Consider the following 144,179-nt stretch of genomic DNA (forward strand, 5'->3'; position numbering starts at 1 on the left):
GTTGGTGATAGTTTACTCCATAATCCAAATGGGGACAATTAAACAACTGATTAGCACCACTCTCCAATAGCAGACAGCACCATAATAAATAATTCTAAGCTATAAAAGGTTTATTTATGTGCGTTAGAAACGTTTGGAGTAAAATGGTTGAATAGAGATTATTCTGTGTTAAAATATTCATCTATAAGTTATACCTTTATAATAGTCTCGCGTATTTACTGTTGACCCAGGGGAGCACAAGTCATTCCGGTGAGAACAACTTCAAGGACTTAAAAAAACAAATGTGTCCTACAGTATCTCAACCTATTGAGATATAAACAGAATCGGAATTATTTCAATTTTATTTCACTTAATTGTTTTATTAATTGACAAGTATGTTTGCACATAGCCTATAATGAATTTGTTTTGGTAAGGTAAGGCTGGTGCATCACACTGAAGCAATATGGGACATTTCCATGTATTAAATCCATATATTACTATTTACTCGAAAATAAATAGATAAGCTACAATATACATATGAAGAAAGCTAAAAAACAATGTGCAATATACAATGTACACTATATAACTATAAAAAGCAATACAATATAGCCCTGCAATGTACACTATAGACTGTACAGGCTGATACTGGAGCAGTCATACTAACGGTAGGTAGGTAGGTACTAGGGGTGTAACGATACAGTAACTGTATCGATGCATCGATTTTAATTTCAACGATCCAACTCTATCGATATGTAAACAGTAAAATAAAGTATCATTTGACTTTGTATCGTAATGTTTTGCAATGCAAATAATTGATTGTATTGATACTAAGTAAAAAGAGAAAGAGGAGTTTAATAAATGTTCCATTCCATATCGCTACACTTGGTCTATCGATAAATGTGTGTAATCTCTGTGGTTCATAAGGTGCGAGTTTATCCATAATGTGTTCAAATACAATCAATGTCTATGTATTTGCCAGAGAATCACTGTGTTTACTTATTTATATCCATAATATTAAGGTTTCCCCTTAAAAAAACTGCACTGACCACACAGATTTCTTTTTTTTTGCTAAATAGTTACTGTATGATATCAATTTTAAATCATTGAATGGAATATCGTTCGGTAATCGGTAAATTACTGCACTGGACTGGTTGAATTAATTAACTATTTAGTAGTATGTATGTATGTATGTGCTGTTATTTATTTGTTGTTTTCTTCTTTTTCCTATTAACATAAAACCATGACTTTAGAATTAAACGAAGGCTGGGGATGTCACCGTTAATCACCCAATTATGATCAATAAGCTCAAAGCAATAGGTTTTGATGACACGTCAGTGAACTGGATGAGATCCTACCTGGAAGGGAGGGAGCAAGTGGTGGAAGTAAACGGCACCCAGTCCCCCCCCCCTCCCAGTGACTTGTGGTGTTCCCCAAGGAAGTATACTAGGACCCTTACTGTTCCTGATATATGTGAATGACATGTCGTCAGCCTGCGACTGCAACCTGTTCCTGTTCGCAGATGACTCGGCCCTGCTAGTCTCGGACAGGGACAGGCTGCAGGTTGAGAAAACTCTCAGCTCTGAACTCAACAAGATCTGCATCTGGCTCTCCGACAACAAGCTCTCATTACACCTGGGCAAAACGGAATGCATCCTCTTTGGGTCCACTCCTAACCTCAGAAAGGCAGAGAGCTTCACGATCAAAGCGGGTGATGATATCATCAAAAGAAAAAACTAAATTACCTACCTGGGCTCTATCTTGGAGGCTGACCTCTCTGGTGACAAAAATGCTGAAAAAACGATCAAAACGGTCCACAAAAAAACACGCTATTTGCGGAGTATTGATCGTAAAGTCAGTAAGAAGACTCTGAAGACTCTTGCAGTGGCCCTCATACAAGGTCATTACGATTATGCATGTACTTCATGGTATCACAACACCTCCAAGGCCTTAAAAACAAGGCTCCAAACATCCCAAAACAAACTTGTAAGGCTACTTCTTGGCCTCAACTACAAAACCCATCTAACCCCTGATCATTTTGATAGGATTGGATGGCTTAGGGTTGCGGACAGAGTACAGCAACTTGCTATGGGCCTGGTCTTCAAGATATATCACAACATTGGGATCCCCCTGTATTTGTCAAAATACTTCCAAAATGTTAATGATGTCCATGATCACAATACCAGAGGCAGCTCCACAAACCTTGTCCAACCCTTTTTTGGCTCAACAAAGGGAAGTAACTCGTTCTCATGCTATTCATCAAAAATGTGGAACGCCCTACCAAAAGGAGTAAAGGAGTGTAAAACCCTACTCTCTTTCAAAACAGCCCTAAAGATACACCTTCAGGAGGCTGCAATTGGAAAATGGCCCCTGTCTAAGTCCTAACCTAACCTACCCCCCTACCCCCCCCCCCCCTCTCTCCTTCTCCTTTTGTACATATTTCTCACTCTACATACCAGTAACCTGTAAACTGATTGTATGACATTCTATAGTAGTTGTGTATATCTGTCTGTCTCTTATATGTCATCATGATTTGTGTGCATGGGGAACTCATTTGAAACAAGCTCAGTGCTTTTATGAGTCTTCCAGTTTAGTAGACCTTGTATTGTGAATTTGTACTTCCATGTACTGTTGTTCTCATGTCTTACTAAATAAAGTACATCAATCAATCAATCAATCAATCAATGTGCAACATCAACAGCAGAGGGCATCCTTGATACAGTAATAGAAGAGCTGCTGGGTGATGCTGCAGTTTATAAGTCACTTCTATGACGACAAAACGTGAATTTCGAGTAATATACGTGGATTGAGTAATAATTGCACATAATGGATGATAAAAAATGCTATAATGTACAAATTATATACAATTGAAACTTCAGTTTGACATATTTATTTTCTCGAACATTCTGGTTCACGCTGGATGGGACGCAAGAAGCGACCCCGTAAGCCTCCGCGCATGCGTAACAGACACCCGTCAGTGTTGCCATGTCCGCTTATTATAAGCGACTTTGGGCTTTTCCTGTAAAGTTGCTTGTTAAATATTGGTTAGTTTGCGTTTTTTTGGGCTTGTTTCTAAAGTGTAGTTGCTTATTTGGGGCTTGTTTCCTAAATGTTGTTTAAACCAGTGGTTCTCAAACATGTTCAGGACCCCCAAATTAATATTTTGTCTAAAAGTACAAAAAATATTACATTATTTTTCACTTTTTTCATTATTTTTATTTCTAATTGCAGATCTACAAGCTCACAACGCGACGCGCTGTGAGCTTGTTTTGGGCTTGTTTTCATTCCTCCGAGGTAGAAAGACTGGTGACGCGTATAGGTGACGCGAGGTTAGTTTTCATATACCTAGTTGCTTATTTATCTCGCAAAATCTGGCAACACGGACCAGTTTAATACCCATAGTGCATTGTACCACTGTCTTTCTTCTCGTTCGTGCGGTGACGGTCCAAAAATGTCGATGTTAGAAGGTCCGTTAAATGTGCTCGGCCAGAGAACAACTGGCGAGTCTGTTCGCACTCAAAATGGTGAGTTAATACAACAATGTCCTTATGTTTCTGTTAAAGTTGACGTTCTGTGTCCGACAGAAACGGACACTTGATAGAAAAGTCAGCCATAGCGGTTTAGCCACTGCGTGCAGCACGTGTGGATTATGCTGCTAGGCTAGCTAATGTGACGCCTCTCTCCTGTAATGTCTACACGTAACTGTTTAAATCGGTTATTCGTTTCTTAATCTGGAATAGGAGCAGCTTTCCTCCAAATGTGTATTTTGGGACATTTCAGGTGAACGTTCCCCTTTTAGTACCGCTCACTCAGCCCTCCCTGATTGACTGAGCCGCTATGCTAACGAGGTGAGCTAGAATGAACACAGTCATGATCTGAAGGTGTGGCTATCTGGATGTGTGCATCAGTGCTAGCCTAGCCGCAAGCTACTTGGAAGCTATGATGCTATCATTGTATATGCACATTATTGTATATTGTTTGTATTTAAATGTCTCGATGAATTGAATACACAGGACCTCAATGGAAATAAGCCCTAGGCTTTTTGTGGTTATAATTTTAGCTTCCTTTTGTATACATCTGCACAACTGTACTTTTTCTTTTGTCAAACTGTTAAAGTATTCAATAAATCTGCATGTAAGTTGCAATACTCCCTTGACTTCAGCCCAAACAATTCCTATTGGGTTAAATGATGATAAACCCACTAATATTTCAGCTGTATGGACAGCTTGGATTATCCTCTTTGTCTGTCAGGTCTTTGTTTCATAAAAATCAACCATGGTCATGATAAGGCCAGTCCACATCAATGCAACTCCTTGCAACCATTATTCCCAATGGCAGTTGCAAGGAGTTGCATTGGTACGGTCTGGCCTTTATACTTATGAGCAACTTTAAGTAAACTCCGTGCAGCGATTATTCTTGTGTTTAGAAGCACTCGTTGTAAATCACTTACCTCCTGCGTGAGTGCAATTTCGAAGCAGGTGGTGCACGACGGACGTTGAGTGATTTTAAAACGAGTGCTTTCAAAGTCAAACGCATATATTTATTGACAGAAAGTTGCTCATTATATGACATCGCTTTTTTTTTTCAAACAAAGACTTGACACAGACATAGGTGCAATATTGGAGAGTTTTTGGTCGTTTAACACAATCAGATAGGACTTTTCTGTTTCATGAATCGGTTGTCAATGGAGGGTATCGCAACTTAGATGCAGATGATCGCATCCAAGTTCCTTGCGGCTACATATATACATCCCACTCCATGTAGCGATAGAAGCATATTTTTAAAATGTTAGATATGTATGTATTGTAAAAACTGATGGACTGCACACTCCAGAACAGAGATGGACAGCTTACTGCTGCATCAAGTGATGTTTTGGCACCATGCGTTTCGCCGTGAGCTTCAGCACCTGACGAAGCTCACGGCGAAACGTCAGTGGATACCGCCTGGCTTGCAAGTAAGTCATCTCTTTGCTCCATCCTTAATTTCTAACTTCAGCCTTGTGTAATTTGGCCAAGAAGGGAATTAAATTGGGGCCTTTTTCACTGAAAAGTTTGTCTTCCTGTACTTGGACTGCCCATCTGCCTCCACTCCAGATGTGTGGCTATGCGAACAGGATAGAGAAAATGTCCTTCATGATCTGAGGAGGTTGAGTGGCCTTAATTCCACCACCTCCATATGAAATGATGGCACAATCTGTGTGTGTGTAATGTGTATGTATACAATATTGTAATTGCAGTGATAATATGGTCGGTATATTGTAACGGTAGTCTCCCTCTTGCATTTGTAGTAATGGCCGCATCATCAATCGCCAACATTGTCAAGAGCTCTCTTGGGCCTGTTGGGCTTGACAAGATGTTGGTGGACGACATTGGGGTTAGTGTCACATTCGATACTCTTCACTATGATAACAACATCCCTGCATCAATGGTTATATTTGTTGCAAATGATGAAAAGTGGAGTATTTATCATGTATACCTCATGGGCTGTGTTGGCAGGATGTCACCATCACAAACGATGGAGCAACCATTCTGAAGCTGCTGGAAGTGGAGCACCCAGCAGCCAAGGTCCTGTGTGAACTAGCTGAGCTGCAGGACAAGGAGGTCGGGGATGGGACCACCTCAGTGGTGAGTTGGGCTATCGCCATTATGACATTTTACATGACGATTAATTGTCACACAAATAATTGTGATTAAAAATTATTCTCTTTGGCTTTTAGGCTTCGTAAACAAAAGGTGCACAGGGCAAATTAATAACTTTATACTTAACCCATTAAGACTTGGAAAGCGATTGGTAAAGCATCTGTGAGATATATATATATTTATTTTATTTATTTAAAATATTCTATTAAGATTCAGAAGGCATTTTGTTGCCATGAATAGTGGAAATGGCCTCAAAATGTGGCATGCGCTTTGAGCTTGTAGATCTGCTATATCCATCATTTTTGAAAAAAAAATCAACATGGAAATGATTATGACTTATGCATAATAATATTGAGATTATCTTAAATAATAGGCGATTATAAATTGTGACAGGCCTAGAAGTAGTGTCAACAACTGAGATGATAATGTGTAGTAAAACCAGGGTGCTGCCTGTTATGAATATCTTAAGGACAGCAGTATCACTTGTGTCAGCAGACTCGGCACTACCTTGTAATTTGAGTTTTCAATTTATTTTACATCACTGATCTATTTTCTGCACAGTATAATACTGCCTTGTTTGGGATAAGTGTATTTCTGATTACCAGTGAATAGTTTGACTTCCTGTTTTTTCAGTACTACCCATCTGCCACTATAGATGTGTAGCTATGCAAACAGGATAAAGAAAAATCCTTCATGATTTGAGGAGGTTGAGTGACCTTATTTCCACCACTTCCATATGAAATGAAGGCACAATCTCATTAGGGATGTTAGTAATCCTTAATTATATTCCATAATATTCAAGGGCTTTTGGATGGAAATGAGACAGACTCCATAGAGCACTGCAGAGGGGAGGTGTGTCTGTCCAGCTGATGCTCGTTAATATTATATACATCAAGGCAATTATGTTTCTGCACTCATTTTCGATTCGGACAAGAATTTTCCTTTTGGTCCTAAAAAAAACACTTATCAATTCTCCGAGTGATAAGGTTATCAATTAATGAATTGATTGATAATTTGCATCCCTATCAAATCCATATGCACAGGCATCATTGTTCTTATGGATTGGTGTAAACACATTTTAGGCATTGCTAGGGTGCGATTGCAAAATGGCTATATTCTAAATGGTATTGTCCTCCCTCCCTCACTGATAAAATGTTGGGGTTCAGGTGATCATTGAAAGACTCTTGTAATGTTAGTTTGGGTTTTTTTCCCACTCAGATGATCAATGATTAACTCTTGTGGTGTTGGTGTTAACGGTGGTAATTGAGGAACTCTTGTGGTGTTGGGAATTTGATCTGGTGGTCATTGATTAACTTTTGGGGTTTTGTTCAGGTGATCATTGCGGCAGAGTTGCTTAAGAATGCAGATGAACTGGTGAAACAGAAGATTCACCCAACTTCAGTTATCAGTGGATACCGTCTGGCTTGCAAGTAAGTCATATCTCTTTGCTCTGTCCTTAGTTTCTAACTTCAGCCTTGTGTAATTTGGCCAAGAACCTAATTAAATTGGGCCCTTTAGGAATTGTGATATACAAATGTACCACGTCCTTTTTTTCACTGAAAAGTTTGACTTCCTGTACTTGGACTGCCCATCTGCCTCCACTTCAGATGTGTGGCTATGCGAACAGGATACAGAAAATGTCCTTCATGATCTGAGGAGGTTGAGTGGCCTTAATTCCACCACCTCCATATGAAATGATGGCACAATCTCAAATCAATGAGCGTAATTTATTAAACTAATATTTGATGTAAGTCTAAGTTCTTAAAAACTTGTATTTGTTATTTCATCCTCCAGGGAAGCTGTGCGCTACATTAATGAGAATCTCACCATTGCGACAGATGAACTCGGCAGGGAATGCCTGATCAATGCAGCCAAGACGTCCATGTCTTCTAAAATCATTGGCGTGTATCCTTCCTGTTCTTTGCCTACCTGGGTAAGCCTTACTTTGGTAATAAACAACACTGGAAGTATTAGGCCTGGGTCCCAATCCACACATGGGATTTGTGGCTTTTATCCAGTCCACTGAATCCCTTTACACTCTTTAGACTTTTGACTTGTAACGGATCAGTGGTCTGATTTGGGCTAGAGGAGCGACTGAAACACTAGGGCAGTTATACATTTGCAATACTCAAAACTCTAGAAAAAAATACCTAGGATTTTCTGTGATATCACCATATGGAAATATGTTTGACTAAATTCCTTGAAATTGCCATCCCTAGACAACCTTTTGGCCTGTGTACCATGTGAATATTGCTGCAGAGTATTGAAATATCCATATACAGGGAATGATGGTTCACAATTAAGTTAGGAACGTGGACATCAAGATACCTAATCCACGCCCATGAATCATCCTTTCTAAAATGCATTTTCAAATACAAGCCACCTGGATCTAGTTTAGACAGACATACCTCTGCATACTGCTTTTTGGGCTAAGTGTAATTCCTGTTTTTTCAGTACTACCCATCTGCCATTATAGATGTGTAGCTATGCAAACAGGATACAGAAAATATCCTTCATGACATGAGGAGGTTGAGTGGCCTTATTTCCACCACTTCCATATGAAATGACGGCACAGTCTCATACCTCATAAGCTCACCTGCATGCTTTGATTAAGGATTGAGTGTGCAATCATATACAAATGGAACGTGGTTGCCTCCCTTAACCTGTGATGCTTCAGTGATGCAGACTTCTTTGCCAACATGGTGGTAGATGCTGCCTTGGCTGTGAAGTTTGTTGACGGCAAGGGCGTGGCTAAGTATCCAATCAACTCTGTCAATGTGCTTAAAGCCCACGGTCGCAGCCAGAAAGAAAGCTTCCTGGTCAACGGTTACGCACTGAACTGCACAGTTGGCTCACAAGGTACGTATACTATCAGACAAAACATTTGACGCACTTGTGCACCATTAGGTTAATCAATCGACATTTAAATCTACTGCTATATCCCACTCCCTTCTGATGGTATATGTAGTGATCCCTTTTTCACTGAAAAGTTTGACTTCCTGTACTTGGACTGCCCATCTGCCTCCACTTCAGATGTGTGGCTATGCGAACAGGATACAGAAAATGTCCTTCATGATCTGAGGAGGTTGAGTGGCCTTGATTCCACCACCTCCATATGAAATGATGGCACAATCTCAAATTGATAGTGTGACCTATTAAAAACTTTTATTTGACGCACTTGTGTACCTTTAGGTTAATCGATCTACTCCCATTTAAATTCACTGCTATGTCCCACTTCCTTCTGATGGCATATGTAGTGATATAGTATGAGTGGATGCTTTGACTTTGAAAGCGATGGATGCAATTGCAGTGCTTCCTTTATAAACTATGGCACCTCTTCTATGAGCCAGACCAAACATTTACCTATAAAAGTGTGATATTTGTTTTGGCATGTTGACTGTAAATAACTGGTTAGATTTTCCTGTTAATGTTCGCTTGCGGTCATTCCAAAGGTATGGTAAAACGTGTTACCAACGCCAAGATCGCTTGCCTTGACTTCAGCCTGCAGAAGACCAAGATGAAGATGGGTGTTCAAGTCGTCATCAACGATCCTGAGAAGCTTGACCTGATCAGACAGAGGTGACCATTGGATTGCGATTCTCTTGTATGCACACAAAGGATCCTCCCATTTAAATCTGGTGTGAAAAGTTTGACTTCCTGTTTTTTCAGTACTACCCATCTGCCACTATAGATGTGTAGCTATGCAAACAGGATAAAGAAAATATCCTTCATGATATGAGGAGGTTGAGTGGCCTTATTTCCACCGCTTCCATATGAAATGACGGCACAATCAACATGTCTGTATAATTCACAGATACAAAAATACTATTTACTATATCCAGCAATGAAAAAAACAAGTCCACTTGTCACCTCGTAAACTAATGCATGTGAATTTGCCATTCCAGGGAATCAGACATCACCAAGGAGAGAATCCAGAAGATCCTGGCATCAGGCGCCAATGTCATCCTGACCACAGGCGGCATTGACGACATGTGTCTGAAGTACTTTGTGGATGTGGGTGCCATGGCTGTCAGGAGGGTCATCAAGAGGGACCTCAAACGCATCGCCAAAGCCACAGGAGGTAACGTGATAAGCGATAGTCTAATTTCTTTTGAAATAATATCTGTTGTGCCACTCTTGAAGCCCAGTTGCCAGTACTTGTAAAGTATCCATATTCCATATCAGTGTATTTACTTAGTTACTGTATGTTTGTCGGTCCCCAGCCACCATGTGTCCTTCACTGACCAACTTGGAGGGAGAAGAGACATTTGAGGTCACCATGCTGGGTCAGGCTGAGGAGGTGGTACAGGAAAAGATCTGTGATGATGAACTCATCCTTGTTAAGAAGTAAGAGCTGAAAACAAAGGAATAAATAACATACTAGTATAATTTCTCTCAAGTCTTTCTCTCAAGTCTTAGTAAATTGGATAAAAACAGAGTGGGATAGTGATGTCAATGGCAGGGAAAACGTAGTGATCCATAAGGTGCACAGGGCAATTTAATAACTTAATACTTAACCCATTAAGACTGGGAAAGCATCTGTCATTTTAGATTTTAGCTATATACGTGTGTGTTTTTTCAGAAAACTTATGATTTAGAAGGCATTTCATTGCTGTCGGCCACAAACCTCTCTCGGCCACAAACCTCTCTATTTTACATCACTGATCTATTTTCTGCACAGTATAATACTGCCTTGTTTGGGATAAGTGTACTTATGATTTCCAGTGAAAAGTTTGACTTCCTGTTTTTTCAGTACTGCCCATCTGCCACTATAGATGTGTAGCTATGCAAACAGGATAAAGAAAATATCCTTCATGATTTGAGGAGAGAGTGGCCTTATTTCCACCACTTCCATATGAAATGAAGGCACAATCAATACCATACACATCATTGTTCTTTCGGTATTATAACAACATTTTAGGCATTGCTAGGGTGCAATTCCTAACATTGCATAGATAGTCGTTTTCGGTGCATGACATCCATGCGTCTAACGCTTCTTGTTCTGTCCCATCGCCTTTCTCCCTCAGCACCAAAGCACGCACATCGGCCTCCATCATCCTGCGTGGGGCCAATGACTTCATGTGTGACGAGATGGAGCGCTCCCTTCACGATGCACTGTGTGTTGTGAAGAGGGTACTGGAGTCCAAGTCTGTTGTGCCAGGAGGTGGCGCTGTGGAGGCAGCTCTGTCCATTTACCTGGAGAACTATGCCACCAGCATGGTGAGGCTCTTGGAAGAATACCTAAGCAGAAAGCATGCATACAGAAACGCAATCTGCTGTGCCAGTGTGATGGCCAATTTAGCTCTCACTTTATAATTAAAATATGAACTAAAGGCTTCAATGTAGCTTGTCGGTACACTGTGTACTGCCACATTGGACATGTAAGTCATTGCTACCTTTACTGAATGGCTGCACTCAAAGGTCCATCATATAAGGGGTGTGATTAGCTGTCCCATCATAGAGGGGTATCATAGAGGGGTGGGCCTGTAAACGGGATGTAGTCGCTTTTAGGAATGGTGATATAAAAGTGTACGAAGTGTATTTTTCATTGAAAAGTTTGACCTCCTGTACTTGGACTGCCCATCTGCCTCAACTTCAGATGTGTGGCTATGCGAACAGGATACAGAAAATGTCCTTCATGATCTGAGGAGGTTGAGTGGCCTTAATTCCACCACCTCCATATGAAATGATGGTACAATCTCAATCGAAGCGTAATTTTAAAACGACTAATATTTGTTTTTTCATCCTCCAGGGAGGTTGTACGCTCTACTAATTAAAACGGACAGAACCATATAAAGCACGGGAACATGCATAGTACTACCACTGATTTAGCTGAGATTGACATGACTAATTCTATGTTTGAATATTTACTGTAAGTGTAGTGTAATAATACACTACAAACCACCTGTGACTTTGTTACGTATAACCACCTGTGACTTTGTATAATGAATTAAACACTATCTGCATTTTATTTGTATCATCAAAGGTCTTGTAATGTGGCATTTACTGTATGTGATGGGTTGTTTTCAGGGTTCCCGGGAGCAGTTGGCCATTGCAGAGTTTGCTCGCTCCCTCCTTGTCATCCCCAAGACGCTGGCTGTGAATGCAGCACAGGACTCCACTGACCTGGTGGCTAAGCTCCGTGCCTTCCACAACGAGGCCCAGGTTAACCCTGAACGCAAGAACCTCAAATGGTGTGTTGTCTTTACATACACTACTGTTGATATGGTCTGTTACCGGTGTACACGGTGCAGTTCAGATGTTGCTAGCTAGCTCCCAATAATGTGGATATGGTGCTTTGTCTGAAATGCTGCTCAAGTAAAGCTTACTGGGGGGACAATTCAGTGTGCATGCATTTTTGTGATTTGACTGTTCACATGGCTTGACCATTCCACTGAGCAGGTATGTTTCGGTAAGTGCATATACGCTTATGTCCTATATTCATTGAAAAGTTTGACTTCCTGTACTTGGACTGCCCATCTGCCTCCACTTCAGATGTGTGGCTATGCGAACAGGATACAGAAAATGTCCTTCATGATCTGAGGAGGTTGAGTGGCCTTAATTCCACCACCTCCATATGAAATGATGGCACAATCTCAAATCGATAAGTGTAATTTCTTAAAAAATAAAATTTGTTATTGCATCCTCCAGAGAGGCTGTACGCTCCACTAATTAAAACAGACAGGAATCATATAAAGCATGCGAACAGGCATAGTACTACCACTGATTTAGCAGAGATTGCTTGCTCCCAATAGTATGGATATGGTGCTTTGTCTGAAATGCAGCTCAAGTAAAGCTTACTGGGGGGAAATTCAGTGTGCATGCATTTTTGTGATATGACTATTCACCTGGCTTGATCATTCCACTGAGCAGGTCTGTTTGGGTAAGTGCATACTCCTATGTCCTTATATGTATTTAATAAATATTGGCCACTGCTGTCTCCTTCAGGATTGGTTTGGACCTGGTGAATGGCAAACCAAGAGACAACAAACAGGCAGGCGTGTACGAGCCCACCATGGTAAAGACCAAAAGCCTCAAGTTCGCCACCGAAGCCGCCATCACCATCCTTCGTATTGATGACCTCATCAAGCTGTTCCCCGACCAGAAAGAGGGAGGACCCTCATACCAGGATGCTGTAAATTCAGGATCCCTGGACGGTTGAAGGCTTTGACTGGTTCTCCTCTTGCTCTTAAGTCAACAGCGGTTCTGGTCCGCTAGGCTTAAATGTCTGTATTTATACATAGAGCTCTTCATGGCTGTTGTCTATAGTGTAGGCCGTGCGTGCACTTTGCCTGTTTACTGTTCTCTCCATTCCCACGGGGCAGCCCATTGCTATGGGAACCATTAACTGATACTGTTGATTGTTTTTGGACACTTGCAAATAAACCTGCTATGGTTGTGAACTACCTGATTTGTTCATTCATTTTCTCATCTGTTTATGCATGTGTTTGAGGAACAAGTTATGCTGGGGTAACTCTTTATTGATATAGGAAACGATTACATATGTAACAATTGGATGTTGGTAAACATTTTCACTTCAGTACAATCGGGACAGGTTTGCAGTAGCTAGCACTACCATTCACAGCTGGATATCTACAGGAAGCACTTGCGTATGGCTAGCATTAACCTCAGGGCACTTAAAGGCTGTAGTCTACGCTATTGATCTAGTATGGGAAAACCATGGCAAGGATTCCATACAGGGAGACTGGGGATAGATGTTGGAATGTTAAAGTATCACATGGTTGCATCTTTAAGCAGACTTCTCTCTAGTATTTGGCACAATTTGTCCTACATTAATCACCTACCGGTTCAATTATTTAAGAGATTAGAGTAAGTTTATCCTGTATATTTGTAGTTTTCAGTGGCTGAGAAATTGACACCAACATCCTGTCAGTGGTAAGGCAAAAGCATATAAATGGGTGTTAAAATTATCCATGTTGCATGAAAAATATTAAATGGGGTAAAATGCTAAAAACATGCCCTGTTATCTGTTCAATTTTATAAGACTAGTGTAGTTGTCACCTAAGATGAGATTTCCCTCACATGATGAAAGTAATACTCAGACTAAACAAGACTAAAATCTTTCAATAGCTAATTTCAAGTCCGAAATGGGAAGGAGTAAGTTGCAGATTCAGTGAAATGCAGGTTTGAATGAAGGCAATCACAACATATACATTCAGTAGCTCTGCTATAGGTACAGTCTCTAGGCAGAGACAGCAGTTTCCTAGGACTGGGCGATATATATCAATATTGTGATATGAGACTAGATGTCTGGGATTTTTGATATCATGGTACAAGCATATTTACAGTCCTTAAAGGATGCATTACAGTAATATGTAATTTTCTGAACGTACCTGGCTGTTCTATTTGCTTTTACCCACTTAGTTTTATATATATTATTGTTGATTATTTACCTCAATCTCATCCCCACAATATATCTATAGAGGTATTTAGTCAAAACAATATTTGATTTTGTCTATCGCCCAGCCCTTACAGTTACCATTCAATCATTTCCCTCATGTAAACAATGGGTCCCAGACCAGTCCCTTATTCTCCATGAACATGAATGTTGTAACTCCTGGACATTGTGTGATGAACTGGTCACCTCACATTCTCTCCACACACATGGCAATGCCCATTCCTCCTCCGATGCAAAGGGAGGCCACACCCTTAAGGCCTCCTGTCCTCTGAAGTGCGTACAGCAATGTCACCAGAATCCTACAGCCAGACATGCCGATGGGATGTCCCAAAGAGATGGCACCTCCGCAAACATTCACCTGAGGTATGCAAAGATGTCTGGGATTACTGCTTATGAAGACTTTAACAACAAAATGGAGCATCTAACCATACAGGTTCAACTGCAACTACTTTCCTTCTTCTCTTTTCTCCCCAATTTAGTCGTTATGCCAATTGATTACTCCCCAGACACATTTTGTGTTGTATACTACTGACTCATCTGCCAGTGAGGAGCCCCCACCGGGAGGACGTAGAGCCTTCGTCCTACTCCTACCGCCCAACACCCGCCCCAGCCCGTTGGAATACGTGCATTGATATCACCCTCCCCGTCCGGCTTCCCTTCCCCGAACACGGGCCAATTATGTTAGTATAGAGTAGACTCTCGACAAAGCCGGATGCACCATGTGGATTCGAACCCACAACCTCCGCGGTGGTGGCCAGCTACATTGCCAGTAAGCCACCTGAGCGCCTTTCCCCTCAATTTCATGTTAATATTTAAATAAAACCTAACCCGTCTTAAAATACATTTTGATTTGTGGGGACCAAAAGGTTTTACCTTGTCTGAGTTTAGTCCGAGCTCTTTGACCACAGCAATGGACTGCGCAGCAAAAGCCTCATTGATCTCAAACAGGTCAACTTGATCTAGGTGCCAACCTGCTTTCTCAACCTAGCAGAAAACAAACAAATACAGGAATGAATACAATATTAAATCTAGAGAGCATTTTATGTACAGATGTGCATATTCAGTCATTTCTGACCGCTTTCCTGATGGCTGGTATTGGTCCAGTGCCCATGATTGATGGATCGAGTCCAGCTTGAGCCCAAGAGATGATTCTGGCCATGGGTTTTAGGCCCCTCCTCTCAGCCTCTGATTGGCTCATGAGAAGGGTTGCTGCTGCGCCATCATTTATACCTAGTAGGATTAACTTGATTAAAGAAAAAGCCTTTTAAGTAGACCCCAATGATGTTAACCATGTACCTAGATAACAGGCTTAGACTAGAAAAGTCAAGGGAGAACACAGAGAGCTCCACTGGAAAGAAGCCATTTGATAAGTGACTGATAAATGAAAGAACCCTCTAGTGATAAAATCTGTCTGCGTGCGTTGAGGGCTGATGCACGCCCTCTGTGTACCTGAGGCATTGCCAGCAGTGACTGTGCCACTGCTGTCTTTGATGAAGCAAGGTCTGAGTTTGAGCATGGCGTCCACGTTGGTCCCATGGCGAGGAAACTCATCCAACTTCACCTCCACTGGACCTGAGAGGAGGAGGAGTAAATTGCAGGATTTCCACGTAATAAGTAATGACTTGGCAGACTGACAGCTGCTGAAATGTGAAGTAGATGAGCACATTTCTAGAATTTAGAAGCACTTCTTGCCTTTTCTGGACGGCACCATGACCGGGACAATCTCCTGGTCAAAATATCCTGCCTTTTGGGCAGCCTCAGTTTTATTTTGGGACTGGATGGAAAAATGGTCCTGCTCTTCTCGACTCACACCCCACTGCTTAGCCACATTTTCAGCTGAGAAAAGATGAAAAGATTCATAGCTTAAAACAGGGGTTCAAGCTCTGCTCGTTATCTATCCTATGCAGTTAATTGTGTGCATCTGTGCAGTGCATTCCTTCTGATGAAATGGAGAACCAGCAGCACTACCACAGGTGCTTGAGGAGTGAAGAACTACTGACTTGGCCAAACACAGCCGACATGGTGACATCTAAAAGGCTTTTCTCCTATTGGTGATATGTCAAGTAAATGAGTGGCATTCAGTGTTTCTTGGGTTTGTCGTTCTGACCTGTGATGCCCATGTGGTAACCATGGAAGGCGTCGGTCAGGCCGTCAGCCACCATGGAGTCCTGCAGCGAGGCATCGCCCATCTTCACTCCTGCCCTCATCTGCACTGTGTGAGGTGCCTGGGGATGACAAGGTGAAGAGAAAGTAGTTAAGTGATGCATACTTTTATATAGATAGTTTTAGCATTTGCAAATTACACTTTGGCCCAGGTCTGATTCCAAACTCACCCTACTAAATTCTGGCACTCATCATGATACTTACCCTGCTCATGCTCTCCATGCCCCCAGCAACCACCACAGTGGAATCTCCAGTCTGGATGGACTGAGCTCCCAGACACACAGCCTTCAGCCCAGAGCCACACACCATCTGGCAGCTCCAGGCTGGGACTGGATAGGGGATCCCTGCTGCAACACTGGCCTGGCGTGCAGGGTTCTGCCCATGGCCTGAGGAGCAAAAAAGAGGTATGGAAGAAAATTGTTTAGAATCCTGTGTGTGTGGAGGGACAAATTGCCAAAAGAAAAGATGAAAAAGAAGTCAGATTAAGCTGAAAATCAATTTTCAGCTAAATCACTTCGCAGCATAATCGCATGGTGATGACAACAACATGCACATAAGTCTATCAAAGTGATTATCAGCTTTACCCGCTGTGAGGACGTGTCCCATGATGACCTCAGACACCTCATCCGGCCTCAGTCCAGCTCGCTGCAACACGTCCTTGATCACCACCGAACACAGATCATGGACAGGTACCGTGGACAGAGCACCATTGAAAGACCCTTAAGTTACATACACGAGGAGAATGATTCATTGAGATAATTACTATGTGAAAATTATGTTGATAAGACCATGTTAGTGGAATGGTCAGGAGGAATGAGGCAACATTACATTGTAGATGACAAAATGCATATTATTATCATTATAACATTATTTGGGTCATTTGATGTAAATGTATATTATTCACATGACATGACTCATTTAGAGATGATCACTTGTTAAAATATGTAAGTAAACACTGAACAAATACATTTAATACACTTAATATGCCCTATTATAAAATGTGGCAATTAACAACAGCAATCTACAAGCTGCATTGTGTCTTGTGGATATTTGTGGACTTTTTTTTCTCTCCCACAATAGCGATACTAATGTTAATGTGTTTAAAAGCTTATCCTATCATCATCAATCCTAGCCTGATTACATCAATCCATCAATACAAAGTTTGATGCTCAGTTATTCAGACACGCCTGGAGCAGTTCCAGGACAAGTTGAGCAACAAAACCAGCCAATGGGGCAAAGTTCCTGGTCCGTGGTTCTATGGCAAGCGAACCAATCGCTGCCTCGAAAGAAAACTGGACAGGTGAAGTGACCAATCAGGTTCCAACAAGACGTCTGGATGAATGTCAAGCAGCCACTTAGTCTTATTAAATTATGACTGGTGTTATTATTCAATGACAAAAACACATGCATGTTAAAATATTCACTAGAAAAATAATGTTTTAAAAAAATACATTTTCAGCAATCCTAGAAAAATCATTTCACCAGAGAGACACGTATACGGGCGTTGTTAAGCAACAGTAAAGCCTAGTGTATACTTAGTTGCGTGTCGGTGTCGAGCTCAGTAAATAGCAGATCTACAAGCTCACAACGCGTCACATTCGTGATGCAATGTGACGCGTTGTGAGCTTGTAGATCTGCTATTTACTGAGCCCGACACGCAACTAAGTATAAATGAGGCTTAAAGCGGTTGTTAGGTCTGGAAAAATGTTTCATAAACGCGCCCATGTTGTTGTACACAAGACAATACCCTACCGATCGGTGTCCTAGCAGCAGAAACGATGACAATAGCCTCGGTGTTCATCATCCCGAAGAACTTAGGTCCCTGCTTCAGATGATCGCTGCTCTGGTGCCGATGACTGCGGTGTGGGCTGTTGTTGCCACTGCCTTACGAACTGACTGACAGCACTACACCATGCACTACACTGTCTCCAACAGCATGGAGCAGTTGGCGCAACCATAGCGCCACCATGTGTACCGGAGGACATTTTTTTAATGAATGAAAAAAAAAGAAGCCAGTTCTGCCATAACCTACTTGCATAACCTCGCTGTCGGCCAGAAACCTCCCATCTCCATATTTTAACAGTGTTTTTTAAATTAACGTCCTACTTGATCACACTACAGCGTCACACAAAATCATCAAAAGTAGCAGATCTGCAAGCTCGAAACGAGGCATTTTGAGCTTGTAGTTCAGCTACTTTTGAATTTGAATCCTGAAAAGTAACAGTTTGACATGAGGTTTCCACCTGACAAGAGATGATGAAGTAGTTTACATTATGTAAATCCTGCACTTCATGACTTTAATCTAAATCATCTGCAATTTTTCTTTTCATGAGGCAAAATAACAGGGTTCCTCATCATATTAAAAGTTGTTTATTGATATTTGGTCAGTACATGAAAAGGATTGAAGTCAGAACAATACGAACAAGGTACATTGTATATAAACTACACACAAGTCAAACAGAATTCTTTGTCAGGGATGGAAAAATGAAAATATGGATTAAAAAAAACATGGGCCAACATCTAAAAAATATACCTCCCTCAACATTGAAAATGTACTGTGAATCAGTCAGCTGTGATTTAGTGACATTTATTGACAATGAGTTACAACACCAGATGCCTGATGATTTCAGTGTCGAGAGCTCAAACAAAAACAGTTCAAATAACCAGGTGTGTTCGAATTACCAAGCAAGAGCCAAAAGGAAAATAAACTACTTTAAATCATACACCCACTCATTTCAAATCTATCAACATTATACCATTCACATTAATATGTCTGTTTAGCAACATAACGTGGCAGAGGCATCACAATATCCAAGGGAGAAAGAAGAAAAGAAAGGTTCTGGACAGCAGTTCTGTTCCAGACTACGCACAGCAGTTCCGTTACAGACTACGCATTTGTCATTTGTGTTGTATTAAAAAAAAGAGAAAGACAGTACGTGTTACAAAGTACATTACAAAACAGCCCCGTCGCTCATGTTGGAGTCCAGGCCATTTAGAGTGTGCCGCGACCCTGCAGTCCTGGTGGCCTTGGTCACCGGGCCAGTCTTGTCCTCATGGGGGTCAGTGTTGGAGTCTGTGTCGTTTGAATGCTGAGTCAGGGACGTCTCGCTGCCTGTGGGAGAGTCCACGCTCTCGTACCCTGCGCTCAGCTGGGTCCCGAACCCCCCCGCTCCTCCTGCATTCACCACACGTGTCTGACTCCCCGCTGCCTCTTCCGAGTGGTTCGAGAGTTTGGTCTCGGCCTCCCCGGGACTGGAGGCCACCGGGGACATGGGAAAGTCTTCTTCGGTGCTGCTGACCTCTCGGTACAGGCTGGGGGTAGTGGTCTCACTTCTCTGGGATGAGTTCCCGTTGCTTGGTCCATTAGAGAGCCTCCCGAAGTCTTTGCCCATTGGCTCGGAGGGTGTGGTGTCCTGCTCCATCTGAGCAGATGGCTCAGTGGAAGGGGAAGTCCTGCTGGGGCCTGCAACGGCAGAGGCCCCTGGGTCTTGGTTGAGCTGCTGACGGGTGTCCTTCAACTGCTGCTGCAGGACGAGGATGGTGGTCTGCATGCCCTCCACCTCCTCATCCAGCTGGATGATGAAGTCATTCAACTCTGGGGAAGGAGCAGATTTATATACAGATATCAATATTCCAGGAGAGAGGAGGATGGCGGACGATCAACAAAATGAACCTGCCATGAGGTGTTGGCGAGAAAAGCAAGTAAACGAAATCATCAGCATGTTGAAGCCTAATTTATACTTAATTATAAAACACTCAGGCTCAAGGAAAATAGATTTTAAACTGAGAAACATGCCATGTTGCGTAATGTTTCACAAATGAAAATCAGTTACTTTGGAGAGCGACACTTGCAGTCATGCGGCAAAGTATAGATCAGCCAAAAGACAGAGGCAGGCTATGTTTCTCACCGTCCTGGCTACTCTTGAGCTCCTCGCTGTACTTCTTCTGTAGAGCCAACTCAGCCTCCAGCTGGGCAATGCGTCCCTGGGAAAGCTGCCTGCCCAACTCCTGGTTTTCCTGAATCAGCATTCGACATTTGGCCATCAGTTTCTTCCCTGTTTGGCTGTAAGGGAAATAATTCTGACATCACACAGTGAACCAGGAGACAATCACATCTACAGGGACACTACTTCTCTCTACCAAAATGCCTGACCTACTTTCCTGTTTGCCAAAAGCCAAAAATAACTTTTCTACCCACTAATGTATGATTTAGTCTGTGGTTAAGAGAAGTCAGTCCCATGTGGGATTTCATTCAACTCAAGACTTGAATGCATTGCTACAGTAAATCATCAGGAGTCACATTCCAAGCAACATGTGAAATTTAACAATGCTTGCATCAATTGCATTGTGAGTCCAAAATACAAATTGATCTATGTCCTTTCCTTGACAAAAATCGTAATTAATATTTTTTACACTTCTAGCCACATTAAAAAGTATAGGAACTTTACTATGACCCAACCTAGAATAGGCACAATGGTCTGTTACGTGAAGCCCCCATCATTACAGTAAAACTTAATTCACCACATGGTGTATCAAAGAACAAAATAAATTCCAAACAGAGCATTTCCTAGCAATTTAGCAACCGCTAGAAACATGTACGTTAAAGATGAAAGCAGAACACCAAAAACTAGCAGTAGCTATGTTACCAACTAAAAGACCCCTAGCTTTTAATTATCCACAAAACATCCAATTACTATGCTCTGCAAAACCTAGCACATTGGATTGGTATTCAACTTTAACAATCAGGACAAATGTTTCAATGGATAAAACTTAAGTTTAGAAAAAGCTTTTAGAAAAGCTTTCTAAGCTTTATCTCAAGGTCGAGTACAATTGCCACAGTTCAGCGTGTCAATTATACTTAGGACTGCCAAGCAATTAGGTTTTACAATCAAGACACTATCACCACATTTTCCAGCCAAGCTGTGAAAGGGGATTAAGTTCTAAATTATTTCAGACCATTAACACCCCGCCATCTAATCAGTCTGTAAAAAATGAATGGAATTGGTTCTACCCAGAGGAAATTATACATTAGCAATTGCTTGCACATTGTCCAGGTGATGAACCCTAGAAAAACAGAAGTAGTCATTAACTTAAAGAGTTGCTTCAAGTTGCTATTGCTTCAAGAGTTCACTGAAGCAATATCTGTGAACTCCAACGCCTTACAGATTACCAACAACTAATGTGTATAACTTAGAGTAACATTAGTGTTTTTTTCCCCTAATAATGTTTACAAGTGGCTGGAGGACTGATTCGCACTTTCAAAATGTACAAAATGTCAATCATGAAATCTGATTCTTTGCTATGTGACGAACATCTGATCTTATGTTTGTTGTCAAAATAAGGAGAAGCTGACTCCACCTATTTTGTTCTGTTAATACATAATAGGCCAATGTCAAAGAGGTGATTAGAAAAACAATCGCTGAGGGAGGGGTTGCGATGTCAATCACACAAACAGATATATCACACAGAATACACTCATTAAAATGGTAACATTATCCGTTTTAAGACATTTGCATTCACAATGTGAAGCCCTCAATGCACCAACGGCAGTGTGTGCCACTAAAACAATGTGAAGAATGAAGCCTTTCATTGTTCACATTTCCTGTTTTACAAGGTGTAAAATAGCTTTTGCAGCAATTATACTACTGTTCACAGTTCACACACTGCAGTGAGTGCCGTGGGGACTTCAGAGAAACAATAAAATTAAACGGCAATAAATGAAAGCAGTCACAAAGTAAAACATGTAAATACACTCTACCCGGCCGTGGACCCATGCTCAAACACAGGTGATCGGACCCTCATGCCTGAAACATAGTCCCTTCTGGACGGAGGGTCTGGTTCCGCCCCTACCGGCTCCTCCCACAGTCTTATGTCATTTCTAGTGGCTCCTCCCCCAAAGTCTTAAAAAGCTTATCCTAGACACTTTCCCATGTTATTGCAATGTACTCTAGAACTGTCCGAAAAGTCTTTATGAATCTCAGGCAGACTAGCACATATGCATGTGGTGTATTCCACCGTTAAATGTCTTATGCAATTGCATATGAGAATAGTCTTTACTGCTGATTTAGGCTAGGGACGCTCTCTGCTTGGGCAGTTTACCCAAGTCTGACTCGATCTCCACCATAACCCCCCTATTTATTTATGTCAACTGTCTGGTTTGGGCTTAGGGGGCAGGCTGGGCATATCCATGTCGGAAGTGAGTGACCACCTCTTCAGGAACCATCCCGACTCCTTCAGGCCCTCCGATGGCAAGGGGGCACAAGGGGAGCGAGCTGAAACACAAGTATCACCTGACCATACTGTCTTTTCAGTTATGATTATGTGATATGTAGCTGGCACAGTGCAAGAGTACAAAAACAAATGGCAGTTTGCTGCAGTGTTTGTCTTTCTGTAAAGTTTGTGTCTCGTGGTGAGTACAGCACTTCTCAGCCTTCCCCCCCACCATTAGTCCTGCATGCCTGCAGTGAGAGTGGGGGGCGTGGGGAAGTCTTGACTTTTTGAGGGGGAGGTTATTTTGATTGTCTTTACCTATCAGGTGTAAATTTCCAGGCACTCAATTCATTTTGGGCCTGCTCCAGTTTGTCTTTAGTCTGTTCCAGTTCAGCCTTCATTTTGAGGAAAAACAAGTTGATGGCCGGGTCCACCATGGACGTTCGCAGTTGGGCGGCACTGGGTTGCTGCGCTTGCTTGAGGTACTGGATCTGGGTCTGCAGGATAATAGAGACAAGTATCAGTCCATGGTACAGATGTAAGCCCACTAAATGGTTAACTGTTACATATAATTATTTCATGCACGCATCCATGAATTTTAGCTCAAGGCAGCAATGTACCCATATCAAGCTAGTTAGTGCAGGACATTTAAGTTATTTAGACATCGGGAGCATGACAAATAGCCGATCCGAAAATTCGTCAAAAACTCACATTAATATACTAATTTGATGATGCCTTATTTAGGTTGATGACTTGTTTATGCTTTTATCTAAAAATAATAATGTTGCTTTATCGCCACAAATATTCGCGTCCTGTAGTCATGACACAAACAGCAGTTTAAATGAATGTTGATTAATCTCACAAAATAAACACTACCGGTGTGTAGGACCTTTAGAATCACTTTAAAGGAACTTCTGCTTGTTCAAATTGTTTTTTGAAGACTCATTTTAGAATAGATGCAGGTGTCTTATTATGCTTAAATGCTACATTCAAGTCCAATGTCCCCCCTTGGTACCTCTGGTAATATCAAAACAAAATTATCTCTACAATGATGAGACTCTATTGCTAGCAATCAATTTCCTATTAACCCCATAAGAATTTTGAGCTTTCACATTTTTTCCCCAAGTAAATGGCCCACTATGGATGAGTTCACAAAGAAACTCACCTTTGTAAGTTTCAGCCACCATGATGACCTCTAATATTTCCACCGAACTAATTTGATTACATTTACATACAAGGCAACGGGTGCAACTCACATGGCGCAAAAAGCACAGGCAATATAGCTCATAGTCTTATATTCTTCAAGACAAGGTAGTACTCTGCATTAATTCATGCTATTCTTATGCAGTCGTAGCAAGCGTTCTTCACATTGAAGCCTTTTCCAACTACCAAACCCCCGCCCGCCCGGCAGTCAGTTCAGCTGACCTTAACTGACTGAATGCCATTTGCTGGCATTAAGCCCCTGAATGATCCACTGAACTGTCAATCTGATAAAAGCAGCCCTCCACCTTTAGACTGCTGTTTATGGCACAGAATGACAACAGGGTGTGAAGTAATGTCTCAAATGAATAGGCTACATTGTAGCCGCTACAACACTGTGAATGGTCTCAAGTTATTATCCGTAACCTGCAAATGATCGAGTATCAACAGATGACACAAGTTTACAGAGCATGACTGTTTACAGTATCCACTTAAACGGAACTACTGACATTTCTGTGCTTTTTAAAGGGCAAACAACATTCCAGATGCTGTTTGAGTACATAAAATGCTCAAGAGCATCAAATATCCCCTTATTGAAAGGTAGATCACGGACCATTTCCCCCCAAATGCTCTTGAAAGGAGGAACTATAGAAGTTCAAGGAGCACATACCGTGCACTCTTGCATTTCCTGCTCCTTGGTGGCCAGCCGCATGACCAGGATGTTCTCCCTGCGTGCTGACTCCTGTTGCTGCTGTTTCAGCTTCTCTTCAGACTCTTTCAGCCCTGTCACGTCATTCGCTAAGGTGGAGAGAATAAATGCATATGGATAAAATAAACATCACTAGATAGAAAAAACATTCCAACAGGATACGTACAGTGACAGTGTGCAGTCATGGGAGAGATCGAAATGTGTGCTGTTATATTATAGGAATGTTATGAAGTATGTCATAACTGTTGCACTTACAACTAAGGTCTGCGTATTTCGCCTCCAGGACCTGGACGTAAGCTTCGTGTTGTTTCCACCTGTGGGGAAGAAGGCATTTCTTAACATCAGTTGCTCTGTACTCAATGCAAGAGGTCCCTACACACACACACACACACACACACACACACACACACACACACACACACACACACACACACACACACACACACACACACACACACACACACACACACACACACACACACACACACACACACACACACCAGTAATGGGGTGTTTACCTACCTGACACACAACTCTTCCCTGGTCATGGTCTTCATGTCAGATTCACTTAGGCGAACCTGTATGAAAGATTACGTCAACAAATGGTCAGATAAACATACAAATCCCATCGTGTTTACATTACATACAACATTAGGAATCTATGAAAACAGCAATACTGACCTTCTTTGGAAGAGGCTCCTCGTTAGTCATTCTCAACTCTGAAAAGGATGACCAAAAGAAAAGAAAAGCACAATTTAATCCCAACAGCCTTTCACATATATTAAATACAGACACTTGTCTACAAGGTGGAAGCGTGGGATAATCTTCTGGGGCAATGGAGAGAATTTAAAAAAAAAACGTCTTGGCAAGATAATCACATGCTTCCGGTGTTGATGTTGCTGGGTTTACAGTAATAACGGGTAATTACAGCAGCCAGATTGACTATCTACTGTCTAGATCAGGTTAAGTTATAGCAGTGTGGATAAATGTTGCCCTGCATTATAGCCGCTGTGGCAGCCAGTGTTTAGCGGCTCTGCGGTGCAACGCATGTCGGTGTTTAAAACAAAAGCCTCGCCCGCCCTGCTACCTGGCCGAAGGTCTTTCAAAAACACTCATTTAGAACCCAAACAGACGCGGGCGTACTACTGTGTTGGTTAACGGGGGCTTAAATTTAAAAAAGCTCCGCCAAGTAGCATGCAACTTCTTGGCCCCCAGTGCGCTGCTCCTTGTTATCACACAAAATGGCGGTGAAGGAAAAGACTCCCTCCCTTGTGGTGGTGTTCCTTTTCCTGAAAGTATATCGGGGTCTTCGTCTCCGCTCGCGAAAACCCTACCATGGTTACAACACGAAACACTTACCGGAGCCGTTTTCTTCGATGTCTGGAAACGTCTTCGGCTTCAATGGCCACCAAAGCTGCCGCTGCACGGAATCGATACAATCCACACAGTTCGGAGAGGACTAAACGCTGTCTTGCGTCGGTGTAGTCGTCGCCATCATCCTCATACCGCGGAGAGAAAACAGATATGGCAGCTTGTGCTGCTGCGCTGCTCTGCTTTGCGGCACACGAGCTGACAGGCCAGTGGTGCCAGATTGTGTGAGAGAAATAAGCAACCGGGTCTAGGAAAACAAGCCCAAAAGAAGAAACTAGGGCACTAGGCCATATTGAGGATAGCAGGATAGGTGGCTGTTTAGTCCAAAATGTTAAAAGATATATTAACAAATATTTAAAAAATTGCTTAAGTAAAGTATATATGATTAGAGCATGTTTAAACAGTCGACAATTAAGGACACATATTTCTACAATTGCTACAAATTGCTACAAAATCTGACCTGTATATCCATCCAGTGAGTCATTTTGGGGCATACACAAGAAGTTGAAGGATAGAATTAACTCTGATAATGCATGTACCATGCATAGTCACATCATGTATACTTTACATTACTTAAAACAATGGGCATCTGGACGAGTTGGCACCTGGAGAGGTGGGCACCAGGACAACTGGGCACCAAAACCATCTGGGCACTAGGGACATGTGGGCACCTGGACAAGTTAGGGTTGGAGATAACTGGGCACCTGGACGACTGGGCATCTGGAGAGGTGGGCACCGGGATAACTGGGCACCTAGACGAATGGGCACTGACTTGTTCTTTAACTTTACATAGCATGCAAGCCTAATCCTCATCCAGATTCCAACTCCACTGCCTCCAGCTTGTGTCGCTACCAGCGCAAGCAAACATTGTGTTCTGCCTATGAGAACAGCTGACTGTTTGACAGATGCTTAAGCAACAAGCTTAAGCAGGCCAATGGATTGACTGGGCCTGTGCATACCTAGTGATGAGGGGGGGTATGTTTTTTTTTCTATAATTTTATTGTGTACTGTTTAGCTATGTTTTCTTTAATCCTGTAGCATTCAGCTCAGCAATGTTTTTAGTTCAGTTATTGTTTTCCCTCTATTTTTTAACAGTAGGCTACTATTTATCTCAATTTATTTTTCTACCATTTCATAGTGTACTGCTCTATTTTTTTTTAACAGCAGGCTACTATATATCTTTAATCATTTGGTAGTGTAGGCTACTGTTAAGTGTTTACCTATGTTTTCTCTATCCTAACATTGATCATTTGACCATTTTTTCTTATTCATTCTTATTGTCAAGCCCCTACTGAAAAATAACAACCTAGACCCCTCTGCCCTCGCTAATTTTAGGCCCATCTCTCAGCTCCCATTTTTATTGAAGGTTTTGGAAAAAGTTGTGTACATCTAGCTAGCTTTTTAACCACTCATGGTATCTATGACACATTTCAGTCTGGTTTTAAACCTGGCTCCAGGCTCGAGCACTGTGTAGGTATCACTGGCACCTGACCGCCCTACAGTGGTTCAGGTCAGACCTGACTGACAGGAGTTTCGCAGTCAGGCTTGGCAAATACTCCTCACACATTGCCCCCCTCTCCTGCGTGGTCCCCCAGGGCTCGATTCTTGGTCCTATCCTATTTTTATTGTACATGCTGCCCCTAGGAGCCATTATTAAGAATCGCAATCTATCATTTCACTTCTACGCTGATGATGTACAGCTTTATCTGCCTTTAAAAGCTGATAGTTTTCTCACTGTCCCATTTCAGCCACTGCCAAACTACCTCACTGACATAAAAAGTTGGATGAACAGCAACTTCCTCACCTTGAACGAAAGTAAGACTGAGGTAAAAAAAATTGTCCAAAAGTCAGTCCCTCCTCTTACCACCTTGGGCCCCCTCAAAGCTAACATCCACTCCTCAGTTAAGAACCTGCTGGGTGTGATGCTTGATATTAATAATTTTAAGTTTAACAAACAGATCAGCTCTGTGGTCAGAACCAGCTTTTTCTAACTTAGGTTGCTGGCCAGGATTAAGGGCTATCTCGACCAGTCAGCCCTTAGACGTCTACAGCTCGTACAGAACGCTGCCGCTCGCCTCCTTACTGGCAAAAGGAAGTGCGATCATATCACCCCGGTCCTCGCCTCACTCCACTGGCTACCCGTTAAATTTTAGAATTGATTTAAGATTTTACTGTTTGTTTTTAAAGCCCAAAATGGGCTGGCCCCCCAGTATCTGTCTAATCTCATAGAGCCATACACCCCAGCCAGGGCCCTGAGGTCGACTGACCAGCTGCTCCTGATTGAGCCCACAACTAACTACAGGTCCAGAGGTGACCGAGCCTCTGGAACAGTTTGCCCCTACATATCAAGTCTACTCGCTCCTTAGCGGTCTTCAAATCCTCACTAAAAACTTGTTTCTTCTCCTTGGCTTTTAACTCTGTCTGATTGTATAAACCTGGCCCTTACGTTTGGCCTACGTCTTGGCCTAATTGTGAAATGCTGTTTTTATTCTTTTTGTTATTATTTTTCTTTTGTTGTTGAATTGTGTTATTTGTTTTATGTTCTCTGTTTTTCTTGTTTTTAATCTGACTTGTACAGCACTTTGGTTGACCACTGGTTATTGCTAATGTGCTTTATAAATAAAGTTTGAGTTGAGTTGAGTTTTTGGTATTTTACCATTTTGTTCTATTTTTAACAGTACTTCTATTTTTGGCAAATACACTCTTATATTGTACTTTGAAACGCTGTTATGATGTAATTTTGACCTCAGCACTATTTTGACAAATAAAGAACAGTGGGTTGAATATAACTTAACAACAACAAAGCAGCAAGCTATGTAAAGTTAAAAAACACTTGTCTACACGAATCCTAATTCAGAGCCCTCTCGTCCCTGTGCTCACATGTCCCTAGTGCCCACTCATCCTAGTGCCCAGTTATCCCGGTGCCCAGTTATCTCCACCCCTAAGTGCCCACTCATTCAGGTGCCCAGCTTTAGAATAATATACTGTATACATTGAAAATAGCCAATCTACAAGCTGTGAGCTTGTAAATCTTTAAAAAAAGAAAATCTGCACACCCAAATCTGGTACGGGGCTACCTGGCACAAAACATTTTCAGATAGGGGTGTTAGGGACAAATACATATTAATTTGAGGGTCCATGACGTGAAAATATTTGAGAACCTCTAGTTAGAATAATTTAAAAAATTGTGAAGCAAGCCCAAATAATCAACTATACTTTAGAAATAAGCCCAATAAAAAGCAACCTGCAATTAGATCCATTTTAGTTGACCTTGTATTGTAAACTGTACTTCCATGTGCTTTTTCTCTGCAACCTTCTAAATAAAGTATTCAATCAATCAATCAAACCAATATTTAGAAGCAACTTCACAGAAAAATAAGTCCAAAGTCGCTTATAATAATAAACGGACATGGCAACACTGGCTGACAGGCTTTCCCTTGAGGGGCGGGACAAAAAGACTAACAACTTCATGTTATTGGTCGGTTTTCTGTTACTCGAGCCCGATTTGTACTTCGTCGTACGGGGGGTGTCGCGTGCCGAAAATAGCCGATCTACAAGCTCACAAGGTGTATGAGCGGACGCAACGCCATGAGCTTGCAGATCGGCTATTTTCGGCGCGCGATGCAGTCGTACGCTGGAGGATATTAGACATTTAAAGGCCCAATCAGCGATACGAACGTAAACAAATTGCTGGCCCCGCCACAAAATAGAATTATCTTTTTGTTTTTTGCTGTTTATATTTAGTGCTGTTTTAATTTTGTTTACGTTGGTAATGTTGTAAACACGGTAGTATATATTTGTTTGGGGTAAAAAATAAACCTTGATTTATGATGGGGTTGAAAGTTCTAAATAGCATATTTTCCATCTAACAATCAAATAATACTTTCAGGATGTATGTGCACATAGGCCTAATTCAAATGTTAAAAACGTAACATTTCCACAATCATTTATTTTATAGTCATTGTAGCCTACTAGCCTAGATCAGTCTGATGCAACCTGATGGGTGAGTAGGGAACTAGGGGGAACTAAACAAAAGAAAAAGTAGGGTGAATTAATGTATCAGAAACGTCAATGTGTCTCGATAATCACACTACAAATTGTTTAGCAATACAATGAATGTTAAGTGTGTACAAACTGTCAGGGGTGGGCTGTAAATCCTGATGTTGTTTGTACATAAATTGGGACCCCCCCATGTGGTGTTAATGGTACAGTCCTAAACTGTCATCAGCGTTGCCATGTCGGCTTAATATAAGTGACTTTGGGCTTCTTTTTCTGTAAAGTTGCTTGTAAAAATTGGTAGTGCGGGTTGCGGCGGTTTTTTGGGACTGTTTTTAAAGTGTACTTGCTTATTTAGGCTTGCTTCCAAATGCATTATTTAAACCAGTGGTTCTCAAATATTTGCATGAAAATGTTTTGTGCCAAGGAGCATCTGTGTTGTTAGAATGTTTAAAACAATATTCAAAATATTTGACATTTTATTAGAAGAGTTTTTGAAAATAGCAGATCTGTAGATTGGCTATTTCTAAATAGCCGATGTATACAGCATAATAGATTTAAAGTGCTCATGTTTGTGGCCGCTTCTTTTGGGCTTGTTTTGCTAGAGCTGTTTGCTTATTTCTCTCACATAAGCTGGCAACACCGGCTCCAGTCCTACACTGTCATGTTGAAGTGTAATTTCAAGGACAATCCCAGCTGTGTGAGTGTGTGATTGCGCTGTGTGCATCTACTATACATTGAGACGACGTGTGTTCCGTGGGTCATACAACATGCTGTGCAGAGTTGGTCAAGTACGCAGGTAAAACAACAACCAACAGCGATTTAACTGACTGTATTCTGTAGAAAACACGTAGTTAAGCCATGGTACAGTCATAATGTTAGCTATAGATAGCATGTCCATGAACTTGAGACGAAGGCATGATGTTTATTGAAACCAGGAGATGCTATCATAGCCTAGCAGAAGAGCTAGGTTAGCTTGTGGCGTTTAAGCCATAGAGGTATAATATAACGGTTTAAACAGTCGTACAGTATGTTTCCAGCTTATTTGGTTATGACATGATTAAGAATTTTGTAAGCTATGACATCCCCGCATGCATGGCATTCTTTGTCCGAATGTCCGTCCACATTTAGTTTGCAGTAGTATCCGAACTAAGTACGTTAACTTAATCTTCAATCCAGGGCAGTCAGGGACAAGGTGCTCCACCCATTGTATTGGATAACTTGGACCAGGCTGCTACTTATTTAACAGTGACATTTCTTGCCTGAAATCTCATTTCCTCTGAAGCCACCAATTGTCTAGTAGTGTTGGCCACAAGCAACTTAGCTGTTATAATAATGCTATCTATCTGGCATGCGTCTAAGTTCAACCAACCCATGACAGTCCATTCATTGAAACCGACAAGTCCTATCTGACAGTAGTGGCTCCTGGCAATCTTTAAGGGGGGGGGTTCGACTACATAATCAGCTAGTTAACAAAACCTTGTCATATTGCATTTTCTAATGTAATTGACCTACGTTCAAAATACAATTACAGTATTGTGTTTAGTCTCTGAAAAGATCAAATTGGTATCCCAACCTGAAAATGTAGCTATTTTCTGTTTAATAGAGAGCTGGTGAGATCCCTGTTACTGAACAAACACTTTAGCAATGATTACTATCAATTCAATTCAATTCAAAGGGCTTTATTGGCATGAGAAAACATACGTTTACATTGCCAAAGCAAAAAGCACAATACAACAATACAGCAATACAATCAAAATAAAAAATGTACATTTGAAAGTCAGATTACTATCAATGGTTACTATAAGAATAGAGCTCCAGGGTGGGGGGGGGGGGGGGTTTATTGGTGAGAACCAGTCATAAAAAAGGTTTATCAAGCTGTGGGCTAGCACACAGGAGCACAAACAATGCATTGAAATGGCTGGCCGGGGGGGGGGCAGATAAGACTTTTTGGTTTCAATGAATGGGCAAGGGTTGGTATTGCAACTTAGATGCCAGATAGCATTATAGCATCTATGTTGCTTGCAGCTATAGTGTTATAATTCAAGCACTTGTCTTTGTTTCAGGTGCACAGCCAGCCTGTGTCAAACATTAAACCAGGTTACTGCATCAAGGCAGAAGCACACGCTACCTGACCTGGCGTATGATTATGGTGCGTTGGAACCCCACATCTGTGCTGAAATAATGCAGATCCATCACAGCAAGCACCATGCCACTTATGTGGCCAACCTCAACGTCACAGAGGAGAAGTACCAGGAAGCACTTGCAAAGGGTACAAACTAAGAGCTCAGATGATGCTTTAAATCAAATGTTAAATCAAATGTTAAAGGGGTGAAGGGGCTTGTGTTGTATTTATTCCCATGGATGTGTTTGGTTCCTACTCCAGGTGATGTGACGGCACAGGTTTCCCTCCAGGCCGCTCTGAAGTTCAACGGCGGAGGCCACATCAACCACACCATCTTCTGGACAAACCTCTCACCAAATGGTGGAGGGGAGCCACAGGGTGAGGTTGAAAACAAAGCATGTATTGTCACATCACAGGTTTACAGGTGTAAAGTGGGTGGAATTATTTATGGTGCCGCGCACCATCATTTAGTTGTTTTCATGAGAAGGGAGAGATGGCGCGAGAAGAAAAATACAGGATAGAAATGGGTAAAAAAATAAAAATAATCATCTGTTCATTAACTGGCTGAGCCATCATGCACCCCTGAAATTGGTAATTTTGACCTGAATTTACTTTTCCTAAAAATGTCTTATTTGCATTGCAAGAATTTCTAAATTCTGTTTGGAGAACTGTTGAGAACTGTTAAAACTGTTTGTCGCTGCATGTGATATGCCTGTTATTCCTACTGGCTTAACACTGGGCTAACGATTCACCTCCCTTTGAGCCACCAGATGGTGCAAAGTTGAATCTACTGCTACAAGATGGCCTAACCGTAATTTTTTGTTATAGTCACTGGCCACCTATGCACCTATAGTGCCTCCTGAAATATACGTGTGTATATAAAATGAATTTGAGGGAGCATCTCAGGTCCTTAAATAAAATCCTCATTTCCTACACTTGCATCCTTTCCTTGCACGTTAGTCCCTCCCACTGAGGAAGCATGTAGGAAATGAGGAGAGGGGAAAGGAGGACATTTTGTTAGAGAAGTGGGATGTGAATTCCTCTGAAGTGTCATGTCGTGCGACGTCCATTTCTGGTGACGACAACACAGGTGATAGGCCCCCTCCCTTGTAGGGGTGTTATATTGTCATGCTGTTCAGCTTGGAAAGGCTTGTCTTAAGAGCTATTAGATTAATTCTTTAATCTTATATTTCATATAACTTTGCTATCTATAGCTAACCTTATGACTACCTTGGCTTAACTAGGCGCTTTATACAGAATATAGTCGGTTAAATCGGTGCCGAGCCTTCCAAACTACATGCAAAAAGCCTGTTCGCCTTGTTGACGCCCCCTTCAGGATTTTTGGCACGCTCTATTTTCAGGTGCTGAAAATTCAAAATTTAAGCCAATCAGGAGAAAGCACTGAAAATGCATTTTCTGTTTAATAAAGAGCTTGAGAGACATGGGAGACTCCTTTTACTGAACAAACACTCTATAGCCATGAGTACTATCAGAATATAGAGCTATTTAACACGTATTTTAACTAAAGTAAATCACTTACTCTACCTTTTTGATGAGAGATGCAAGATAATCATTAGGCTAAACTGTTAATTTGGGACATGACTCTCCTCTAAACTGTTAGTTTGGGACATTACACTCATAGGTCAGTTTAAAAAGTGTTATGGAAGCATTTATGTTAGGAGGCTACATACAGTATTTTATTAAACTTTGACATTTAAAACAATCTTAAGGCCAGTCCACACCAAACTCCTTGCATCATGCAACTACGTACTTGCAACCATTATCCCCTATGGCACTTGGAAGGAGTTGCACTGGTGTGTGGACTGGCCTTAAAACTGTTTTGTTGCAAGGAGTTGCAACTAGTTGCATTGGTGCGGTCTGGCCTTTAGGAAGATTATAAAACGATTATTTTCTTAAGTCATTTTAGCCTATGACATAACATGCAAGCAGTTATCTCTGCCCTGCAGCATGGTGCATGTTATCTCAACAAACTCTTCACATCAGTATATAGGAAATACCACACTCCTACTTTGGAACATACTTTGTAACAAAATCTAATTGTGTGTATCCTTTGTAAATCTGAATGTCATGACCACTGTAAGTCAATGTACTGTAGTTGTAATTCAATATTATTGATATTATTTTAGACGTATTCTCTTGCATTAGGCCCAACCCTATTCACAATGCACTGTGCGCATGCTTCAAAAACTTCAATTTTAAAGGTAGCTAGATAATGGGTGGATAACGTTAACTGTTATAAAGCTAACTGGGCCATCCTTCCCCCTAAATATCGTGATTAGATGTGAATAAAGTTGCTTTCTTTCTTTGACATCCTGCAGGGGAGCTGATGCAGGCGATCCAGAAAGACTTTGGCTCCTTCCAGAAGTTGAAGGAGAAGATGTCTGCTGCTACAGTGGCAGTACAGGGCTCAGGCTGGGGCTGGCTGGGCTACGACAAGGAGAGTGGCAGGCTCCGCGTTGCTGCTTGTGCTAACCAGGACCCTCTCCAGGGAACCACAGGTCAGTTTCTAATGGCAATGCCATTATTAAATGGAACTGGCCATCTTTATGCATCAGCTTTCCTTCACTTATGGGTCACGTTATACAGAGTTTTCAGTGTTCGGTTATATTGGTTTCTTCTTTCTGATCCACAGCTCTTATTCCCCTCCTTGGTATTGATGTATGGGAGCATGCTTACTATCTGCAGTACAAGAACGTCCGGCCTGACTATGTCAAAGCTATCTGGAATGTCATCAACTGGGAGAACGTTACTGAGCGTCTCCAGAACGCCAAAAAGTGAACTCTTAATTCTTTAAAGTTTCCCCAGCTTTCTAGGGGTAAGAGCATGTTTGAACTGGGTCAAATACCATTTCCAAATTATTCTAAGAATTTGTTTAAACCTGAGAGGTGGGCTTTACTTGATCAAGCCTAAAAGTGTAATACAAATATCTACGAATAATTCTGGAGAAATTAACACAAGTTACACTTTATTGACATTTAGATACTAACTTCAAATCTTGTAATTGTCAGTGTTTCAGACTCTCATATGGTCTTTCATGTGAAACATCACCCATCTGATTCCTAAGTAGGATATAAAAAAAAACACCCACACAAATACATCTGGCCCAGTTCCCTCTCCATCCCCTGGACTTTATTTCCTTGAAAACGCACAAATATATCTTTCACAGCAAGGCTGGCTGGCTTTTCATAACCAAGTGATGACCGTTATACGGTAGTTGATGTTAAATATCCAGAATGCATATTCAATCTGCTGAGCTTTGTGTTTGTCATAATGGTTGGCACCAAGATCGGTTGAAGTCAAATTCATGTTTTTGATGTATTATAATAAAATATAGGATTTCAATTCAACTTTTTCTGTGTTTGTTTTGGACTTTGGTGTTCACTTTCTTAAAACTCTTCTATATTCAAAGACAGTTGTAAAGGAAAGGCAAGGAAAACTACAGATTTATACAATCAACATGAAATTACCAGTGAGAGTAAAGGCCTTTGGCAAAGTATTTATTGTAGTGGCATGCATATCAAGGAAGGTGTCACTTTATAAAAACTTAATAGAATGTCATGTTTCTTTTTTTATTAGATGGTCACCCGATACGATAACTTCATCACAGTACAAATCTAGAACATATTCCTGTTTATATTCCGGTTTAAAGACTGGAATCTAGAGCCCTACAGTTAATGATGTACAACAATTGTGTGAGGAAGGAATTGGGTGACCGTTTAAAATTGTGATTCCTGAGTCCTGAAAAATGGCATAACTATAAGGGATTTTATTTATTTTTCAATCTAATGCTCTGCTTTTTTAGATCAGTTCACTGGAAGTATACCATGTAGCCAAAAGGTGGCAGTGTTCTCCAAATAATTCTGCTTTGGCTGCACATCAGAACTTAATTACCCTTTCCAAGAATGCTTTGAGTCAAGTGTATACTCAATGATTAATGACTTCAAGATCAACATAATTTTGATATGGCATGCGATCATACAGCAAACAATAATAAAATCCCCAGTTGCCATGTATTGCACTAATTGTCTCACTTAGTGGCCTCAGGGGCATCTCTGTCTGATTGATTAAATTAGTTCGTAAAACAGCTTCCAAAGAAATACTTAACATTTGTATTATATTAATAGATGTTTATAGTGTATATTTTTTAACCGTTCTTTTGAGACTTATAAGATTTTAGTTTCCTCACTTAACCAGCACAGTACAGTCTTGTACAAAACGATGCTTTAAATAGTTTGATATATGCCTTGCAGTCTATTGCGCTCATTTATAGAGAAATATTAACAAGGCCAATGTTCCTCAATTTTCTGCATCAGTAAGCAGACTTTTATTTCATGAGTAGTTTGTCTAACATCTGCACACAAACCATTCATCACAGCTCTTTCCCTCACTGTGTTGTGTTCTCTCAGATCCTATCAAAAATTGTCTTTGCAAATTGGTCTGAGATGTCTACTTTAATTTCAGCCATTCAGCTCCCCAGTTAACAATTGTCACCAATCGGATGGCCAATACGAAGTTTGGATTCCAGAAGTCCCACCCTCATCTTGGAGCTCTCTGTCAGTCAGGCACACTGTCCTGGGCAGTGATCAGACTTCATACTGTGAGTTACACAATACTTTGAGACTTGACACAGCACCAAATCAAATATATGGTAGTTATTGTTCTTATACACAATTTGAATTCTCTACCAGTTATTTTCTATGTTTAATACCTGAATACAATTGACTACCCTCTCATGAGTGATACTTTAAAAGCTTGTTTTCTGGAAGCTTGATTCCATTTGTATGGTACATCTAAGAACCAGATGTCAATGGTGCCGGGACATGCTGCAATGGCCCAACACACTAATATATGTACCATAATGTGACTTTTAATATTTGGGCTCCATTAAATAATCAAATATCTCAAAATTGAAATGTGCTTTAGAAGAAGTAACAGTTTTTGCTTTTCCACTTTCATTTTGGGTCAGGTCAACTGAGATATGTTATTTCTGATTAGCGGATCTGTCAGACGTTTTCCATTTTTTGTGGACTTGTGCACATATTTTCATGAATGTGGCAGCAATAATTGGTACTAAAGCAGTACCTCTGCCCTCAGGTGCTCTTTAGGTATGGACTACAGAGGCTGCACCTATTTTTGTAAATATATTAGTAATAACATTAGCAGACAAGCTTTGACAACTTCATTTTGTGACGTTAGATTTTTTTCTGCCAGCCTTTGAAAACCATTTAACAGAAGTCTTCCCCCTTATAAGACGGTAGCCTAAATGTGGCCTACTTTTGCTCTGTTGAATCTGGGGCGTGCCAAAACGTATTTCCTTCTTCCACAAGTCTTATAAAGAGCAGTGAACTCACTCAGGATGCAGTTTCTCTAACCTCTGGAAGGAATGAAGGGCAATATTTCTCAGCCAGAGTTTCACTCTTCCCAAATCACTTCCATTGTCTTTTCTCTCTCTCTCTCGCTCTCTCTCTCTGACTATTTCACAAGACATTCTGGCTTGAAAACTAGGATGAAAGCTCTTTCCAGGGGACTGTCATGCGTATAGTGTACCCCACAGACACACAAACACACAATCTCCTTTGTGATTTTATTTTAATTCTTGTTTAAATGACTAGTACTATGATCTTCATCAGGCCTGTTAGAAGAAAAACTATAGTAGTATAATGTAAATCCTCCTCAGCAATTAAACATTCTAGAATGGCTGCAGGTGAAGTTTTAACACATGCTCTTAACATAAGTTAATTATTAGGATTAGCTTAGTAGCAGAAAGGGAAAGTCTTTTGCTTTTAGCTCCAGGTCTATCATATTACACACACACACTCACGCATGCATGTGCACGCACAAGCACATGACATGAATGCATGCATGTGTGCAGACATGCATGCAGTATACAGAAATACAATATACACACACTCATAATAGGAAATTAATACAAGGTCCACATTTCAGTGGGTACACACAAGCATGTGATGGAATCTCACATGTGGCTTTGTCTCACATCCTTACTTTCATTGTTATGGCAAGAGCTGAAAAGTGCGTGCCGATCACATACTGTGTTCTTTAATGTGCCCAAATTATGGCTTGGATACGCCACATAGTCAGGTTTTCCTTGCATAAAAATGTTAATGTTACTCGGCATTTCAAAGATAAATGTAGGGTGGCCCGAAGGAGAGAAAAACATACCAGCTCTCAAAAATAAACTCTTGTATTACTTATTCAGACTTCCTGAAGTGCTGCCATTTTTTTTCGCAGTCTCTCTAGTTGACTTTGGGTCGGATTTGTAGACATTGAGCTGAAACTGTAATTTCCCTTGTCTCTAACATTTTGGTAGTGTATTATTTATGGTTGGGTTGTCTTGATAAAGGTGTTTGTGAACTAAACGTCGAAATAAATCAATGCAGAGGTCATTGGTGTGCGGGAATTATATTGTTTTCTTTGAAAAACATATTATTTGGGAAGTCTGTCAGCTCACATAATGATAGACAGACAGAAATATAGAAAGATGGATAGTCAGACAAATGTTTAAATTCTTCAACGGGAAGTTTGGGAGTCACTCCTTTCCTTACCTGTGGTGATAGAAGGATAGCCACCATTTTCGCTCCCAGCAAACCAATACATGGGCTATTCTGTCCTATGACGACCACAGATCATAACTGCAACCCAAAAGCTTAACCCTAGTGTAGTAGCTAGCTTAATCAGCAAACGATCAGAACAGGTTTATAATCCCCACAAAAAAGGTGTCTCGTTTTCAGCAGTGTAACATGCATTATGCCCCTTGTCCTATACAAGCCGTCACAGTCCCACTTGAAGTGGAAAACTATTAGAAATGGAGTGGCAACAAGAGGGAGGTTAAGACTTTCCAGCTTTGGTTGTCCGTTGTTCCTGGCAAAGAGGGGCAATGGAGCTGCATACAAGGCACCCATTTGGTTCTGAGTATAAGTGCTCTGAGAAGGAGCTCTCCACAGGGCACTGAAGTGCCAGGAACTAGACATTTCAGTGGGACTGGCATGACATCTGGACTGGCTAAATGCCCTCTCCTGCAGCTATGGTGAGTAGGCAGTTCCGTTTAACATGGCCACTGAGAGGGCTTGACAGGCAGAGAAGGACCTATGCAGAGAACAGTTACATTTCTTTAAGATCTTGTTTAGGCAGTGCTTTGCTTTATTTTAGACAGGAGACTGTTGACAGACAGGAATATGAGTGGAGATATGGGGAATGACATGCAACATTGGTCTCTGACCTCTCTGCCTTTCTTAGTGCTCCCTCAATGTTTCATTTCTTTAAACATCAACATGATTCATACCTGAAAACAAAACAACTCTGTATGTCTGCGTGTGCAATATGCCTTACATAGACTACCCAATAGTCTACCCAAACCGTTTGATGCTAATCCCAATTTTGAAGAGTCCTACAGACCTACACCACATATTACGAATGTTTTGACCAATATTTTGTCAAAAAGTGCATTTTCAATCAATCTGAAAAACTTAGATTTGATTAAAGTTACAGTTTCTATTTGCAGAACATTTAACTTAACAACAAATACAGAAATAACTATGATAGATTTTAATGAAGTAAACTTCAATTATGAAAAGAATATCAATTATTCAATGAACAAGAACAAGAACAAGTAGGCCTACATCTGAAATACACACAAACTGAACTTCATTTATTTAACCACTCAAGAGAAAAGCAAGTGTTTTGTACACCTACAAAGGAAACAGGTGCGTAGGAAAAGACCGAATGGGGGCCAAAAACTCTGTCTTCAAATAAAACGATGACTTTAATGGGAATATAAACAGTGTGTGGGAATTCTATTCTATTTAGCCATAGTTTTTTCTATTTAACCACTTAAAGCTTGAACTCCGGGTTCAAGCTGATTTGAACCCGGTTTCCTGCGCAAGTTTTTGATATTTTTTACCATTGAGCTAATAGAGCCTGCCTGCTTGCTCAGGGATTAAATTGAATCTTGACCATCAGGTCTATGTGAGACGAATCAAAATGTCTGAATAGAAGAGCAGGGATACAAAATACAACCACCCCAATTGTAAAAGTTATATTGTATTAATATACTATACCATACAGATTGGACAAAATTACATTTTATTCATTAAAATAAGTTACATAGTGCCACTTTAATCCCTATAAAGAAATAGCGTATCTACAAACTCACATGTCGCAACACGATACATTGTGAGCTTGTAGATGTACTATTTTTGTAAAAGCTTGGGAGACAACTGGGAGACATCAGCTGCATAATTGGCACTACTGATAAAGGTAAATGGCTGATATATTGGTCAAACTGATCGGTCAGGCAGCTGGCTCTAATGTTCATGTGTGCACGTGGCTATGATATGAGAGACCGAGAGGTAGACAAAACATGCACACGTTCAGAAGAGAATAGAGGGGTAGCGTTGGGGAAAAGAGAGGGGAGGGAGGGTGTGACTACACACTGTATGGCTTCTTTTCAGCAGTTACGTAAGTGGCTAAACTCACGAGTATAACAGCATCTGAAGGACTGTGGACATCATTTGGGCAGGAGAGTGAGTGTGAGGACTTGCCACAGGACTAGGGTCATTTGGGTTTACATGGGATCCATCCAGACTTGACAAATCCTCACAGAGATCAAGGCTCCTCAATTATATGTCCAAATGTCTCCTCTCCCATCACAGCACTATAAATGAAAAGATAGATAGTTAGATAGATAGCTGTAGAGAGAGAGAGACAGAGATAGATATGTCCTCGGTGGCAGCTGTAGCTCCAATGAGGCCACAATGATCCTTCTGTCGATAAAAAAAAGAAGAGTGAGATTTATATTTGTAAAACATCAACTCCGGACAAGTTTATGGATCAGTTTACAAGCTTGTGAATCATTTCCACGGTGCCAGCCTTAAAACTTTAAAGCGTTGCAATTAAGATAACCTCATCATTTAAGGTGGCCTAGGATTGATTTGTTTGTGTGCGTGCATGCGTGTTTGTGTTTGAGTTTGTGTTTGTGCTTGTGTTGGGGTGTGTGTGTGTGTGTGTGTGTGTGTACAAGCATGTCCCTGAGCTGCGCATATGTGAACAAGCCAACACGGCTGTGTTTCCTCTCTCTCTCTCTCTCTCTCCTCTCTCTCTCCTCTCTCTCTCTCTCCCTCCCTCTGCCTGTTTCTTGGCCTTTAAATGTGGAGTGGCCTTCCCCATTGCTGTATTATTCATCTTGGCAATTAAGCCTGCTGGATCTTGAGAGGATAATCCCCTTGGATTTAATCAAGAGGAGAGAGTTCTTCTGGCATGACATGGGTCCTCCTCCTCTGGACTCGGAGCTCCTCAGCAGATCCTCTTTGGCCGAGCCCTCAGGATGTCAGAGGGAACTGGAGAGATCCTGGAGGACACTCACAGACAGGATATCATAAAGGTTCCCATGATGCCATAAGGGTGCTGGCACTCGCAGCAGACTGTACTTCCTGTCTGGGAGGGAGCTGCTCCTGCTGTCATGAGGATCCACGTGCACACGCAGCGCTTGATCCGCTTTCAACTGCAACAGGAGTGCAATTAATTCTGCAGAGCGCTACGATTTAAACAGGTTAGAATCCACATTATAAATGTTGAGTAAATCGAGTTAACTATGCTTCACGTCCATGGAATAAAACCCCAAGATTGCGATTTGAAAGCAATTTTTCACAAGTCATGCCTGCTTTTGCAAACCTTTCCAAAAAGTGTGGAAAAAAGAAAAGCCTTTCCGCAAGTACTCCCTCCACTTGGCTTAATGTAAGCGTGTGTGTGTGTGTGTGTGTGTGTGTGTGTGTGTGTGTGTGTGTGTGTGTGTGTGTGTGTGTGTGTGTGTGTGTGTGTGTGTGTGTGTGTGTGTGTGTGTGTGTGTGGGGGGGGGGTGTCTATCTCTATCTATCTATCTATCTGTCTGTCTGTCTGTCTACTGCATCTAAATATCTCTGGTCTTCAAGCCACCTGTTCTAGACACTAAAAAGGAGGTATGGTATCTGTGAACGTGGGATGACAACACAGAAGCCTTGGGGTACAGTACACTACCGTATATTGTTTCTGCTTCCTGTTACAGTATGTTCTTTTCTTTGGCGTGTAAATGGAGTGTACATCTGCTTCTGAGTGATTCTACTGTATGTAAAGCACAGATCTCTGACAGAATATTGGCACTGTGTGTGAGGCCATAATACACATTGCTTGCCTAATAGGATTTATCAAATGTACAGGGATTTTTTGGAAACAATTCATCTGCAACAGGAAGATCAAGGAATGAAAGTTGGAGTGAGAGAGAATGCAGAAGGAAAGGTTGATTTCCTTTTGCTCTCACTCAGTTTCATAGATTACAAACAGGAAATATGCCCAGCCAGGGTTATTGTGTGTTCAGGTTCCGGTACCCAGTATTGGCCTGGTTATTAGGTGGGTTACCTGCTCTCTGTATCTGTTAGTCCATGTCCCGTTTATGCCCCGATATGGAGATCTCTGTATCTGTTAGTCCATGTCCCTTTTATGCCCATATATGGAGATCTCTGTATCTGTCAGTCCTTGTCCCTTTATGCCCATATATGGAGATCCCTGATTCACAATGGACCAAAATCCTATCAAAGTAAGAGTGACAAAGAACCCATATGTCAAAAAGGCTGTTATGGTCCATTACTAAAGAAGACCTTGCATGGTCCGTTAAAAAAGATGCAAGCAAAGAAAAATAAATCTTTGATATCACTGATGGTATCCATTAAGCTCAGACATTGTGCTGTTTTGGTATCCTGATCAAAGTTACATGTTTGGGAGTACATGTGAGGTGGAACAAGATATAAAATATATTACCAATTGCACATCTGCCAACATACTGAGCTGCGTCTGCAGTTTTCCCCTCTTAACCTTCACCAATACAGTATGGAAAACTGGCCGTGCTAGCAGCAGCAGATTTTTCTTTTTTTCCTGGGGCAGTGGAGTGAGGCAGAATCTTCTTCAAATACACACGGGTTGGAAAACAGACTCCTTGACAGATGTACTTGCAAGAAAGACGGGAAGAAAGAGTGAGGTGAGGTCATGTTAGTAACAAGATGCCTCTTGACTGAACATGGAATAAAACAGGTGTTTGTCCTTATGATGCACCTTCGTCTAGTATATAATCATAGGCATTTGGCTGACAGCCTTATGCAGAGTGAGTTACATTGAATGAGCGGTGAATTGCTAAAGCACCTGTGATATGAGTTGCTGTAAGTGTACATGGTTATTGATGGACAAACACTGGCTTTTGTGGGGATCAGACCTACAGTCTTTCTGTTAGGGATGGATTCTTGCGTTTCATATTAGTTCCGCTTCAATTCATTTTTGCATCTGCATCCAGAAATGTCTTGCATCACCATAATAAATCATTATAACAGTAATGTCCAATTGCATTCTCAGGTGTTATATTTCAGCAACTGCAAAGCGACACATTATCCACTATAAAAAGAAAAGTGCTATCCAATAGTCTCAACAATCTGGATAAATTGCTCTCTGCTGTCTTCGTAATTCAGTCATAATGAGACCCATGATGTGATGAAGTCATTGGACATCCCCCCTGGACAGAAGAGACACTAGGCTATATTTTTCTCAGCGTCCGTCTCAATCCATCTCTCTGGTCTGCTGTATGTCACCCTCCGACTAAACACAGCAGACTGGTGTGCATATGGAACACTGGGACCGATAACCAGCAGTGGAAAAAGTGACGGGATCATGACAGAAGGTATTTTGAAAGAGACGGAGCGAGAGTGGGAGAGAGAGAAGACATTTTCACCTCCTGTCCAGTGGTGTATAGCCACAGATGGCTAGGCCTAGAGACCAACCCACCCTGGACCCGCCCATCCCCAATGCTGGAATTAAAATATTATTTATTTGTTGAAGTTGTAAAAGCGTACAAACTGCTCTCTTGCTGAAATTAATGTTATTCCATTATTATTTTATATTTGTGTAAAATAAATAAAGACCATGGAATTGCTTGGATGAATAAGACATGATTTGCTTGTTTGTGTAAAACAAGACTAAAAGTTTAAAAGCCCTGCTAGCGGCCCCCAGAGGCTGTACTGCTCCTTACAACCAACCAGACCAAAGTGCTTTGAACTAGTGCACCCTGCCATCACTATCGGGGGGAAAAAATGTCAAAACAAAAAAGAAAATGTTTAATTATTACCAGTAGCACAATTACCTTCAAGGGTAAGAGTTATGGCAGAATGTTTACCAGTTAGGGTTAAGAGTGCATAGCCTATAGGTCATGTGATGTTGGACCAGGAAGTGGGCATGGTTGACCTACCATTTCAGGCCTATATTGTTTGCCTTGGTGAAGAGCTTCATTCGTGGGTAGGTTCTTGTTTGACTGGCTTCCGTTCGTATGTGCCGTCTGGCGTGGAAGTCGACTGACCGAAGTGTTTCTGGGACTGCCACACGTGGGATTTAAGCCAGTAGTAATTAAAGCACTGTTTGAGAAGCCATTCGATACCTTTGTAACAAACAATTCCTCCAGTTGTTTTCATCCCAACCAATGAATCAATCTAAACTGAACTGAGCTGTGAGTGACCAGGACGCCGCCACTGGGTGACGGGTAGACACCACTGAGAGATGACTGGGCTGGCCAAGACACAACATGAAAGGTGAGGTTTAGCCACACTCATTACCTTCTGGTTCAAAGATAGCATTTAGCTTGGCTTGGTTAGCATATGAGTAGTCTGATCATATTCATCTTTTGCTAGTTGAGAGGAAAATTGTTGAGTATTGCCTGACTGTTTATGCCGCCTAGTAGGCCTGTGTTTTATGCCAGTTCTGAATCTCTCTCCCTTGATGCAATGGTTAGGTAGCCTAGTTACAAAGTGTAGCTCAGTTTCCACCACAATTTGTGTGCAGTGGGTGCTCTCTCTCTCTCTCTCTCTCTCTTCTGTCTATCATCAATGGATGCAACCATTGATTGTTAAGGGGGTATTTTCATTGGTTTTGCTATCCACTGGTCAGATCAGATCTTGCAGTTTACAAGATGTTTTTGCAGCTTTACTATTTGATAGATTGTGGACTTGTTATGAACCCTCCCTCAACTGGTCCATCTGTCAGTCAGTTTCTGGCTACGCCCCTGGTCCAGATTGAAATCCCCCCAAAACATAGCTTTCCCCACAGAAGCCACATTTGTAGTTCTTAAGAGACTCAGGGGGGACTTTACGGCGGTGAAAGACACCAAGCCCAGCTTTCCCTCCTCTCTCCCCTCTGGATTCACCTGCAACAGGCAGTCTGGGGGCCTGTTTGAGATGATGACCGAACAGATGGAACTAACCAAGGAGATAGCTGGGGAAGGAACAGGAATGGCAGGAATTAGACTTTCACTTCGCAATAACAAGCAGTCTTCTTACAAGTGATAGGTGCAACTGATACACATATAGCATGCAGCACTGCTCACTGCTGTTGTGTGAAGGAGATGGGAAATGGGGCAAGACATGGATGGTATTGGATGAGGTCTGGCGAAGAAGGAGCGTGCACATCCTCTAGATGTGCAAACTAAGGTTACAGCAGCTTTAACCACTTAAGCCCTATTTTATACTTCGTCGTACGATGGTGTTGCATGGTTAAACAATAGGCAATCTACAATCTCACAACACGTTGCTTCACGGTGCGTTGTGAGCGTGTAGGTTGGCTATTTTTGCAGAAGATATTTAGGATAGGGCAAAAACACGAGAGGGACTAGTATAGGGCCCCCGGGGACTCCGATCTACATAAGTATACAGGGTTTAAGTGGTTAAGTAGATAGTTTTTTTTGTGTCACAAAGGTATTTTTGCAATTTTTGAAAATGTTTGGAGGCAAAAATAACATATTTTTGGAGTGTTTTCGCCCATAAAGATCTACCCAAAATAGGGACGCCAGGTTGTGTGTGCGTGTGTGCGTGTGTGTGTGTGTGAGTGAGAGGGGGGAGATTCTCTTTGCCAGGGGATTTTCCATACTCACGGCTGTATCTAGAAACAGATGCAATATTGGCAGTGTGACCAGGAGACTGAGCTATAGAGTTTTAGAAAAATAAGCGCTCAAAGCAATCCAGCCTCTGTCCCAACTAATTTCACACTCAACCTCTTTTTCACTGCAGATCACCCTTTCAAAATTGCCCCCCACTTCACAAATGAAAGCCCTAATTTATGTTTTGTTGCACGACAGCGGCGCCAGCGCTTAGCTAGCAAGCTTGAAAGTTTGTATAAATTATGATTTACTCGCTCTGTTTTTCTGTCCGTTTTTCTGTGCTTAACCACTTAAGCCCTACAGGCTACTAAAATAACCGATCTACAACTTTGAAAAAAGAAAAAAGGAAAAGAAAAACTTGGGATGCCTGGGTGAAAGTGGTTAAGTCCACTGGATTTCTTGTCCTCTACTGATGCTTTTGATGAAAGGCGCCAATTCATTTCACACCTCAGTGTGTGGACCATGTCACTCTTTAGACAGGACGTTTCTGGGGATCTGTGGTTTAAAGTGAGTTCACACACATTTCCAAATGATCTGCAGTGATGGCATTTAGAGAGGAAAGATTTAGCTAACAAGCAATTACTATTCCCCCCCCCCCTCAGACTCTCATCATTCATGCCCCCCCCCCCCCCCCCCCATGTCTCTCTGAGTCCATGTGAGGTGGTCCAATGTGAGTGTAACTCTTTAAGGCAGCACGTGGATGAGCTCATCCTCATGCACATGCGGCAGCGTTTTAACAGCTGAGACACAGCAGCCTCGGTGCTCCCCAGGGGTTACGACCCACACGTGCGCATGCTGCATTACATACACACTCGCAGAAACACAGCCACACGTGCACACGCATCATGCACACATCTGTGTATAAACTCACACACGCACGCACGCACGCGCGCACGCACGCACGCACAAACATGCGCTCTAATTACTTTCATACAGTTGAATTTTCAAGGGGTTCCTTCGAAACACCAAAGCAAAATAAATGCCTTCACTCCACGGCAGAAGTGTTTGTACTCAGCATTACATCATCATGTTCACGCTTAGTTAGGAGCATACGGTTATGAGAACATTATGGACAGATCTTCAAAGCAACACACACACACACACACACACACACACACACACACACACACACACACACACACACACACACACACACATCTGTGTTTGTTTATTAGAGATAAGAAGATGGAAACCAATGATTCATTACTGGCAGACACATTTACAAATACAAATACTAGGTATAATAAACATAAATGCAGAGTTGCGTGAGCAAAATACAACATTTTCCTAACCAAAGTATCCATTTGATATTCTTTACAGTTGGCGGGAACAAATCAAGTAATCACCCATTGGTATACTTCATGAACTGTAAGTTGACACCTTATGCCAACGCTACGGGTTGTGAGCTTGTAGATCGGCTATTTTCTGTGCATGACAACTAAGTATAAATCAGCCTTAAGTGCCAGCCCTACTGTGTTTACGAGTCCACGTAGGCTCCCTGTCAAAGTTCACTGGAAAGTCGTATTGAAGTGTTCATAAACGTATTACACTGTGCTCCTGCTGTCCTCTCTTCCCCTGTGCTTCCGTCTGCTGGCTACAGCATCGTTCTACCTTGGCCAGCTAGCCAGCAAGCACAGGCAGCTACTCATGTGATGTGACTTTTTCCATCCACAATGGTGGGAGACGGCCAATCAGCCAGAATGGAGCGAGACCTGCACTCTCTCGCAGCATCTTCTGGCCCTGACAGTGAGGATGTTTTTTAATGCCCGGTGATTAATAAGACATTAAGTAATATATTGCTCTGGAAGGCGCTTCGGGAAACTGCGTTCTAATTTTTCCATGTATGACTTCCCTTGGTATGAGATGGCTTTTCAAGATGTGGTGTTTTTTGGTTGAGATTTAGTGGTGTTAACACAGACGCTGAGGAAGGAGGAAAGTAATGCATATAATATATTCAATGCCTAGTTTCAGATTCATGACACTCAGGAAGTTTACGATGTCTGGATCAAGCATTGCTTCCAGTCATTGTGTGTGTGTGTGTGTGTGTGTGTGTGTGTGTGTGTGTGTGTGTGTGTGTGTGTGTGTGTGTGTGTGTGTGTGTGTGTGTGTGTGTGTGTGTGTGTGTGTGTGTGTGTGTGTGTGTGTGTGTGTGTGTGTGTGCGCGCGCACGTGCGTGCTTGCATGTGTTCTGTGAGGATGTTTTTGCTAAATTGGGCAATGGGCACATCTGTCTGTTTTCTTCTGTGTACAAATGATTCCAGTTCCCAAGTCAATTATGAATAATAAATGATGATACCTGTCTGAGTAGAAGGACAAGACCGATGTACTCGCTATGCAGCTTTAACCCAGATGGCGTCTTTGTTTTGCTGTTTTCCTGCTGTCTGTCTGGCTGGCTGGCTGGCTGGCTGGCTGGCTGCCTCTCTGTTTTTCTCATCCACTGGGAGTAGAGGTTTCTTTATCAGGTATGGTATCAACATTAGATGATGCAAGAGGGAGACAAACAAAATAATGGAAAAATAAAGAGGGCAACAAAAAGAGAGACCAAGAAAGCAAACAAGTGAGGCAATGCCAGAACTGCCACAAGGTCAGAACGTTTAGATGTTTAACCACTTAAACCCTCGAGACGTGGTAAACTGGCCCTGAGTCGGTTCTGTACTTGGACCGCTTTCTTCCGTATTGAAGTGTTCATAAATGTATTAACAAGTGCAGTTATCTCTTCGCCAAAAATTACCGATTTACAAACAGCTAATGTTCTCCCCAGAATATGGATGTTGTGGTTCAGGCGCCTAAGTTTAGGTGTTCACTACGTACAACTATCTGTGACTGCATGATAACAGACCTGACACGATTCTGAACTGACCATCTGGTGCAAGTTAAAACAAACACTAATAGATAATTGCAACATTGCATTGGAGTCAAGTCTGGTCTTGGCTGATTGATTTTGATGCAGCACAGGCTGGAGGAGTACCACTCACAAGCCTACAGGCATGGGTGGATTCCAGAAGAACAACGCAAATATTCCACCATCATCTAACACACGGCCAGGGGAAATTAGCAAGCTTGTCGCTCTACTGTTCTCAGTTTAACAGAGAAGGAAGAGAGAGGGGGAGAGGGAGAGAGAGCAAGAGCGATGGAGAGAAAGAGAAAAGAGGAGGAAGAAAGTGAGCAAGGAAGAAGATGGATAAAAGGAAATAACCAAACACTTTCTATTCTCTGGTCCCATGCAGTGCAATGCATGTCTTCATTATATTATGTAAGCGCTTGTCACCTCTGTATTTTCCCCCCTTCTGCTTCATTACCAAAGGAGTGTCGATACTCGTTGCTGTTGGAAAGCTGCCTCATGGCTTTTAAATGACGTCACGTCTGTCTGGTTGCACTGGTGCAATTTCACAGCTCGCATTTAAAGTTTACTTCAGTGTGATGTTGGATTTGAGATTCCACCACACTGCCAAACATGATGGCCTTTGCGTGTCAACAGTAGAGCATGTCAAGAGGGAGATATCAAATGTCCATTTGCAGGATGTGGTTATGATAGAACTGTCATCAGAACCCCTGTGGTGTCAGCCCATGCATCAGAATGAAAGTAACTCTTAAACTTTTTTTTTTTTTTGTAACCTTGTGTCCATATATTCGATGTTGTCAGTAATGTTCACTATAGGTCAGCATTTGCACAGTGTCTACTTGGTTGGTGTTTGTGGATAGTTCAAAAATCGACCTGCAGGGATTTCAAGCTAATGGAAACTACAGCCTTTCTCTTGCTAGAACATTAGCACGATAAAATTGTAGCCATGGTTGCTGCATCTATATATATATATATATATATATATATATATATATATATATATATATATATATATATATATATATATATATATATATACACACATATATATACATATATATACATATTTCTTTGTTTGAAATCTAGTTTGAAGTCAAAAAGGTACATTTTCAAGATCCAAAGCTCGTCCTGATACACAGAGTGAATAAAGAGAAATGGTACCATCTAAAACTTAATCGTAAGCATTATTAGGACGATGAACGTTGAAAATGGGTGAAGTCTTCCTTTAACCTACAGCAGACAGAGAAATTGGATAAGGAGAGGTGACAACCCAGAGATGGAGGGCAGAGCACTTGATTAACATACCTTGTCAGTGATCTGAAGCAGAGGAATACCAGATTCATGTCCATATAGGATGTATTTGTCACAGACTTTTACCTGGATTGTAAGACTAGGGCCACTAAGTACAATACCACTAACCTCCTGTGCTTAAGTAAAGTGTAATAATGATAGAATGCTGTGGTTGCACTGGGCAACTCCTAGGTGTCAATGCGCTCAGCAAATATTCAGTGGGGTGTTAAACAAACAAATTAAATCTCAGCCGATTCCGCCCTTCTAAATTAAGCTCAGCTCACTATTTCATCTGTACTTGACTATAAGGCTGCTATGGTAAACCAGGCAATGTTTGAGTTGTTCAGAAAAGTGACAGCATACTGTAAATATTGTACTAACACTGATGATTAATCTATAGAAACCCTTTGAACAATAGGGGCAATAATGGACAGCCATGATGGAAGGTTAAGATGAGGGGAAAATGTCTTCCAATACCAATAAACTTGTCAAAGGTTGACAGCACTGCCAACTTTGTGTTTTGATTATCAAGCAAAACAGCTTCTGGCCATGAATTCCACTGGCACGTACTGGTGCAATGATGTAATTGTATCTAGTGCGGACCGTGGTTGACGATAATAATGAAGTAATAGAAAACTTGAGTAATTTTGGCACAGGGCAAGAGCAGTGGAGGTGGTTTAATGAACTTGAATCCAATGGTTTGTAGCCAGGCCCAAAGTCTGAAAACAATCTGTCAGGTCATCGAGGGAGCAGACGGGCAGGGTTTACCACATCAGAACAATTAATCTCATGTCGCATGAGTTGTCAGTCAGGAAAAGTACACTCGATAGACTTTTAGACTATTTTCCTGTGATTGTCAACGATTTCTGGCACTCATTGTAGTGACTGTCTATTTGGCTCCAAAATAGACAAAAATAAATGTTGAAAACGATATGACAATACTATTTGACCCATGTCTTGTGGTTTTGGATCATATGTCTAGTTGATTACACCATGCAAAATCCTCAAGTTTTCATTTAGGTTGGGTATCTGCTACAGCCATTATTACACTCAGTCATGGCGCAGTCGAAAAAGCAGCTGCTGGTTCAAAGTAGTGCGGAACGGAACTAATTAGGATTTGTAAGGAATGGCATTTCAGAGCAGGCACACAGATTCACAGTGGTAATTTATCGATTTGTAACTTCCAAGAGTGTACGAATGTAATCAAATGGACCGGTTGCATTTGGACACTCAAAGTTCAATTAACACAGAGAATTTCACTGTACTAGTCATGTAGTCAAAGGGGAAAAGCAGTGATGTTGGTAGTTAAGGGTTCACTTTTTCTACTCCAGCGCTGTATCTCTGCTGTAGGGGCAAGTGAAGTCTTATATATTTACGATGAGGCCAGATAAATGGCCAGAGTGGCGCTGTTTTACCCTGCGCCGACCTGCGGTGTCAGAAATAATTTATTTTAGCGCAAGTGAATGGGTTTTTTGACAAACTTTAGACTAGATTTTCTTACTGTAATAAGAAATGTCATAAATTCTATATGCTTCCAGTCGCTAGTTTAAAGTCTCCTTTCAATCATCAGGATATGCGTTTTGCTAAATTATGGTCCTATTTATTTTAAAATTGACGATAAAGTAGGCTATTCTCTAGGAGGGGCGGGATGATTTGATTGACAAGCTACACAACCAATAGCATTCATTCCCCGCCCCCGCTCTTGATTGACAAGCTACCCAACCAATAATGGTCTGGTCTCATTCTGCAGGATATGACGCGATATGACGCGATATTGAAAGATGGCGGACCTACAGTCTTGGAACAATCGGCTTAATTTTCGGTCTGTAGAAAGCAGTGGATGGACAAATGGCTTTGTCCATCTCATTTATACAGTCTATGGCTGTATCACATTTCTGTTGCAGATAATCCTCAGTGTTAATTTAACTCTGAGTAGATGTATTAGTAGTACACTCTCAGATTTACAAATTAACAAATTAACACAGATGATTTTATAGCGTATGAAGTAACAGTAGAAATTCCTGTAATAAAACGATCATTCCTCTATTAGAGGATCATCACATTCAAGGTTTTAAGGAGTAGTACGTCAATGAAGTAACTTTCAAAGACTTTACAGCAAGGCTAAAGCTTCTATGTTCACCGTCCTGGCAGCATGGAAGTCTGGAACCTCATTAATCGATTCCAGTGTCTAAAGCAGACTTCATTAGTGCTTTAACAGAGGCTATAAAGGCACAATAACTTAGTCATGGACATTCGCTGCCCCTTTATCAGATCGAAAATACAGGCTATGTGAGATAGGATGACAGAATGGCTCAGCTAACTGCGAAAGCCAAAACCACAGCCGCTATTACGCATAATCCTCAACGCAATCCATGTGGTTTATGAGCCAATAAAGAACTGTATTACCTAAAAGCCACTGGATTTGGGAGGGTCTGTTCATTTGGTGTAAAACTGACATACAAAATGTTCTTTTACAATCAGGGATTGTAAATTTTGTGTGTGTGTGTGTGTGTGTGCGCGAGTGCGCACGCATGTGTGCGCGCGTGTACTTTAAATAGAGGTTAATTGCACCTCAGACCTCACATGCATTTACAGAGGAAAACCATTAACAATCAATTCAATATTTAGTGTCTCTCCATTATAGTTTAAGATGGCAAATTTAAATTCTTCACTACTTTTCCAGAGGGTTTCTTCTACCTCAAAAGAGCATTTTAGACAGCCACATCCGCAACTGATGACAGAATTGGGATAAGGGGCAATGCAGCTCTCGCCTGACATAATTATCTGAAAATTAGTGTCCCTCTAAAAATACAAGTTTTCCTTTCATTACAGATTGGTGCACTGTGTGTGTGTGCGGTGTGTACTTCATAGACTTAACATTATAAACCCCCAAAACAGCAACAGTTTTCTAACAAACAGCGTCATTGCTTTTTAAATGGGAAGTTGGAATGTTGGCAGCAGTATTGCCTAGGAAACCCTAGCTGAGTATAAAACCCTTTCCAACACTTCATGTCATGAGGAGGACTCTTCGTCTCCTCTCATCTCTCACAGGCACTCATTTCTTTCCCTCCTGTCACCATAATGTGTCTCCCGGTCGTCCTCTCGTTCCTCTTTAATCTCCCTCTTAGTTTAAACAGACTCGACAGTTCACTCCCCTTTTAGCATTTGTTCTTTGTTGAGACAATACACCGAAAAATTCAGAGCATTAATTTTACTTTGAGAGTGTAACAAGACTAAAAGCCCCACTAGCAGCCCTTAGTCTGTGCGGCGGGTGCGCACCTATGTTCCCATAGCTCTACAGTATGTTCCCTCAACCCTATGTTCCCTCAACCTTAACCCTAAATAATAATACATTTTATTTGTAACACACTTTATATTTGAACCAAATCTCAAAGTGCTACATATTAAAACAAAAAATATATAATAATAATAATAATAATAATAATAATAATAATAATAATAATAATAATAATAATAAGTGAAATGAATAAAATTCAGATCAGCTATACATAGCTAAGAAAAAGAAGGTTTTTATTCCCCCTTTAAAAGCGTAAACGGACTGTGGTGCTCTCAGATGGTCAGGGAGGGCATTCCACAGCCGAGGAGCAGCTGAGCAGAAGGCCCGGTCCCCCATGGTGCACCAACCCTGGCCCTAACCATAGCCCCGATCCTAATCCTAAACTGAGCAACCATAGGGTATGAGGGAACATAGGACTGACCCCCATGAGGCTCCTTTCACCAAACTAGACCCTGGCCGAAGTGCGGCACTAAAGTTATAGCCATAGGATCACCAATGTCATTAGGGTAGATAATGAGAGAAATGTTCATATGAATGTGCTCAGTATAGGTTTCACGGAAATCTGCCCATTAGATTTCGAGAAAACTTGTGATCAAATGCAAAAAGAAAGGCCATGGGATGACCAAAATCAGTAGGGCTTATGAAGGTGCACAGAAATGGCCAATTCGGCCAGTATTTCTTGAGATATTGTTTGGGACTGTTGGATGGACAGACACACTGCCGCAAGTGGGTCTAGAAATGGACCCTTATGGAGCCTCAATGTTTTAGTAAATGTTTTTAGTTTGTTAGTTAAAATAACACTCAGGAGTTTTCAACTTACATGTTGGAAGGCTGAGACGGGAGATGCAAGAGAGAAGGTTGGCATTCGATTCAATTTGTTTAGTTTAGTTTTTACTTTCGCTCGTTCTGTCCCTATTCATACTGGTCTGCCCTGGTTCCTCTCACTTTAAACCTCTTCAATCCTATATCTGTCAACACTTTTTAAAACGGTGCTCCTACTCCTCACGCCTCCCTTCTCTCTGTCTCTGTCTATCTGTCTCACTGCACTCACACTGAGAGCTACAGTATAACAGACATGGCCCTCAGGGGTTGCTCTTTGTGTGCTGAGCCAAGTCCAGCTGTCCACTTCTCTGGATTTACCACAGTTTTTACACCCTCCCATGTTGCTTTACTACATTACATAAACATAATAATGCATATTAACACTACGGAGTAACACTGATTTGTTAACAGCTTCTGGACCTGCACACTGACCAAGGTATGCTAAAAGGTTATGTGGAGACTAGACGTAGCTAAATAAACCGATTTGGTTTTATGGAATAAACAGTAAAGGTCAGAACATATAATTCTCACCTACTGTAAATAGGTAACTGCAGTGCAAGCCTAACATCAACCACATTAGGATTTCTCCTATCTCCGCTTGACTAAGGTGATGCTGTTTACCTGTTCCTGGGGGCCACATACAGTATGGACCCTGGTGTGACTATTGTCATGGTAGACCCCTGAACAGTGTTTTGTGCGGATCGGAGCAATGGTGCGCCTCGCAAGTCTGCATGTTAGGTTTGTGACGTCCACCGTTGACCCACCTTCTATAGGCAATTTTAATACAGGATAAAGCCATTCTTTATAAGCTGCCTTTGTATATAAATGTTAAGTGTTTATTTTCACAGAGTAGTCATAACTTATGTTCACAAAAAATGGTTGCATTATACTGTAACGTTACCTGCTGTTTGAACCGAGGCAGGCCAGATGAGCTTGGTTGTGGAATGATTTGTAGGAAAACTTAAACCTGAACACCTCATTTCATTACCCTATTTAAAAAGGCAGATAATGGATAAGCTGTCATTGTCCTGCTCATGTTTTTAAACCCTATTGTATTACTGTATGTGCTGTACTGTTTGATGTTTATAGTAATATAGTATTTTATCTTCTAATTGCTTTGCGTAATTGTTGCATATTTCTGTTGACATCATTGCTTGTTTTTGTCAGTTTATTATACTGTTAGGGTATAAGTTATAAGTTAGGGTAAGTATTATTTGGTTAAAACAAAAAGTTTTATAAAAGTAGGTTATAGCACTGTATTCTGATAGTAATCATTGCTATATAGCAGGGATCTTCAACAGGGGGTCCTCAGAGTTACTACAGGGGGGCCGCCAAATCTTTGTGTGATAGGAACAAGATAATACAAAATGTATTAACCACTTGAACCCTAGCATCCCTATTATGGTGGTAGCATTTGCCAAAAAAGCAGATCTACAAGCTCACAACGCATCGCGCAGTGATGCCTTGTGAGCTTGTAGATCGGCTATTCTCTGCGAAGAGGTTTGGTGTAGATGGGAAGAATTACAGAAAGAAAAGTACAGAACCAAACGTGAAGTTATGTCTGAAAATACACATTAACGTGAATCCAACGCTGATGGATGAAGCAAGTCTATCTAGCTATCTATGAAATCTATGAAAAAGTTTAATCTGCAACACAATTTTATACAATCATCTCTCTCTCAGCTAAGGGGTCCTTGCCTGAAAAAATGTAGAAGACCCCTGCTATAGAGTGTTTGTTCAGTCACAGGTGTCTCCCTGTCTCTCCAGCTCTTTGATAAATAGAAAATATGTTTCCAGGTAGGTGACAACACTTCTGCCAATCAGGAAAAAGCACCCATTTAACGGGTTAATTTTTATAGCGTTCCAGTTCCAATTTAGTCTGCTCATTTCTTTGTGTCATCACTTCCAATTTCACTTGTTTAATCTGTATCCTACCTGAGTTCTCTATCCTGATCCTGATTGGATCCAGACCTGAAAATGCATTTTCTGTTTAATAAAGAGCTGGAGAGACATGAAGACTCCTGTTACTGAACAAACACTCTATAGCAATGAGTACTCGGAATATAAAGCTATTTAACACTTATTTAAACCAAAGAAAATCACTTACCCTACATCTAACTTTAAACTTGGATAACAGGGGAGGGGGGAGTAAATGATTATTTACTGTGATATACAGATATTTGACTTTGTGACTTGACCAGGAAGTGAAAACCATCTTTCCATGCCAATTCTTTCCCCTTGCGCTTCTACCCTTAATTTCCCCTTACAGGGTAGCCTGTTGAATTAGGTTGATGCGTGAGCAGCGTGACCTGCTCTTTTGCCAAAGCGATGATATAATTGCAAGTCTCAGAGGGGTCTCAAAACGGGTTCATACTGCAGAGCTTTCAGAATGATCTCAGAGTGGTGAACAGTAAGCAACTCGGCTCTCATCCAAGCCTCAATAAAACAAAAGTAAGTTGAGACCAAAACGACTAAAAGTGGGTGTCGCTGTGGCACACCTCTTACAGTATGTCATCTTATAGCTGGGTAAATATTATGGCTCAGAGTAGCTGAGTTCTCAGATCTTCTATTTCCATTATATCTCTTTCATAAAATCCTTGTTTGGAAAGGGGAAGCCATTTTCTTTCTGTGTTGTTTGTGGCCCCTATTTATGGACTTGTGGTCCAGGCAGCCCTGCAGTTCTAAGCCGGTTGCCAGGGATACAGGATGTCCCCCTGGATTCTTTGCTCATTCTCCTTCAGACTCCAGACAGTGTTGTGTGCCTTCCAATACACGTAAGAGTTATAACAAAAGTTTTTGGGGAAAAATTTTTTTTTTTTCACAGTGTATAATATTTCTGATATACGAGACAGTTTTTGCAAATCAACAATTGACAGTATTAAAACAAAAACACAAAAACAATAAACCCCCAAAATGGTAAGAAATTTGAACTTTTTCCAAAAGGCTATAATGGGGTAAATATAGCATGCTGATGCTTTAGTTAAGTCCAGATTGGATGAATAACCATCCAAATGCTTCACTGGAAAATTAGACTTTTGGATTCCTCTTATACATTAAATGGAAAAATGGACATATAAAAAGAATGAGGTCTTTACTTGCATGTCTATGGCCTGGTTGGGTGAACTGCTTTGACACTGTACAGACTTCATTACTCACTAATAGCCCCACACTTTTAAATTGTCACATATTGGGAACTCCTGGTCATTTTAAGGCTGACATTTTAAAAACAGATTACCATATGAGACATTGGGAAAGAAAACTGTTTGCAATTAATGCTTTTTGCAGCAAAATGTATCTATTGTTAGCATGATATTTCTGATAACCTGGTTGACTCACCATGTTTGTGTTATTTTACACTATATACAGTAGTTAACTTGCATCAGAATTGAGAAATATGTACAACAGACAAAACAAATGGTATACACTGTAATAATCCCTGGTTATCTTTTTCTAAATCTCCATAATCTACAGTAGCTCACCCACATTTCTACATACATACATGAATTTCCCATTCAATATTATAAACAGTTGATACTTGATTAGAAAATATTACCCACATCTGGTAGGACTGAAAATTTGCCATAGGAAATGATTGATGTCTTGTGAAACTGCTTATTCTCAGCACCCCAACCCCCTCCTATGACTTTTCTACCAATGATTTAATCTCTCCAGAATGAAGTCTAACTTTTTCCAACCCAAACAGAGTGTGACCCACTTCCATCAAAAAAGAAAGAAAAAAAGAAAAAAGAACAGCATGTGGAAAAATGTTAAGGGACCTGCATTCTTTCATGGCCTCTGCAAATTATTGTCACGTGACATTTCTATTTTTTATAAGCCCTTATATGCACTGATCTTTCTTTCCTGTATTCAAATATATAGACATGTGGTTATTCTAAATAAATACACAATGCGGCCATATATTACTGAAAGTTAGCATCGCGTAGCTAGCATGAAAGAGTTTGTGATGTGAGGTCCACGTGTGGAAAGTCAGCTGAGCCTGGACTCAATCAACCCAGGACTCCCTTTTACCCTTTTTATATGTATAAAGGATCAGCATGATCTGCAGACCTTGACTTTCACTTCCTTGCATAAAAACTACTTCAGAGGAACTGACACACACACTGGAAAATAGCCGACATATGAAGATTTAGTGCTGCTGATTCCATCGATGGGTGGATGTCACAGTGCTTGGCTGTAAATAACAAGTTGAATTTTTAATATCATGGGGCCCATTAACTTGGGAGGCCATGTTTGTGTGTATGTGCGAGATGTTGTTTTTGGTGGCTACCTTGGACTCTGAGCTCAGTCGTTGCTTGGCCACGCTTTCAGAGCAAGGCAGATGCTGCAAAAACCTGAGCCAGCTCTGAAATCAGCATTTAATAAATTGGAAGGATGTACTAAATATGTTTTAGTTAGAAAAAGGGGGAAAAATACATCAACAGCGGTGCCTGCCATCCTGTGGTTACTCAAATCCCTAACTGTTTCACTGGTGTGTCAGGGTGGGTGTGTGTAGCGTTCTGTTTCCTCAATCACTGGATGTAGTCAATGTCAGCCATGCTGCCAATAGATTGCTGCAGGGATGACATATCTCTTTGTAGGCCATCACAGAAGTTACCTCTGCCATGGGTTCAGGCTGTACTGCATATTTCCAATGGTATGTTTACATTGGGTTTTGGATGAATGAAGGAAATAAACCCATGCCTTATGGTATTCATTCAGTTTTGGTCAACATGATAATCTCCACAAATTACCACTTGTTTATGATTTTTGAAACATACAAGTTTAAAATAAGTTTAACCACTTAAACCCCAGCATCGGTTGCATTCGCATTGTGTGAGCTTGTCGATCGACTATATTCAGCGAAAGCTTTCCCCACAATAACAGAAAACAGAAAAGACACTAGTATTGAGAGACTATGGTTACCCATATGGGGTTTAAGTGGTCAAAAGCCACAGAGCGGCTTCAACAATCCTGGTTGTGATATTAGCGGCTATGATTTATGTAGGAGAATATATATATTTTGTGGTCGACGACCTCCTCGCTCACGCAGCAAATTTAGAGGGTATACTAGAGAGTATGCAGGATGTGTTTAAAGGCCTTCAACAGGCAGGCCCACCTCCACCCAGGGAAAGGGGAAACTGTATATACTTTCCCCATTTTCAACTGTTTTTATTATATTTATATTATATTTTATAATATTTTGACACTTGCTTTGGCAATGTAAACGTATGTTTTCTCATTCCAATAAAGCTCCATTGAATTGAAAAGCAACCGCCTTCGAAGGAAGACATTTTTGTCTCATGTGGTGAGAGGAGAGGGGAAGGGGTCCTGACCGACCCAGCTAAAGTCAATCACTTGACGTCAAAGCCTGGTCAATCCCCCGGGAACATTGGAGACCTGTGCAGCTTCCTGGGCTTGGTGTCCTAGTTTTGCCATTCATGCAGGACTTCACAGCGATAGCCAACCCCGAAATACTGGCTGACATATAAGGGACATCGCCTTTCATCACCTGTCGGAGGCATCACCGGAGCCTCTCCTGGCATATTCCAACCCAAAAAAGCACTGTTTTTTTGGGTTGCATCAGTGCCAACAATTACCATTGTTGGCACTGATGGTAATGATGGAGTCCTAGGAGTAGTGCTGTCTCAAGAGGGGGAGAGTGGAGAAAGCATGGTCATGTACTGCACCTGCTCCGTTTGAGAGGAATAACTGTGTAACCCGACAAGAGCTGTTGCCTGTGGTTCGGGCAGTGAAGCATTTCCACCCGTATCTACCACAAATACAGTATGGACACATGTTCCTGCTCCTGAGTCGATCATGCATCCCTGACCTGGCTCCAAAATTTTAAAGAGGGTTATGTCGACGTGTGCGGTGCACTATTGAGCAGACCACCTCCATGGCAATGCCAATGTGCTGTCCTGACGACCATGCGAGTGTCAGCAGTGTCAGTGACTAGTATCAGTTACAGTGACTGGCGGGGACCGTGACAGCTCCGCTGCCCAGAATCCCTTGACCCAAACAACCTGCACTACACAGGCTTCGATCCAACTAATGCTAATACTTACACCTCACTGTCTGATACAGTAACAAAAATCAGAGTGAGTCTCTCACCCTCTCTCCCTCTCGTATTTATTGTCACTTGACTCCTGAGATCACGTGTACCTAATTTTATGAAGAAGAAAAATCCTGTTTCTTTCACATTTGTGGCGCACACTATGGGTTGAGGGCAAATCGCTATTCAGTCTGCAATGTTTAGAGAGAGACCTCTCAATATAATATTCAAATTTGGGGTTGATTAGATGATGCCTTCATGATGTTTGCTATAAAAAAAGGCACAAATGTGAGGGAGTGGCCTGCCCCTCCCACAGATTTTAGAGGCCAATTCTAGCCAATCTGTATGGAATATAAAAAATCACACCCTGTGTGAAGGTAGCGGCGCCTTTGATACATTTTGTCATCGATATGTGTTTATAATGTGTTTATAGCCATGTGTCACGTGAAGCTTGACCAATCACTTTGTTGACGGGTCTGACCAATCAGAACGTTGACGGTGAACACGGACAAAGTCAGGTATAGAGCCAGGTATAGACAGGTATAGACCAATCAGAACGTTGACGGGTCTGACCAATCAGAACGTTGACGGGTCTGACCAATCAGAACGTTGACGGTGAACACGGACAAAGTCAGGTATAGAGCAAGAGCGGCTAGCGCCGCTAAAAATCTGTATGATACATCCAAAGACTTTTGGACAAAAGTGTGTTTTGAAGGGACCATGGAATCCAGGGAAAAAGAAGATTCTGAGTCTATGACCTACGGTTCAAGAGATGAGCCAAAATGTAAAGTGGGCTATAAAGTGCAACCATGAAGATGATTTGAAAAATGTTTAGGGATTGACTTCCTTGGCCTGCTAGCAGCCTGCACAACAAATGTGGCGCTTATTGGTTAAGTAGAGATCGGCTCTGGACACGCAAACACACACAGACACACTCTTTGGCCTGGTAGAGATAATAAGGAGAAGGAGTAAAGCAGTGACTGTATTTCTAACATATGCAGCAGATGTGTCTGTCTCCTACATGTGTTTATGCAGTGTTTCACCTCTCCTCTCCTCTAGTACTGAAATGCCATTACACAGAGTTCTAAGATTATACTCTTTGAATGTGCATCTCTGTTCTTGGAGCATAAGGACAGGGTTCCCTGTGCTGCTAAAAAACGAAATATCCCCTTTCTGTCCTCAGGTCAAATGGGAGTACAATGTGTTGCCAATGAAAATATTTTGGGGGGTTGAGAGGAACGCATCGCTCACTCCAAACACATGGTAGCAGAAGCTTTCATCCGCAGCATACCTGGAAAAAAATTGAAATCTGACAGCTCATACACCAGCGTGTTGACAAATCGTTTTGCTATCAATCCAAAACAACCATTATCTCTTCACCAAGTCCACTGCCCAGTGGAAAACCTGACATGCCTTAGTAGAAATATCTCTGTAATGCCTTTTAAATGGTGCTGCCCTGAGCCAACTTCAACAAGTTACAGCCTGCGCACACTAGATAAATGTAAATTATGATAGCAAGTAACTATTTACAGTTATTACTGTACCTGATTTTTGGAGGGGTGGGTGGGATAGGGGCTTGCTCCCTATAATATTTAAACACGTGTTCCCGCAAATTTTCAGTAATATGTATTTGACCAGTTTGTACTTTTTTTGTCATATTCTAGACTTGAGTAGATGCTGAACTGAGGAGTATATTTACTAGTACAAGTATGTCAGCACTTTTCCCGCCACTGATATTGTGAGTGGCTGTTTCTAATTGCCTATGACACCATTGGGCCAGATAGAGACTTACAGTAAATGTCCCAGTGATGGATAGATGGCATAATATAATAGTTTCTCTGTTCATTTTACAGATCATAGAAATCTTATTTCAGCCTCAGATAAGAATGACAGGGATTAATAACGGTGATAAGTGATTCTTGGCTCCGCTGGGGAGTTTTATAGTACATGTTAGAAATGGATACCCTGGCTCTTACACGATTTACTCTTGATTTGGCTTAGTGGACAGTATCCTGAGCCGAGACTGTAAATTGATAAATGCTTATGGCTATTTTTAGTGCAGAGGGAAAACAGAGGTGGCCTATATAGACCCCTTGGGGACTCCGGTCATCTAAGTATAGAGTACCAGTGGTTAAAAGATTAAGGAATCTCCATGTTGAGTGTTTGTTGTTTACCTGGTTAACAGTGGCAAAATCAGGGAAATATCTAACATTGCTAAGGATGGCTATGGTCAGTCGAACTGTCAGTACAAACAACATATCTCAAACATTACTGGCTGGATTGTCATGGAATTCATGCTCTACAGAAGATGAACCCTAGTTATTTTGGTGACCCCATAGCCTTTCCTCTTGTGCCACCCTTGGGCCAAACTTTGCATTTGTGCACAAGATACTGTAAGTATTGGGCACATTACCATGAAACTTGTTGAGTACATTCATGCTCCCCAGAAGAAGAACCCTAACCATTGAGCAATCTCATGAACTTTTCTCTAGCTCTACCCTCTGGCCAAAAATGACAAATTTGCACACAAGACATTTCATAATCTTACAGGCAGATTGCAATGGAATTTGTAGAAAAGTGCATGTTCATGCTCTCTAGGAGGATGAACTGTTTTGATTTGGTGAGCTGTTCTCTAGTGCCACTCTCACGTCACACTTGACATTTTAGTCCCCCTGTAGGCTCCACGAATGGCAATGTCCATTGTTCGTTTGGATTTCTTTTGGGCTGCATTTATCAATTATTTTCTTGGAGATTATTCTGTCCATTACTTTTTCGATTAAAGGTAGGGTAAGTGATTTGCGTTGGTTAAAATAATTGTTAAATAGCTCTATATTCTGATAGTACTCATTGCTATAGAGTGTTTGTTCAGTATTAGGAGTCTCCTTGTCTCTCCACCTCTTTATTAAACAGAAAATGCATTTTCGTTTCAGTTTCAGTTTCATTTCCAATTTTATCCAAGCAGGACAGAGAACTCAATCAGGATACAGATTAAACAAGTGAAATTGGAAGTGATGACACTAAGAAATGAGCATGCAAAATTGGAACTGGAACACTATACAAATTAAGCTTAAAAATGGGTACTTTCTCCTGATTGGCTGAGATTTTGACACCTACCGAAAAATTTATTTTCTGTTTATTAAAGAGCTGGAGAGACGGGGAGACTCCTGTTACTGAACAAACACTCTATAGCAATGATTACTATCACAATATAGTATTTTAACCTTTTAACAAAATACTTTTTGTTTTAACCCAAAAATATCACTTACCCTACCTTTAATCAAATAATCAAGAGTCATGTTTTTTTTTATAATTTGTTTAGCATAAAAACAATTCAATGAATTGACACAATTGGCCTTATTTTAAACTTTGTCTTACAAAAATAGCCGATTCACAAGCTCACATCGCGACGTGTGGTGAGCTTGTAGATAGCTATTTTTTCTTTTTTATTTGGAATTAAAGCTAAAACATTTTTTTTTTAAATTAAAATTGATTATCCATTTTTATTATAATCGATTACTTTAATTAACTGTTGCATCACTAGTCATTTGGTCAGTTGTGGGACCCCAGGGGTGGTGTTGGTTCCCATTGGTGTTGCTTAGTCCTACCCCCTATGAGGTGCTTCTAATAGTATAGCTTCACCCCACCCCTTTTTACCATTGGCCAATGATAGAAATGTCATAACATTTGAATCACTTGTTATTTAACAAAAGCCTGTAGCCACAGCCAATCTTAATTCTTGCTGGAACAAATTAAAGTAACATATGATCTGTGCAGTTGGCCACAGGCATTAGAATGAAATCAATTATTCATGAGTTAGTTAAATAAATAAATGAAATACTCATTGGACAGTGCGGAAAACAAATTTCTAATAATTCCCACAATAAAAACTCTGGATTAAAACTCATATTGCAATGTTTAGCCTACAACCATGAAGTGATCATCTTGTGAAACCCAACACAATTGTGGTGGATCCAGTGACATTTGTTATAAGATAATGCTTAGAAGATGATGGTCCAATTGGTTCCGTGATTACTTTTTGGCCAGTGGTGAAAAGTAAAGAAGTACATTTAATCAAGTACGTCACGTGTTTAAGTACAGTTTTGAGGTACTTTTACTTTACTAGATTGTTTCCTTTTTTTTATACTTCTCCACTACAACTCGGAGGCAAATATTGTACTTTTTACTTCACTGCAATTATTTGACATTTAGTTACCATAGTTACATAGTTAGCCCTATTTCATACTTTGGTTGTTCGAAAATAGCTGATCTATAAGGTCACCATTTCAGAACAACTTGATTAACCACTTAAACCCTATAAACGTGTGTGTCAAATAGACCCTATAAACGTGTGTGTCAAATAGCAAAAATAGCACCTCTACAAGCTCACAACATGTATTTTTTGCCAAACATTCGCCTATTCTGCCTATTATTATGACCAGAATAGGGATGGTAAGGTTCATGTTCATTTGAGAATCTCTTCTTCTCACGTTCTCTCTTTCTCTCTCGTTCCTGTAATATGACTCCTGAGTTGATATATCATATGATTTAGCTGTTCTTATTGGCTCGACCAAATCTGGTCTTCTATAGATTTTTTTTTTTTCTTCTTCTTTTTTTCCATTGGGTCGATGAACCTGGTTTGGGCAACATATGAAAGGTTAAGGCAGAAAACAATGTAGCTGGATGAATATCATACGATTCATGTTTTACGATTCCTGTGGTTTCCATAGCAAACTTTTATTCAATTCTCCAGCAGTTCCTGAGCAAATAGTTAGTTTTTTATTCTTTGAATACATACAACATAAATTTTAATGGGATCTCGTAAATACCAAAGAGTACAAAAAACAAAAACAAAAATATGTTCATGTACACAAATAAAACAACAAAAAAAAGTACTTGTCAAAAGCCATTACATTACATTAAGATTTAAAACAAATCTCTTGATCGATACTGAACACACTTGTACACACCTTAGGTTTCCGTAAGTACGGGTTTGGTTTTCAGTTTGTGCTTTGGTCCAATGCTGCCAGTTGACTGCAGGTGCATTTTGATGAGATAAATAATGCTGGTTCTGGGACAACTCTCTGGAATACTTGGGAATTCAATGTATGGACACTTTCCAATTCAGGAGGAAAGAGTTAAGGATGTTTTATACTTAGATGCGTGCCGTTGTCATGCACTGAAAATAGCCGATCTACAAGCTCACAACATGTCGCAGCACGAAGTGTTGCGAGCTTGTAGATCTGCTATTTTTTTTGTTGCATGACGCAGTCCACAACCAAGTATAACTCAGGCTTTAAACTAAGCAGAGCACACATGCTTCTATTTTTCCCCTCATATACAGACAGCTTTATGTAAAAAGTGCATTGTAATGAAATACATTGAGTTATTAGTGTGGTTTAGAAGTACTATATTCTCTGCCTCTGAAGCCATACGCGTGTTAAATGTTGTTGTGGCTTTTGCTGTGGTTAGCAACAGTCCGTTTCCAGGGGTGGGGACCATCGACTGCATCAAGGCCCTGCAGCAGGATGTAGTTGGTTGCCCTCGGTAACAACCCCTCCTCTTCCCCCTGTGTTACCACTTCCCAGGGATGGGCACCCCGCACTCGTACCAGCCCACAAAAGGATGGGGCGTGCGTCTGCCGATAGTTCCAAACGTCACTGGCTCCTGTCTGTATGAGCGGTGAAATCCTAGAGAATGAAACACACCAAAGTTTACATCCATCCATTCACAGCTGCGGGTCATTTCCAGATGTGAGCACTCCCTGTGTGACGCTGCACGTCATTTATCAGTAGAAAAGTTATTTTCTTACATTCTGCCTTACTTTCTGAGGGCTACCCTTGTCAGAATAATGAACGATAAGGTAGAAATGTACAAGTACCTAGATGGAAATACCTAGCTAATGTATTGAAGTGTATTTTATTTACCTTGTGCTGTGGGCAGATTATTTGAGAGGTAGACGGGGCCTGATCTTCCGTCCAGATAGGAGTCTACGAACTGGCAGTGGTCCTCTCCCTGGCCAAATGTGTCTCCTATACTGTAGAAGGGTTCTGTAGGAGAGAGGGGGGGGGGGGGTCATGAGCAATCTCTACCAAATGTTCCATAATGTGTAATTCAAAAAATTAAAAAGGGTATTGAGGTATGTAAAGTGATCAAGGTACAGTAGGTTACCCCTAAGACCGTCTCCCATGAAAATCTTGTATCGGAGCGAGTTGCACAGAACCACTCCCACAAACTTCCTGTACCAGGTGCGCTTCACGTACTGGCTGCCTTTACAGGCGCTGTGAGCGTGGTTGTACTTGAAGGTGAAGGGGATCCAGATTGGCTCTCCACCTGTGGAGGGCGCAGTCAAAGAGAACACGTTTGACGTTTTAGTCCAGCAAGGAGAGAGCAGGTAGGGAATCAGTGGCTTTTCACCACAATGAACACATTTAGCATTGACTGTTAGTGGGCAGAGATCCTGTGTCCCTTTTCCATTATATTATATTACCATATAATAATATGGTAATATAATATAATGGAATATTATCCCATTATATTATATTACCATACTCCATTATATTTTATGTACTAGACATTGAGACGTATGGTAAGATTTCCTCTGTGTTGAATGGATTTACAACAGTAAATGGAAATGGTGAAAATTGACCTTATAACAGCATTGAACGTTGAGTTAAAAGGCGTGCATAATGTGTGTTGGAGAGATGGAATGGAAAGATGGAGAAGTCCCCAATGCTGCAAAGCAGGGTCGATGAAGGACGCCAATTTGGAGGACTGGAGGGTGGACCGTCCAAGAGACCAGCCACTTGAAACCTTCACATGTAGTTTTAGACATGCTTGTATGTTTGTTTGTTTTGTTTCCCAAATAGGGCAGTTTCCCAAATACTCTCCTCAAACACTGATTAGACAGGAAATGTGAAAAAAGGGCTAGTTTAGTATGTGCCAAGATGACACATATGCATTTGTTTCTAGTTAATACAATACATCTACTGATGCACAAAATTGGACACATCATCAGTGTTGTTTCCTGGAGTCACTGGGTGTTTCGGGTCTTGCAACACCCTCCTCAAGGCGACCCGACCGAGGCTGATCAGACCCCGGCCTGTGTCCAAGTGGCATGCTACTGCCCTCATTGTCTCTTGGGGGCTTAGGGTGACTGGTGAGATGTTAGCAGCAGGTGTTGGCGACACAAGGAGGCTCTAGGCACTGTGGGTTGCCTTCGGACCAAGTGACTTCTGTGCGTTGTGTCATCGTTGCCACTGAACAGCAAACATCTCATTCTACCTGGATGGATTTTTAAACCCTCCTTGCAGGTTTTTCCGCAGTCTGTAGCTTTTGGGTTCTTCCTAACGGAAGAAGTGGTTTGGGCTATGATTTAACTCATGTCCATGCTGTGTTTCAGTGTCAGATCAGATAATGAAAATGAATGAGGAGCCTGTTTAAGCAGTCCAGGGGAAAGAACTGAAATCTCGGCATCTCTGGGGTGAAGTTTGATTATTCTCCTTTTTATTTTTAATACATATTAGTAATAGTGCCAAGCACCACACAGATTAAATATTTTCATCCATGAAGTAAGACACTGTGGCAAGTAGGTGTGATGGTCCTTGTTTTGCAGTTATGGGAAGATAAGTGTAGATGAGTGGGTGCTGACTGCTAGTGGAGGGTGGAGGTTTTTCCTCTGACATCTGTGCCAGGTTAAGTAAAGAAAAACAAAACCCAGTGAAGGAGCAAAGCAAACTACATTTATTTTGTATTTTTGTTAGCCTGCCATGAACCTACCCATGTTGACTATTACACTTCACTGTTTCGAATGTCAACATAGTTGAACGGTGAGAAAGTAATGCTTTGGTAATGCTACCAAGCATGGCGAGCAGAATGAATAACATTCACAGCGTGTTACAAATCACTCTGTTAGTACAATGATAGGCCTTGTGAATGGCACTCAATGATGCATGCAACCTAACATATCCAGAGAGATGCTCCTCCCCAGCCATGCAGTAAATCACCTAAATACACTGTTCATGCACCGTAGCGCCCCAAGGGCTGCTAAAGATGGCTGCGAGAAACAGACGAAGAAATTTTCCCACATCCATACCTCATTCTCAAATACTCACCAGAGCTCTAAAAACACTGCTACACTGTAAAATCCTCAGTGTTGAATTAACACTGAGGATTTTACTGGGTGTTAATAGCGCAATTCTACTGTGGCACAGCTAGAAGTTTTTTTTTTAACCACAGAAATCATCCAAGTGTAATATTTCATGGAAGTGGCGTGTTTCCCCAGAGATGGTTGACTCTTCATAATCTCAGTTTGGCATTAGTAAGCAAAAGGCACGCTGACCTTAACTGAGAGATGATGTTGGAGTACTGTATGTACTTACCAGGTGGTCTCTCAATGAGCAGTGGATCATCTGAAAGCAAGACAGAGAGGATTGTATAAAGGGAGGATCTGGACATAGACAGCGAGTCTAATGTATTCACCCGAGTATGGAAGACAATTCATTTTCATAATGCATTGTACATGTAAGCCTGTTTCCACTCAAAGTACTGTAGGTTTGTTTGTGAATAACTTTCATTGCAATCAAAATAGCACCCGTTTGATTTCCTTTTTTGTGACTTGAACAGTACATGTTGAGCTTACCGTGTAGCAAACAAAAGGAAATCAGATTTTTGTTCATTTAGAAGTCTGTACCGTAATCTGTGTGATATGTAAAGAATCAAGATTGTTTTTAATTTAAACGTTCACATTTTGCGACTGCAGCTTTGAATCACATTTGTGTATAAAATGACTATAGTTACATTTTGCAACGCTATTGTATACACACCTGATTCAGTGACATAGGTGAGTGTGTCGCTGACTGGGCCCAAACCGAATACATTCTTGGCCTGCACTTTGAAGTAGTACCTGTGTAAAAAACAAAGCATGCCATTAAATATTTTAATGAGACATTTAGCTGTTAAAGTGTCATTCTGCCAGTTTTGTTGTGACTGGGTCAGCCGGTGAGCAAAATGTTAATGACCATAGCAGATGACAGGACATACTTTAAAGTCTGGTTGATTTAAGACAAGTCTGCCATTATGTCCGCATGAACACAAAGTGAGCACAGTGCAATAAAATGGACATTTGGCACATGTTGAAGCTAGTTGTTGGGAGTGAGAGTGGAGAATCGGCGGAAAAAGAGACATCTTGCGAAGGGGAGATTAAAAGATAGGAAGCAGGGATGAAAATGAAAGACAGAAGTGGGGAGTTGGGGGGGGGGGTAGACGTGAGGTAGGAACTTCACGCCGAGGGCTTTACTCTCCTAGCTGTAGAGCAGAACAGTCTGGCAGTGAGCTCACTTTGTCTCAGTGAAACACTGCGGAGGAATCATAAAATCCCATCAGATTAAAAACAACACCAGCGGTGACGACACTTTGCAAACTTTTCCACAGTGGCTTCCTTGCGTGTGTGTGTGTGTGTGTGTGTGTGTGTGTGTGTGTGTGTGTGTGTGTGTGTGTGTGTGTGTGTGTGTGTGTGTGTGTGTGTGTGTGTGTGTGTGTGTGTGTGTGTGTGTGTGTGTGTGTGTGTGTGTGTGTGTGTGCATACATTAAAATGTGTGCACTACAGTATATGTGTTTGTAACGCTTTTAGTCTTTCCGACCACTCAAATGCACTTTTTATATTGTACTTCACATTCACCCCCTCTACACACACCGCAAAGACATAGCACTATTATGTGTTCCAAGCAGTACACATTCATACAACAAACACCAATCTGCTCAGTTACGGGTTTAGTGTCTTGCTAAAGGACACTTCAACACAGGTGGAGCCCGGGATAGAACCGGGAACCTTCCAGCTCCCTGACGGCCCCTCTACCTCCTGTGTGCACGTGTGTGTGTGTGTGTGTGTGTGTGTACGCGCGTGAACTTAACTGCATGTGTGAGAGTGTGTATGTTTGTGTGAGAATGTGCATATTCATGTGCAGAACTGTGTGTGAGAGAGAGAGAGAGAGAGAGAGAGAGAATTGGCATTAAGAGAAGGCTAAAGAACAAATGGGGTCAGAATGTGGAGGGCAAAAGAGATGATAAAACTCCGCCAGTCTATGCCACTTAAACCAAAAACAACAATAACATAAAACAAATCTTCAATATCTCCCGTTTGGGTGAAAAGCCACTGTGTACAGTAACTGTACACACTGTTGCTCAACTGCAGTCCAGCTTGGCTACATTACATGCCCTTCAGACATGTTTCACAGTGGAGTCATCAGGGAAGACAGATAGATATCCTGGAGGTGTACAATCCCCCTTGTGCAGAAAGACTGAAAGTATACATGTCTTCAATTAGGCACAGGCGGCCGTACCAAAACAGCTCAGCCCACAAAACAAGAGTCGATTATAAACTGTCACTTACGTCGACTACATTTTCATGATACCGATGTGCGTATATGTGCAGAAATTGATAAGTGTGCAAGGGGGTATCAAAATACAAAAGTCACAGGGTCAAATAGAACACGTGCATTGTACTGCAGGTTGTGTTTCAGCAGTGCAAAGTCATGGATCTGGCAGGATCTGGCCGCCAGAAGGACCCTCCAGCATCTGAGGGAAATGTCTGGACGGCCCCATAAACCACGATCAACCGTAACCAGGAGCGACACGCTACCTTGGATACGGATCGGCTGCCACAGAGGGAAACCTTTGCAGACACTTAGAAAGGCTCACCCTCATCCCCAACACACCCTCACATGTCAGACCTCTACTGTTTGTGTTTGTTTCCTACAGTCGTAGATAAGACACCTATCATAATAGCTCAGACTGACCCATACTTCCACAGCTGACACAAGCACAGCTGATTGTTTTTGGATGGAGCCTCACATCTGCACCAAGTTAACAGGTTTTCAGTTGATAAAACAGCAGTCTGGACTCGGCAGATACTATGCAAATAGTTCTTTGCACTTTGTGTACAGTACATCTGCACTTGCACTTCTGTTTGTAGTTAAAGCTTGCTGGGGTTCATGGCAGCCATACAGTTACGTGTCAGTGTTGCATACGCCTTACATGTCTTGCATCTGCTGCTGCTGCTACTATGGTAATTGCGCTGTCACTCATGCATGCAGTTGTGATATGATGCCACATGATTGATAGCATTTCATAACATATCTAAATAATAATAATAAATAATAAATAATCTCTGACACGTTGTCAGGATCATCCTAAACTTTTTTACTTTTTGTTAAATAGTAAGAAGTAGTAGTAGAAAGGTTAGGCACTTATAAGCTATTAGCTTCAGCCTATACCTTTTCGGTCAGCCCAAAATGCTCAACTAGGACGGCGCCCGGGACTACTTGTGGCCATGCTTGCTTGGACAATCAGGAGGGTCAGGTTAGCCAATCAGGCTTAAACTGGCTTAGCGGCACTGGCAACCAGTGAAGCCGACGGTTTGCGTAGGCCAATCTGGCCTAAGCGGATGCTTACAATATCCTGAACACACAGATAATTTGTGCGTTCTCCTCCGAGAACAAACGGTTCTTGGAAAAGGTTGGTTTGTTTTTCTCTGTTTCTCTCACTCTGTCCGTCTCCCATCTCTACAGGGTGAGAATGATTCCAATGTGTAATGTTAATTATTTTTGAACAGACAGAGTTATGGGGTGTCAGAAGAACATAGTGTGTTTTTGATGCGTTGACATTTGGATAGAACCACGTTGTTCTAACTACAGTACGTATGACCTCACACTCCCAAGTCTTTGATTTGATTCACTTACTGTCGTTAGATGAATGGAGCTTACGAAGTACTTACGTAAAGTAAGTGACCAACACGCACGCTAATGCTTCAGCACACAGCGAACATACATAATGGATAGCATGGGGTAGCTTTGAATAATCTCAGAATTATCATAGCACGCTAAGAGATGAAAATTCTCAAATCCTTTGTTGATCAAATATTGTATTTGTCTATGGTCTAATAGCACATCAATTAGCATAATATAGCATAATAACTGAGCCTGACACCAATTAGCATAATATAGCATAATAACTGGACCTGACACCAATTAGCATAATATAGCATAATAACTGAGCCTGTCTATTTGTACTCCCACGTCTCAAACAAAAGGCCTTTACAAGCACAGCGGTTAACAGAACAAGACGTTGGAATCAGGTACAAACTCATAACATTTCCAGTTTTCTCTTGGGTCCACATGTTTCCATACACTTGTTTTGAAAGCTATGACCCGCAACTCCTGAGACGTGGTTTTGGAGAAATGCCTCTTGAGTGTTGACTGAAGCAGCTTGTGTTTCTATCTGTCTGCATGTGTTTGTGTGTGTGTGCATCAAATCATGTCGGCAGTATTTTCTTTAATGCTCCTTGTGCGCGGCCAGGATCTCAACGGCACTTCTCAGCGAGTCACATTTTGGGTCGGATTGCGTCTGTTCCTTAACCTTCCTCCATTTAACCAGGGCTGATTTATTGCACTCTGTTGGCTTTCCATTCTCTTATATAAGCATAGCCTTGTCTGCATCCAGTTCAGCCCTGATTAACATCAGTCTACCCTTGATACCAGCACTAAACAGAAACACACACACACACACACACACACGCACGCACACGCATATCCATGCTTTTAAACACACAGACAAGCATGCACATCACGCATGTTCTGCAACTAATAGGATGAAGCGATAATGGTATAAACATTCCCATAAGCACAAATAAACAAGCCACAAGCCACACAGGCAAGCACCTGCACCACAGACGGACACACCCATAGACATGACACATGTGTAAAACATCCTGTAAACAAGCATCCAACCTCTGTTTCTGTTGTGAGTTATTGTTATTGTTCTTTATGTGTCCGTTATGTGCTTGCATGCAGCAGGCAACAGTCTGCTGAATGTAGTGTACAAAGTACACTCACGCACAGATTCACAAGTTCACATCCTATGTGTGCGTATGCTCAACATGGCAATACACACACAGATTTGGACAAAAGCATATATAGCCTACTAGAGTTTCGGGGGGCTACGCCCCCCTCAACCCCAGCCGCGCACGGGGCCCAGCGTGGCCGCGTGTATATTGGGGTACTCAAATTGCTGGAGTAAAACTGTGGAAAAGTAAAAAAAAAAAAAAAAAAAAATTGAAAAAAATATATTTTTGATGTTTGAGGGGGACCCCCGCGGACCCCCTGCTGGTCGACGGCCCCCCTGTGGAGTGTTGGGCCGCGCGGGGACCCCCCTGGAACATGGCGGACCCCTTCGGTGTATTTTTTTTTTTCATGAAGGTGGTTGCTTGTTTCTGGCGCTTGTTTTTAGAGAACCTGGCATGCCAACGACTTGGCAACCCGACTTGTTTGTTTTTGTGTTTGGGATGAACATGGCACGTGAAGGACGGACATAGTGTGATCGAGACATGAGTGAAGTGAAAGTAACGGCCTGGGTGGAACAAAGGAGGTACGTAAGAAGGGGGGGGGGGGGGGGGGGGGGGGGGTTGAAGCAAAGGAGCTGCGTGTGTGTTGGTGTGGAGGAGATGGGCAGAGTGCAATGGCGGCGCAAGCCAGCGCATGCTGCCGCACGTTACACCAGAAATGGTGCCTGGAGAAAATGGTGACCAAAAAAAAAGTTTTGAAAAAAAGGAAAAAACCCCCGCAGCGGCTGGCAGCTGTTGTGGTGATGAGGTCGTGCGCAGGGTAAAGGGTACGAAGCTGCCTCCCCTTCCGTTTTGTCCGACATTTGGTGAGTAGAATTAATTATGTTGCGCGGTGGAAAAGCTGTAGTGAGCAGTGAGATGTCCCCTACGCGAGGCGTAAATTCAGCGCGGCCGCCGTGGCGAGTCAGTTGCCGACATGTGGTCTGGCGGTGCGTTGTTTATTCGATAACAGAGCTGTGGGGTGTCGCACCCAGGGTGCGGAAGTTGCTCGCCATTTATATAGTTAGATACCTGTTGATAGCGTTATATTTCCGAGGACCTTCCGCTCATTTCCACTGACCACATTAATTCCCAAACCCCTAATCCTAACTTCAACCCTCACTACAACATGCAAAACCTTAGCAGGCCTTTCACACGGGACGCACATAGGCGGCAACAATGTGCTCAGCTTGCTGTAAAGGTTGTTACACACCGGGGCGATTTTTTCGTGCGAATAATGCTTTTTTTAAAAAAACCTTATAAAGTCAATGGCTCCGTACATGGAGCGAAAAAGCAAAAAAGCGAAGCGAAAAAGCGTCTTTTAATTATTCGGAACGAGTCCGAATTTTGTAGGGTTGTCCGATATTGGCTTTTTTACCGATAACCGATATACCGATATTGTCCAACTCTTAATTACCGATACCGATATCAACCGATACCGATATATGCGGGGATTATTGTGATTAGGGTAAGCTCAAATTTCATATCACACACACCATATACAGTAAGAACTCCTGTAACTTATTTATAAATCAAAAACCGATACCGATATTTTCCCGATATCAATTTTTATGCTAATATCGGCCGATAATATCGGGAGGCCGATAAAATCGGACATCCCTAGAATTTTGCGTATATTCGCTATTTTCGCCGGTGTCGCCCGGTGTGTAAGGACCTTTATGGTCAGCACAAGCAGACAGCCAAGCGGCAAAATGTACCTTATATTAGCAGCCATCTTTGTTTATAGTATCACCCTGGCTAACATTTTTATTTACCATATTTAAATCATGGTAGACCCAACAGATACAATTTGGAGAAATCAAGCAGAGTTATTTAGTGTATTGGGATAGGGGCAACAAGTATATTGGGTTTAAACGGTTAACTTAACCGTAGTTATAATCCTAATCAAAAACCCTAAATGTAAAATGGTGCCTTTAAAAGTGAGTATTAGTAAAACTGCTAGACCTCACATGCGTGTGCACACACACACACACACACACACACACACACACACACACACACACACACACACACACACACACACACACACACGCGCACACGCACACGCACACGCACACGCACACACAGATTACCTGGAGTTGGGCTTGAGGTTCTCCACAGCCAGGTGTGTCCCAGTAGAGGGTCCGGTGGACCATCTGTTGTTGATGACATCATCATATGAAGCACTGTAGACCACGTAGCCTGTGGGATGCAATGCAATGCAATGTAAAAGGTCAAAGTTCACAGGCCTTTTTTCTTTTTTTAGAAACTCTTAATCAATAACAATAACAATTGACTCAGATCTCATAATCTCTGCCTGTATTTAGGACATAGAGTACAGTATAGGAATTGGTTCTACAACAGTGTTTCTATTGAAATCATGCAAAACAGTGTGTAAATGACAATGTTAACCTACAGTATATCCTTAAATGGAAGTTGAAAGGAAAATGTCCATTCCAAGACCAAGACACAATATTAGTTACTTAACGGTTACCTAAACAAAAATCAACATCTGTAAAGGTGTTTTGTATTATTTTGTCAAACAAGGCCCAAATTTGTTTTAAACCTGGTGTCATCAATCATTATGACTGTGTATGCGTAATTCTTTCCTAATAGCAGCTATTTACTTTTGGATCAAATCTCTTCAATTAAAAACATTGCGGATGATTAGAAAGACAAAGAGCAAGAGAAAATAATAGAACTAGAATCATGAGGGGAAAGGTTATGGAAATTGTCTAGGAAATTGTCTGCCAGGAGATGTGGAGGAATGGAGGTCATTTTCAGTTAACAGTGAAGAGTAATATTGCAGCCCCGGGTATTTTCTATAGGTCACGCAGAGTCTTCTACAACCTGTCCAAATTGCTGTCTTTCACCTCCTGTTTTCCCCGTCTCTGGCTAATCCTCAGACGCCTGTGAGTGTCCTGAGGTCATGGCAGCCTTCGATCATTCCACACAGCCAATGGCAACCAGCGCTGCCACACACCAAACTATCAAATCGTTCTTATTGGACGGTTAAGGGCCTCCTATTTTTGCTGGAGCCATGCCAACACAGCTGGCTGCAGGAAAGAGACAAGGGAAATAGTAATGCAGACACTTTTCTCGTTTACTTTCTCTCACTGTTTTTCATTCCTTCTCTGTTGCTGACGTTTTGAGGGGAATCGCTGCAGCTTCTTAGCTACTGGTCTTTGCTGTATGCCTCTTGTTCACTTTCTATTGTATCTTTTTGTCTGTCTGTCTGTCTGTCTGTCTGTCTGTCTGTCTGTCTGTGTGCCTGTTCATTGGTCTAATCTGTCCGTTCGTCCGTCCACCCACCATCTATCCATCCACTGATCATTGTTGGCTACTGAGAAGACTCTTGTGATGCCTCTTGCCTCTACTTAATGCTTTGGCCAGTTGTTCACAACAAACACGGAGCAGACATGGGATAGGGCTGCAGAGAGAGATAACTTCAACATCTGGAAAACCGCATAGACGATGAGAAATGACACAGATGGAGAGAGAAAATAAGAGCGAGGGAATAGATGCAGAAAGGCCATTCCAGTACTTGCAGGGTGTAGTTCTTTCAGTAGGCAGGAAATCCATTGGTATTTGGTTTCACTGTCTCCGAAACCCAGTGAGTGTAATTATGGATTCTGATCTTCAATCTCCAAAATCACTTAACCACTTAAACCCTATATACTACTGTACACCATACTCACTGTATCTCCTGAAAATAGATGATCCACAAGCTCTACAAGCTTGTAGAATTGCTATCTTCACCGAATGTTCACCTGTGACGTACCCAGATTAGGGATGATAAGGTTCATGTGGTTAACGGTAGACATTTCAGTCTGAATCTGAATAAAAAGGGCCATGCATTTGTCTCCAACATTTATTTTATGCCATTTTGCTGAACTTCCCGACAAGACTGTTGGAAGGCTCTGGCTCGGCTCATTCAAAAAAACTGCAGCTAATCACTGGGATGAACACTGATCTCTGATACAACTGATCCAGAATGACGCAGCACGGCGCACGCCCGGTCTTCAAATCTCCCTAAATGTTTATATCTCCCTCTCTCTTCTCTGTGTTCCCCTCACTGTCTTCCGCTGCTGGCATCCATGTCAAAACACTGGTGATGACCTACAAGGCAATCAAGGACATGCACCCCCCCCCCCCCCCCCCCCATATTCATCCCCTACACCCCTTCCCGTACACTAGACGAGCAAACACAGGAAATCTGTGCCTCCCTTTCCTCCCTTGGCCAACGCTTCAAGCATCCTAGACTAGAAATGCAGAGATGAGACATGGATAAAATACCAGTCAATAATACCAGCCAGTGTAAATAAGTATGTGGTCTTTTGGTTAGAAACTCAGCACATAAGACTTCAGAGCACTCGTCTTAAAGGACCATTCTGCTGTCAATTCATATCATCGTCTGTTCAGCTTCGGCCATATGTTTACTTTTACAGAGTCATTCAAACTTTCCTGAACTTAAATGAACAACTGAATCAATGTTGGCTATGGCTAATATAATTGCACAGTTAATTAGAAATGGATGTTTGAATCTTGTTTGTAAATCAACTTTTTCCTCTATGGACTGTTTTGCACCTTAAAATGCATTACATGTAACAACAAACAACAATATAACTTGGACAAAAAAATAACCATGCAATGACATGTAGTGTGTTGTTGCATTACCTATCTGAAGCAAGTTTCAAATCACTGCAGGTTGATTTTCATATCATTGAAATGAATCCAATGGCTTTGGATAATGGTCAGCAGTAGCCTAATGTCTATTCACAGCTTCAGCCATATATCATACATGCATTTAGACAATATATCTGTTTATGGCTTTTTAAAATGTATTATTATTTTTGTTTAAAGTTTTATTAAAACAATCCTGAACTTAACTGAATAATTGAATCATAGTTGGCTAAACAGAATTGCGTAGTTAATTAGTCATGGATGTTATATTATGCAGATGTATGTTGGTTACTTGTTCATAGGTTCGATTCCTGGCCCAGGTTAGATTCCCAGCCCCGGCAATGTGTCGAGGAGTCCCTGAGCAAGACACCCCTAACTGGTTGCTCCCCCCTGCACTCAAATTTGACCACAATTTGGGCAGCAATCAGCTGAGTGAAGCTGAAAAGCGGCATTTCCCCAACGGAATCAAATGGGTCTAAATTAATTAATTATGTTATTTCTCTCTATTATGCAAGCATGAACAAACAATGATAGCGATGAATGTGGATCAACATTGCCAGTAATTCTTAGTTTGTTTAGGTGGGGTTTTGTCTTGTCATATAACAATGGACTTGTCGGTCCTACACAGTACACAGTCGATTTATCCATTTGTACAAATGGAATGGAACCATATTAACACAGTCAACCCTGACAATAAAAAAACGGACAAAATGTGAAGAAAAAGACAGATTATGTGAAAAATACAACAACAATTTTACAGAAAGTGTGAGAGGCAGAGAAATGCCCAAGGCAGAGGAGAGCAGATGGAAAGAGAGAGCTGGAGAAAAACGCCTGTGACAGTAGAGGATTAGGCCATCTATCTGTTTTAGACATCAGAGGATAGAGCAGTGCGCAGCGCAACCGGGAGCCTACGCTGTCACGCCAAAGACAACATGCCTCTCTAACTGACTAGACCATGGGTTCCCAAACTTTTCAGCCCGCGACCCCAAAATAAGGCGGAAATTGACTCGCGACCCCACCTAAACCTAGAGGTCATTTATGCACATAAACTTGCACGTTCGGTGTGCATTTGTAATGTATTAAAATGGTAAAATGTACCATTTGTGATCATTTTAGATGGTATTTCATCCATTCTGTTGAATTTAAAGTAAAAAAAAAAAATTTTTTTTTTTTTTTTTTTTTTTAAATGACCCAAAATAATTTCGCGACCCCACGTCAGTCTCCCGCGACCCCAAGTGGGGTCGCGACCCCTACTTTGGGAACCCCTGGACTAGACCACTGTCTGATAGTCCACCACGCCATACTCCATTATCTTCTGCCCCCCCCCCCCCCTTCACTTTACCTCTCCGCCCCTCTCTCTCTGGGTCTTTCTGGGTCAAAGGAGGTCTGTCATTTTTACTGGGAGCCTCTGAGAAGGTATAATGACCCATTCGGGTCATGTGCTCAAGGCATCCTATCTTTTGTCATGATTTATATGCAGTACATTATACTATTGGAGTGAGTTCCTAAAATCGAACTCGAGGGAGATTCAGGCGACATGCTCCAAGTTTATGCATTGAGCCGTGCAACATTGATAGATTAGAAGGCTATGGGAAGTTGATAACAACAGCATTAAAGTCCAGTCAATCCTTGAGATGATTTATAAATACTGTAAAACTGTGGTTCTCAAACGTTTTGAAGTCAGGTTTTGCTGTATTTGGCCGCAGACCCCCATCTGAAAATATTTTGTGCCAGGCCCAAGATTTGTGTTGTTAGAATGTTTCAGAAATATTCAAAATTCATCAAATCTTTTGCAAGATTGAAAAAAAATAGTAGATCTGGTAGATCGGCTATTTTCAAATAGCCTAGGCTGCATATAAGGTTAAAGTGGTTGAAGTGATTTCGATGCTTTATTGCTGCCATATTGCTGCTGGACCCCCTGGAGACCCCTCAAGGACCCCTGGGGATCTCCAGACCCCACTTTTAGAACCACTGCTGTAAAAAACTGTGACGACCCTTACCTGACACCATATCATCCTTCAGTGGAATGGCCCAGTCCAGGATGACAAAGGAGTGGCAGCCCTCCATGGCGACCACAGTGATATTATGGGGCTTGTTCTTGGGCGGCTGGTTCTGATTGTCCTTCTCCAAGAGGTTCTCCAAGATGTCGACCTGAAGGTATTCCAGAGCCTCATTCAGGGAGCAGGGAGCACCTGGATCCTTCTGGATGTAGTTCAAATAGGGAGCTAGTTCACATAGGGAGAGAACACATGTTGAAAGTCACCTGTGCATTATGGGCCCAGGGCTGAGAGTGTACAGGGTTGTGTATATGTTTCATTGTGCGACCCTCCCTGGCCCTCAGTTGGATTGCCTCTGACATGTGAAGCTCAATGAGGTTATAAAAGTTATATATTTTTTTCATCCTATTAAAGCTAAAAGCGCTATTTATTGCACAGCAGAATTATTGCACAGCTTTAGAGTTAAGTAGTCCTTGCATTGTATCATTTTTATCCCTCGATTTTGTAACCCTTTTTTTCACCCGGTGCCAATTTTCTAAGTGATCCTGGGCACTACACTCCCCCCACCAGCCTAGGGAGCCCAGGGCCGAGCTCATGCCTCCTTCAATGCATGAGAGCCAACTGACCTTCTTGTCACCTGCAAGGGGGGAGTTTCCTTGGTTGGACATAGCGCGTGGAAGGAACACGTTATTCCAACCAGTTCCCTTCCCCTCCATCAGGAGCCCCGGCTGACCAGGGGGAGGCAGTATAGTGACCAGGATTACTGCATGTTTTTGTGAGGGTATTAAGTACCCTAGGAAACACGGGGAGAACATGCAAACTCCACACAGAGTAGGCCCTTTCGCCAAGTCCTTGCATTGTGCATTTTCGTTCCATTTCATTTATTAGGGCTACTTTGCATTAATATTTTCTACTTGACTACAAATGTCTTCTTCTGGAACCTAGACACACTTATCTCTTTTATCTTTTTTTCCAAGTGTTTCCTTCCATAGAGGACAAAACTGCAAGTAGTGACAAAATAATGAGATAGTTTCATAAGCCTGTGCAGTACACTAATGTAAGTCCAAAACACACTGTACTGTAGGTAACTGGTCCTATTAAATATCCTGTTGGACCCGTTTAGTTTGTAATGTTTTCATTGGCTGTGCTCACATTACTTTATTATTCTTATGTTAATTTGAACTAATATAGGGGGCGCTGTAATTTAAGGCTGCTTTTTGTTCCCAGTCTGCCCCTGATTGCAATAATTACACTATTAAAACCTTTTCCTATTAAACGTGTGCTCCAGACCTCCTCTTCTGTCTGGTTTCATATTTCATGGGATCCAGAATCCCAGCAGCACCCCTGTTTCCAATACATGTCAAAATGTTAAATGTCAATGTTAAAATATCACATTCTTTGAATATTTTTCTAATTACTTATTCAGATCCTTGACCTCAACATAATAAATCTTAAGGGATAAACCTTGAATTTTTCTGTGGCAAAGATTGTTTCCTTTTTCTCAATACCGAGGCCAAGAAATGAATTCCCATTTTCCATTCATGTGGAAGTTATTGCTGGTCTATTGTGAGTCATATTACTTTTAAACGGCTGTGATTCAGAAGTTATTGCCGGTCTAGTGTGAATCCTTTTTTTAACGAAAGCTGTGAATCAGAGCAACTGCTGGTGTTGGTTCATATTGACCATATTGACGCGGTGGCCATTTTGCTCATACATCATACTCTGTGGGGGGTGGGAAAACCCACCCGGACAGGGTCAGTAACCTGTCTTCTTCTGCCTTCTCCCTTAATCTCCTCTTTTCCCTGCTGTGTCTCTTCTTGCCGTTTGTTCTCCATGTCCATGGGAATGCCAGCTGGATCTACAGCTGCGAATACTTCCCAGATATTCCACAATTCCCGGGCTGACTGGGATTTGGAGGGGAAGCGCAGGGGTCTGGATGCGCGCCCGTCTCCCCGAAAATCTGTCCCTCGGCACGGGCCAACAGGGCTAACAACACGTGTCACTGTCTACACATTGACGACGCGCATGCTCTGTTTGTCCATACGTTACACTGTACACACAACTACTGTATGTATATATACACAGGGATTCCCTTCTCCGTTCATGTGATAAAGTACATCTGTCTGCATGCTGTTGGGATTTATGAACACGTCTGTCCATACTGTATATATATCCGCATGTCCGTGTCGTATATTGCATTCACACATCCATGTGCTTGACCGTGATCTTCGTGGATTTATGGCTAGATATATGGTTTTATGATGAGTCCTTGGTCTTGGAAGAACCACATGTGTGGCTTGTGTGTGGATTCTGCCCCTTTGATTTATTTTTGAATGGTGCCATCCACATCCACAGTGAGCCTTAGTACATTGCTGTCTTTGGATGATACGGTCCGATCGGATAACAAACTCATTTCCTGTCTGAAACAAGGTTGCACGACGCTACACTTTCCCACAATATGATTTTTTTGAAATGCCCAGTGTGTGTCAAAATACTTTCTTTAAAAAAAAAGCCCTGGATGAGCAAGACTTCCTCATTGTTTGATTTATTTCAAGAAATTATGAAATAAATGAAATAATTTGCAAACATTTGGCTTTTCATGTTGTTGACTCACTCAAGCCAAACTGAGGCAGGGCTGAGCGGAGATGGATAAAGAAAGAGGGTAGTCAGTCTCATCCAGAAGCTAATGGAAACTACAGCCTTTCTCGTACTAGAGCGTTGGCATGGTAAAATCGTTTTTTGTTTTCTTTACTCATGCTAAATAGTAAAAAAAAACAAGACAGGTTTTAATAGGTTCTGTGCTTAACTGTAGTCCTGGGTTGTTTTTGCCGGTCCTCCCTTAAGCCACTTTTAATATAAAATAATGTAAAGTAACTGGAATCAATAATATACTGAATTTAGAGTTAAGTAATACCCCTTAGACTTAGAGGGTATATTTTGGACTAGCCTGTTTTATATAAACTGGACTAGCCCAGAATATACCTGAAGGTATAAAACAGGCTAGGCCACTTTAACCCCGGTATAGTTTGGCCGGGGGTGTACTTTGGGCTATTACACCTGGTATAGTTTGGCTGTGGGTGTACTTTGGGCTGTTACACCTGGTATAGTTTGGCTGGAGGTGTACTTTGGGCTGTTATACCTGGTATTGTTTTACTGGGGGTGTACTTTGGGCTGTTACACCTGGTATTGTTTGGCTGGGGGTGTACTTTGGGCTGTTACTGTACAGGAAACAGGTTTATTGTTTATTTTTAGATCCTCAGCAGTATCTACTCTTTCTGGGGTTAAACAGTAAAATTACGGTAACCATTTGAACCCCATATGGTTCTCCCTATATTTAGCTCTATGCTAGTGTATTTACAGTTTTCTGTTATTGTTTTGTGGGGTAGGCTTTCGCAGGCTTTCACAGCGTGACACGTTGTGAGCTTGTTGATCTGCAATTTTCTGGGTACCCCAAGCGTCCTTGAGGGGGTTCCAGGGGGTCCCCAGCTAAATGATTGATAATTAATCTTCATCATTATCGTAGTACAGTACAAGTAAATTCAACAAGAGATTGGACAAGAATGGTTATTTTTTATCTCTATATGTACCTACAGTACATAAACAGTAAAGGAATTCTGGACCAAAGGACAGACCCAAATCATGTCTAACAATAAAAATGTTCTTAGATTGGTGTCCCAGAGATCAAATGGGGGTCTGTGGCCTAATGCATATTCATTTGGGGGTCTTTCAATTTAAAAAGGTTGAGAATCACTGCTACGGTGAGACTTATAGATAAGGTTGAAAAAAGGTGAAGTGTTCCTTTAACACAGAGCTGCTAAGCTGGATGTGAAACTTTCAACTCGTAAAAAGGACAGACGGTGTCTCCATGCACATTGAGCCAACATGGCATCTTCTCTCTCTCTATCTCCGCTGAGATCAGCACCTTTAACTTTTTATTTTTAAGGCTACGCTATCCTTGTTTGTTCCATCAAAACGTTATGGATGTGGAGATGTACCGTAATAGGTTTCAGATGAGTTCAGCTGGCACTTTATAATCATCAGACAGTTACTGTTTACCAAGATGGATGCCGGCCAGAGTAAGCCGTGTCATTTTTCCACTGTTGCTACTGGCGCAGATAGTGCTGATGATAGTACTGATAATGGCACTTGATAGGGAAACAGCTCCAAGTAGCTTATCCCTGTTTAAAATACTTTAACAAAATTGAATGTAAATGACACTGACAAGAATCACAATTGTAATCAAGAAAATGAAACTAGGATTTTAAAACACAGTTTTACAAACTCTGAGTGAAGCGTCCAATTTGGCAGCTTCTCCAGAAGGCATGTATTGCACAACAAAGCTGGGAACCCTCATCAGTTAGAAATCTACTACAGACCCTGACATTATTAGTTGTAGCTTGTAGGTTTAAAGAGGTGGGGGGAGCCTTGTAGCCTAGGTGTTGTTTTTTATCTCCAGAGCATTTCCAGGTTGGCTCATGCATCCAGATGAGGCGATAGAGGAGAGCAGGGGCCAAAACAAGCACATTAAAGCCTTACAAGACACAGCAGTAGTCTTTGGTTCACTGCTAAGAACCACTGGACGCTATGTCCCCTGTTTAGCTCTCTGCTACTGTACCATGTCAGTGGAATTACTCTATTTTAGACAAATGAAGTGGAATCAGCCATATTTGCGTACCGCTTTCAGACATACATGTCCACCCCCACTTTCCACATTTTCAGAGGTATCAGAGTGCTGAGTGGTCTTCCATTAGTGTGCCTTCTGTCGGAGCGGAATGCTTTGTTGAAGTTTGTTTTATATGGGTTCATGGCTCGTGACTCGTGTGGATGTAATAACACGCACCCTCCAGTTAGAAAGCTCACACTTAAAGTACTATGTAAGCTGTCAGTAGATCTGCACAGTTATTGTGCTTGGCAAATGCTCTGATTCTGAAACAGAGGCAGTAGTCGTGTCAGATTGTCATTCATGAGTCGCCCCGTTGCGATCACAGCGTTAATCCTATTGATTGCCATAGACCAATACAATGATGGTATTTCCGTCACCTTGCGGTGGTTTCTCTTGGCCTATACCATTGTTCATGTAAATTATATGAGGCAGTCAAGTTCTGTGAATGTATTTATGAAGTGCAGCTGAGTGAGCCAAGACGAGCGAGCCAGAATTCATTTTTCCTCTCCTCCTCTCCGTGAAAGAAAACAGCGCGCACGTCAGCAGGCGGAATATTATTTATGACGCTGAGGCACACTTTCATGTGCATGTGCACGGCACGCACATACGTGCATAATATAGTATGTATGCAATACTCTGGACGCAGGCATTATGATCCATCACAATCTTAAACGCAAGAGATTTATCTATATCCATGTTAGCTAAATGCTGAGATAACTTCTCTGTCTCTCTTATTTTCTCACATACCCCCTACCTCTCTTACCCCCCTTTATTTTTGGCATTACTACTTGGCATTACATAGACTAATCTCACAGAGGGTTTCCACCAAAAATGTATTAACTGCGGAGGGAGAGGAGTGATTTTTCATGCCCTAAGTCAAATCACGACTTACTATCGGGAGTTTAAATAATGTCTCTTCAAAGACATCCATCACAGATAATGGGCTTAACCTTGAAGTAACGAAAATATTACTGCACATGCTGCGATTTTTCTCCCCAACTTTTTAATACAGCACTTAATTTATGCTCCATTGTACGACAAGGTCCCGTGCCGAAAACAGCAGATCTACACGGTGTGAGCTTATACTAGTTCGGCTGTTTTTGACATGCAACGAAGTATAGATCGCTAATCTTTGGTCTGACTCTGAACTAGGCTGAAGGATGTAATTGAACATGACACACACACGCACACACACACACACACACACACACACACACACACACACACACACACACACACACACACACACACACACACACACACACAGACACAGACACAGACACAGTAAAAGAAATGTACGGTACCTGTGAATCGTTTCCTCCCCGCAAGGTCAAACTCTGACGAGGGTTTGTTGTGAGGCCTGGTGTCTGGTTCTGGGGAGGGGACCTCTGTGGTGGTGGTAGTTGTAGTGGTGGTGATGGCGGTGGTTGGCTGTAGGGTGGTCTGGACAAGGACCTCATCTAGCAACATCAAAGCCGTCAGTGAGGTAATGGCGCAAAAAAAATTACATGCTTTACAATGCATAATTCAATAACACGCTGCTGCTATTTTACGGTAATCACTTGTAATTGTTTCCTCAATCTCTGCGTAATTAGTGTAATGAGTCATAGTGGTTTAATTGATTGTGGGCAACGGTGTGACCTCATTGGAAACCAGCCTATTTTCCTTTGAAAGCCAACGCTTATTCTTATGTAATGTTTTGCTACCAATATTTTCCACGTGAGGGGGCCATGAAGAAGGTGACGTTTCACAACAGATTGCCGAAAGGGCCATCTGAAAGCCTGACAAATGTGTAGGAAATAGGAATACACTGGGTGAAATTCAATTAGTTCCTTCCTCTTTCTTCACAATTTATTCCCTGTGCGGCGCCAATGGACCTTGGCATTACATCATGGTCCACACACATGCACAGCACACAGCTTCAAACTATGGCAAGCTAATGCTTTTTTAAATAAAATTGTAATGCTTCATGTGACAACTTTCAAGCAAAACAACAAAACAGTTCAGTCCAATTTCGCAGCAAAACTACAAAGGACATATAAGCTTTCATCGACTAATCGTTAAGGTAAATTTCCATTCTGTTAGTGTTCAACTGAACTCGGGGTCCATGCATTACGTAACAACACAATATGAAGACCAGCAAATACATCACACCAAATCGCAAGCCAGGGCATTCTCTCTGGGTTAGTAATGGAGTTCACAGGCAGCGTGGGTCCAGTTTTGAGGGGATGAGGGAGATTAAAAACAGCAAGCAATGGAGAAAGCCCAAAACCCAAACGCTGAACCAAACACAATCCAAGGACCAGAAATCAAACACACAAGAACAGAAACTCAAACGCAAACTCCGCAGGCGATGCAAAGCAGAGGAACGAGAGAAGCAAAGCAAACAAACGCACGAAACCAAAGCTAAACATTCAACAAACAATCAACAAACATGCAGTGCAGGTCAACCCGGCCCGGTGGTTGGTTGGTCGGTCGGTAGCCATACTCAGCCAATACCTTCGTCTAGAGCTAAAGCATCAGGCACCATGCCCACTGTAACCGTGGAGTCCATATCCATCCCTGAGGATTCCTCTGTCAGAGAAGCAAGACAGGCTGTGGCATCAGTCTCACATTACAATATGTATACATTTTCAAGTAGCCACACGCACACAAGGCTGCTCATGCATGCACGCACACACACACGCACGCACAATCACACACACACACACACACACACACACACACACACACACACACACACACACACACACACACACACACACACACACACACACACACACACACACACACACACAGCTTCACATTAAAAAAAAAGCTGCATACATGTGCGCATACAGTACACACGCACATACTGTATATACACATACAGTACACACAAACACAGATGTGAGATGAGTTTTCATTTTGCATAGTGTGTCATGTGCAATGGAATGGCCGTTTAAAAAGTCTGTGTAAAAGCCTTACACTGTAGTGTCAGTGTCAGTTTGGCTCTGAGTGTGTACTGTAAAAATGAACACAGTTACTGTAAATTGCCACAAAATATTTTACAGTGCACTGTTTCACATTTTCCCCGTTTAGATTTTACAAGGAAACACCTTTGTAGCTGTCTGAATATGTCTGTTTGCATGTGTTTGTGCTTGTTAGGGGACTAATAACAGTTGTATGGACAATATACAGTAGGTCTATTGTACGTTGTACAGCTTTTGGCCATCTGTCTTACATCCTGATTGTATTTATTTGTTGTTTTAGTTCAGTTTCACTTTAGTTTGACCTCACTTTGTTTTTTGTTTTGTGTGTGACCATTGTATACATACATACAGTATATACTGTATACTGTTCTATCTATCTATGTATCTATCTACGTGCGTGCGTGCGTGCGTGCGTGCGTGCGTGCGTGCGTGCGTGCGTGCGTGCGTGTGTGTGTGTGTGTGTGTATATATCAAATCTGTTATACTTCAAATGTATTTGATTATACTGTATATTAACCTTATTTTATGCCTTTGATTTTGTTACCTATAAGGTGCGGTGTGCGTGTGTTGCGTGTGTTGCGTGTGTTGCGCGTGTGCGCGTGCGTGCGTGTCCATGCCTAGGGTCTAGAGTGTGGTAACGCTAACGGCAGTGTGTGACTGACGGTCCAGGGAGTGTTTTTAAACCAGTATTAGTCTGACCACAGGCAGGCTCCAGATGTGGAGTCTCACATGTGGTTACAGTGGTCTCACATAGACACACACGTCTACACACGCTCTGACCAGAACACACACTGTTATAGGACTCTGTGGGCACAGACAGGAAACACTTCAGGCCTTAGATGGGATGGCTTTGACAAACAATACATGAGAGATGTAGTGAAGTCATACATTATTTGCCTCTACTATTGTAGACCTCAAACCAAATACTGAATTTTGGAATTGTTAATCCTGCAATACGTACGTTGTCCAACGTATGTCCAATCCGGTGCGACGCCTGCTTCAAATAATGTATCACTTATTTATTATTTTGACATTTTCAACTACATGTAGTCCAAATGTCACTGACCAAGGTGAAATGTTTCTGGAAGAGTAGGGTTACAACTTCCAACCACTGTAGATATGCTAGTTATTTGTATCGCTAACGCGTATATTAAGGCCATTTTTATTACTTACTTACTTTGGTGGGTTTGGATGGGGACCAACCCCACCTGATGAGCAAAATGGCTGCTGTGTTAATATGGACAATTGTTTTCAGTTATTTTCTTTTTTCACAAAGACTCACCTTCAGGATAACAGTCCAGAATACCATCTGGATCCAGTACTGGGTACCCATCTTCATCCGTCTTAGAGTAGGTACCTGGTGGACAGGTTGGAAAAGGCTCTAGAGTGGACTCCTCTGAGCTCCACTCTGTGGTGGCAGGTATTGTGGTGGGTTCAGTTGTGGTAGTGGTGGTGGTGGTGGTGGTCCTGAGATTAGGCCGGTCCAGCCCAACGATCGGTTTACCACCTACAGTGAGGTGCTTGTCTTTGGGATTGACTACTGGTCGGCCGTCCCGGCCATTACCGAAAAGAGCCATGCCTTCCTGGTTCACCAGTGGACTGCCCTGGTTGTCTGGGGGTGGATTGGTAAAGAAGAATGAAAAGGGTAGGAATTTAATGAGGCTGACTGTCAACAGCATGTTGAATCACATTGTAGATACTAAACAACGGTACTGGCACCTTTTACCAAACCAAAAAGTCTAAATCAGGGGTCTTCAATGTTTTTCAGGCCATGGACCCCTTAGCTGAGAGAGAGCAGAAGCAGGGACCACTACATTAAACTTTTTCATAGATGTTGTTTTTTGTTTATTTGTTTACACATTATCTTCCCTATTAATATGTTGGTTGGATTCATGTTAATGTGTATTTTCAGACATTTAACCGCTTAAACCCTCAATACTTGACCTCTGTACTTGGTCTGCTCTATTTTCCTTATACACCAAACCTCTTTGCCGAAAATAGCCAAGGCGTTGTGAGCTTGTAGATCGGCTATTTTCGGTTAATGTTCCCCTCAAAATAGTGATGCTTAGGTTGAAGCGGTTAATGTAAAAAAAGAAAGTTCCTATCACACAAAGATTTGGTGGCCACACTGTAGTAACTCCCCCTGTTGAAGACCCTTGATCTAAATAATGAACATATAATGGGTTACATTGTTTTTCCCCTTGTTTTCTGTGAGACATCAGTTAAACATATGTATTTCTACAACTGAAGCCCCCTCATCCTTTAAGTGAGAACTGCTGTAGGTCATTGACCTTAATATCCAAGAGTGTCTCACCAAAGATGGTGCGTCCATCCTCTCCAAGCACCACTCTTCTGGGGTTTCCCTCAGAGTCCTGAAGAATCCTCCCCTCCTCATTCATCAGAACCCCCCGGTCCAAGTCCACCACCTGGACAGTCCGGAAATGAACACAATCGGTTCTCCAAGTCAATTCTGAGAGCTAACATCTGAATGGAAGTCTCGTTACAACAACAGAGACTTAGTGAAGTCATACTCTTGTGGCGTATAAATACTTCAACAGGCAGATGAACAGAGCAATTTATTTGCAGCGTTAAAATGCCATACTGGAAGAATTAAGAGATAATTGGAAGCATCGAGTAATAAACCATTGTACAATATTTCATCTTATGCTGTGAACAACACATTCATACTCGGATCTGTTCATACTGTGAGTAGTTTTAAGAAAAAAAATGTCTCCTGAGTACAATACCAGAGAAGGCATAAATTGTTTTTTACAATGTGTAATCTCTGGAATATTTGTTTTTTGATTTTATAATGTGCTATGAGTAGCTTACATGCTACCCCCTACTCCTGACTGCCTTCAAGCCAAGTTTACAAGACCGCTCTGGAAATAAGTAATGTGACTTAATTGTCCTGATAGATTAAGTGATAGATTGTGTGTATTGCAATACTGTGTATATTGCACTATAATTTATCAAATACAATTAATCAATCAATTGTTTGTTTAAAAGGGCAGTAACATGCATTCCAATTGGTTCTTGGCTCAACAGGAATGAATCATAATATCCAACAATAAGTCTCAGCAAAGTGCTATATCATTGCATATTTCTCATCACGTTTGATTAAATATAAATAAATACAAACCCATTTTTTCCCATCAGGGCCAGTAATGAACCTGCGACCATTGGCTTTGCTGTTGTCATTGGATGAGGAGGACTCTTGTGTCTTGTCGTGTGTGGTCGTCAGGTTGGGACGACCGTTTTTACCTTAATGATTGGAAGGTTTCAGTTAAAGTTAAAGTTAAAATATATTTGATACACCTACAAATTAAGGTGCTACAATAACAGATCATAATGTATCCTTTATCTTATGTTTTGTTTTAAACAACACTGACCAGCTAGTTGACACTGGAGTACAATAGGACGCACACAAAACACAAAACATGTATTACCATTTCCATAGGCAGGTTTGAGTCCACCACCGTTGGTGGGCTTCCCTCTCTGGCCAGGGTAACGGGTCCTTGTACCCTGGCCCCCAGTGCTATCCCTGGATGATGATGATGATGATGATGATGATGAAAGGGAGGTCTCTCCAGATGATCCGTCTGTCGGATCAGCACTCGTACCACTGCCAACCCTATGATCTGAGCCCCGGCCTCTTGAGGATGAAGAAGAGGAGGCCGATGATGATGCAGAGGAATCTGATGTGGAAGACCCTAACCTGGTGTTCTGCGCTGGTTGCACTTTGAGGGGGAACCTCTGGCCCCCCAACTGCCTGTTTGCCAGCAGAGGAGAGCGTACCCTTCCATTGGGTCCTAGAGCGGGACGTCTCTGAAATGGTGGGAGGGCGGAAAATGACCCAGTCCTGGTCCTAGGTGAAATCTCTCCTGTATCCTCGCTCTCGTTGCTCTCCAAGGTTCTGTCAGGGTCATTTAATGTTAAAGCTGTCCTTTTGGGGGCCACTGTGGGGTCTGACACTTTATCATTTTTCTCATAGATTTCTTTACTCCCTTCATCGAGATAATCCTCGTCATGATCATTATTACCGTTATCATCAATATTATCGTTAGACGTTCCTGTATAAATGGGCTCCCTGGAGTCTCTGTGTCCAATAGAGGATGCATGGGAATTGGAGTTTGAAGATGATGAGGGAGAAGAAGAGCGGGTAGGTTGCCTAGATCCACCATGCATTGTGTTCCTATTGGTCGAAGATGGTTTAAGTGACCCTGTCCCCATCGCATTCTTTATCGGGTCAAAGGAGGAAGGCGTCTTTCCATCGTCACTTGTCTCCTGGATTGTTGGCACGCCTGCAGCACCTGCCGCCCCCGAGACCCTTGTGGGAGTGCCCCTCAAAATGGGCCGGCCTGCACCCACGGAGGAAGATGCTCTGTTCCAGGGGACCCTACCGTCCTGTCGACCCTCAACCCCACCGTCCTGTCGACCGTCGACCCTGCCGACCCTCGACCCAGAACCAAACCTACCTGGGTAACGCATGGCGAGTGAAGGGAATCTCTGAGCAATTGAAAGTTGAGTTCTCGAAGGAGAAGAGAGAGGCTTTTCAGAACTGTCTCCCCTCCTTCCTTCTTCCTCTCTCTTCTCCTCCTCCGCGGGTTGTGTGTGTGTATTAGATGATGTGGTGGATCGGGCGTTCGAGGTTCCATCTTCAGTGACCTCCTCTGTTTCTGTGTGGTGCTTGCTGTGGTCATTTCCCTCCCTATACATTGTGTCTTGCTGAGTTGGTGCATGAGAAGTGTGCTGTGTGTTACGTGAAGTTGCAGGGTTGTGAGATCCTCTGTGTGAAGAGGACTGAGAGCTGCCTGAGTTGTGTGCGTCTGAGGCTGTGGGATTCTGTGTCCCGCTCTGTGATGTGAATGAGTCGGTGGGTGGATATCGTGTATGTGAGGTCGATGGGCTGTGTGGTCTAGAATTGTGAGTGTTTGATGTTGTGCGGCTCTGTGACCCAGTCCGTGAAGCTGACCCAGATGCTGCTGGATTATGCATGTTTGAAGTTGCGTGGCTCTGTGACCCAGTCCGTGAAGCTGACCCAGATGCAGCTGGATTATGCATGTTTGATGTTGCGCGACTCTGTGACCCGGTTCGTGAAGCTGACCCAGATGCATCTGGATTATACGTGTTTGGAGTTGCGTGGCTTTGTGACCCGGTTCGTGAAGCTGACCCAGATGCATCTGGATTGTATGTGTTTGATGTTGAGTGGCTTTGTGACCCGGTTCGTGAAGCTGAACCAGATGTAGCTGGATTATACCTGTTTGGAGTTGCGTGGCTCTGTGACCCGGTTCGTGAAGCTGACCCAGATGCATCTGGATTGTATGTGTTTGATGTTGAGTGGCTTTGTGACCCGGTTCGTGAAGCTGACCCAGATGCATCTGGATTATACGTGTTTGGAGTTGCGTGGCCCTCTGACCCGGTTCGTGAAGCTGACCCAGATGTAGCTGGATTATACCTGTTTGGAGTTGCGTGGCTCTGTGACCCGGTTCGTGAAGCTGACCCAGATGCATCTGGATTATACGTGTTTGGAGTTGCGTGGCTTTGTGACCCGGTTCGTGAAGCTGACCCAGATGCATCTGGATTGTATGTGTTTGATGTTGAGTGGCTTTGTGACCCGGTTCGTGAAGCTGACCCAGATGCATCTGGATTATACGTGTTTGGAGTTGTGTGGCCCTCTGACCCGGTTCGTGAAGCTGACCCAGATGCATCTGGATTATACGTGTTTGGGGTTGCGTGGCCCTCTGACCCGGTTCGTGAAGCTGACCCAGATGCATCTGGATTATACGTGTTTGGAGTTGCGTGGCTCTCTGACCCGGTTCGTGAAGCTGACCCAGATGCATCTCGATTATACGTGTTTGGAGTTGCGTGGCTTTGTGACCCGGTTCGTGAAGCGGACTCAGATGCTGCTGAATTGTACGTGTTTGATGACTCGTGGTTCTGAGACCCACTTGGCAAAGTGGACTGCAACGGGGTTGACTGGTGCGAGTTTGATGCGGCTTGGTTCTGAGATCTGGTTGGTAAACTGGCCTGAGAGCTGGCAGTTGAGGGTTTGTAACCGTTCAAAACCCGGGTAGGATTCCCTCTTGACAGAACTCCAGGATGCCTACGGCCAGAACCGAACCTTGATCCAAACCCAGACCCACTGGAGCGCCCACCTGTCGCGGAACCTCTACCCGCAGATGGTGCATCTGTCTGGGGCTGTGAGGTGGCGTGCTTTGGAGCAGGAGTAGAGGGTTTAGTGTTTATTACGCTGGGCTGGGCATAAGCATCTTTACTCTCTGGGTAATTGAGAGCCGTGTGGTCCTTTCTAGTTGCTGCTGACTCCTGAGTACGTGAGGAGTCAGGGAGAGAGGAAGAGGGAGAAGATGAAGAGGAGGTGGAAGATGAAGAAGATCCTGAAGATCCTGGTTTCTGATGGACCCTGATCTTGACGGGTCTTCTGGGTGGTTTGGGGGGCTTAGGGGCTCGTTTAGTGGGGGAAGGAGTCACAGCTTTGAGGCTAGGGGTTTCAGGAGTTGGCGGCTCCTGAACAACATCGTTATCTGGGGGTTTCTGCTCCTCCACAGCTTCATCATCCGTCTCGTCTTTCACTGGTGGTGGTGTAGTGGGACTCTTCTCCTCCACTTGTTCGTCCTTTTCTTCTCTTTCTTCTTCTCTCCCTCTGGACGAGGTGCCACTGTTCACCCCGTTCCTGACCGAGCCCCTCACCGAGGAGAAGATGCTGTGATAGGAGCGCGTCTGAGTGGCCGTGAGTGGCCGTGTCCGCCTGTTGGTAGGCGGAGCCTGGGTTGTCTGAGTGGGTGTGGTCGGTTCTTCTGTCACCTCCGTTGACTGGAGGTCAGTTTCCTCGTCATGACTATCCTGCTTGGATGGGATGTGGCTTGTCCGCCGTCTGTCCAGGTTTTTCGAGGAAGACGAGGCAGCACTGCTGGCTGGCAAGAGAGAAATTATGTTAACATGATGGAAATGTTTAACTTGCTTTAATAGACCCAGAGCGGATATTTTGATGGGTAAACTCACCTGATGGTAATAACATTAATTGTGTGTGTGTTTCAATTAGGTGTTACTGTGTGCCAGCATGAAAATCACCTATACAGTTCATGTTGGCACACAGTAATACCATAATAAAACACACCTACAATTGTTTTTTTTAGAGATATTTTTGGCCATTCTTTCAGCCTTTACTGACAGGGAGAGAGACAGGAAACACTGAGAGAGAGTAGGCGGAAACATTCCGAAAATTGTCCGACTGGCTGGATATCAAAGTGGCTGTTGTATGAAAAGGGTAAATTCTTAAAACTACACACATAGTAAATGCCCGCCCACAAACGCACACACAAAAGTACTACTACCTGGCATGACAACAGTGAAGGCTTTGCTCTGCGGTCCCTGTCCTTTCCTGTTGGTGGCTCTGATCTTAAAGATGTAGCGGTCCCCAGGCGTGAGACCGTCGATGGTGGCTGTGGTAGTGCTGCCACGATACGTCACACTTTTCATCCCAAAGGGCTTCATAGCAGGAGCGTAAGACATGATGTACTCTATTGTGGAAGGAGAGTATAAATCACTTAACTGAAAATGAGGAGAGACTATCAGTCAGTATTTATACTGGAAGGAAAACCTCATACAGTAGCTCCGATTTCGGCTATTTTTGTATTTGTACTTGAAGTGAATACTTCTGTGGTCTTTTTCCCCAATTTAGTCATTATGCCAATTCCCCCCATGTGTATCCCTTACTGTTGGCCTGGGGAGGGTGTAGACAACCACATATCTCCTCTGATACACATGGAGTCAGCAGCTGTTTGTTTTCACCTGACAGTCAAGAGTTTCACTTGGAGGGCATAACGTTCCTGCCAGTCCGTGGGATCAAACCAGGAATCTTTCAGCCACAACCTTAGGCCACTGCTGCCTTAAGACATTCCTATAGTAATTCCATTTGGCCATTAATAGTTTGGTATATAGGGTTCTAAACTCCATGTCTGACCTCGTATCCTCCCGTTGGGCTCCTCGGGTGGGTCCCAGGTTGCCGTGACAGCAGTTCCCTTCCCTCTCAGGGGCTTGACCTCAAAGTTCTCTGGCGGACCGGCAGGTGCTAGCAAGTGGAGGAGAGGTAATAATGAATGGAAAGACGGCAGGGCACCAGTGGGACATGAAGAACAGAAGCAGCAAAAAGAAACGGAACAGAATAAGGAAAGAGCTACCTAAGCTTGTAACACAGTGACGAGGTCCCTGCCAGTAGACTTAAAACTGTAGGGGAAAACTGACGCTATACGTTTCCATTCTCCCTGGAGATCATCTACGGAACTGCAGATGGAGATCTGAGCATTGAGCCAGGCAGTAAATGCTGACATCCCAATGAACCTGTGCTCAGGAGGGCCCATGAGTCAGTATGAAATGCAACATTCATGTCAGAACCCAGGCCAAATGCCAGTATCACCTCTCAAGAATGAGGGCTAGATGTCAAATGTGTCAAGGTGTGACATGAGGTAATAAGCAAAAACGTATAATATTTAAATAGAAAAACACAGAGATCGGGAAACAATCAGAGTCAGAGAGAGACAGAGTGAGTGAATTATGGGACAATCAAAAAATCATGAGTAAAGATAATGTCCAGAACCATGACTTCAGATGACTTGGGCTTGACTCGGTTATAGAACCCAGCCTTTAAATTCCTGTGCAGCAGGGTTTTTGATTGATTGATTGAATACTTTCTTAGTCAGAAATGTGAACAGCACAGAGTACAGAAAGACATTTAGGCTAAAAGGATAACACAAAAAAGGGACTTGTTCCCATTGTGGTCCTGAAGATTATCTTTCCTAAACACAGTTCACTCTCTTTTTAATAATGATATTATCTAAAGTAATATGATGGTTGTTTTTTAGATGAATTGTCACTTTATTACAATAATTACTGCACTGCCAAAACAAAATAAGGTCTGCACATCTTCAGGCAGAGGCCTACCTGCTTCGGGGGTCCTCTGGAAGACTGAGACAGTCCACTTGCCATGCTTGTCTCCCTGCGAGATTCTGAGCGAGAATTCGTACATGCCGTCTGCTGACAGAGTGTCTATAAGTACTCTTCTCTGGGTGCTCTCCTTGTATTCCCAGCGTGCTGACTCCCCCTTCTCTCTGTACTTCACTGTGTAGGATCTGGATGAGGGGATAATGCAGTTGAAGTTCAAGCAAGGGAACCTTTTATCTCTTCAGAAGATAAAGAGGAGGACAGATGGCCATCCGAACATGGGGGGAGCAGTGGTCTTTTTAATATCAATGCATTGCTGCATTGAAATTTAGCACATAAAAAAAAGATTTGCACAAATTGTGAGAATACAAGCTCACAGCAGGTCACATGACGACGCGGTGTGATCTTGTTTGAAATAACCAAACCTGCCTACCGATTATGTCACTAGTAGGCAAGTTTCGGAACTGTCCACAGCCCTCCTGAGACACAGAGCGAGTAGACAGAAATGGCGCCATCTTATAGTGAGCATTAGTGAGGACCAATTACTGTATATGAAGATAGGTTGAAAATAGGTGAAGTGGTCTTTTGTGCAGTACTGTATGCATGCACACATGCTCTCTCTCCTTCTTTCTTCACAGAGTCCTACCTGGATGTTCCTGCGGTGACCTTCCCCATCTCAACAGCGGGATCAACCCAAGAGATGAGAACAGACTGAGGGGACATGACCCGCACACTGATGTCCTTGGCCTCATACTCCTCAGGCTCTGGAACACACACGCACACGCACACACACACACACACACACACACACACACACACACACACACACACACACACACACACACACACACACACACACACACACACAGATTAACATTAAGTAAAGATATTGACCATGATACTTGGTTATTATTTGGCTCAAATTGCATTGGTGCTGCACATTTGTACCTGGTGTAGCTTTTTTGGTTATGGCGGCTCTGTTGGCGGGTGCGCTCCGGCCCAGTGCTCTCTGTGCCTGCAGTGACACCACATGAACGGACTCAGATGCTATGAACAGAAAGGGATACCAGGCATGGCCCGGGTTTACACTATGGACACTAGTGGCAACACAATGGACACTAGCAGTAACATAATGGACACTAGTGAAATGGACACTATTGGTAACACAACAGACAATAGTGGTGATACACAAACAACATTTATTGGTCAATCTAACTTTTGGTAAATCAAACAACATTTCAAGATTGTTTTGATCACAATTGTACACAGTCACAATTGTACACAGTACAATGTTAATTTAACTCTGAGACTCATGACTTGTTATATAGGCTATAACTTTTGTAGCAGTCAATGATATTTCTCCAAAAATAGAGTGCGTTGCGGGGGCCTCTCACCTAGTTGAGAGGCTGAGTTGCGGTTCCTCTGGTCAGACTGAGGCTTGGTGTAGCGTTGGGGCCTCCTGTCCACTAGCGGGGTTCCTGCCAGAGCTCTCTCTGGTTGCCGAGGGCCCGAGGAAGACTGCGGGGGCCTTCTGTGTGTCCTGGCAACAGACACACCTGAGGGCTGTTTGTTTCTGTCCACGGTGGCGACAGCCTGCACAGGAGGCTCAGCTCTGGGTGCTGCTGCTCTGGACCGGGTCGACACTGTTGGCAGATGGAGGAGACAGAGAGGAAAATTCAGAGAGCACTGAAGCTAAACGTCATAGATCGTCTGAGATTTGTGATTTGTAATCGTGTCTTGCAGACAGGGGCACTATTGAGACTGAATATTACTATGGAAAACAAATACATCAGTGACAGTCCCCATTGTGCGAAACTCAGCCATCTACCGATAAACACATAACCCCACATCTCATTCACCCAGTAATAATTGAAAACATGGCCCCCTGTCACAATCACGACACACGATGGGATGGCGTCCCACTGTCATACGCTCCTAATTCTGCTATTCCCCTGCTTCCTGTTGGAATGTCTCCTCAGTGGGACTCCATCTTGGATGCAGACACAGACAGCCAGACATTCGCCCCTCATCCGTCGTCGCTCTGGCGGCCGCGCTGAGCGATAGCATTGACAACATATGAAAAACACCTCGGCCCCTCCTCCTCTTTCCTCTCTGTTCCTTTCTCATAATCACTGTCAGATGAGAGGGATCTGCCTGGTTTCCCATCAGGCTGACTGTACACACAGCTTAAGCAAGTCGGCTCACTTAAGTAAATGGATGTGGCTGAAGTGAAAGGGTCAGTAAGGTCAACATGCAGTGAATCAGAGTCTCCCATCCTGCTGCCAAACCGCCTAACCAATTTAGTTCGTTTTTGGTTTTAGAGAGAGTGAGAATTTTAGTACCGCATGGTCTAAATGTTGTTTTGGGGGCCTTTGCACTCTGCCCAGAGCTGTTTGTGGTGGAAAACACTGCTGTGATTGATTACTTACATGGCTGTATATTAAGGAAGATTTGAAAGAGACTGACGTTTTTAATACATGGGGGGGGGGGGGGTATATTTAATCAACAGGAGCTGGAAGGCATGTTTGCCTTGAAGGGGATTTAAGAAAACAGAAGAGAAGGAGACAGATATTATTTTTGTGTTGGTAGAACCTGGAGCTGTCTCTCTGTCTCATTGTCTGTCCGTGTGTGTGACACACACACACACACACACACACACACACACACACACACACACACACACACACACACACACACACACACACACACACACACACACACACACACACACACACACACACACACACACACACACACACACACACACACACACACACACACACACTTCCTCTCTCTCCCTCTGCCAGCACAGCTGAGTGGTTTATTTTTCCCACTGGATCTTAAGGGGATGGTTTGATAGGTCACAGGTTAGCTACTTTCATTGATGATTTTGCTGGGTGATGTGCCAGCTTCTCCGTCTCTTCTCCGTCTGTCTCCAGATCTGAGGTTTCCTTTCAGCTTCTCCTGTGTTCACATCTTTGCCTTTAACTCCACCATCTGTCTCTCTACTAGCCCGTCTTTCTACTAGCAGTGTGCCAGCAAAGGGTTTTACTGTAAAATAGTAATGGTACAGTAGTTTTCTTTATTTTTTCCTGCTATGGTGAACTTGAAACACCGGGTTCAAACATAAGGGCTTAAACTACACAAAAACTACTGGAACACTCAGTTGAGTGCATACCTCCCACCATTATACAACAGTCAAGATATGCCAATTTCACCTTCCATATTAGTAATTATGTAATTTTGCCCTCGACCTTGACTGTGACTTTGTCCTTTGACCTTTTTGACCCAAAAGTGGATCAACTCTTCGGAGAGACCTACTGATCATTCCCACGAAATGTCATGAAATTCCACCCATCTATTCTAGATTTTGACCTTGACTTAGATTTGTGCATTAAAGACATCATTTGATCCTGTTAGGTTAGTGTGAGGTTAGGGTTATGGATAGTTATAATGGGGCCAGTCGGACCAACAGGCCGTCGGAATAATGACATGGCACAGCATAGTCATGGACATCAAAAGGTTACATCACTTGATCTAATTTTGCATGAGGAATCCAACATATCAAATCTCATCTTCAAGTCTCTCAATTAATAATCTCTTCAGGACAGCCTACAGATCATTCCCTCCAAGTTTCATGAAAAAGCTGGCCATCCATTCTTGCGTTATTTTGCTAACAGACAAACAAACAGAATGGGGTGAAGACATAACAACCCCTGTCCAATTCAGTTGTCAGAGGTAATAAAAATAAGATTTTAATAGAAGATTTAAACCAGATGAAACCAAATATACTGTGACGAAATACTGTGTGAAAAAGCCTTTTCCAGCTTGTTTTGATAATAATGCTGCTGGCTATCTTTGACTAATCGTGTCATGAATATTTAACACCGACCCATGTCTGGTGGAAACTCAGTGTAGCTAACTAAACCTGCCTTATTAGCCTGTCCACGGCAATGTGTGTGTGTGGCATGGTATTGTAATCTTCCCTGTCTGTGTGTCTGTCTTTGAACAAACTAACTGGAGAACAGACACCCAGATTTTCTTGATACATGGGGGAATGGGAGTGATCAGTAGCGTGCCCCAAACAGAGTATTACGTTTTGGGTTGGAAAGGTCAAGGTCAAGGTTCAAACATGTCTCAGGAACAGATACAGTACACGTATGCAAGCTGCAGATCAGTGATAGGTTCTTTGAATGTTATTCATAAAGCCTGTATCTGCCCAAGCTAAAAAAAAACGTAGAACAAGAGATGCTGGGAAGTGTGTGGTTTGTTTTAATGAGTTCTGTCTGTTTTCTACCGTCTCCCCAGGAACAAGCTGCTGATGAAAGATGGATGTACTCCCCATTTGGTTCAAATCAGCCAGGTTCTCTTGCACCTTATTTTCTCATTTCTCTTTCTCTCTGGAAAACGTGTCATGTGCATAGTTTGGCCCAGGGTCTCTACACCGCGGACCACTAAAGCAGTGGCTCCCGGAGTCCTGCCACTGCCAAACCACTGCTGTCTTTCCTGGAACTTCGATGGTCCGAGGTGCTACGAGGCAGATGGCCAGAGACACATACCGGCTGCTCCGGTGGAGACCCACCTCAACGACTGGCTGAGACTCAGAGGCGAGGGGCCCATTTTTTTGTGGCGATGTCGGCCCATCTGTCCACTTGTTCACCACTTTGGTGGTTTGGTCACAAACAACATATCAACAACAACATACTGATTTTGGAGACTTAGTGGCCTTTTCTCTAGTGTCAAGCCACCATTAGGCCAAAACTCCCACTGGCACACATTTTGTACTCCAAAACAAGATATCTCAAACCTACTGGCTGGGCCACTGGATTGCCTTGGAATTAGCTGTGCACCTTCATGCTCCCCAGAGAATGACCCATACTGATTTAGTTGACCTAATGGTATGTCCTGTATTGGCACCATTAGAGCAAGATTTCCACCTGCACATAAGATATCTCAAAAAGGGGAGATTGCCATGAAAAGTGCTGAGCACATTTATGCTCCCCAAAGGATGGCCATTTTGGTGACCCCATAGTGGTCTTTTCTTTAGCACCACCGTTAGGCCAACATTTCCAATTGCACACAAGTTATCTCAGAATCGAATGGGCAGATTGCCTATTTGAGTGAGCCCGAAGTGCCACCCTCAGGCCAAACTGTCATCTTCGCAAGATACCTTACAAGATATGTCAAAATCCAAAGGGCAGATTGCAGATGATGAACCCTACTGATGCCCACCTTTGGTCAACATTTGCTCTCTTTTTTGGCAGGCTTTCGTGATCAGGCTAACAAAAGTCATACACTAGACATAAAAATACTTGGCATTAATGGATACCTCTAAGCGTACTGTATCTATCCTACTATAATTCTAGTAACCTCTGTAGTGGTGGTGAAGACACCCGGTTCTCCTCACTGGCTGGACCAATTGCTCTGATTTTGCACACAGCCATTGACCATTACCATCTGAACACAACTGTGAAGCCCGTTTTTCAATTTCATCAAATCTCAGCTTCTTATTAGCGTTTTTCTGTCAAACACTGTCGCCATGGTTACGGGGCTGCCCAGCTATGGGACGAACTGCCTCCCGGGTTGCCAGATCATGTGCGCATATCCCCCCACGGCTGCGCTGCGCCGACCGGGTATGGTCTAGTTTACAGTAGGCGAATTAAATGCTGTATCTATTTAAACATGCTATCCTACTATGACAGAAGGCACACGATAGTGGAACATTTTAGTATTTCGTGTCAAAGCTTCCCCAAACGATGCATTGAGATTAATCATCACATTAGATGAGGGGAGTCCACTTACATGTATGATGACAGCAGATCATTTCCACAGGCACTTGACTATAATGTTACGAGTACATGCAGCTTTAAGCTGGGAAGCATTACTCCCAACTGTTGAATGTAATGGTATATTAGTTTAGGGTTTGTGTTGAGGTCTGCTTTACCTGCTGATGAGGAGTTGACAGGTGCTCCACCGACTACAGCAAAACCGTCCAGCTTAACGAATTCAGGACCTGGGGGAAGACACACGTTTCCTTTCTAAATAACAACCAGTGTCAACAACAGGTAGGCAATGAGACCGCTGGCACAAAATGATGGACAATCGAGATAGGCCCTCGCAAAAATAAATTGTTTTGCTTCAAAACAATCTATTTAAGAGAAGCAAATGTTTCCTGTATGTTTCATACACAAGAGTTGTTGCATCTGTCTGTGTTAATCTTATTTGCAGTTATAGCATTTTGAATCTATAATTATAAATGTGGCCATCATTTGTGAGAAAGGAGTCTATAACTTGCTCTCTCTCTAAATATCCATCACTCTTTTTCTTCGTCTCTTTCTCTCGATCAGTCACTCTCTCTGTCTCCCCTTACCACCCCACCGATGAAAACAGGGCTTTTAAGTCATCTTTATCCCTATGTTGTTCTAGCAGAGACTAGCCAGACAAATTAATGATGTGGAGGAAAGCAGCGGGGTGTTATTTATGGAGACGGGTGCTGCTCGCATGCTGCTGAGGGAACAACATAGATCGATCTGCAAGGAATGTTGGGAAACGGGAACACTGAAACGCAGATTTATGACACACTGTGCAGGAGCTGGAACAAACGCTAGGGCCGCCCGCCGGCGGCAGGCACACAACAAGACACACACACACGCACACGCACACGCACACGCACACACACACACACACACATGCTTGCAGGACTGTGTGCACAACACACACACACACACACACACACACACACACACACACACACACACACACACACACACACACACACACACACACACACACACACACACACACACACACACACAGATGAATGCAAACACATAGGCCTACAAAGATAATGAGCAATGAGAGGATTTGTCAGCACAGAAACACACATTGCACATGCACACAGACGTGCGCGCACGCACGCACACACGCACGCACACACACACACACGATGGAAGACAGTGAGAGGCTGCAACACCAGTCACACCCCTACTTACCCACCAAACAAATACTCAATCACGCACAGAGTGACCACAACACAAGAGATGGGGTTAAAGGAACTGGGCTTGGTTTGGATGTGGAAAACAAGGGTTGGCTGCAGGCTTTAAAGCTGCTGATGAAGTATGGCCCCATGATGCCAAGCACAGAGGAAAATGGAATAATGACAAATGCAGACTGTGCTCCTCCAACACTGCAAACTGTACATTTATAGAAACATAAGGCCTTGACTTGTGTTTTTACAAGGTGAGATTAAGAACTGCCAGTAAAGGCTGTAAAGAGCTCAAAATAAATGTCCCCGGATTTTAAAGCCTAATTTATGCGCCAAAAATAGCGACCTACGCTCACAACGCGTCGCATCCACGCTGTGTTGTGACCTTCTAGGTTGGCTATTTTTGGCGTGCGATGCCGTCGTGCGACTCCGTATGAATCAGGCTTTAGTCTGAAATCACTGCTGTGGGACGTGGTCTCATTGAATTACTGGACCAGGTTGAAAGTGACAAGTCACAACATGATGGCCTTGAGAACGCTCCATTGCTGGCAAATGTACCACAACAGAACGCTCAATAATGAACTCAGTTGCAGATAAAAATGTGTCCCACTCCCACACACACACACGCACACCTCACCTCCAGGCGTCTCTGCTCTGTACACGGGCTTGCTCATCCCCTCCTCGTTCTCGGCACTCATCTTGAGAAAGTGCAGAACTCCGGGCTCTGAAAACACACTCCGAAGTTTAAGCCAAACCTCTTTTTTTCCTCCTTTCCCTCCATTTCTCTTCCTCTGGATGACTTTCTTGTCCAGCCCTGCTACCGTACCAGCATCTCCTCAGGGCCTTTTCACACATACATGCTCACTCTTTTAACGCACAACATGAATGCAGACCCTCCACGCTCCTTCCTCCCGCTCACAATCATGTCTCTCTCTCACACATTCTCTCTGTTTTCTTTCCCCTGTCTCTTACCTACATCCTCCAGTAGCTGGGAGCGGCTGTCCTTGCCCACTTTAATGATGCGCAGCGACCTCATGGACTTGCCGTAGCCGATGCTGTAGCCGTCCACAGGGCTTCCATCCAGCTGGACGGGAGGCTCCCAGCTCACCTTCAGGCCCTTGCCCACGGAGGTCAGTTTCACATTGCGCGGCCGCAAAGGTTTTTCAGCTGCAACACAAACAAATGTGGGTGTTTATACCAATGGGCTGCATCCATTTTACTCTAAATTGTCTTAATTATTGAGTTTGAAAATTTAGATGGGCAGGCAAATGAAATAAATCTCTGACCGGCTCTGTCAACAGGGGATGACGTACAAGTGTCTCCAAAGATAAGGGCGTTAACTGGGCCTACACTGTCTCTGTGCACACAAGCCTGCATGAATGTTTAACCACTTCAACTCCTATGTACTTCACTGAATGTCAAATCGGAAATATAGCCGATCTACAATCTCATAGCTCACATGTGCGTCACTAGCTTGTTCTGGCATTTTCGTCAAAGGTTTGCCAATTTTTGCTGTATGTTCTCCTGAAATTATGTGCAGAATATAGGGATTTATGCTAGGGTTCATCACTCGAGTGTGATTAATATCGATGTATATGCCACTGTCAAAAATGTACTATTCCTGTGTGTGTGTGTGTGTGTGTGTGTGTGTGGTCTTGTCCATGTGTTAGTATGCACTATAAGCTGCAAGCTGTTCACATGTGTTTTCATCAATATCACAAGATATTTCCCTGTAGATTACAGTAATTGTACTTGGCAATTACATTAATTCTGATTTGGATGAAGTCTCAGCTTGCATGTAAGGCTGCCCGGAAAACTACAGAACAACTTGATAATAGTAAACAAATGAGGATGTGTCTGCAACTCTGCATGTAAAAACGCAGGAAAAAAGGACTCCTCTTTCCCCCTCTTGTCTAACTTCATCCATAACAAAGCAACAAAACAGCAACAAACCCTCCTGAGTATTAACAGACACGCTCCATCTTCCTTTGGGTTGCGTGCAAGGGACTATGGCCCACTGTAGTGGTGAGGACAAGATTCCCCAGCAGGCTGGCATTGATAACACTCCACTAATGCGATAAAGCATTTAGTAGCATTTTAAAACATCAACATAACAATACCAATATAGCTTGTGTGTGGGGACCATTGAAAGACCCAGCGGTGCACTAATGAGCCTACTGTAATTGTATCCATTTAGTTACTCAGAGGGTGTACACTAGGTAACTAAATGGACCTGATATTTGGTTACATTAGTACACTCTCAGAGTGAAATAAACACTGAGGAGTTTACAGTGTTGCTAATATGCCCAGGATGAGTCTGTTTAGACCATCATGTACACAAACAACAGATTTACGCTTGAGAGTTTTGCACAGAGACTGAAACCTTGGCTGAATCTTCATGACAGTTTGCCAAATAGCATTTGTCCAAAATCAGGATAATGGTGGGAACATTGGTACTTAAAATGTCATTCCAATACAATCCTGTATAGATTACAAGGCATGCATGCATGGGCCAAAGTACATTTACGATTCTGCGCTATATCATGGACCATCCAGACCTCTCAGGTCATCTGGGACAGGTCTGCTTTCTGTCCCCAGAATCAGAACTAAACGTGGAGAAGTAGCGATCAGTTTGTATGACTCAGACTCAGAAAACTGCACGTCTGCTATTTTTTATTTCAGCTGACCTGTAATTGTATTCTTATTCTTGTTTCTGTGTCTTAATGCTTAATGTTTTATGTAAAGCACTTTGCATTGCCTTGTTGAAATGTGCACTTGCCTTACCTTGCATGAAGTCAATCACTCACTCAATGCAAATAAGCACTTCAGTTTATTCAGACAGAATAAATAACTACTCCTAATAAGAGAGGAAAATATTTGAATCCTGAAAACTATAGTACATTGACCTTACCCCTTGCTAATCAAATGCCACTAAACATCTTATAATTACAACAATAACTGGTGTTAAATAAGACAAGAAATAACATAAGATGCAGATAGTTGGCATTCTGGTCATTCACTGGTGTCACATCACTAACTACTACTGTTGCAGGGTTATGTCCAACTCATAAACAGTCAACACCACTTCTCTGTGCTCTCCAAGAGTTTACAGCGGTAGTTTTGGTTTAGCATGGCCACAAAATCACTTTATCACTCTAAATTCTTGTTGTCTGCAGGTGTGAGCCCAGCTGTGATCTCCTCTATTACTTTCCACGTTCACAAACCATTTGAGCCTCAAGTTTACAGGACTACAGCTCCTTAGAGACGTGCAGTGTTGTGTCTCTTTAGCTTTCAGTTTTAGTATGCGCTGAAAGCTCTTCTCGTCACTGTGCCTGCTCACTGAAAGATACCACAACGGTGGCACATAGCCCAGAGATACAGACCCATGTTATCGTGGAGACTGTGTCTGTGTGTGTGTGTGTGGTTGTGTGTGTGTGTGTGTGTGTGTGTGTCTGTGTGTGTGTGTATAGTGTATGGGAATGTGTGAGTATTTTCCAATCAAAGCAGAAAACAAAAACTATCTCTGTCTCATTATTTCCTCATTAATCGAGGCTTACAGCGGGGGTCGTTTTCATCAGCTGTTCGAGACGGACCGCTCTGATGCAAGCCTGGACGCGCTTCACTCAGTTCCAACCACTGTTTCCAATAAGGCCGTGTATTACGTAGGAATGGATCCGCTCGCCTGTCCAGACATCAATCTGTGATTTGGCCTTTTGGGAGATTTACGTTCCGAGTGCAAAGCAGAGGTTTCTGATTAAATCAAGGCTCTTTTTAAAGCACAGCACATGCGAGAATGCCGCCATCCAAGAATAAACTGTTGTGTGAAGCAGTTAACCGACTGAGCAGCCGCAACATAATAATTTAGGGGCTTTGACTTGAGTTCAAAGGGGTTGCCATGGGAAACTAGGGTAATAATAGAATATTTTCTATACTGAACCTTACTTTTGAATGTGTTTTTATGTTTTTAGTTGTACAGATTTATTGCACCTGGGCGCTGGTGTAGGTAGGTCGGTAGGTAGGTAGGTTGGCCCAGGTTGGTAGACAGATAGACTATACATGTAGACATCGAGTTTGACAGTGGAAAAGATTGACTATGTGAAGAATGAGGGTAGGGCCTGAGGGGTCATTATGTCAGTGTCTTTACTGAGGGAAGTGTGTGTGTGTGTGTGTGTGTGTGTGTGTGTGTGTGTGTGTGTGTGTGTGCGTGTGTGTGTAAACAAATGTTTTTAGCACCCTTTTATTACTTGCACGCACGCACGCACGCACGCACGCACGCACGCACACTCTCTCACACACACACACACACACACACACACACACACACACACACACACACACACACACACACACACGCACAGACATGCATGTGCATGTGTTAAACGGTACATGGAGCATATGAGCCTCTGGGTTGAATGCCTCTTGTGAAATTCTTCGAGAAAGTGCTTCTGTTCGTGCACCTGCACTCTTCCTCTGCTTTTAAGTGCATCTTCTCACCTCACCTACTACAAAATCACAGACACCGACCCCTCAGTCACCTCCATTTGCATCTCCCATTAACCCCTCATAGCTGTCCTCTGCATAAGCATCAATAACCTGGGGATGGGAGGGGGGGGGGGGTCATTTCTGGGTGGTGAAGGGGGAGGGGGAGGGTTCCTTGCACTGAGTTAACTAGTCTGGCTGAGGGGCCCAGCCCAGTGTCATACTGTATATTGTCAGGAGAGGTAGAACTCTAGTGGCCCCTGGTAACACACCGACCACCAGTGCCACATTGTCTTACCTTAACATGCCATAATGCCTCACCAGTATTCAACTAACTAGACCATAAAGCAAACAGACCAGACTGAAGCTACAATATGACAGAGACCACCTGGTCTTTTGACTGCAGTCAGTTTCACCAGCACATTAATCACCTGACTGTCAGAGCGGTTTAATGTTATTGTAATTCAACCCTTAGAAAGAGGTTAACCTTAGATATAACGTTGGCAGAGGAGGCTTTACATGAGTGCACAGACATCCACAAATTAGTACTGTTATGTGCGGCTCGCCCATGTGCACTAGAACAGTTGGGGATAAAGTGCCTTGCTCAATGGTGTTTTCAGAGGTACAGTAGGTGTTGTTTGAAGGGCGAGCATGTGTCATTCACGTTTTGTCCATATTATACTTGCCAGTCCAGGGATTCATGTCAACTCCCTTTCCTAAACATTAACCCACTGTGAAATCCTGTGCTAATTTAATTTAAATCATAGTTAAATTAGCACTTGGGATTATGCAGTGTGCCTGAACTTGACCTTAACATCCACATGTTGGGACATAGCGTCATGCCATTTTCTCTGTGTAACAAACTTGCTACTATGACTGCCCCTGTATTGTGACAGGTGGGCTCATGAACCAGGTGCTACCTGTTTATCTGATTGGCACGGTGCCTAGAGATGACATCATGGCATGAGATAAGTCAGCAGTTACAGTCTTGACAGATGAGTGGCAGGTGGGCGAGCCTGGGTTCGACCTACGTAAGTCAAGTGATCAAATACTGCTCACATTCCTGGTGCGGTGGAAAATATTAGCAATTGGCGCCATTTTTCAGTAAGCTTTTTTCTCTTTCAGTCTCTCTCTTTAAATCACTTTTTCTGATTCATCTCATTTTCTCACTCACTTTTTCTGATTCATCTCATTTTCTCACTCACTCTCTCTCACACTCACATTCAATTCCTGATTTCCATAGCTCACTCAGAATCAGATATATCTAATTCGTTGCTCCATCAGAATTCCACTTCATTAAGTGGAGCAGAGAAATTAAATTCCTGGCCTGGCTTGCGAGGACATGATTCCCTCTTTCCTCTCTACCAGTTACCCTCTCTCTCCAGTCTCACATTCCAGCAAGTGATGGATTGTGGTCCAGTGGAAGAAACAGTATGCTTTTTGTCTGTTATTTAGCCTGCTTCCAACCAGTGTCCAGATACCCATGATGGCCCTAATACTGTCCGTGGCACGCAGTCCCTCTAGACTGGCACGAAAAGAAAGTAGTTAACACTCCATCATCTTTCCACAACCACTCCAGACTAGAGGTACTGCCCACTGGCTTGCAGTACAGGAATGGAATTGTCCCAGGCTGCTCCCAGGTGTGAATGGGTTCTCATGCTGCCTCAACGAGACAGAGAACCACAACAAACATCTGCTGAGTACTGTCAGAAAACACCCATGACATCATAAGCCAGGGACTAACAATAGAGAGAAGTGAAAGGGTTAAAGAGGGAGAAAGAGAAAGTGAGGAATGGGGGGATAGGACGATGTGGATATAGATCGATTAACTGAAAAAGGAGAGAGAGAGAGAGAGAGAGAGAGAGAAAAAAATAATACAACATAAAGCAGACTAGTTAAACCAGGGAGGTGGGGAGACCAATGAGAAGGAAATTATAATGTGGCCATTGAGCTCATAATTCTTTTTCTTTTTTCGGTCTCGAGTGCAGGAGTTCCTTTAACAGAAGAATCGATTTAACAAACGGTGCTCAAGGAACCGTTAAAACATCTGCACTATGGATTGCACAGCCTCAGTCTGCCTGCTCAAGATGCTATCTCCATTTGACACATCAGTCTGCTGAGACAGGCTTAATATGACACACGTCACAGTCTACACACTGAGTGCCTGCAGGCTACCACTCAGACGTCCAGTCTTGTCAAATTAATTTATGGGACTATTAACACGTCAAGAAGCCTCATGTACTCCGCTTCTACATTCTTAAAACAACAATGCTTCAAGTTGTATCAACGTCAAAGCAAGTTTAGTTAACAGGACAATACACAATTGGATGCATGCAACTATTTCGACGCCACCTGCCATGCGTAATTACGCACGGGAGCGCGCAATACTTGAGATGCAATAAAAAAAACAAGGATCAGCAGAACTATTCAAGAGGGATTCGGGAGTAACCATACACCCTGCCAATCTCTGCTAGACTAGGTAACAATTCTTGTCGCCATAACAGACACAAAATCAAACAACTTATGGTGTAATAGTAATATCTGAAATCTGAATTAATTCATGATGTGCCTACTGTATGATGTAACGGCATATTCCATGACTGCTTCGAGGAAATGATCATCATATTTTCCTTCCATAAAGTAACGGGTGAAAAGACACAATGTCAGCACAACTTCGTCATGATTGCTCATTCAAACTGGTTCTTCTCTCTCGTGCAGGCATAGGCTACTTTACTTAACAACATAAACACACACTCATACAGTTTGTCAGAGTATGCATTCAGGTGAGTTTGGTGGAGTTGTCCCCATGACAAATATAACAAACATAACAGTAGCAGCAAGTTGAAACAGACTAACTAAACCTAGCCCTAGTTTACTTTGCTGCATTTTTTTTTTAACAAAATAAAATGTATTTTCTTTCACAAAACATCCCTTTAAGCGAGTTTCACCTATTAGAAAAGCGAACTGTGTCTGGAAACACCTTCCTCTTCCAAACAGTGACAATGTTGTCCCGATGAACAAATTAGTGCGAGGCATGCACCTGTTAAATCATGAATGAGATAACATAGGATCTTACCCGTCAATCCACGCCCTGATGCGCAAAAGGTGACGAATAAAGCTAAGAGCGTCCTGGTTGCAGCGTATGCCATAGTGTGTATAGTGCGCTGCTCCTATGGTGCGACGCAACAGACGGATTGATGAGGGGTGGGAGAGGAGAGGAGAGGGCTGGAAGAGGAGGAGAGGGCTGGGAACTTTAGGGACACACCGTTGGCGCCCGTTTCCCCTCATATGTGGCTCCCTCTCCTGGGTAAGAAAGGAGCTACGCTTTATGTATCCTGCCTGATAAAGCAATAAGCCACAGGAGGACTCAGTTTACCTTGTATTTTATAATGGCTGAGAGGTGTAGTGAGGCACGACCCTCTCAGACATTATAAAATATTGCTTTTCTAAAACGGTTACAAATATGGCAACATGAAAATCAAACAAATAAAACAGTTTTTAATAATTCACTACAAGTACAACTTCTACTAGAAAGTAGTTCCACTTCCGGCCACCCAGGAAGTGCCACTGTTTATTTACTCTTAGCCAGGCTGTGTGTTTAGACGTCAACTTTTCCCAAACAAACACATAGAGAAACAAAACTCAACTGTTAGGTCAATCTCATGGTGGTAACTAAGATATTCAATAGAAATTCATAATGTTTTAAAGCTTAAATCTATGTCTATGAACTTCACGTGTAAACTGTTGGCATAGCTACCAAAGCGACCGAGACATTGCGAGGGCGAGAAGATCTGCTGACGAGGGAATAGGGGGCGATTGCTGTCTTTACTTTGCGGTGCTTAGAAGCCCTGCACGGCCGAGGTATGTAAGGAAATCAAGTGCTCCCCTTACCCTTCGCTAGTTCAGCTAAAGATACACTGGTCTGGATCACTGTGAATAAAAATAACTCACCTGGGATTTATATAAATTGATCTAAGGTGTAGATTTCATATATCACGACTCTGACGACTACTTAACGGAAACCAGCCAATTCAGAATCAAGGAATGGGACTACTAGCCATTTTAGAACCTGGCTTCAACAACAGGTGCGAAAGGAACGCCATGCCAGAATCTCAGACTCCGTGCGTGTCAACCAACCTGAAAACATTGAATTCAGGATATTTTGATTTTTTTTGGCGGCAGTGGACGTGCGGCGGGCTTGCTTTGGGTGAAAGGAAACCCCGTAAATATACTTCAAAGCACAGCTCAACATCTGCTGTTTGACTTTTACTCCCGAGTTTAAAATAATTTTATTGATCCCTTGGCGAAGGTCTTGCATTCCTCCCGGTGATGCCTGCTGCCTAGTAGGCTACGTAATGGTCTAATTTAATCACAGCTGAGTATTAGGCCTATTATCTAGCTAAACAGATAGAGAAATGTTTTCCGTATCCGTGCAATAATGACCCACCTGTAATGAGCTAAAAGGCTATGAAAATCCAATGCTTTAAACATGATGCCCTATTATTTAGAAGTTCATCTCCAGCCCCTGTCTGTGCATAGCATATGAGCATCTCAGAATGGCTCAAAGGCTATTATCTGTTTTAGTCGTGTGCATGAACGTCCTGTCCTGTCACAGTCTGGGAAAAAGTCAGAAAGCAGCTAGACGTACAATAATTTAAAAGGGGCATTTTAACCACTAGATGGCGGAACATACTAGGATTACCTTTTTAATTAGGTCATAAATGCACAGTCAAGTTCTATTAACAGTGAGTGGTTCTCTCACTATCACTGACACTACAGTAGGCTATACAATATATGAAGTTTATATTGTAGGCCTAGTCTCGAAATCGCCTATAGCCATAGGTATCACTTCAGCACAACAAAGTTTTTGCATTCCTTGTCTGTCAAGATGATCTGCTACAGTATATATTTACACACACACACACACACACACACACACACACACACACACACACACACACACACACACACACACACACACACACACACACACACACACACACACACACACACACACACACACACACACACACACGTCGTTTGGTGAAATTAAGTTCTTCCTAAATGAGGAAGATTTTACAGCTTGCATACACATAAAGTTGTATTATTTTCCCTGTGATGGATTAAGATGATGGATTTGGAGACTGCTGATATTGAGCTCTGTCTGTGATTGTTGATGAAACTCCAAACTGAGTTATTAGCTTAAAGGAGGAGTTCACCCAAAAAATGATTTATTTTCTATCAATTGCACACCCCATGAAGCCTTGAATACATGGATTTATATTGTTTTTTTGTCGCATTCCTAAGCCAATAATTTGATGCCCGGGTGTATTCCCGGTAGGAGACACAAATAAAATACTTTGTGTCTCCTACCGGATAAATTAGCCGGTAGGAGACAGGAATCAAATTATTAGCTTAGGAATGCGACAAAAACACAAATAAATCCATGGATTCAAGGCTTCATGGGGTGTGCAATTGTAATTTTTTGGGTGAACTACTCCTTTAACTTTTGGTTAACAACACAGAATAAGCACTGAAGAACTGAAAACTTGTCTAAATTGTGTTAATAATTCTATTGACTTAAATAATTTCCAGTGTTACGACTGAACACATTTTTTCACCTGAGAACTTTATTTTTGTGACACTTTGCCACCAAAGCATAACATAGGCTAATTACAAATCAGTCTTTAGATGTAATGGGCTAAAAGGTAGAATATCTGCCTTATTCTCCACAAAAGTACAACTATTGTACAGAAAAGTATACAATAGATATTGTACTTCAATGCTTGTTACTTTTTACCATCACAACACAGACCAGAATCCAAATTATCTGGCATTATTTTAATGCTAGATATGTTTGCACATGAGGTATTAATCTTGGTGAGGTTGGTACATTACACTGGAAGCAGTGAGATGTTTCAAATATACTCACTATACAGTATAAACATGAGCTGAAATAGCTAGAAACGATGTCCTATATGATATGCAATATACAATGCACATAATACTGTAGTAGCTTTTATAGCAGCATAGATAAATAAATAAATATTATTATTGCACATGGTGAAAATTTACACAGAGGAGAGTATCATAATTCTACATTCTACAATGCATTTATGCATTCATTATATTATTGCACTTGTGCTGAGTACACATCAAGTGTGCTCAAACACAGAGGATATCAGTACTGTATAGGTACAGTACATTCACAGCAGCACACATTCACTTCTACTATATATTTATCTGATGTATACTGTCCTTGGAGCAGTTAGGGGCTGAGATCACAATCCCAGATATATCACACAGTAAAATCCACTTATGTGTCCCTTTGGTTATATTTGTAAACAATCAGAAGATTTGACTGTGTTTGCATTGTAGAATGGGCTTTTACCTGCTTGACTGAGATGACAAGTTATAGAAAGGTATCAATCTGTTATCATGGCTAAGATCATTGTCATGACTCATGATTACAGCAATGTTGATGTCATAGGTGAACTGTACACTTTCCCACTCTCTTCAGTCTTCAGTGATCCTCTGTGACGTACCATACAACATAACATAGACAGTTGAGTTGTTGTGTCAATATGGCATCCTGAAACTAAATCCCACTAGCACATTAGCCAGTCAGCAGGCATACTACAACACAAATCTTTGATCTTTCAGACAAATGCTTACAGTTCCTTCCTATTTCTTTCTGCTTTCTGATGACTGAAAAGAGAATACAATTCTGAATAAGTGAAGCAATGGTGTAAGGCTAAGTATGCTGAGATAAAAGTGTGATTTCTACAGTACTTAATAATCCACTATACCGTGTTGCTATGGATGCAGTTCTAATCATAGCATCTATAGTGGGCTATTTGTTACTGTGGAAGCTTGTAAGCCAATTGTAAAATCATTTAAAAATCAATATGTCTGTATCAATGTGTTGATTTTGTTTGTAAGTAGCCGTGTAATAAGCAGGATCATGTACAGCGAGAAGGTCGTCATTGCAAAACAAACCTCTTCAGTGTAATGCTGAACCCCTCTCTTTGCAAAAATGATATGTCCTTGCTGTAGTTTAGATTATTCTTAACATACATTGCTGCTCTTTGTCCCCCTTTAGAGTGAAGACAGGCCAACATCTCCCCCTGTAGGCCAGGAGCTTCATGTGCGTGGAAAGTACAAGTCCCTCATCTTGCGGTCGTCCAAAGTGGTTCTGATGCCAGAAGGCAGTGTCTGGAAGCGGCGGACGCCACAGACCCCATGGCTGTGTCTCTCTTTCAAAGGGGACAGGATGCTGCAGAGGTGAGTTGAGTGGTTAGAGGCTAGCCTACATCATTGGCTATATTCTTACCATTTAGGTGCACTCCATAAAGCCAAATGAACACTATGGTCCTGTATTGATTTCTATTAAATCCATGTGAAGTTATAAAGGGATGTAGAGGAGACAGATTCAATAAGGATATTTATTGCCACGTATGTTTGCACATACAAGGACATTATCTTGGTGAGGTTACACTGACACAGGAACATTTCATTACAACTATTTACTCAAAATATAGAGATAAGCAGTGATAGAAATAAATGATAGCAATACTATGTAATAGCTAAAAGGTAATACAAAGTATATCAATATGCAATATACAATGCACGCAGATATTTTACTTAAACAACAATTGGGAATGAAACCCTAATTTGTTGTGCTCTGTGTATCTGATGCACTATTTTTGAAGCTACTGATATTTTGTTCATGCCTAAGGGATCAGTTGAGTTTAATGGAAAAGTTGGGCTAGGAAAGCCCTCACTATAGTCAGATATAAAAAGTACTCTGGCTGTGGTGCCCTAGGCCTAGTGGATCACATGGTAAGAGCACACACTGTACCACGTAAATAAGGCTATTGTCCCTCCCACAGCTGGCCCGGGTTTGAATCTGACCCGAGGCTCTACATGTCATCTTGTCTTTCTCTCGCCTTTCATGTCTCTCTCTCATTGTCACTATCAGAAAAAACAAAGAATTGCCAAGAAAAAGGTTTGTTGTCTTTAGGGTATTGTCTCTTTCAGAAGTGGTTACAAATAAATCTCTTTCTTTTGGCTGTAAAAATTGAATTTCCGCAAAATCAATATTTGTAAGCCATCATCTCCCTGTCTTCAGGTGCTCTTTCAGGGGTCAATAGTGTAATTGAGTCTAATATTGTCTTCTTTTATAACCTCAACTCCATCAACTCTGTGCCATCCTCAATCTCTGTTCCCCTGACGCAGATGCACACACACACACACACACACACACACACACACACACACACACACACACTCACACTCACACACACAGCGCTTACACATAGCAGCTTCTCAATAGACACAGTATGAGTCAGCAGAAACAGTGTTGCAACTCTAAAAGTTAGTGAAAAATGTAACTGATAGCATTCTCTTCTACACTCACACACTTACAAGATTGAATTTCTCCTAAGGTTACGCTTCACCTGTTTTACAGTTTCAGCACAAGATGTCATGTCTTGTTATACACATGCCTATGGTTATTTGTGACAGGGTGTGCTTTAATGTGCCTGGTCAGCAAGCGAGGAGGGAAGTAGGCTAATAGGTCTTCTCATGAAGATGGAATGGATGTGCAGCAGAGCGTAGAGTATCTCAGCAAGGTTAATGAAAGCAATAATTTTAATATTAGGCTTGGAATTTTATTGCATTGGTTTTCAATTTGTTTGCAGCTAAATAACAGATTCATTAATTTTGTATACATCTAATATCCATGTATACTTTATCAATATTATCCACCAGACAGTAAATGGATCAACAATCTTACTTGAGCCTGTTCAACAATTAAACCCTTACACATATCATAGCATTACTAAATAGCCCAGCTACATATTTATATTAAACTTCTCTCTCTCTCTAACATCTGTGGATGCTGTTCCTGTGGGTACTTACTTGTCTCTTTCTTTCACTGGGATACTGAAGTGAGTGACCAGCTCTTTGGTCCCAGTTCTGTCCTTGTATCTCTCCCTGTGTTTCTGTGACAGCTGGGGGGGAAAATACACAGCGTTGTTAAGTCAGGGACTGCATCTGAAAAGCAACACGCTACAAAACTCTCACAATGTACATGTTTTGAAATGCTGGTTAGAAAGCGTGTGGAGAAAGGCTCCCCAGATATTGAGAAGGGAATCTGCCCTGTTGAAGGTAGTTTGACAAGCTAAAATCTTGTAAATCCATGCTTTCAGCACCTTGGACAGCGACCAGTGGGACCTAATCAGTGTTATTGTGGGCCTGCTCTCAGTTTTACGTAGACACGACTTTTCAATTAAAAGCATAATTTCTCCAACTCCCTTTTCTCCTTAAACTGAAACATTTTGGTAAATATAACCATTATAGTGTATAGAAAATTGTCGAACTATTGGTATTTGCACCAAAACATGCCTTGCTTCTAACATTATGTACCGCCCCACCAAGGGCCCAGCCAACCAGATGGCATCAACGCAAACCCACCACAACACATTTCAAACACCAGCCTGGGAGGTACTCATCCTAACAGCCTTGGTGGACACTTATAGCTGTACCAGCCTCTGAGGCATCCTCAAATTGAATACCATGCTCTCTCCAACGAAGCTGAATGGTCTGCATTTCTATAGTGCCTTTGTCCAAAGTGCTTTATAATGTGTATTACATTCATCCATTCACACTAGGGATGAAACATATCTGAGACAATTGACATGGTGATATTTATTTTAGTTTTTTTTTATATTTAGGCCTATTGCAATAGGCCTATAGAAAATCAGGAATTAAATCATTTTACCAGATATATTCGCTAGTTATATATATATATATATATATATATATATATATATATATATATATATATATATCATACTATAATTCTAGTAACCTCTGTCTGTCTGTCTGTCTGTTTGTAGTGGTGAGTGTTTGTAGTGGTAGGTGAAGCTACCCGGTTCTCCTCAGTGGCTGGACCAATTGCTCTGATTTTGCACACAGCCATTGACCATTACCATCTGAACTTAACTGTGCAGCCCGTTTTTCAATTTCATCAAATCTCAGCTTCTTATTAGCGTTTTTGTGTAAAACACTGTCGCCATGGTTACGGGGCTGCCCAGCTATGGGACGAACTGCCTCCCGGGTTGCCAGATCATGTGCGCATATCCCCCCACGGATGCGTCGACCGGGTATGGTCTAGTTAGTATATATAACTTCAATAGCTCAGTTTTAAATAATTTGTCACTAGCAATTAGAGAGGGAAATATGGCAGTTGTTCAATATGACTGACAACATAACACCTCTGTGAGTGCAGAATGTGTGTGCAAGACCAGTCTGTAATGTTTTTCTTTCAGATTAGTTGATGAACGAAGAAGTAAGTGTTGTAAGTTTAGTACATTTTGACTGTCTGACTGACCCAATTTACTTCAGCTACAATCCTTTGCAATGTCGATGCTGAAATGAAATGTTGCACAGCCCTAATTCACACACCTACAGCAGAGGCAACCATGCAAGGCACCAACCTGCACATCAGTAGCTGTTAGGGGTCCAGTGTGCTTGCTCAAGGACACTTCAACACAAAGCCAGGAGAAGCTGGTGATCTAACCAGAAATCTTCCGTTTCCCAAACGGCTGCTCAGCTCTACCTCCTGAGACACTGATGCCGAGCTATGTTCAGAAATCCTTCTAATCAGCCTTTTAACTTCTAAGCCTATGGGGCTATAGTATATGAGCATTGGAGGACTCCAATTTACTAATTCTCAAGAAGATACATTGATCTGGACGGTCTTATCGTCCATTACTTCCTATCTGCCTTTGCCAGTTATTTTATCAGCTTTGAAGGGTTGTATTATAGCTTCTAGTGTTCACTGGCCTTATAATCAGCCTGGGAGGTAGCCTACTAATCTTTCCTGTCAGCATTGGAGAGTGGTTACATCAGCCTGGGAGGCATTAACTAAATATGTTATTCCTCCAAGGAAGCTGTATTTTGATGTTCTTTGACCTAATGGATGTCTGGATGTAATATTCCTTCATATCAGTCTTTGAACCAACTATTTAACTAAAGCTGAATATATACATAATGTGCATTTGCTTCAGCGAGGAGGGAGGCTACAGTATCACCTACCAGCATGTTGCCCATTGGCATACAGGACACATTCCGATTGGACTACAGTGGTGGAAAAAGTACACAGATCCAAGACACCAGTTTAAAATATGGCTTGATTGGTTAATGTATGTTTTGTTATAATAATAAGTAACTTGTCAGTAAAGTTTTCAAATAATCGTAGTGGAGAGTGGAAAGTGCAATATCTGCCTCTGATATGTAGTAGAGTATGAGTATAAAGTAAAAATGGAAATACTCGAGTAAAGTTAAAACTATTAGCCTATACCTCAAAATTGTACTTAAGTAAATACAGTACTTGTGTAAATGTAGGCTACTTAGTTACTTATTTCAACCACTGTTGCATTCTTTGAGGGTCTCCCCACTCCATTGTGCGGTGTAGAACCAACCTGTCCGAATGTTTTGAGCGCCATCTGACGATCATAGTCCACATTGAGGCCGGCCCAGTAAGCTCCACTGACAGCCAGGCTGTGAGCGTGTGCCCGCGGGGTTATTATGTTGTTGTTGTGGCTAACGGAGGGGAACCTTCCAATGTTCCCGGAGAGATTCTTATTACTGCCAGACACGATTCCCCTGCGGCATTCCTGTAAATATCTGTTGGTTGCATTCCCAAAGGTTTCTCCAGGCAGGAATTTGATGTGTGGGACGTGGCCGCTGTACCTGAAATTATGGAAATAAATAACACAGGTTAGCTCATGTCATACTGTAAAGTCATGATATAATGAAACACCATGCTCGGGCCAGGCCTCACCCAGGTATGAGAGCAGGTGGATTGTAGGTTGCATTATGCGTTATGATCCTGAGGCTGTCGTGTCCTCTGAGAGCCATGCCGGTACACCGACGAACAGCTTGGACTGATGACCCAACAATGTAACTCACCCTAGGGCAACAAAGTGTTGCCTGGCAACTGTCCCTTACACGCAGCTCGACTGGAAGACAACACTTTCTGGAGTTTTGGCTGAGCCTATATCGATCCTATAGAGCTGAGTGAATGAAAAGTTTAAGCATTTGAATAAGGCATTAAATTACAGGATTCAGGATAAGTGGGCACTAGGGACATCTGGGCACCTCGATGTAAAATTGAAAAATGGTCTTAAGTAATGTAAAGTATACATGATGTGATCATGCACGTGAACAGGCACGACACGTTACATCATTATCAGACTTAATTTTATCATTCAGCTTCTTGTTTATGTCCCAAAATTACTCAATATACAGGTTTTGTATTTTTTTTTTAATAGCCAATTTAACACTGAGGTGCCCAGCCATCCTGTTACCAAATGACATGCAAGTGCCATACATTACATTGAATTGAATGAATTAAATGTATTTATTTAACACACACACACACACACACACACACACACACACACACACACACACACACACACACACACACACACACACACACACACACACACACACACACACACACACACTCAGCATACTGTATTACAGTAACATACATATGTGTGTCTGTAGCCTATATTTGTGTGCTATTTCATTCACTGCCCAACACTGGACTGTTAAATGATGCCCCCTCCCCAGAGCTTTAGCCCCCCCCTCCCACCCTTCCTCCTCCATCACAGCAAAAGAGAAATCCCTGCTGTTTGCCACACACGCTCTAGTAAGGCTCTGATATGAGCGATGGAAGCAGCAGCCAAGAGGAACAAAGAGGGATAAAACGAAACTACGGGACACCCCACTCTCCATCAATAACTCAACATTTCTCTCTATGCCAGGAGGTAAAAGTAGATAGCCTACTGTCTGCACAATGGAAGACGTTATGTTGTTTGCGCGAATTGAGAAGACGCATCATTGATGGGCTTGCTGCCTAAAAAGACCATTAAAGAGAGACTATAGTTAGATTAGGCTACATTTAATCTGATAAAGTTTTATTGTTGTGTGGAAAGAAATATCGACTCTTTCCAGTGGACTCTATATGATGGCTCTGTTGGTTCATTTAAAGACTGTCGCCTACCTTCGCGGGAAAGGGGACAGGATTGCCAAAGTTACATTCCGAGGTAAGAAGAGACGTCACGTCTGAAACGTTTTTCTTTTTTTTTTAAGGCTGATATCTCGATGCATAATTTGCCGCATGCGATTTGTTTGAGATACTCCATTCCAGTGGTTCCCAAACTTTTTAGCTCAAGACCCAAAAGAGAAATGATACGTTTGCCCGGGACCTAGCTCTGGTCCATAGCTAACCGGGACCCAAAATAGTGAAAATAGCAGATCTACAAGCTCACAAGGCCTCGCTTTGCGCCGCATTGTGAGCTTGTAGATCAGCTATTTTCACTAGGCTACTTCCTACGTGTTTTTACTTTTATGGACTTGTAATATATATTCATCAAATTATTGTGGAAAATTGCAGTTTTTCATTTGTTTGTTTTTTTCCTTTTTTTGGGGGGGTATTTTGAAATGATAATAACGAAAAAAAGGGATATTCACTCGCGACCCATAAAAATGGGTCCGCGACCCATAAAAATGGGTCCGGGACCCACAATTGTGTCCCGACCCAGTGTTTGGAAAACAGACACTCGACTTGCGGTTCACCTTCTAGTGTGGGTGCATGGAGTTGGGGAAACCCCCTGCATGCGGGATCCCCAGAAGGTGTGTGCGCAGGACGTTGCAACGCAACCACATCAACCTGACGCGATCTGTTTCAATGCGCCTTTTACGCAGGAAGGAGAGTGGACCAATATAGTCCGAAAATGTGTTTGCGTTTTTGTTTTTCCCCAATTAAGTCACAAATGAATAGGCCAGTAGCCTTTTATTGGCTAGATCAGGGGTAGGCAGCCTTAGGCACGGGTGCAGGTGCTGCCAGCCAGCATTGGCACAGGACTCAGGAGAGGGTGATCACCAGCACACTGGCTTAAGTGTGAGAGAGAGGATTTTTGGTTTAGTGTAAAATATTTAAAAAAAAAAGTATTAAATGAAGTCCTCTAACATATGTATGCAAATAAAATCCTGCACATAATTCTACATTCAAACTGTGAACTCTGACTGCATGGGGAAGGACTCTGGGAGATAGGTGGGTTATTGCTCTGAGTCTTTGATTGATTGATTGAATACTTTGTTAGACAGAAATGTAAACAGCACAAGGCACAGTCAAACATTTGAGCTAAAATGATAACAAGTTATACGTCTAATTATATGATAACTTGATAAGTCTAATGATCATTACAATGTCCTGATGTGAAAGAAAATATTTAAAAAGAAGGAAAAAATATGTTATATTTATGGACAATCAGAATCTGTAAATATTTTATTTTGAAGTAGTGTCAAATTAATGTTGATATGACACGCTCACTATCAAGAATATAAAAACATGGCATTTCATTTCAAAAAGGTTGCAGACCCCTGGGCTAGATGAACTGAAACATATGGCAGTGAGTGTTTGCATTGACCTGTGTGATAAAAGGAGTCCTCTCTTGCCTTCCGGGCGTTCGCCACGCCACAGCTGTCATCGTCACTGACCCGGAGCCCTGTCTCCAAATAGCCTCCCATAGGTCAGAGGAATTACTTAATAATTATCTATCAGGCTAGCATATCTATTATCTGAAGTAGAATAAGCCTTCTTGAATAACTGCCCCGCAGCTAAATTCTTTGATGGCTCCTTGATTGATATACAATGGAGAGGTGGGGTGGGGTTAGGAGGATTAGGGTCTTGTTCATGGGGTGGATGTGGGGGTGGAAGTGTCAGGTGGAGAGTGGTCAGTCTACTTTCTACCAGCTGGTGTACAGTAGGTTTAGCATCTCTGTTGATGCTGCTGGTGCATCTCTCTCTCTCTCTTATGTCTCGATCTCTCTCTCTTTTATGTCTCTATCCCTCTCTCCACCCCCCTCTCCCTCTCTCTCTAGAATGGATCAATAATAATATTGTGATCCGCACAGCAGTCAATACACCAGGGTCTTGATTATATTATAGGAACCTTGTCATCTATATTGTTAGGGATTTGATATTGTCATTGTCTCCTTGTGATCTCTTTACAGCATAATACTTTTAAAGCCTAATTTATACTTTATCGCACGATGGTGTCGCTCACCGAAAATAAGATTTCCAAGGGAAAAAAGTCTGTTGTTTTTGCCAAGCGACACTGTCATAAGACATTGTATAATTTACGCTTCAGTTACTGTACATGTTGTTTTCCACAACCAAAGCTACACAATTTCTTCCTGCTTTTGATACGTTGGAATCCTTCTCAACAGCCAATCAGTCAGTCAATAGCCAATAAAGTTCAATTTTTGAGGATATATAAATAATGCTGATTATCGGACGTTTGAATGGATACATTTTGTTTCACCTGTTTACTTGTGCCAGCCTTACAACATTGTTATGTAGCTGATATCCATCTTGGCTTTTGCCGGGTACAAACTGTCAGTACAGTCTCCCAAGAGCTTCCTGTCTGGAGAGGAAGGGCTTCATCAGGAAGCTCCCTGCCCCACTGAGTGAGTCAACCGCCATGACCCCTGGAAACCTGGAGAGGTGTTTATTATATTACACTGCCTCCCTCCACCCAATTTGACTTCCAGGCCCCTTGTTCCCTCAAAACACAGAAGGAAAACTTAATCTAGTTTCTATAAGGTAAAACATTTGAAACTATCAATTTAGACAATCTTAATCTTGAGTGACAAAAAAAGATTGCTTGCTGTCAGCCAATGTACTGATTTTGTTACATCCCTCATAGGAGATGCGACAAAGAACACAATAGAATTTCCTAGTAAGTGCCTGGGTGAAATCTCATACTTGACTTTACTTTTAACCAAAGTCACTTCATCACTTCCGACTAAAAATGTATATCTTTGAAGACCAGACATCAGAGGAAGCAAAACTCATGTCTCCAACTTTCTCAATTTTAAAACTCAATTAATTTCTGGCAAACCTTTGATGGGTATACTGAACTTGCTCATTTTATTGCCATTTTTGTAGATACGGCAGAGTCTTAAGCCTCCCTTTAGCCTGTTATCTGTAGCTCTTGGCAACATCAAAGAACAAAGCACTCCCAACTCCCAGCTTGATGCTAGTGTAAGGCTTGGTTTCTGCACAGTAGCCTGAAGCGGAACGATTCTATCAATGTGTGTGTGTGTGTGTGTGTGTGTGTGTGTGTGTGTGTGTGTGTGTGTGTGTGTGTGTGTGTGTGTGTGTGTGTGTGTGTGTGTGTGTGTGTGTGTGTGTGTGTGTGTGTGTGTGTGTGTGTGTGTGTGTGTGTGTGTGTGTGTGTGTGTGTGTGTGCGCGCGCACTTGTCGGTCTGTGCGTGATACAGACACACGCACAGTTGATACCCGAAGTGAGTCCAATTCACTGACCCGCCATCCCTAGCACCCCAACTCCACTCTCAATTACATTTTTTTTGTATTAGGACTGTCCAGCTAATCCCCCCCCCCCCCCCCCACACACACACAAACAAACAAACACAGTGGTGAAAACGTATTCTCCATCCCTGGCCTTCGGCCTGGCGGAGATAATCAAGGGATTATGTCCACCTCATTCCTCCACTCCACTTCCATGTCTCTCTCACACTCCAACCATCAGCCCACTGCACATTCATCAGACAATTAGTTTTTCTTTGCCACTTTAACTGAGTTTCAATCTCTACCATTTACTTGTCACCTGCTGGTTTGAGTTCTATTTGGGATGCACCGCATCTCCTGGACCATACCTCTAAATGGGCCAGTGGAAAAAGCTGAGTGACAGCCCAGAATGGTACAATCAAGATGGAACTCGCTGTTCCAGGTGACCCTGCCCTTCGCACACACGTGCACACACACACACACACACACACACAGAAATGAAGACCGGCACTTCAAGGATTGCGCTACTCCACTGGTTGCAATTTAACCTTGACTGCTCCCAATTCCATATACCTAAATTAGTCTGACATTGAAAGGACTCTAACAAACACCTGTGTGACATAATGTCCGTTTTTTGGTTACAGAGTCTAAAGTAGTGTTTTTCCAATCCCCTCTTTTCTGCCTTCATTACTTTTCATCATGTCTATCACAGCCACCATGAAAGTCTAGCATACACTTGCTTCCCCATTACCCTTTTCCTCTTTAAAGATTTTTCTTTTTCACTGAGTCTTCGAACCTTTCAATTTCTCTCTCTTTCTAATGCTGCCAGAAAGTGAAGCTGTACAATTTATCTTATCTTACCTAACCTTCGTATGATCCCTTTCAGAAACCTACAGTACCCTGTTAGGTGAAAGCACTTGCATAAGTGTGATCGAAGCATGGGAATGTTTGTTACACTTAAATGTGAATGGTGTTCTTGTTAGGCCTGTCACAATTCTTACTTAATCACCTGATTGCAATTATTTGACATAATCACGTTTCCATTCACCTGTATAAATTAATCTGTTGAAAAATAGCGGAAATAGACGTTCTACACATTATTTATTTTGATTATTGGTACCAGGATTTGTTATATCTGCTATGCATAATAAATGTAAAAGTATTTACTATATTTTTATGCCAAAAACAAAATGTTATTGTTAATCACAATAGTTAATCGTCAACTAAAATGTAATTATCGTGACAGCCCTAGTCCTTGTTTTACTTATTCCAAATGTCACTTTTCAGGCCTCTTTTGTACAGTATTACATTAGTGGAGAGTGGAGAGAGAGGAATGTGCACTGACAACCCACTTAAGTCATATATTATTGAAGAGGTGCTATAAAACGTCATATTCTATTTCAGTGGTTCTCAAACATTTTCATGTCAAGGACCCCCAAATTGATATTTATTTCCATCAAACCTTTTTGCACGCTGCCAGTAGGCCAAGGAACTAATTATCAACCCCTGAATAGTTTTCCAGTACCCCAGCAACATGTTCACATTCACATTTTTGTGAATTCATATACCCAATGTATGGTATAGAGTGGAAATAGCTAATCAAGCTGTCCATCCGGCATATGGGATCTACAGTACTACTAGCAAGAGACAGCGTGGGTAATTCGACATTACTGTTTTACAATTCATCACAGAGACAGACAGAGAGACTGCAGGCACCTATGTCATACACGTGCACTGCACACAGACACAGACAAACCATGATACCTATGACACGTGCGCACTCACCCCACGCAGACAGCGACAGGGCTACAGAGAGACTACCACATCCACTGTATATGGAGGCCCTGCAACACAAGCTGTGTTTCATTACTTTGAGAATATGCATCATTAGATTCCACCCTCCACCCTATTGTTATTCCCTTCAGTTATTTATTAAATGTTTTTTCGTTTATGCATTCATTATGAGCCTGAGGAAATGCATGTAATTGTTTTGCAAAGTATTGATGTCCTCATTTTTTTCCCTCACTTGCTGTCTCTCTGCTCCGTCATTTCCAGGGCCGTATGACTCATCTTGTAGCCATTTGTTTTTCTGGTTTTCTTTCTCTCGTCTCTTGTGGCTCCATTCAGGCCGTCTCCTTTGTTTGCTTTTGTAGTTAAATCATTATTATTTTCTCTTTTGACCTGCATTTCATCTGGCATGAACGCACGTATGCATGCGCGCGCACACACACACACACACACGCACACGCACACGCACACGCACATACTGTACACGCACACGCACACACGCACAGTAACTCACAGTAACAGTGACTGAAGACAATTATTTTCTATAACCTGCTTGTTTAAACACTTGAAAGAGCTACTGTAGGTGGGATTTGTCCCACACATAAACAATCAATGAATGTCAGGATATTTACACAATTACAGTTTTTGACAATTAAAGCTCTGCGGATGCCCGTTGGGAACGATGCCTATTGGGAGCACATGCCCCTCCGGTTATGTAATACCCGTTGTACCCGTTGTACCTGTTGTCAGAGTACCTGTTGTACCCGTCAGAGTAATTAGTGCAGTACCCATTATCATAGTACTTGAGGCCATTCTATGACGTCATATTGATGAAATCAGGGATCTCATTCTGTATGAGCAAAAAAGGGACGCACGCAGACAGACAGACAGACAGACAGACAGACACAGAGATTTGTTTAGTTATATAGATAGATTTGGACAGCCACTGATCTGACCGACTTCCCACTTGGCACGATCACCCCCTTGGGTCCCTGGCAATACACACCTGTGTTACTGTAGTTAGGGTTGGGTTTATTCACTTCACTATGAATGATGACATACCTGACAATGCAAACGTCATGTGGTAAATCCCACCCATCTAGTACTGCATGCAGGTTAAAACAAATGCAATAAGTCAGTGTTTGTCATGTGTAACATGATTCATGCTCTTATTGTTAACTGGGGCTAATTAACCTGCAATAACATCTGTGTCATGCATTTTTGTTGTATAAATGTTTAACACTGAACATCATTCTCATCTTATAGGGTTGCCCTTCTACAGTCGTATACTGGAGAACTGTGGGGAAGAAGCCCACTTCAATGAGGTCAGTAACATTGTTTTTGATAGTATACTGTATACTGCACACAGGATCATTGATAGTGACTAACGTATAACGCCATTCTTTAAATTCCCAAGAAGAAAAAGGTAGATTTGTTTTATTTAATATAAATTAAGATAAATATAGCATTAACAAGGAAGATGAGAATTGTAATTAAAATAAGAACATCCCATGACATTACTGTACTTGCTTTTGTACATTACATGTAGCTGTAACAAGTAATTGTCACAGTGAACTTGAGTGAAAATAACACTACTTTTAAGCCATTTGGCTTGGAATGACATCTTCTTCCCCTACAGTAAGTAGTCTCTGGTCTGTACCTCCACAGTTGATGTTGTATTGATAAATACCGTACATAATATATTGATACATTGGAACCAAGAATGTAAGCTATTATTTATTCTCACATCATTCATCAGTACAGGAAGTATATTCATTCTTAAGAAATGTAAATTAAGATTAAATTCCAGTAAATTCCTCCTGTGAGTGAAAGTTTTATTGTGAGTATTTCTTTCCAGTGAGAATTTCACTGAGAATTTCATTGAATTTTACTGTTAGCCAGTGCAGTATTAAACTCTATATAGGATAATCTGGTAGGAGTGCGTTAAAGGGAACAAAATAGAATCCACATGTTAATTTTATAATAGCGTACAGCTCAGTGGCTTTGTGGTTAGAGTGTCTGCCCTGACATTGGGAGGTCAGGGGTTCAATCCCTGTTTTGAGTCATATCAAAGACTATAAGAAATGGTACCCAATGCCTCCTTGCTTGGCACTCAGCATCAAGGGTTGGACTGGAATGGAGTAAGTCCTTGTGACACACTAGCGTCATGTCCAGGGGGTGTACTTGTACATCAAGCTGCCTCAAGGAAAGAAGAGATTGTCTTCTGACCTATCGGGCCACATGGCTTGGGAACAGTTGGTTCCCAAGGCTATAGTACTTACTTACTTACAGCTCAGTTTTATTGTGTGAAAAGTCTCCACTGAAGCTGAACAGCTGTGTGACAATACTGTAGAGTTGATGAAGGTACAGTCGGACCGAAACGTCTGTCAATTTAAATAAAAGCAGACTGCAGGCTGCTGAAATAGAGCAGTGCGCATCATTTTTTGTTCGCTTCAGTTTGCTTCAGTCTTCAGTTTTCACTGTCCAACGCACCTTCATCCGAATGAAGTGGATGTGCGAATACATAGATTATTAACACTGTAGAGTTGACATTGATGGAACTCCTAACACCGACAGTCCCCATGGTGATTTGGTGGTTTGGTGTGTTGTCTATATTTGTACTGTAGATCTTGAATTTACTTTCCATGATAATTGAAATAGCTGTTTTGGATTTTCCTTTGAAGGCTATGGCATAGGGAGACTTCAGAATTATATTTATTTCATTATCAGCTCTAGCATACCCATTACCAGTCACAGAAAATGTATTCATTATTTGGAGTATTGTGCCTGTACTAGTGTCATACAAGTTCATGCTTTATTCCCTTAGCGCCACACATATCTCATTGGTTTTAGACGGTAAATGGGCCATGTCTTATCTGGTGTCTTTAAATGGCTCTCTCTCCCATTCACGCTGCCTTCTGAGCCAATCCTGGGGCTTCGATGACAGGGAGAGGCAGAGTCTTCCAGCCATGCGTGTCATTGAACGCTCGCTCCGCAGTGATTAATCCAGACACTCCACACCCCTGCTGCTGTGGAGAGGAGGTAGCCAGCAGTGGCACCTCTCTAGGAAGAGAGAGAGAGGGGGGGGGGGGTAGTCTATTGGAATAGCAAGTTGTATATGGCTTACTTTGAAGCCAAACAAATCACATTTCATTTCACAACAAGGGACTGAATATGACGTCTATGCCCTGCTGACTCTTATCTGAGTCCTTGTGCTGACTGCAGGGCTGGCTGCTTGTCACTCCTCTACTGTAGGTCCCTGGGAAATGTTCCCAAAGGGATTCCTGTGGGCTCTTGTCAGGACGGGAATCCAGCTTTTTGATGGAATGGTTTGGATGGAAAAACAGAGAGTAGAAGAAACAGAAACTTGGGCATGTGTGTATGTGGGTGGAATGGGGAATGAAAGAAGGGGGGAAAAGAATGAGAGTGAAGGCACCATATAAAATAGATGACTTCCCAGGGGTTATTTAGTCCTGTGTTTCTCTGGAAGAACAGTGGAGTGCAGCCTGAGTCGTGCCACGGTGCTGTTACTGAGGACAACATCCTTCCTTTGAAGGGCTCAGTACAAGCGTAGCACTGCTTCCTTTGCTGATAACGAGGCCATTGTTTTGAGTCTAATCAGGGAAATAACTGAACGTCTCTTCAGGCAGGCACTCACACACAGTGCACAAAATCAATGTTGACGTGTCACTTTTGGAGTGAAAAAGTGACACTCTCCACAGAAATTATGTTTGTGTTAATTCGTGGGAAGAAAGAATAAGAAAAAAAAACCAACAGAACTGAGTTTAACTGCACCAGAGGCATTTATTATCGGGTAGTAGTTACTCTCCCAGTAGCTGGTGTTGAGCCGAATGGCCTGCAGTGAGAAGCGATCCCATGTGACAGCGTTATCCAGTGGTCAGGCACTGGTCCTGAGTAAGCTCTCTCATTAGCATCACTCAGCATCAGTGGAATGGCCAGCCATCACAGGGGACGGCTTGTGCCTCAATCATGGCCGAGTCTGTGTTTTTTTGGCGTATATTTTGTCAACCCAAACACTATTGCAATCTTCTCTAATGAAACGCCTGGTGCAACAGAAATAGCCAATTCTCAAGCTCACAACGCGTCGCAGCGTGACATGTTCTGAGCTTGTAGATCGTCTATTTTTGGTACGAATTATATGAAGGCTTTTCTTCCCCACCTCGAGATATTTGCGGCTCGGTGAACACAGCCCCTTGAGTTGGGAGCTAATAGCATCTAGATGCGCGCCTTGCTTCTTTATGCATGGTCTTGCAGCATGCCTTTGAACTAGTCTGCTGTTAAACCGGATGAGGCTGAATTCATTATTCATTCCATTTTGGCGGTTAGCTTTTAGCTGCTACTCTAGACCCCAGTGTGACTGCAGGGCTTCCCCCTCACTAGTGTGACATAACTGGAAGAAAGAATGGGGGCAGATATATTGCAAAGATGTAGCTGAAGGGCTAAAATAATTCACTTCTGCAGTTCGAAGACCTGCTTGCCCACATGAATACATGAACATGTGTTTGGATTTGAAGTTAACAGGCTATGCTGTGAGGAGATTTGAACTGCACAGTAGGCAATGTGAATAATCAGATTCAATGAATACATTAATATCATCCCTCCGCCCCGATCCAGCTACCTCAAAACTGTACTGCACTGAGCACTTTAATGAGAGACAGTTATTACATCATTTTTAAAAAAGGGTTTCATGGAACAGTGGTACAGTGCATGTTTATTTGCATGCCAGAGTCGTGCACCGAAAATAGCAGATCTACAAGCTCACAATGTGTTGTGATGCAATTAGAATTCTCAAATTCTGCCAGAACCCGACCCTACCCGACCTCGACGTTTTCGGGCCGGGACGAACATTTATGCTAATTAGTCGGGCCGGGCCAAGCCTCGGGTTCCATGAAAAACAAAAAGAAAACAATATATATATTGGGTTTTTTTCCGGGCCTTTTTCCGGGCCTAACATTATGGTAATTGTTCGGGCCGGGCCCTGTTCGTTCCGGCCCAGTTAGGCCCAGTTAGGGCCGGGCCTTCATTTTCAGGCCCGTTGAGTAGGCCTACTCTAAACGCAATGCGTTGTGAGCTTGTATAAAATGTTTTGTTGGGTGGTCGACACAGCCTGCAACCAAGTATAAATCAGACATACAGTAACAAGAGCTGACCACTGTCAGGTCACATATGTATGTATGTATGTATGTATGTATGTATGTATGTATGTATGTATGTGTGCGTGCGTGCGTGCGTGCGTGCGTCCGTGCGTGCGTGCGTGTGTGGTAAGACACACAAAATAGGGCCCAGAGAGTGTACAAATGGAACCAACTAGACAGATTTTGCACACCGATTACTGCACATTGCGCAGTAATTGGTGGGAACTGTAAGGGTCCATTTTGTTCCATTTGTACACTCTCAGAGTTAAATGAATTCTCTGGATTTTACAGTGCACATTTTTTTTGACATGACTGAGATGAGATGTGGCAGTATTCAGTGGGCCATGCCCAGGCAGAAACTACTAGCACTAGAAATAAATTAGTTTTTGGGAACATACAGAGTTGCCCAGGAGAAGTGCTTCCCCAACTTTGGGTACATGGTGGGTACTAAATAAGGTGGGTAGACAGTACTCATCTCAATATGCTGGCACTGAATGCTGAAAGCAGCTTCTATGGCGTCTTGGAGGCCAATGGAGTTTTTTGTGTTGAAATCATACTTTAGTGTGTTTTGCTGTCTGGAATAACACAGAACCACAGAAGTGTAGTAGATAATTTCTATAGGGAATGTTTTCCATCTCATTCACTATGTGCAGATACTGTAAATCTCTAGCCCAGTGGCTCCCAGGAGTGGCAGAATATCTCAAGTTCCTCTCACATTGAAAACATATTTCTATGTTTTTTGTCTTCAAGTTTGCACGGATACTGCTTGGCAATGATTTGAGTAGACAATGACATACATAGAGAAAGATTGTTGGATGACTTGGGTTCATGGTGCTTACTCCGATCTTGCACTTTGAAAGTTGCTCACTGCTCAGAGTAGAAGTGTCTCTATTCTGGGGCAAGCATTCTGCAAAAATAGCGGACCCACAAGCTCACAATGAATCACAACACGGCACATTGTGAGCTTGTAGATCGTCTTTTTTCACGAAGAGATTTGTTGTAGAGGGAAAAAAAGAGCTGACTTAGTATAGAGCCCTGGAGGGCCCCGGTCAACTGGTTAAATTGTATATTGCGGATACATTTATAAAGTCTGATTTCTGTTTCTTGCCGTATTGAAAAAGAAGCATGCCAGTAAGATAGAAGAATGGAATGAAATGAACAGGTATCTGGTGGACAGGTGGTTGCTGTCAGTATTTTGGAAGACTATTGTGTTGCGTTGTAATATGTGATGAGAACACTGCTGTACTTCTCCACAGTACCTGCGCACATTTTAGGCTCTTAATTTGACATGTGTTGTAAAGTTTTAGTATGTAATATCCCAGGGATACGGTGCCAGATAACTTAAACAATAACTTGGTTTTCCAGTGCGGAAAGACAGAACATCTGCTGTTAAAATATATGATTTGGTTGAAAGGCTTTGACGAGTGAGCAGCCCACGTTACGTCTGTTCTCCCGACTTTGGCATTGTTTAGCAGTTTACAATATTTGACATTTGTATTGTTCATTATCTCCACCATCTGTTCTTCCACAGCAGAAACTTGTGGCGCTAATTGCAGTTTTATTGAGGCTGAACCCAGCATGAAACACAATATGATGCCAATAAATGAACCTAATAAACTCTCCCATAGAAGTACCTGTCGCCTTAAAATAGCTGACACAGCTCCCGGGCTGTTTGCACTGCCATGTTTGAAATGGAGAGAATATACGTTATATATACGAATATAAGTTTTAGAGTTTTCAGTATCAAATGACATATCAACTTTTTGGGAAAAAGTGGTGTCTGCTATTCTTAAATAATAATTTGCTATGAAATTAAATGGCACTGTGGAATATTACCAAAAATAGTACGGATAACATTTATTTGAAATTTGTTGTAATGAGTTATATACGTATTTATCCAGCATTTCAGGTGAATCCCAGATTTTCTGATTCATTGCGGGAATTCTAAATGGGCTTACTGTATCAGCTGCTGCCTACATTACTGTTGCATGTTATTAATATGGAGCAGCAGCAATGAAAGCTGTCCAACCATGGTTAACAACATCAGGGATTATAAGCGCTCTAATTATGACTGACTGTGACTGGCCTAGCGTTTTCAACAGGAGGTAGTTGGGCATTTAATCCTGACACATGAGTTACACTGAAATGAATGTGAGTGTCTACTCTGCAGTACCACAGCAGTGGTTCTCAAATGTTTTTCGCTTCAGTAACCCTGTTCCCTGATTTATGAATCCATGTACCCCCTTTAACCGACTAACTATTTATTTTGCTTGGCAAACGGCAAGAGAAAACCATAGCTAGCATACGATACTATGAATAAATTATAACCCACTTTTGTAGATGAAACAGTTTGAAAGAGTTGCACTTACTGCCTCCTGAGAAGATTTATTGTAAAACTGTGGCCATAACATTAACAAGTCCAGTTATGTCAATATGTTCAAATAATGTGCAAATAAGTATTGCTTTCTATTCAATAACAGGTTCTGTTTGACAAACATTGTAAGAGAGGGAGGGTTAAGAGTACATTAAATCATGTAAACTGTAAAATCCTGTGTTAATTTGTCCATCACTTACAATGAGAGTGTACAAATTACATTTATACTAATGTACACTCTGAGTGTTAAATTGACAGTCAGGATTTTTCCGCAGTAGAAGTGACATGGAGCATGGAATGGATGGAGGAAAGTAACAAAGATTCAGCGTGTTTTGAGCTTGTAGACCAGCTATTTTTGATCTCCAGCAGGTATGCATTACCATTTGACTCTGTGATAAACAGTGGGATAGAGAGGGAATTGCGTCAATTGATGCAAAGCTTACCATGAAACCTCTAAAAAACCTGTCCTGTATACCTCTTCTCAGAATGCTTTGCCCCTCCGATTCCCCTCCCTCCTGTGTGTGTGTGTGTGTGTGTGTGTGTGTGTGATTAGCTGGACAGGGATGGCGGGTCAGTGAATTGGACTCACTTCGGGTATCAGCTGTGTGAAAACGTGCACACGTTCACATACCCACAAGTACACACGTACTGTACACACATGCACGCACACACACACGCACGCACGCACGCACGCACGCACGCACGCACGCACGCACGCACGCACGCACGCACGCACGCACGCACGCACGCACACACACACACACACACACAGACAGACACACACACACACACACACATACACACACGCACACGCACACGCACACGCACACGCACACGCACACACACACACACAGAGGAGCACAGCTTTCAGAGAGGTATATAGCTCTTTAGAGGTTTCATGGTAAGCTTATTTTTTAGCATTAATTAACATAATCCCCTCTCTATTCCACTCTTTATCACAGAGTCAAATGGAAATGCATCAAATGCATTTCTAGTGATCAGTTTGTTTGGTCATCACCATAAAGTGATACACTATATAAGCATGTAACAAATTCAGTTAGTACATGTAGGACATGTGGTACTGAACATTTCAACAATAGCAGAATGTTACACAGACATACAGTATGGTTAGACTCAATACACTCAATTAGATTAAACCAATATAATTAAAAATAGGCAGAGACAGATGAATGGGATATGCCTTAAAAAATGCAACTTTCACAAGTAATAAAATGTCTTGCAACTGACTCTTTTCCTGATTTATACTATAACTGTTTTAGAACTGACTTCACATCATGAAACTTGCTCAACTGAAAAGTGCTGTTACATCTTTAGATGAATCTAAGCCTGACAGACAGACAGTTATGTAAAAAGCATAAACAACATTCACAAGGGATTGAGGACAGCAAGGACTGAACAACATAACCGAATTATGTAAGAAAATGTTGAATATATAACAGGACCGCCATAGCTGCGTGGGTAGAGAGGCCGCCTGGGAAACAGGTCCCTAGTTCGCACCCCGGCACCAGTCTATTTGTCGAAGTGTTCCTGAGCAAGACACCTAACCTCTAACTGCCTCCCGGGCACTGCCCTTGTAGCGCCTACTGGTCCTAAATAACTGATGGGTGAAATACAGAGGACACATTTCATGTATGTGCAAATGTGCCCCAAAGGAGTGGCGACAATATTGATATTGTATAGATCTGGATAGATCTGGGCTCTATATCTTACACCATATATTTCTTACTCTCTATTGATGAAGAAACCTGTACTGTACATTATTAAACCTTGCAATATCTCCATTCATTCTAGCATATAGTCCAATCATGGTGTCATAAAAATGATTAAAAATTAGACCAGAAAGGATGATCAAAAATAATAATAAATGATTAATACTGAATATTGAGAACAAACAAAGTAAAACATGTTAAGTGCACTTCTCAGTTGAGTAACACACAACATAATCTATCTCCCCCTGTCTGTCTCTTCCTTTATGACGAATGTCATGTTAAAGGTAGGGTACGTTTTTCTTTGCTCAAAATAAGTGTCAAGTAGCTCTATATACTGATAGTACTCATTGCTAGAGTGTTTGTTCAGTAACAGGAACAGGTCTCCATGTCTCTCCAGCTCTCCAACAGAAAATGCATTTTCAGGTCAGGAATGGATACCAATTTTATCCAATCAGGATAGAGAACTCAATCGGGATACAGATTAAACAAGTGAAATTGGAAGTGGTGACACAAAGAAATGAGCTGAACAAATTGGAACTGGAACGCTATAAAAATAAAGCTGATAAATGGGTACTCTCTACTGATTGGCTGAAATTGTGTCACCTACTGTACCTGAAAAAGAGCTGGAGAGACGGGGAGACCCCTGTGACTGAACAAACACTCCATAGCAATGATTACTATCAGAATATTGCTTTAACCTTTTAATACAAAACTTTTTGTTTTGACCAAAAAATATCACTTACCCTACCTTTAATCATTCTAAACTTTAAATATGATATCCTAAACACTAGTTCTTCAACATTCCTTCAAAAAGGGCCATATGGCTCCAGTCATTGAAGTCAGTTCTATTGAGAAAGACTACAGTATATACTGACAGCCAGAAGGCTCACGTTATGCTCTATCTCTCTCAGAATTCTGTCTTCATATATTTCATCCTTTTAAGAATACATCTAAAGGGGCCAGTCAGTTCACAGAATGGATCACGTGTTCCTTGTGAACTGCGGGGACCAGAGTTTGAATCCACTGTTACTCTCTCTCACTCTCTATCCTTATGGTTTCTTGTCTCTCTGCACTCCTCTATCTCATAAATGAAGCATAAAAGCGCATAAAAAAATTACTTGAAAAAGTAATACATCTGAGAAGCGGGAATCCAAGCCTGGAGGATGTAGACTGTGCTGTATTTGGCTGCCAATGTCAAAGCGTCACAAGAGATTTTCACTTGTGAAAAAACGTCTTAATTATAGATACAACATATTATTCTTTGTACCTTGTCAGAGAATGAGAATGCAGAGAGAAAGAGATAGAGTGCACACTTCATAATTCATCACTGAGATGTTTTCACCTTCTGTGTCCATGGCAACATGCAACCAAGATAAATCATGGGTTGGTACAGTAAGTGCGGGGGACGCGTGGACCCCCCCCCACCAGTGGTGGAAAGTAACTTTGAGATACTTTTGAGTACCGATTAGCATTTTTTTTGGCTGTGCTAAAATATTATTCATTAATTTCATTGATAAGATAGATAGGCCTGATGCCTATCTATCTTATCAATGAAATTAATGATAAGGCATCAGCAGGAATCTCTGCTTTAACATCTTCATTTTCTAATAAATATTCATATACTGTATAAGGCCAACAATGTATATTTTTGTATATTCTTTTTTAATAAGAAAATATATTTTATTCTATTAATAAAGTGTGGGGTCGCCAAAAATTGTCTTGTTAAATTCTGCACAATGACTACTTTTACTTTTGGTACTTTTACGTAGATTTTTGATGCCATTACTTTTGTTCTTTTACTCAAGTAAAGTATTGAAAGCAGGACTTATTAGGTACAAAAGAAAATCGGAGTACTTCTTCCACCACTGCTCCACACCCAGCAGTGTTACTTCAGTCTTCAGTGATCTGTATTAACAAAGTGTTTCGCCCCCAGAGACAGGCCTCTGTGTGTTCACGGCTGTCCTAGTGACCTATGGCATATCACCTGTCATCTTTAACAAGCATCTAATTGCTGCAATTACAGCATGCATCATGTCTGTGGAGGAGGTATCGGATGAGGGCATGAGGCCGTTAAAGGGATAGTTCACACCCCAAAATACTTTTGATGACCGGCAGCGGTTTCGGTAGACACAAAGAGTCTCCTTTGTGTCTCCTACCGGAACTGCTGCCTACCGGTCCACTGGTCATCAAATTATTGGCTTAAGAATGCGACAAAAACAAAACAATATCCATGAATTCAAGTCTCCATGGGGTGACTAATCGATAGAAAAAAAAATGTTTTGGGGTGAACTATTCCTTTAACGTGGGTGATCTTCTGCCTGAAAAGTTGTGGATGAATGCTCTTCTCATCGCACGGTAGAAAAGATTGCTTATCTGAAATAATTTGGGGTATTTTGTTATCTGCATCTGACATACACTTCAAATGGACCGTGTCTGAACGAACGTGGGAATGTGACCGCAGTTCCTCTCAAGCGTTGAAATATTCAGACGGCAAGCTTTTAGTTCTTAATGGATGTTGCTGCAAAATGAGATGCAATAAAAATCTCCCTGCTAGTAAATTGCTGATGTTGGTGAAGATCAGCTACTTGTCACTCCCAATTCATCAGACAGTATATGTGAACTTGACTGTCAAATAGGGGCCATAGGAGGTAGACATGGAGACACTGACTGCATAATACATAATGAAGACAAAGTAGTGGCCAAATATTTAATCTGTGACTGTCTGTCCAGTGTGTTGATGTTGTAGTGTTTGTTATGGTGCACGCCTTCAGTAGAATGACAGTGTAACACATAAATGTGATCATCTGAATAAGGTGCCTCAAAGCAGGGTTCTATGACCTACCCAAGGAATAATGAAAGGGTTGAAATGTATTGCTGCTGGTTTGTATTTGATGACCACATTAATAACCAAATGTAGCTGCACAGTTTTGATGAGATCACATACTTATTATAGGGTCCCTCTCGGCCATGCATTTGTGAATATCTTAAACTATTTGTGGGGTAAGAACACATTACAAGCCACTGGGAAACGTTCAATTAGAGTATTGCAAATTGTCCATCATTTTTTTGATAACCAGACACCCCGAATAAAGTTATACCATGATCATTTTCCAAAGACTAATTAATTTGTCCTTTTAGAAAATAAAAATGTTTTGCTATAACACTATATCCATGAAAAGAAAAAAACATGTCTAACAACCACTTCTAGTCCCCACAACTGATAATTTTAGGATTTCTAACATTCATGGGATGCCCCAAACTAAAATAAATAAATATTTAATAAATATTCAATAAAATATTTCCTCTTGAGATTTGCGAGCTGCAATATTCAGAATTTCAATTATAATATTTTTTCTATATAGATCTAAGTGATATAGATCGGCTAAGTGATTTGGTGAAGAGGGAAGACATGAGGGGACCAAGTATAGATCCCTGGGGTATGTCGGTCAATGAAGTATTATATCGTTGTAGCTTCTACTCTCGCTTTGTCTTATCTTAAAATCGACAAATTCAGACATGGTAGGTATACGTAACCATACAGTGGTTATATGTACAGATGCTTACAGTATACTGTACATACTATACAGCCTTTGCATGTATCTAGTTCCATTAGTTTCGTACTGTTTGGGACTGTTTTGCGGTCTAGTATATAATCAAAACCATGGGTGTGACTGTGAACTCTCTCATCCATTCCAGAGACCATTAACACCATGCTGTGGCCTCATGTCTCAGGGCTATTCAAACGGATTGAAACAGATTTGGTCATAAATGAGGTGTAGCGCTGCAGTCACTATTAGATATTCTTAGCCAGGTGACCCTCACCACAGGGGGGCCTTGGAGGATGAATGTCACCATGCTCAATGAGTGGAACTCACAGTTAAAGGACCAGTTCTCAATCTTCAGGCTGTGACTCCCCAAAATAATCATTTGAACTGGGGACCCCCCACCCTGACAAGCACTTTGAGTGTATGAGTTGAGGCATTACATTTGGTTTGACTCAGGTCCACTGATAAATATTATGAAAATAGACGATCTACAAGCGAGCTGCGGAAGTCTTAAAAGTCCTTAGATTGTCACTTCACTGTCATGTGGGGACCCCCCTGGGGGTCCTGACCCACAGGTTGATAAACACTGCTTTAGAGCACTGTTTCCCAAACACTCACTGGGTCGGGACCCATTCTTGGGTTTCCCAACATGTGGGCTGTGAGGATATGGGCCCCAAATATTTAGCAAAACACTACAATTGAAAAAGAAATCATGGTACTGTAGTTTTTCATTGTGATACCGATAAATAGGAGCTTAAAGGAGGATGAATGTCACCATGCTCAATGAGTGGAACTCACAGTTAAAGGACCATACCGGCGCTCTAAAATGTTTAGCCCGTTGACTCCAACTCACAGTATACTAGATAAGGGCTTCCTAAACCTTTCCATGCAAAGGACCCCCAAATAGTCTCTGGCTGCAAAATGGCAACGAAATAGAATAAAATGTTGACAATAATGACATGCCCAAAATAGGGACGCCAGGTTAGAAGTGGTTAATCTGACACAATAATCTTATGAAATGAATTTGAATTTGAATTAAATTAAATGTTTGATGATTTATTTTCTTCCCCCTCTTCTTTCCAATTGGCCCTCCTGGCAGTCCTGGTGGCCCCTACTTTGAAAATGACGTTTTGTTTGATATTAAAGCAAGCTGCTGGATTCCCTTCAATTCATTTCAGTGTGGTATGAAAATCAACTTGTAAAGACTTGACGCTTACTCCAATGCAAATATTGTTGCATTTGAAGTCCATTTTAAATTGTGGATTTATTTTAAAAGCCTAGCTGAAAATAGTCCCAGGAGAAAAGATTACATTTCGAATGAAATTACGAAACGTCCATGACTTAACCGTGCAAAGATGTTTAGCCGGCATAGTTATTCAATTAAGTTAGGAAATGTTTTAATGACTTTGGAAAATGTTTAGCAAATGCAGAAACTCAAAATAAAGCCATTTATCGTTAAATAGTAGGCATACAGTATGTTCATTGAAGAAAGGGAAAGTAGTGTAGTCTAGATACTAGACAGAGAAAAGAAACCTCTGACTCCAGAATGATGGCTTGTTTGCCAATATGGATTACAGCAGCAGGTGGCAACCACAGGATTCAGCAATGGGATCAGGCCTGATGGATCACCTGCCTGACTTAAACAGCCCACTTAGTTCCCCTGAGTCAGTGGAGAATGTCAGCAGGGGGTGTATGAGCTCCACACACTCCTCTCCACTGCCGCTGTGCTGATATACTCTTCCTCCAGAGCCGCATGCTTCAGAGAAGCAGTTCTCAATCTTCAGGCTGTGACTCCCCAAAATAATCATTTGAACTGGGGACCCCCCACCCTGACAAGCACTTTGAGTGTAGGAGTTGAGGCATTACATTTGGTTTGACTCGAGTCCACTGATAAATATTATGAAAATAGACGATCTACAAGCGAGCTGCGGAAGTCTTAAAAGTCCTTAGATTGTCACTTCACTGTCATGTGGGGACCCCCCTGGGGGTCCTGACCCACAGGTTGATAAACACTGCTTTAGAGCACTGTTTCCCAAACACTGGGTCGGGACCCATTATTGGGTTTCCCAACATGTGGGCTGTGAGGATATGGGCCCCAAATATTTAGCAAAACACTACAATTGAAAAAGAAATCATGGTACTGTAGTTTTTCATTGTGATACCGATAAATAGGAGCTTAAAGGAGTAAAAAAAAAAATACTTATTTTCTATAAATTACACACCCCATGAAGCCTTGAATTCATGGAGATTTTTTTTTTTTGTCGCATTCCTAAGCCAATAATTTGACGACCGGGTCATCGGTCAGTGGGAGACTCACCGTAATCAAATTATTGGCTTAGGAATGCGACAAAAACAAAAAAATCTCCATGAATTCAAAAACAGAAAGATAAGAGAATACAATTAGAGTGCAGAAGAAATTCTGCAGAACATTTTTCCCGATCCGGTTGAGACATAAGTCCTTTAATCCTTGACATATTCGTACTGTGACAGTATGCTTGCTGACTAAGCCTTAATGTTCAGGTCTGAGTCCATGACTACACCAAGATTTATGGCTTGGATTGTGGTTTTAAACATTACCGATTGAAGCTGAGCTCTGACTTTTAATCGTTCTTCCTTGGCTCCAAAAACAATTACTACTGACCATAGTCCCTTGGTGATATGGTTATGTAAATTTGTGTGTAGTCTGCATAATTATGGTAAAGTCCCACTGCATTCAATGACACTTTCAATGCAGCACTGAGCTCAAGTAAGACTGAAATTCTGCCACTGTCTGTCTGTTTTACGTGGATGTCATTGAAGAAGACTGGAACATATCAAAGCGGTTGTTTAATGCAGTAGTTCAGTTGTTGAAAGACAGCTATTACAAGGATTGTATTTAAAAGTGGGATGTTTGATATGGGCCTATAATTATTCATTAGTGATGTGTCTAGAATGTAGACACATTCATGTGTCTAGAATTTAGACACATCAAGCCAAAAGAATAATCTAGACTAGACTATTATTTTTAAGAGTGGTTTGACTGCAGTTTTCACAGCCTGTGAGAAGCAACCTCAGAGAAGAGACGTGTTGAAAATGTGTTATGATGCCATGCCATGCAATGTATTTAAAAAAAAATAAGCCTTTCGGCAGATTATCAAGGCAGCAGGAGAATGATTTCAGATGTTGTATATTGTCCTCCAAATTGTTATGATAAAGATAGAATTGTGCTATAGTATTAGAACAAGTTTTAAGTGGACACACATATGCAGTACCGATATGGAGCCTCTCACTGCTTGTCTAATTGTTTGAAAATTGCCAGTGAAGAATGAGAGAAAGTGGATCCAAATCATTTTTTAGTGTTAAATGAACCCTGCTGATTGTACTGTGTGGAGAGCCACAAAGCAATCACAAGATCATTTCAAGGGGGTTGTGAGATACTTTATTGTATACTTTAAATGTATCATCATGCTTGTACATTATGTGATAAATCATTTCTTACTCGGGAAAATGAAAGAAGAATGGTGGGGTATTCTACAGTATATGAGGTCCCATGCATCACTGTTCTGTGTAATGTGAGAATCTCCTAGTTGTTTTGCTTAATTTATACTGGTGTTGCACACCAAAACTAGCAGATCTACAAGGTCACAAGCCGTTGCACAATGAAATATAAATCAGGCTTTAGCATGCCTCTGCAACGCTGCTGCCACCAGTACAATCATCCTTTATGTTTATTGCCCACTGTGACATGATTCTAAACCTGATTCACTAGAATGCTAGAGCACACAACCCCTAATGCTTTAGTGCTGTACCTCATACAAGTTACAGCTACTGTAATGTAATAATGTGCTAGCATAAACCACAGCATGTAGTTTGATTGATATCATCACTGTCGGGCAGAAATCTTGTATCTCCTTTTTCAATGTCCTATTCTATCATTGTATAGGATGTCAATGTTGCACAAAAGTAGCGACCTGCAAGCTAACAACGTGCCGTGATGTGCTCCGTTGTGAGCTTGCTGATCTGCTATTTATGATTTTTGAAAATCTTTGAAAATGTTCACCTATGACATACACAAAATAGAGACCTCAGGTTGAAAGTGGTTAGTCTGTCTGTGTTTTTTATGAATATTTAACCAATGAAAAGTTTTACCAGTTATTAACCAGAGCTTGTGACTAAATAAAAACTACATTGGAATCAATTGGAACACAGGTTATTTTTTCCATTTCCTGTAACGGTTTTGGACATACAAGTTTTCTACCCAAAAGCAATGTTATACTGCAATGTGGAGGAGTACAAATGAGACGGGCCAGGGAAAGACCTGAGGTGCTGAGCCAGGTTTTAATTGAAGCTAATTGTCCCGTTGAGTATCCAACAAATTTCATATAGCTCATTACTGTAGAAGAAGACTTACGCTCAGTGGATATGTGGTTGACATGATTCAAGGCAAAATGTACTATCATAGTTAGATAAGATGCACCCCCTGACATCTCATTTGCACTCTTTCTAATTAAGGCTGTATCTGTGCTAATTAAAGTGAAGCTGCATCAAGGGTAAATAAACATTCAAAGCTATTTTGCACCTCTTTTTGCAATACTTGGACTTTCAATTAATATGTTCAGGCATTCCCCATTACACATTTGCAACCAACAAATAAAACCTACAGTAATAATTGATTGGCAATAATATATAAGTAGTTTTATTTGAACCGATAGTGAGGGTGAATTGTGATTCCCCCAGTGTTTCCTCACTCGGCAGTAGGCCAAAATCTCCAAACATGTACTGTATATACGTTATTTCTTTGTGTGAAATATTTGTAATATTTGTTGCTGTTCTCTGCACCAACATCAAGTCAAATTTTCCATTTATGCAAAAACATATTTGGACTCTGATTCAACTAAATCAACTTTGCTTTCAGACATTCCGATGGCCGATTGCCAGCAAGCTGGATGGAAACGAGATGCTGGAGATCCAAGTGTACAACTACAGCAAAGTCTTCACCAACAGGTAAGAAAATGTCCTAAAAATCTGCATTCACAACACAACTGTTAGTACAAACTCAGGGGCGGTCTCAGTATCTTGGCCTTTTTCCCCTCACACGCTTGTTGCTAACATGGACTGACAGGTGGCGTGTGTTATTCATCTAAATATGCTTCCGAGTAGAAACACTTGGTCCCTGAGAGCATGTTCTGTAAACTAACTCAATTGAAATGACAATAGGCTGTGAATACGCAAGACAGGCCACAAGCAACTTTTCCATGGGGGAGTGGATACTGACACAGAATTAGAGGCTCAGTAATGGAAGCATCTGTCTCCCCCCCCCCAAACGATCTAGCTCTGAACGAAACTTCTAACCATTATCTGAATGGGCTTCTCTCAAATATGGCATGTGCTTCACTAATTTGGGATACATCATGGCTGTATGCGCGCAGGCGTGTGTGTGTGTGTGTGTGTGTGTGTGTGTGTGTGTGTGTGTGTGTGTGTGTGTGTGTGTGTGTGTGTGTGTGTGTGTG

The 144,179-nt window shown here is 42.0% G+C and overlaps 7 protein-coding genes across 20 annotated transcripts in view; 3 read left to right on the top strand and 4 right to left on the bottom strand.

The window, feature by feature from the left end:
- Positions 1 to 3,364: 3,364 nt before the first annotated feature.
- Positions 3,365 to 13,021, top strand: tcp1 (t-complex 1). Its single transcript, XM_084083116.1, has 12 exons — positions 3,365 to 3,500; positions 5,264 to 5,349; positions 5,472 to 5,600; positions 6,948 to 7,045; positions 7,410 to 7,520; positions 8,293 to 8,474; positions 9,068 to 9,194; positions 9,521 to 9,696; positions 9,839 to 9,962; positions 10,643 to 10,835; positions 11,646 to 11,809; positions 12,564 to 13,021. Exons 1-12 carry the CDS (start codon positions 3,428 to 3,430, stop codon positions 12,775 to 12,777), a joined length of 1,677 nt encoding a protein of 558 aa, XP_083939242.1. The 5' UTR covers positions 3,365 to 3,427; the 3' UTR covers positions 12,778 to 13,021.
- An 89-nt stretch (positions 13,022 to 13,110) lies between these two features.
- acat2 (acetyl-CoA acetyltransferase 2) lies at positions 13,111 to 18,077 on the bottom strand. Of its 2 annotated transcripts, XR_014602617.1 has the most exons (10): positions 17,950 to 18,077; positions 16,782 to 16,916; positions 16,402 to 16,583; positions 16,142 to 16,259; positions 15,727 to 15,870; positions 15,484 to 15,606; positions 15,110 to 15,264; positions 14,908 to 15,018; positions 13,923 to 14,392; positions 13,111 to 13,878 (listed from the first exon to the last, which is right to left on the bottom strand). XR_014602617.1 is itself a non-coding variant. In XM_084083117.1 (9 exons), exons 1-9 carry the CDS (start codon positions 17,999 to 18,001, stop codon positions 14,222 to 14,224), a joined length of 1,191 nt encoding a protein of 396 aa, XP_083939243.1. In that variant the 5' UTR covers positions 18,002 to 18,077; the 3' UTR covers positions 13,111 to 14,221. The 2 variants fall into 2 exon arrangements, 1 of the variants encoding a protein (XP_083939243.1); XM_084083117.1 differs by having other exon boundaries at positions 13,111 to 14,392.
- A 476-nt stretch (positions 18,078 to 18,553) lies between these two features.
- On the bottom strand, positions 18,554 to 25,851 carry wtap (WT1 associated protein). 4 transcript variants are annotated; one of them, XM_084082717.1, is made up of 8 exons: positions 25,676 to 25,851; positions 24,998 to 25,035; positions 24,839 to 24,894; positions 24,572 to 24,630; positions 24,278 to 24,405; positions 22,726 to 22,904; positions 20,106 to 20,260; positions 18,554 to 19,792 (listed from the first exon to the last, which is right to left on the bottom strand). In XM_084082717.1, exons 2-8 carry the CDS (start codon positions 25,025 to 25,027, stop codon positions 19,149 to 19,151), a joined length of 1,251 nt encoding a protein of 416 aa, XP_083938843.1. In that variant the 5' UTR covers positions 25,028 to 25,035; positions 25,676 to 25,851; the 3' UTR covers positions 18,554 to 19,148. The 4 variants fall into 4 exon arrangements, with proteins under 4 accessions (XP_083938843.1, XP_083938844.1, XP_083938845.1 ...); XM_084082720.1 differs by lacking the exons at positions 18,554 to 19,792; positions 20,106 to 20,260 and having other exon boundaries at positions 22,009 to 22,904; XM_084082718.1 differs by lacking the exons at positions 22,726 to 22,904; positions 24,278 to 24,405; positions 24,572 to 24,630; ... (1 more) ...; positions 24,998 to 25,035; positions 25,676 to 25,851 and adding an exon at positions 21,956 to 22,724.
- Positions 25,852 to 30,333: 4,482 nt separating this feature from the next.
- sod2 (superoxide dismutase 2, mitochondrial) lies at positions 30,334 to 35,176 on the top strand. The gene is made up of 5 exons (XM_084083536.1): positions 30,334 to 30,482; positions 31,750 to 31,955; positions 32,070 to 32,186; positions 34,148 to 34,327; positions 34,462 to 35,176. The coding sequence occupies exons 1-5, from the start codon at positions 30,454 to 30,456 to the stop codon at positions 34,605 to 34,607; spliced, it is 678 nt and encodes a 225-aa protein (XP_083939662.1). The 5' UTR covers positions 30,334 to 30,453; the 3' UTR covers positions 34,608 to 35,176.
- A 29,624-nt stretch (positions 35,177 to 64,800) lies between these two features.
- On the bottom strand, positions 64,801 to 110,886 carry fndc1 (fibronectin type III domain containing 1; the record flags this gene model as incomplete). 4 transcript variants are annotated; one of them, XM_084082478.1, is made up of 24 exons in its annotated part: positions 64,801 to 65,774; positions 66,012 to 66,134; positions 66,256 to 66,417; positions 68,466 to 68,495; positions 68,910 to 68,989; positions 75,055 to 75,163; positions 79,645 to 79,869; positions 85,609 to 85,764; positions 86,804 to 86,878; positions 88,559 to 88,888; positions 89,591 to 89,702; positions 90,419 to 90,540; positions 90,726 to 94,211; positions 94,632 to 94,817; positions 95,261 to 95,368; positions 96,238 to 96,425; positions 96,884 to 97,001; positions 97,186 to 97,284; positions 97,632 to 97,880; positions 102,182 to 102,250; positions 103,860 to 103,946; positions 104,195 to 104,389; positions 110,275 to 110,331; positions 110,778 to 110,850. In XM_084082478.1, the coding sequence occupies 24 exons, from the start codon at positions 110,848 to 110,850 to the stop codon at positions 65,659 to 65,661; spliced, it is 6,555 nt and encodes a 2,184-aa protein (XP_083938604.1). In that variant the 3' UTR covers positions 64,801 to 65,658. The 4 variants fall into 4 exon arrangements, with proteins under 4 accessions (XP_083938604.1, XP_083938603.1, XP_083938605.1 ...); XM_084082477.1 differs by having other exon boundaries at positions 94,629 to 94,817; XM_084082479.1 differs by lacking the exon at positions 110,275 to 110,331 and having other exon boundaries at positions 94,629 to 94,817; positions 110,778 to 110,886.
- A 5,733-nt stretch (positions 110,887 to 116,619) lies between these two features.
- Positions 116,620 to 119,629, bottom strand: cimip2c (ciliary microtubule inner protein 2C; the record flags this gene model as incomplete). Its single annotated transcript, XM_084082111.1, has 3 exons — positions 116,620 to 116,715; positions 119,191 to 119,461; positions 119,553 to 119,629. The coding sequence occupies 3 exons, from the start codon at positions 119,627 to 119,629 to the stop codon at positions 116,620 to 116,622; spliced, it is 444 nt and encodes a 147-aa protein (XP_083938237.1).
- An 817-nt stretch (positions 119,630 to 120,446) lies between these two features.
- otofa (otoferlin a) overlaps positions 120,447 to 144,179 on the top strand; it is a 102,352-nt gene continuing 78,619 nt past the window's right edge. For all 7 annotated transcript variants that reach the window (XM_084083350.1, XM_084083351.1, XM_084083353.1 and 4 more), the window contains exons 1-3: positions 120,447 to 120,825; positions 127,152 to 127,210; positions 143,585 to 143,673. In XM_084083350.1, the coding sequence (XP_083939476.1) occupies positions 120,744 to 120,825; positions 127,152 to 127,210; positions 143,585 to 143,673 (230 nt within the window). In that variant the 5' untranslated portion in view covers positions 120,447 to 120,743. The remainder of the gene's footprint in view (positions 120,826 to 127,151; positions 127,211 to 143,584; positions 143,674 to 144,179) is intronic.

The sequence above is a fragment of the Gymnoscopelus microlampas genome, assembly GCF_963454915.1.
Source record: "Gymnoscopelus microlampas genome assembly, chromosome: 16".
Taxonomy (NCBI): Eukaryota; Metazoa; Chordata; class Actinopteri; order Myctophiformes; family Myctophidae; genus Gymnoscopelus; species Gymnoscopelus microlampas.

What these genes read in the sequence shown, in the direction of transcription:
- tcp1 (XM_084083116.1), top strand. Translation starts at nt 3,428, where the DNA reads ATGTCGATGTTAGAAGGTCCGTTAAATGTGCTCGGCCAGAGAACAACT. An exon ending in GTCTGTTCGCACTCAAAATG is followed by an intron (nt 3,501 to 5,263) that starts GTGAGTTAATAC and finishes TTGCATTTGTAG; the next exon opens with TAATGGCCGCATCATCAATC. An exon ending in GGGATGGGACCACCTCAGTG is followed by an intron (nt 5,601 to 6,947) that starts GTGAGTTGGGCT and finishes GGTTTTGTTCAG; the next exon opens with GTGATCATTGCGGCAGAGTT.
- acat2 (XM_084083117.1), bottom strand. Translation starts at nt 18,001, where the DNA reads ATGATGAACACCGAGGCTATTGTCATCGTTTCTGCTGCTAGGACACCG. An exon ending in TGCTGCTAGGACACCGATCG is followed by an intron (nt 16,917 to 17,949) that starts GTAGGGTATTGT and finishes ATGTAACTTAAG; the next exon opens with GGTCTTTCAATGGTGCTCTG. An exon ending in TTACCACATGGGCATCACAG is followed by an intron (nt 15,871 to 16,141) that starts GTCAGAACGACA and finishes ATCTTTTCTCAG; the next exon opens with CTGAAAATGTGGCTAAGCAG.
- wtap (XM_084082717.1), bottom strand. Translation starts at nt 25,027, where the DNA reads ATGACTAACGAGGAGCCTCTTCCAAAGAAG. An exon ending in AGGAAATGCAAGAGTGCACG is followed by an intron (nt 22,905 to 24,277) that starts GTATGTGCTCCT and finishes ATTATCCTGCAG; the next exon opens with ACCCAGATCCAGTACCTCAA. An exon ending in TGGAAATTTACACCTGATAG is followed by an intron (nt 20,261 to 22,725) that starts GTAAAGACAATC and finishes TTTCCCTTACAG; the next exon opens with CCAAACAGGGAAGAAACTGA.
- sod2 (XM_084083536.1), top strand. Translation starts at nt 30,454, where the DNA reads ATGCTGTGCAGAGTTGGTCAAGTACGCAG. An exon ending in AGAGTTGGTCAAGTACGCAG is followed by an intron (nt 30,483 to 31,749) that starts GTAAAACAACAA and finishes TCTTTGTTTCAG; the next exon opens with GTGCACAGCCAGCCTGTGTC. An exon ending in CCCTCTCCAGGGAACCACAG is followed by an intron (nt 34,328 to 34,461) that starts GTCAGTTTCTAA and finishes TCTGATCCACAG; the next exon opens with CTCTTATTCCCCTCCTTGGT.